This window comes from Anabrus simplex, chromosome X (genome assembly GCF_040414725.1).
Source record: "Anabrus simplex isolate iqAnaSimp1 chromosome X, ASM4041472v1, whole genome shotgun sequence".
Taxonomy (NCBI): Eukaryota; Metazoa; Arthropoda; class Insecta; order Orthoptera; family Tettigoniidae; genus Anabrus; species Anabrus simplex.
Window position 1 is genome coordinate 62,873,955 of NC_090279.1, and position 144,179 is coordinate 63,018,133.

The following is a 144,179-nucleotide window of genomic DNA, read 5'->3' on the forward strand; positions in this document are numbered from 1 at the left end:
CTCTCCGATAAACTGAAGTACGGGCGTTCCTGTTACAGAGAGAAGGTAGTGAATAGTGGCTCCCAGCGTGGGGCCCGATTAAAGAGAGTGAATAGTGGCACCCGTGATGTTGGGGCCAGATTAAAGAGAGTAAAGTGATAAAAATTAACTTTGAAATCAGTGATATCTTAACTTACCAATTCAAATAAAAGTGCATAGTACGTACGTTAATTCCAGTTCAGTGAATGTGTTAAAATTTTACGAAGTTCAATTCAATGACTTTGACGAAATTTTAAACTTTTGGCACAGAACTCTGACCAAGTTTATGGCACAAGTGATTATTTTTCTCTTTCTCTTGCTATGTAAAACATTTCAGGCATAATATTCATGCACAGTCCTATATAAATTTTGATATTTATGTCAGTGAAACATTGAACTTTACCATTGGACAATAATGGTGATATTTAATTTTATGCACAAGTGTTTGATATTTTGTGTTGGTGAAATTTTGAACTTTACCATTGGACAATAATGGTGATTTTACGTATGAGGTGAATGATTGTATTTTCTGCATTTTGTGAAAATAACGACATTAATATGGAAAATATACTAGCTGCCATTGAGGCTTTAAAAATCAGTCTAAATGACAGGATTACGGAAAGTAACACTAATCTCGGGCGTAGGATTGCTGAATCTAATAATACTTTAGGAGCTCAACTTAAAGAATCTAACGCGGCCCTGGAAGCCACTAAGGCTAGTATAGGTCAACTTAGGGAGGCTAATGAAGTAACTAATCGTAATATCACTCAACTTAGGGAGGCTAATGAAGTAACTAATCGTAATATCACTCAACTAAGGGAGGCTAATGATGCCAACATTGTAAAATTGACAGAATCTGTTGATCAAAAATTTGCAGAAGTTAATAATAATTTGGAACGTAGGCTCAATAGTGCAGGTGCCGAAATTGAAAAAAGATTTAAAGAATCTAACAAAAGGATGGATTCTAAGTTTACGGAAATAAATGAAAGATTAACACGTGACTTAGAAACCATTAAGCAAGATATAAAATCACAAGTGGCGGAGGACTTAAAACTTGCTTTCCCGTCTTCTTCTCAGGAAGTCCTTAAAGAAGTAGAAAGCTTAAAGGAAGAATTTCAAGAGTCCCATGCTCAATTATCTCTTGCGCAAACTAAAATCGCGTTTATTCAAGACAAACTTCATGAATCTGTTAAAAATATTTTCATGAAGTTGGGAAACGAAATTACTCTTCTGAAAAGTCAGCAAGAGGAGGCCGATAAACGTGTCAAGACTCAGTTAGATAATGCTCACACGCAGATTACTCGTATCTGTCGCGACGTAGCAGAAGTCAAGACCGACATAGAAAAGGAGGTCAAGGAAATTGAGAATTCTGTACAGGGGAAAATTAAAACCCTAAAACTTGAACTCCAAGGAGGTATAGAAGCTCTCAACAGCAAAGTATCGCAAATCGAACAGGATGTTTCATCATCTAGCCTTCACAACACTAGTGGAGAATCCATGAATGTTTCCACAGTTTTTAAAATAACTGAGGAAAAACCAGCCAAATTTTCGGGGAAGGAGGAGTATACTGCTAAGGAGTTTCTCCTCAACCTCGAAGAATTCTTTCAAGAAAATCACGTTAAGACCGACCGTCGTTTACGAATAGCATCTCGATTGTTAGAAGGCAAGGCGTTAATGTGGTTTACCGCTTTTAAATTCAGTATTAACACTTACGAAGAGTTTAAGGAAGCCTTACTTAGACGATTTTGGAGTGCTGAGGCTCAGCACCTGATAAAACTTCAATTATACTCTAGAACGTATAACACGTCTGTCAATTCCTCGCGATATTCAGATTATCTCATATCTCAGCTTAAAAAGATGCAGTTTTTCGACCCTCCTTTACCGGAGCAAGAACTTATTCAGGTCATAACGCTGCAATTTCCACCAAATGTTCAGGAAATATTGGTGGCGGCAAACGTCCAGGACTTGGAGCAGCTCGATGATGTCCTGAGGAGACTCGATACTGCGCACACTCAGACCGCAGCAAAAGCAGGTCGAACCAAAGAAACTACAACCAACTTTATGGAAATGAAGACTCCGGTTCAAGTAAATCCAGAACCGCGAGAAGAAAGAGAAACTCGCCGAGATATTCCGTTTCGGTACAGAAGATCTAGGAATCGTCCCTACGAAGGGAGGGCTAAGTTTCAACCTGGACCTTCATGGAGGCAGGCAGCTAACCAACCCAATGATAATAGGAACTCCCAGCGGGAAGAATTAGAGAAACGTTGGAGAGAGACTACGGAATATGTAAGGAATAAGAACAGGGAAGAGGGCTTACCTGGAGCAGCTTCTTTGGAATACCAGGCAGAGATGCAGAGAAGAAATGAGAGAACGGAAATGGATCCAAGAGCTACGGGTACCAAAAAAAAAACTTTGTCGAAGCAATAAAGAGATTGCCTGAAAACCCGGAGGGAGGAGAGGTAGTATGTAGTGCACTCATTAACCATTGGTATTTAGAGGATGCAGATTTACTATATGAGGATTCAACACCACGACAGCCTCAGATACAACGCGGCTTACCGATCATTATCATTAAGTTAGGCAATATGATTGTCCACTCTTTAGTAGACTCAGGATCGCAAGCCTCACTAATTTCGCAGAAATTAATAGATGTGGCGCAGGAGGCGACCTACATCTCCATCTTGCCGGTTGCTCAAGTTAAGGTTAAAGGCATAGTTCCTGACAAAGCTATTAAATGCAAATTCCAAGCGTTTCTTGAGTTAGAAATTGGTGGTGTTAAGTTCCAACATCTGTTTTTGATTTTGACGCAAATGAAATTTGACTTAATTCTTGGATCAGACTTTCTCATTCAACATGGGGGAATCATTGATTATCCCGCTAATGTAATTAAATTTTTTCACGTCGAATCTGTAGGGCTACAGTTGGTTACTTATAATGACGTGAAGAATCCGGAATGTGAGACCCCGGTGGACATAGTAGAAGGCAAGATGAGCGAGGCTCCGCCTGTCGAAGAAAGCGTCCACGAAGAGGGGCGACCCGAGGAAGTGGGACCCGTAGAGGACCAGATGGCGTCCATTATCGATGATGAGTTTAACGAGGACCACTACAACTTCACGCTTTACGCCAATGTAGCTGAAAGCCCAGGTTACGATGATGATGAAGTAATAAAGGCAATCCAAGAGCTTTTCAAGAAGTTTCCAGATGTATTTTCCGAGAAACCTGGAGTCATTAAGGGTTTCAAGCACCACTTAGATGTTACTGACACATCACCTTATAAGAAACGGCCTTATCCGATACCCATGAAGTACTTGGAAGAAGCACGGGTCATCATTAAACAGATGGAGAATGATGGAATCATATCAAAATGCGTCACACTTTACATTAATCCTCTGGCTATAGTGAGAAGACTGTTCAAGTTTTTGAAATACTTTACTAGGAGATGAGCGAAAAGAAAATCGCCCAGCAATTTTCTTTTTCCCGAGCAGGGGGGGAGATGAAACGGTAACGCCCTACGAGCATTCACGTTTCATTCTTTTATTAAGTGGAGCTCGCTAATACCCGGCCGTAAGCTTGCGCCGAGCGCACTGGCATAGTGGGAACTGCGAGCAAGTTCGCGACGTTCTAGAACACCGGCCAAGGACAAGCGACGTCACGCAGAAGGTTCCTTCGTGTTCCATAGTATTGCTGCATGAACGAAATATAATATCAATATTTCAATAGCGTCACCTTGCAGGCAGGAATAATGAACGCTGCTAGCCGAAATTTCGTGTCAATCGGTGTGAAGATGGCCAAGATAAAAAAATTCTTGGGGCCCACATGTGTAGCCACGCCCACCGGCCTTCGGCAATATAAGCAAGTCGCCAGACTGGGGTAAAGAGAGAGAGTGTGCGGTATGCAGCGGCAGTGTGCTGAAGGCAGAGAGTGGAGTGAGTCGGCAGTAAGCCGTAAGTTCAGTGAGTGTGTGCAAATAAGCACGTCACGACATAATTCGTCTCTCGGTCCGGCTGTATATTTGAGTTCATTTAAAGACTGTGTGAAAACAGCGATAGTGTTTCTAGCTAGCCTTGATTTCATTTAAAAACTGTGTTCTCGCATAAACTGTGCCAGCTTTGAGTTCATTTAAAGACTGTGTGAAAACAGCGGTAGTGTTTCTAGCTAGCCTTGATTTCATTTAAAGACTGTGTGAAAACAGCAGTAGTGTTTCTAGCTAGCCTTGATTTCATTTAAAGACTGTGTTCTCGCATAAACTGTGCTAGCCTTGATTTCATTTAAAGACTGTGTGAAAACAGCAGTAGTGTTTCTAGCCAGCCTTGATTTCATTTAAAGACTGTGTTCTCGCATAAACTATGCCAGCCTTGATCTCATTTAAAGACTGTGTGAAAACAGCGACATTGTTCCTAGCATAGACTGTGTCGACCTTCATTTCATTTAAAGACTGTGTCTATCCGTTGAACTGTGTTACGACATAATGGAACTTGGACTGTCATTTATTTCAACAAGTGTATTGTGCTGATGGAGTACAGTGCAGAGACTGTACCCGGTAAATTTAATTTTCTTTATAAAGTGCTTAATCACTGCACCTCGGAAGGTCCTAGATTGTTTTCGTTTATTATTCCAAATACGATAATTCCTTCCATCTTATCCTCGTGGAACTGTGACTCTAACTTTATCCATGCTGCTAAAGTGCGTTCAACATCATTGACTGTGGGAACTATTTCGGCGTGCTTCGCCTTAGAGAAGTGTCACACCAGTGCCCCATGACGTCCAATGTGGAAGCTCCACATTTCCCCGTTCCTGCCTCAGGTTCGAGTCTTCAACACTAATACAGAGAAAACACCAACGACGGAAGACAACGCCGACGCCGACCGCAAGACGACGCAGCCGCCGCAGGACGACGTCCTCTCCACGCCGTCAGGAACAACCCCACAATTCAGCTGTAAAAGGTGACATAATTCTTTGCATATCTATTGAATAAACTGAAGGATCCACTTAATCATGAAAATTTTTTTTCACTACCCTTCTCTCTCACTCTCTTAGCATGGGCCGTACACGCCTTGTCGTTCCTCATGCTCTCCGATAAACTGAAGTACGGGCGTTCCTGTTACAATATGTTTAATCATATCAATGAAATCATAAAAGTTGTCTGAACCAATTAGAAGCATTACAACATTTCTAAATGATTTTTTGTTCTCAGCATAGAGTTTGTTTATAGATAGATTAAAGTTACTTGAAATAATGGAATCACATTCTCTACTATGGTTTTGCTGAGATCACAGGGGCTACATAAAACATTAATACAGTTCTGTTTCAAACAGCATATTTCAATGCTTCCAAGTGTAAAATAAAAAACATAAACGTGAAAGAAGCTGACTTATCACAGTCATATAACAGTGAAAGATGTGATGTAGCAAAGCAGCTAGAAATGAAATATTTTACTACTATAAGCATGTAGTGTTCTGTGAAGAACTGAGGGGATGAGGACACCGTCAGTGGAGAATCAGCAGTGTTGGAGTGCATATCTGCAGTTTCAGAAGATCTTTTATGATCTACAGTACAACGAGACATTTAAATTTCACTCTTGGATTCATAAACCTTGTCAGCATTAAAGGGGGGAGGGACTGTGATTAAAAGCTTATATTCTAATGTAAGTTAAGTAACTAATAAAAGCGAATTAAAGTATCAAGTTCTAGAATATACCAACTTAACAAATTCAATACAGAAGAGAACAGTAGCTGAACAAAGGAATGGCTGAAAAGGATGCAAAAAAGGACAAGGAAATAATAACAAAGAGGAAAGAAAAGTTCTGTTTAATGTGCCTTAAGTCCTTAAAGTGTCAGAGCCCACTAAGAAGGGGTATATAAAAGAAATTATTCTCAGAAATCATATATTCTAGAGCCCTTAGACATGGTTCTCTATTGTATATATCATAGAATCTGACCTGTATTTGAGGAATAAAATGAGCCAATCACTATTCTGTCTTTGTAGAAGAATTCAACATCTGAGCAAAATACTTATTTTGAGAGAACGTACATTCAGATTTTGAGCTATTTCATACCTCGTATGTCATAGGCAAATCTGCTCGTTCCTTAAAACACATAATATCTTCCAGCACATTGTGGATGTGAGGGTAACCCAGAATAATCACACATGTTGACATTTTGTTTAGCAGACTGGTGTATCCAGGCTCAAAAACACTAATGAAAGATTTGTGATTAAACTTCTTCTACACTAATTATGGTAGGAGTAATAAATTTTAATATGCGGTGCTAATGATGGTGCAGTAGTGTAGGAGGATATTAGTTTTTTTTTAAAAGTAAGATCGGCCAGCAATCATCTATTATAATCAAAGCGGAAAAATAAAAAAGTTGCAACCCCTAAACCAAAGTAATTTTAATACTGACAGTAAAAAGTACAGACTAATCCAAGCCTAACCTTAAGTTCCTAAGAGTTGGCAGGTTTGTGTAGCGCATTGTGGTGTATTCCCAGACAAATAAACAAAACAGAGTTGTACTACGCATAGCTGCTCATTCAGCAATTGGTGACTGCTGGTGTTAATACTGAGGAAGCACATAGAAAATTATGCCCCTGCCAAACTTATTCAGCAATTAAGGGTTAATTTCTGACCCCTATAAAGTTATCTGCAATGAGACTTACAAGTGATGCAGGTGTTTTTCCTTCAATCCAGCCTGGTTCCTCTTTGATCTTTGCTTCCAGGTCCATTTTGCACTGCAAACTGAAGTAGTTAGAAGGTACTAGGGTCGTTGATCACTTCCAGTGAACTTACACTAAAACATAAGCCAGAAAAATATATTACCTTATTAATGTCATCGATACTTATGATGTTTGTTAACAGACTAAGCAACAACATTTTCATTTTAAATGACCATCAATATTATGATCATACCAAAAAACCCTACATTTTACATGACTGTTGATATTGTGATCATACATATAGGACCTCAAGTTTTCTATGACTAATACTTCGATCAAAGCTAAGGACCTGCAGTTTTGCATGATTTCTAAAACAGTGATCACTTTCATAATATAATTTAACTTATCTGTCAATATCAAGATCACAGTCATAGGACCCCTAGTAATACATGACACCTTATAGCTATCTAACATACAGTTTTATATGGAACTGAAACCACAACAAGATGACCTTTCTTGAAAATTCAGTGACTGTACGGTTTGCATATCAGTCTGATCACCCGGGTCCATATACTGGAATCTTCCTACCACTTATATCCTTTGCATTCAGCTTCAAAACTAACTGAACAAGTTTACAGTTCTTTGAGATATGTTCTATCAAAATTTTCCTTCCCAGGATCAAATTCTCTCAAACCATTCTCCTCCCATTAAGCTTATTCACTATCCCTTTATTTGAGACATGTTCTATCAATCTGATCTTCAAGAACTTCTAATAACACGGCATTTAAAAGGCTTCAACTCTGTTTTTCTTGGCACCAGTTATTATCTGTGTTTCACTTCCATACAGTGTCATACTCCTTACACAGTGTAAACATAATTTTAAAAGTTTTCAATCTGTTGAACCTAAAGAATGTGATGGAGAACAGATGGGAATTTAAGCTGGATTCAGTGATGATATTTATCGATATTGAGAAGGCATATGTCAGTGTACCATGGCAAGTGGTCTCAGATGCAGGGAGAGGTGAAGAACCAATTATAAAAGCCATAAACGAAAAGTGAGTAAGTAGTATGAATACTATGAAAGGACAAACAAACTGGTTCAAAGTAGAAACAGGACTTCAAAAAGGATGTGTTTTATCCCCTCCAATCTTCATTATAATCATGGATGAAATCCATAAGAGTACCGTTATACTACAAAAATAGGAGCCAAGGAAGCAAAGGCCTCACTCTTTGCAGATGAGACAATAATATGTGGAGAAGATGACATGGAAGCACAAGAACAAGATAATGTAAGGAATCAGGAGATGGAGGAATATGGAATGAAAATAAGCGTGGAAAAGGGTACGATAATAGTGGTGACAAGATGTAATAGAGAAGGAAGTGGAAATATTGAAGTAATTGGAAGACAATTAGAAGTTGTGGAAAGCTTCAAGTATTCAGGGAGAATAATTGAAGAAGATGGGTAAATAAAATAAGAAATTGGAAAGAGACTTGAATAAGCCAATGAGTTTAACCAATGTGTGAGATGTATAGTCTGTAACTGGGTCATCTAACGGAATGCAGGAAAATTTTGCACCCAATGTATTACACACCAATTTTGACATATGCACCAGGCACATGGACAACAAAAAACATGATGAACGCAGAATGCAAGAGGCCAAGATGAAATTCCTTAGAGAAATAATAGGGAGGGCATAAAGGAATAAAGTCAGAAACACAGAAATGAGGGAGTGAATTGGATTCCCTGAACTGAAAGGCAAGATAGAGACATGTAAGCTGAAATGGTATGGACAAATGATGAGAATGGAAGAGGATAGAGTTCCACAGTAAGTATTTACAGAGAAAGTCATAGGAGAAAGACACTGGGGAATGACCAGAAAGGGGTGAATAGCTACGGTAAGGAGAGTACAGAGAAGAGTGGAGTAAAAGTAGAAAAAAAAATTCGAGGAAGGAATGAAGTGGTGAAGAGAGAAAAACTGAGGAGGTTCTTGATTCACATTTCTACTCAGAAGACTGGAAATGGAAAATGAAGAAAATTCTATTGAAATAAAAACAAAAATTTATACAATACTGCTATCAGCTCATTTCATTGAACAATGCCACCAACCTTTACTTAAGTGCCTTTTCTTTATTTTTCTATGCGTGTCTTGTCTAATGACACAACTGAGTGGTGTTTACCAGAGTGCCCCTTGTAGGGAGTTCCTTGTCAAACGAGTGGTTTAAATGTTTAGCAGTTTTTATTGTTCCCCAGGTGGCACAAAATTTGTCCATGTTCAATACCTCGAGTAGTGCCTCAGAGAATTCATTTCACCCAACAGCAGTGTTCACTAGTCACTTTGTTATATTTTACTGTAAATGTAAACATACTGCACTAACAATGAATACTAAAATTTCTCCTACAGGTAATACAAGCTTCGTTCCTGTGGCTAATTGAGTTGATTCTTATGCATTGCCAGGGAACAGATTTCTAAGTAAACACATATCTATTCAGGTAACTACGATCAATTGTATTTTGTATATTTCACCGGAGGAGACAATAATGAAGAGTGCCGTGTTTACGTGTTCTGGCCATCACAGGTTATTCTAATAATATGTTATTGGCTTTACTTTCCAGCAACTACCTTTTACAGTTTCCACAGCCAGAATTTATTCCTGAAGATTGTTCTTCCATTCCAGCTAGCAGTTTAATTTTGCACCAACAACTCCAAGGGAAAGGGATAAGATTACATATGCAGCAGCATTAATTAAGGTTAATTAATGATAAAATGGGGATACCACGGTAAAGCTTTTCAGGACTGCAGATCCTAGGATTCGACCCCATGCAAACTCACAGTCACTCACCCCTGAAAATCTTTTACACACCAATAAATCGAAGAGGAAGCCAACTGTTACCTAAATCGTCATGAATAAATACCGGATATAGCTGCTGTGGGGTAATGATGTGATATAGAAAAATCTCCATAACAACACTGATATAACAAGATATAGATATCCTAAATGGGAACCTCTCAAGATTTTTAACCCTACTACCATATGTCGCAGCATACAGTGTAAGGAACAACTCAACATTCACAGCGTCACTAGAAAATTGCACACAAAGGTAAATAACACAGCAAAATAATAATTAACATTACACACTACATATCGCAATTTCTTTCTGAAACTACCATCCGCATTTCTTCACCTGCGTTGCTCTTCAGAAAAAGAAATCATCATTCCACTAAATTTAGATATACGATATATTGCCACTAACAGGGTGTGAAATCAGAAGGAAGTGGTGGTGGGGGACAGAAGGAACATAGGTCTTAACTACTTTTTTTTTTTCAGGCAGTACCTGGTGGGGGGGGGGGGTATAAAATCCCCCTGTATTTAAATTACCCTCTCACCCAGAAAAATGTAAATTTGAGATCTTTTGTTCGAATTTTGCTGTTATAATGGGAATGATAAACATTAGAACGCTATTCCAATCAGCTGAGAAGTTTATGAGAGACTAGCTATCTTAAGAAAGGCCAGACAAGGTGGAGTTTCCATGGTTTATTGCTTTTTAATGGAACTTTCCTCTACCAGGGCTATGTGTTGACTGAACAAATTTGTCAGTTTGTACCCTGCTCAAGTAAATATTGTCCTATTGATACCTATAGGAAACACACCCTCTCCGAGAAGTACAGGAGTGGTGTAAACTCGAGCTACTTATAGCAATGACAAAGGAGGATAGACTTGCCAGGGTGAAACATCAACAATAGGCTGCAGGTGCGGAGTTGCCACTGCTGCGTTGTTTCATTGCCCAAGGTCTGGCAGTCATTTGAATTATTTCTGATGTTTTTATGAATAGGCTATATGCCCAGTAAAAATCATTAATTTCAGTAATAAATTATGGGTTCTACATTTTCCTATTTATTTTATAATGAAAGGAACCCCCTGGGCAATTTTAGTGGGGGAGCCTCTGAGATAAAGTCATCGGTGGGGGAGACGTCCTTCCCTTTCCCCCCACCCGCGCGATTACGCACCCTGGCTAGTACACACAACTTGCAGGCACTTGCAACACAAAGGCTGGGAGTTTTCTAAAAAGCAAGCTAGTTATATGCGTATTCATTTTTCATGCTTAATTAAAAATAAAATTTAAGAAAATTACTAACATTAAATATTATAAATATGTAGAATGCTGAAACTGAGAAAGATTAGTATTAACTTCTAATCTTCTCAATTGAGATCTATACATTTAGCAGAATTGAATTATTGAATTTGAACATTACCGACAGTATGTTAGAGGTTGTGGACACAGTGTAAAAAGATAGAAATCACAATTCCTCAATGAAGAAAATCCGTAACTCACTTAAGGGAATTAGCTGTAGAATAGGCCAATACGCGCCTTGTATAACAACGTACCAGGCACTTCGAAACAAAACCAGGTATTTGAATGTTGTTTAATCACTTAAAACAAACTCTTGAAGAACAAATTTGATTTGTAACAGTCAGTAAAACAGGCTGAATTTAGGAAAGGATGTATTACTAGCGACAAATGCAGAGTATGCGACACTTCTTCTTCTCTTGAAATGTGAATGGGCCTGTTATATAACCCAGTTCCAATAATTGTAATAAATCACACTGTAACACTATTAACTATCAATACAGACCTTTCCCTCGTGCTCTTTACACGGGGTAGTGGTGGGGGTAAGGTTCGGCAGTGTTCGGTTATTGGTGGTGGGGAGGAAGGGGCGTTGGCGTTGAAGGAAGGATTGGATGTAGTGGGGTATAGTAGCCATTACTGATTGAAAACAGCTGATTTCCGAGCTTTAATCTGAAAATGCAACAACCCGATCAAAAAAGTCAAGTTGTGAGTTTCACAAATAGGGAAAGTCCTCTCAGTTTTAATTACTGCGTTTATGTGGTGATGCCAATATGCAAAATGTCACGTCTTCTAACTCATAACAACGAATAAACAATACAATTTAGGTTAATTTGAATTGTCACGAATGGGCAAAGTCTTTTACTCATAACAACGGATAAACATATTACTTAGTACTATTTAGGTTAAGTTTTAATCCTAATTATTGCTTTAGGATGCATGTGCAAAATGCTATGTATTAAATCAAATTATAAGTTGGGGTAGCCTAGGCTATATGAACTTGTTAAAATCCACAGTTTCTCTTTATATATGCCTACATTGGTGGAGATTCCTTTTTGTAGGTTAATATTCGGTTTCCTTAAATTGTTATTTAAAGAAAAAACTCGCCGTGTTGAGTACCTCCGTGCTCAAATACGTCAGCCTCGTGTCAGTATATTTACTGGCACGTAAAATAACATTTGCGGGACAAAATTCGTGCACCTTGCCGTCTCCGAAAACCGTGCAAGTAGTTGGTGGGACGTAAAACCAACAGCATCCTCACTTTATTATTACTAGCACGTACCCGAGGTTTCGCCTGCGTTTATTAATTTACCCGTTAGATGTTTTTGAAACATGTACTTATTTTTTAAATTTAGTAATACACATCGTTTTTAAATAAATTGTATGAAGTACATAATTTTATTTTTAATTTTACCCCTTCTCACTCCATAACTATAGGGACCGAACTTGGACTAAAGTGATACCGGTATCCGAAGTTTCCTATTCATCTAAGCGACCCCGATAACCATGGATTCTACATTAATATTGGTCGTTTTCTATTATTTGTATATCAGTCTTACCTAAGCAGCGGACGGAAGCAGACGTTCGGAGCTGACAATGCCGGTAGAGCGGGAGCGCAGTGTGTGCGGCGAATGGGAAGAAAGACGGGAGGGAAGAGGAAGATGATTGGTGTGGATCAATATCGAGTGGTTATTGGAAGATGGAAACAGCCTGGAGTGAAGGTGGTAAAGTAGAAACGAGAAGGATGGGTGAGATAATACAGGTGGCAGCGGTGATTATGGTACTGTTAATTATAGGGGGTGTGGAAACAAATCCCGGTCCGACTCACAGTGGCAACATGAACTGGGAAGACGTGAAGGTTATAAGAAAAGTGGTCAAAGAAGTTGTAGAAGAAGTTTGCCCGTTTGAACGGATTAAAAATGTGATGAAGGAACAAGTGAAAGAACTTGGAAATATAAGGTGATGGATACAGGGAAAAACGGAGGAAACAATGACCAAAGTGGAAACTAACGAGAGAGAAATTACATCACTCAAGACGAAAATAAGGAAGATGGAGGAAGAGATGGTAACGTTGAAGTCAGCAGTAGAAGATGGTAACCAAGAACGCAGGAATAAATGCTTATTCATATATGGGGTGCCGGAAGAAAAAGGTGAGGAAAAAGTGCTGACTATATACAAAGTGGTGGAAGTCATCCAAAAAATTGATGAAAATCAATTTTAGTGAAGCTGATATTAACGATGTGGGAAGGGTAGGTAAAGCACGGGTTAGCAGACCGATAAAAATTAAGTTGTTTTCCACCCTGATGGCGGAAATAGTGATAAGAGGAGCGGGTAATATACAGGGAGCAAAAATTTGGATTAAAAGAGATATGGGAAGAGATGGGATCAAGAATATAAACACCCTGAAAATACATTTGGTCCGGGCTCGATTGCAAGGGTTAAGAGCCTACATCAACGTTCAATTATCAGTGGTAACCAATGGTCAATGGACCAAATATTGGACAGTAACGAAATTACGTGAAATGGAGCAGAATGAGAAGGAAGTGGTAATGGGGAAGAGGGTGGAAGAAATGCGAACTACAGATAGTATAGTTGGTGAAAACGGGCATGGAAACAAAGGAAAAACCAAGGAAAATAGGGCATTAGAAAAGAGCTCGCAACGAGAAGGAGACATCACGGTAGAGATCATACAGGTTATCGGTGAAGAGATGAGGAGGGAGTCCAAGACGATGATTGAGGAGATGAGGTCGGAGTTCGGTGCCAGAGACGAAAGGAAGAAACACGGAGTGAATGGGGGGAGGAACCACAAGACGTGACGAGTGCACATAAACGGAGTGAAAGGGAGAAGACAGAAGCACGAGGTGGCTTGGTAAAAGGGAGGAGCTTCAGCCTGAAAGAAATGTGGGAGAAGACAAGTAACCTGGACGTAGGTGTAATGACAAGAAGTAAAAAAAACAAGCAGTAGCAGCAAGTAAATTGTTTAAGCTAAAGGGAATAGTGGAGGATGTGTGTTATTTGCAGTTAAAATAAGAGTGATCAAGTATTAAATTAGCAGGAGGTGAACTGTGTGTGGATAAAAGTAAATAATTGTAGCGAGGCAGTGGAATTCAAGAACGGACAATAGCAATGAAACGTAAGGAGAAAAAGTGCACAGCGACACGGCAGTGGAGGTAACAATGAAACGAGAGGAGAAAGAGTGCTCAAGGACACGGCAATGGAGGTAACAAGATAGCTGGGTTTGCAATGTAAGTAGAAATACAGGAAGGTCAGTGTTTAGAAAAGATTGTGCTGAGTAACGTACCAGGCCGGAAGAGACATGCCGCGTGTTTAAAGAACAGACACCGTCTGCTTACACTATTGCATCCTACATAGCAATATGTTATTGTGTAGACACTCTACTACCATACTACCATAAATGCTTCAGATCAATATGGTAATCCATAATCCAAGTCTCTCCTGCATTTCACTGAATAACAGTCATCTTAACAAGATTATGCCTTTCTTGTTTTGTTACACCTTTCATTTTGATAATGTATTTTATTAATTCAAAAGGGGAATAATACAGGGTCTATTTTATGGCTTGTTCCGTGTGTCAGAGGAACACGCACGGATACCGATAGCGCGATCGGGTGACTCATTTGCCGAGAGATATACTATTCGTGACCGGCTAAGATGATCTAATGCAGTACGTTAGCGATAACCGTTGCTTCACAGCAATAGTTCAGTTTAACATCTGCGGTATTGGTAGCGTGTTCAATGTGTTCGCTTTAAAATAGCGCAGTTTCTGTAGGAACACTAATCGTGTGTTTAACGAGTGATGCACGGTATACAGTAGAACGGCGTGTGTTGTGCTATGCGAAACATTCATATACAGAATGCCGCTTTCGATTCATTCATCTTCTGCCCACAAAGCAACAAAACCGTACAGACCCACCCCTGCCCAATATTTAAGAGGACCAGAGAGTTTCGCTAGGGTTCGGTATTGTAACTGGTTGCTTCAGTCAGTTCACGATGGGCACGTTGACCCAGAACTTTTATTTTATAGTGATGAATCATGGCTACATTTAAGTGGCAATGTAAATAATCATAACAATCGCTACTGGTGTGCAGAAAATCCCCACCAGCTGCATGTCCGTCCTCTTCATGATGTAAAAATAGGAGTTTGGTGCGCAGTAAGTCCTCGCAGAATTATATGGCTTTTTTTTCCGCGAAACAATAAATGCTGATCAATATAATATAGACCTCATTCTCAGACCACTCTTTCAAGAGCTGACGGAAGATGAAAGGAGTAATGGTTACTTTATGCAAGATAATGCGACGGCACACGCTGCTAATCTGTCTATGGAGGTAATGCGGGAAGTGTTCGAACATCGTGTGGTTAATTATCCCCCTAGATCTCATGGTCTAATCCCTATGATTCTTACCTGTGGGGGATGCTGAAGGGAAAAGTGTATGTGAACAACTCTCACACACCGGGAAAGTTGGTCGTGCGGTTAGGGGCGCGCAGCTGTGAGCTTGCATCCAGGAGATAGTGGTTCGAACCCCACTGTCGGCAGCCCTGAAGATGGCTTCCGTGGTTTCCCATTTTCACACCAGGCAAATGCTGGGGCTGTACCTTATTCAAGGCCACGGCCGCTTCCTTCCCATTCCTAGGCCTTTCCTATCCCATCGTCGCCATAAGACCTATCTGTGTCGGTGCGACGTAAAACAAGTAGAAAAAACTCTCAAACAAGAGAAGAACTACAAGAGAACATTACACAAGTTATTTCTAACATCACACTGGCTGAGATCCGCCGAGTGTCAGCAAACCTATTTACGAGGTGTCAGGCGTGTTTGACAGCTGAGGGGCAACATGTTGAACATCCAATGTAATGCCAGGTAGGTTTTAGACTAATAGTTTCACTAGAAATGGATTTACATAAGTGTGAATTGCCGTGAGCTGTGAGGAGGTAAAGCGACGGAGTGTCATTGCGCCAGCCGTGCTCTGAGTGGTGCTGCGGAACCAGCTAAAAGGAAAGACCCTGTATTTCGATCTTATCAGCTGCTCTGTTTGATTGAATTCATTTTCCATTTTATTCAATAATGGTATGAGGTCTGACATGATATGTTGTGTGACCTCAGGAGGGGCCTAGTGAAGGTCTTTTGATTTCACGCCCGTAGGTGATCTGCGCTTCGTGATGAGGATGGAAAGATGATGAAGATGGCCCCGTGCCTGGGGAATGGTTAAAATTCCCGACTCTGTCGATAATCGAACCCGGGACTCCTGTGACCAAAGGCCAGTACGGTAACCATTTAGCCATGGAGTCGGTCAGGTCTGAAATAAGATGTACTTAGTCCTGTAAAACAAAGAATGTGTTTGAATATCAGGATGGTTCCCTATACCGTACGTATACCAAGACTGCTTCCTACCCAAAACTAGCTAGCTCTCGGTGAAAATGAAATGGCGTATGGCTTGTAGTGCCGGGAGTGTCCGAGGACATGTTCGGCTCGCCAGGTGCAGGCCTTTCGATTTGACACCCGTAGGTGACCTGCGTGTCGTGATGAGGATGAAACGATGATGAAGACGACACATACACCCAGCCCCAGTGCCAGTGAAATTAACCAATGATGGTTAAAATTCCCGACCCTGCCGGGAATCGAACCCGAGACCCCTGTGACCAAAGGCCAGCACGCTAACCATTTAACTATGGAGCCGGACAGCTCTCGGTAATTGCAAAGAATAAAACAGTTCATCCATCAAATTATCTTATTTGGCTTCACAGATACTAAGGGTAATTTTAAATAAGCAAATAGTGTCCAACTCGTTGGCTGAATGGTCAGCGTACTGACCTTCGGTTCAGAGGGTCCCGGGTTCGATTCCCGGCCGGGTCGGAGATTTTAACCTTCTTTGGTTAATTCCAATGGCTCGGGGGCTGGGTGTTTGTGCTGTCCCCAGCATCCCTGCAACTCACACACAACACTATAACACGCAGTTACCTACAAATGGCAAATGGCAGAAGCCGCCCACCCTCATCGGAGGGTCTGCCTTAGAGGGCCACACGAAATTATTATTTGAGAACTTTTTAAAAGTAATTTTGATTGTTACCAGTAATTTTCTACTGATATATGGGATTGTTTTCAAGCCAGATTTGATTCAAATTAGCCCATTTTATGCCTCACTTGTTTATTCTTCAATTTACTGTTGCTATATTCGGTTGTCCGACTCGTTGGCTGGATGGTCAGCGTACTGGCCTTAGGTTCAGAGGGTCCCGGGTTCGATTCCCGGCCGGGTCGGGGATTTTAACCTTCCTTGTTAATTCCAAAGGCCCGGGGGCTGGGTGTTTGTGCTGTCCCCAACATCCCTGCAACTCACACACCACACATTACACTATCCTCCACCACAATTACACGCAGTTACCTACACGTGGCAGATGCCGCCCACCCTCGTCGGAGAGTCTGCCTTACAAGGGCTGCTCTCGGCTAGAAATAGCCATACGAAATTATGATTGTTATTATTATTATTATTATTATTATTATTATTATTATTATTATTATTATTATTATTATTATTATTATTATATTCGGTTTAAACACTTACACTTGTAAATCCTGGCGAAGGGTATCTTGTGTAATCTTCAGTGGCACCGACTTTGGTAGGGGCAAGGTGTTTTCTGCCCCCTCCCCCACCAAGAATGATCTCAGAGGGCAGAGTGTCATTTTTAACCCCCAAAAGAATTATCCTTCTAGATGGTAAGTCCTCTTACACTACCACCCTTGAAATGTTGGTTGAGCGATGATTGACGGGTGACCCGAGTCGACTGCTCCAGGACTTCTTGAGTTTCCGTAGAAGTTATCAGTGCAGTTAACATGTAGCGTCAAGAGAGGTAAAGACTAGAGAGTTATAGGAAAATATACATTTCGTAAGTGTGAGTTAATGCAGCATGGCCAGAAATGGAGATATTCGAGCAAAGGTAAGTTCAACCATGTTGTAAGATCAATCCAGAAATTATTTCAAACAGTGTAATAAGAAAGGTGCGTGACGAGATATGCGAACGGCCATCGAAGTTGGTAAGAAAGGACAGACCGGTACTTGGTGACGCTAAGCACTTGTTTGATTGTGTATTATAAAATGATATTGGGGGAATAGAAAGAAACATTGCAGCCAAGTGAAGAAACTTGCCACCTCTGCCTAAAAATATGCAAGAAGTTCACGGTGCTCTAGCCTTTATGGACGTAAGATCCAGCTTTGAAGATAATATGTTCCTTGCAATGACAGAGAGAATGACATTATTGTGTTTTCTACTGCGTTAAATTTGAAGTACCGGTACCTGTGTAAAAGAGAAAGGATTCACATCCAAGCCGCTCGCAGAAAAGTTAATGTTACGGTACTCTCCCTTAGCTCAATGACAGTATGAAATTGAATTCCACCAACATACCAAGGATTAGTACCTATTGATGCTTGTAAAAAATAAATGAGGTGGCAAATACAATACGTCTGATAGGTCTTACCCATAGTTGAGCATCAAGTCCTAGAATAGTTCTTGGCATGTAATGGTGTATAAATATCAGACACCCGTATGTGGGGTGGGTAGATTCACTGGCACAGTATGGTGCGTAAAATTCAGGCACCCAGCATCTCTAAAAATACACCCGATGAAAAGGTTGCTATTAGTAATGTAAGCCTTGTGGTGTACTGGTTAACATTGTTGGCTACCATCCCTGTGGTCCGGGTTCGATTCCCGGCTCTGCCAAGAAATGTAATTCTGGCTAGAGGTATTGGTGATTTGATGCCACACGCCCAAATATGAATATTTCCATTCAAAGTTTGGGAGAGATTTGAAAAAGTACGTTAGGTTTTATGTCGGCTATCAAAAAGACAGAAATAGATGAGTATATCGGTCTTAAAAATAAGCATGAAGAAAATAATTGAACTTAAGATTTCTTTAAGTGCAAAGCTGAGGAATTCTTGGAAACTGTCAAAACTTGCTGATGAGTAAGATGAGTGAGATAACCCTTTCAGACCTGAAAGAAAACTGGAGGTGTGAATTTTTGTTTGTACGTCAAGAACTGACTAAAATGCTGCTCAATACACATATTAATAGTTTATTTTACAAAATAAAAACTAACATCCTAAAAACAGGACCCACACAATTGTGCGTATCAAAATTCAAAACCTCGTTGTATCACGTACGATGGTGTAGCTTCAAAATTTACGTTCACTAACCAATGTACACACTTCATTGAATATATTCCGGTATTCAATGAAGCTTCTAGATTAATATAAACGCAGTAAATAAATACTTACTTTCGGCACTACTGCTTCCTGCCATCTCGCCGATCAACTGTGCTTTTTAAACTCTTCTTCCTTCGCCCTGGCGGTCAAGCGCATACTAAAATCAATTGAAATACATGCCACGTGTCCTGCACGATCACTGCAGTCCGGTGTAGCGCCGAAAAAACATCAAATACGGTCAGGGATAACTAAAATACGAACCCGCACAATTGTGCGTACTCGGTCTGAAAGGGATAACAAGAGTAGATAATGAAGAACAACTTCCAATTTTTATTAATCATCGACACTATTTACCTGCACGGCCAGTAGAGAGTGCAGTATGATGAAGTAAGCCTGAGGCGGTTTTCCCTGTCGTTCCACTTGAGTCAGGCTATTGTTGGGTACGGGATGGAGTAATATTTGTGTATACTTCTGTGGAATGAGAACTGTTGTAGAGTCAGTGGCACTGAGTAACAGGGGCAGTGTATTGTCCTGCTGTTTAATTAACACTGTTAAATAGTTGCTGTGTAGTTGTTCATTGTATGCGATTGTGGAATTTCTCTGAAGATGAACCGAGAACAGATCATCATGTGTTGTGTGGCCCGTAGCCCTGCGTTGAAACCTAGCCCTCAGCATGCAACTGCTGTGTGACATGACCGACTTGCGAGCGCAAGTGAAAAGCCTGTCAATAAGGAGTAGAGAGCCTTCAGGTACGTAAAGACTGTCCAGCCGGAATCCCACTGAGAGATACCGGTACTTGTAAATAGACGGCAATTAGTGAGTGTGGCCATTCTTGGTTGAATAGAACTATATGTGTGTGCGTTTATTGGGTTATCCTGAAATAAATTAGAGTAATGAAACAGACGGGGTTTTATTTGTAACACTATTAAGCAGGTGAGCGATTTGTGAAACTAACAACAATGTTATCTCAGGTGAAATGAACCTAATGTGTGTCTTAGTAATCTCAATATATAAACAGGATACACAACAGGTATGCTTTGGAGTGGCAAAAATCGTGACGTTCGGTTTTTGTTACGTTGGCAACTATGTACGTACTGAATGTGAATTTGTCATTCGTGATTCTTATTGGCAAATATATTTCTAGATGAGTTTTCATCATTTTTGAATGATAGAATGGTGAAGTATTGCGTGGCGTATGGCTGTAAAGAGCTCCAGAGAAAAGGATGTGGAGTTTAGTTTCACAGGTAAGTTATTTTAGTACGTAACAAAGGAGGAAACTGGTTGATGTCGGACATAACCTCAAGCGGTACATGGCATTTATTTTTATGATTTGCTTGTTTATACAGGTTTCCATTTTCTTGGCCTGATATTCTGAAGAAGTAGGTTCAAGCAATACGCGGAGAATAGTGGTTACCCATAGCATACAGTATTTTAAAAAAATACATTATGCAGCAAACATTTTACACCTAATAGTTATCAGTCAAGAACTGCGCACCTGTAAAATTACAGAAAGAAGATGTTGTGCCATCAATCTTCAATTTTTCAGGCCATCTTCAAAGAAAGATTGTTACAAGACGACAGCTGGTTCTCAAAGGACCAGTCCTTAATCTGATTAGTATGAGACCTATACATTTTCTTACACAAAAATACATTTAACAAAGGTATTATTCTTATGCATGTAAATGTTTGATGTTTTTCTTTGCAAAATAAGAGGAAGTGGCAGGTGTTTCTGTACAAGATCAAGAGTTTCCTGATAATATGAAAATAGACAATCAGACTCAAACAGATAGTCTCCCACAATCTCCTGTGAAAACAGAATTGATAAAGAAAATCAAAAGGCTTCAGATGATTGTTTATAGCAGGAATAAGAAGATAAGTAACGTGGCGGAATTAATTTCAGTTATGAAAAAGAAGGGGCATCTAAGTACTGACTTAGAAAGCATTTTGAAATTTCATTTCAGTGGCTTTCCGTTGCACTTCATAATGAACCAGTTTCAGAATTCTGAAGTCGGTAAACCAGCAAGAATGTACAGTGATATCATGAAACAATTTGATTTAACATTGCACATTCATTCCCCAAGAGCATACAAATATGTGAGAACACTGTTTCCATTGCTACACCCTAACCGCACTAGGTCATGGATTTCTTCAGTGAACTGTGAACCAGGATTTGTTTCTGATGTGTTTGAATTTTTGAAAGAAAACTGTGATAAGTTATTACACTTAAAAGAATGTGCTTCAGTGTTTTACAGTATACTGATTAGAAAGCAGTTACTATGTGATGATAGTAATAAAGTTAAAAGAGCTTATGTTAATGTTGGTCAGATCGTTTCAACAGAGGTAGATGATTTGGCTAGGGAAGCTCTAGTTTTTCAAATTATGACTCTGGAAAAAGTTTAAGTGACCAGTGGCCTATCTTTTTGTAAATAAGTTTCCTGCTGATCTACTGACACAGTTAATAAAAACTTGTCATATTAAATTGTATGAAGTTGGTGTTGTGATACGTATTGTTACGTGTGATAGTCCTTTTGTTAATGTTCAAGCTCTGAGAAACTTGGGATGCTGTTATGAAGGTGAGTGTGTTGTATATCTCATTTTAAACACCCATGAAATGATTGTAATGTTTATGCAATACAGTGCTGGATCCATGTCATATGCTGAAATTAGCAAGAAATACTCTAGCAGATAAGAAAATAATTAAAACTGTGGATGGAGATATGAAATGGGACTATATTGTCAAACGTCATTCATTACAGGAGAACGACTGCTTAAAGTTTGACAATTCATTATCATTCAGCATTTTCAATCTTATAACAAAAAATGAATGTGTCCTTTGCTGCTAAGACCTTGAGTTCAAGCGTTCCAGATGCACTTGAATTCCTTGAGGCGCATAAGCGTCCTGATTTTCAAGGTTCAGCTGCAACAGTTTCTTTCATAAAAAAATAGATAGGTTGTTTGACATCCTTAATTCTCGAAATGCCTTCAGTCGAGGATTCAAACAACGTAGGATGGTTAGAAAATGTGAACTTCTATCAAAATTATTTTGATGAAATGGAAAGTTTCTTGAAGTCAGTGACTATTGAGGATGTTCCTATTTTGTTACACCCCCGTAAAACATTCGCATTGGGTTTCCTGTTCTGTATGAAAAGTATAGGCATGTTGGTACCAGAATTTCTTTTCAGAGAGAGTGACCCATTCAAATATTTTTTGACATACAAGGTATTACAAGATCATACTGAATTGGTTTTGTTGCTGTATTCGAGCTAGAGGTAGTTGGAATAATAATCCAGACACACTATAGTTTCAGCAGTAGCATATGCTGAGTCTAAGACATGGGCTACCACTCCCTACTTACGTTACCCCTTTTCGATGGTTGATTTAGTAAATTTCATGCTTTTTAAGAGTTTTGAGCTGTAGCCTACTGTGTTGTCTAGGCTCCTTCACAAGCTACTGTCCTGGCCTCTGCTACTGTCAATACTCAACGCCTGATCAGTGGAGATGGTAGCCTAATGTTTAGCAAATGAAAGTCCGGCTTTGTGGCTAAATGGATACAATGCTTGCCTTTGGTCCAATGGCCCCAGATCAGTTCTCAGATTCAAACCCCTTGTACCGTTAATTCCCCTGGCTTGGGGACTGGGTGTTTATAACGTCTTCGCCATTCATTTCATCTTCATTAGGTTACCTCCAATCCTATACAGATGCGATGGACCATTATTATTAATATTATTATTATTAAATACAAATGTTGAATCTTACAGCATTACCAGAGATCGTACACATCACTCACTTGTTTATTAGCTTCCTCGGGAGATCAGTAGTGGTGTCCAACCCATGATCACGGGTTCGATTCCAACCAACAAAAGAGAACATTAAACCTGAAAGATTGCATTTCTTTTTAGGAAAGCATGGCTGTTAGTAAGCAGTGACGATCTGATGGACCGAAGCCTAGCACAGCTATTCCCCCCCACCGGTCCCTGCACCTATCGGGCAAACATCAGCAAGCCGCCCAAGGTGGGTCGAGGGGAAAGGGACGCAAAGCCTGGGCTGCAATATCTGCCTCCGATTCCTTGCTCTCAGAAATACATGCGACTTTTTTTTTTCCAGTTGCTTTGATATTTTGTCAATGGAACAATATGTCAGATGCTTACATTATAATGTGCTTTAGATTTCCATCGTTCTCATTTGAGGTGTGGGCTTCACCGATAGCCTTGGTAACCCTCAGTATACACCACTGAGTTTCAGTCAGCTCTCAAATCACTGTTGAGCTAGTTCAACTGCCAATGTGATTAATTTAGAATCAAACTGCAGCTCATGCCTCGTAAGGTGCAATCAGAATCAAATAATGATGACTATTTGGATTCAGAATGTTTAGTTTATTGTAATGCACTGGATGCAGCAGAACTGTGTGATTATGTAAACAACATTGTTTATTATATATTATTTGTAAGAAATTGTTGAAGACCATACAGTACCGGGCAAGTTGGCCGTGCAGTTAGGGGCGCGCAGCTGTGAGCTTGCATCCGGGTGATAGTGGGTTCGAACCCCATTGTCGTCAGCCCTGAAGATGGTTTTCCATGGTTTCCCATTTTCACACCAGGCAAATGCTGGAACTGTACCTTAATTAAGGCCACAGCTGCTTCCTTCCCCCTCCTAAGCCTTTCCTATCCTATCGTCGCCATAGGACCTATCTGTGTCGGTGCGACGTAAAGCCAGTTGCAAAAAAATTAGACCATACAAAGCTGTGAATGTGCTGCAATGCTGACAGTGTCTATTAACCAGGCCATAGATCATACTTATTTTAAAACTCCTACATCAGATCCAACTGCTTTTACACAGCAAGTTTCCAGAGGTGGTCTTAAATTTGCTTCAGAAGCAATGTTTAAAATAGTACAGTAGTCAGAGAAGTGGTTCCGCTCTCTCATGAGGTTTTCAGATTGGAGCAAGCCATATATGCATGCTCACTTTGTTTATTCTGTGTCTCACTATTTTAATCTTCATTGCCCAAATATTGTTCAAATTAACCACACAATTAATTCTGCTATTGATGTTGAAGATTTACATGAGACCAAGGTATTGAAAGACATTGTCTCTACATACAGTATATTTCAGTTAGATTAAGAGCACATTCAAGAGCAGTAACAAACAGTGCTACAAATGCTACTGTACGATGAAAGCTGACAAAACTCATCTTATTTTCCAATGTGTAGTTTACAGCTGAATAATGTATGCTGCTCCTGTAATACCGGTACGTAATTTTTATTTCTGAAATTCTAAATATTTGTCAACTTTTTCAGTTTTGCTATAGTAATATACAAAAGGTATGGTATAAAATGTGAACTTGTATTCATCATTTTCATTTTCCCTTGTCCAGCTCCTGCCAGGTCGGGATGTTGATGGTACTTCTCCACCGTTGCTTGTCCTTCCACTACTTCTCTTCAGTAATTGTATTACATTCCAGTCTACTTTTTGATATATTGTTCTTGACAGAGTATATCCATCTTTCTATGAGCCTCCCTCTTGCCCTCTATCTTAGCCACCAACGCTTGTTTTGGTATCCTTCCCTCCTCCTCCAGCCGGGCTGAGTGGCCCAGACGGTTGAGGCGCAGCCTTCTGGCCCCAACTTGGCAGGTTCGATCTTGGCTCAGTTCGGTGGTATTTGAATAAGTCAGCCTCATGTCGGGAGATTTACTGGCACATAAAAGAACTCCTGCGGGATGAAATTCCAGCATCTTGGCATCTCTGAAAACCATAAAATTAGTTACTGGGACGTAAAGCCAATAACATTATTATTATTATTATTTCTTCCTTCCTCCATCCTCATAACATGTCTCAATTTATTCTTCTCCATTCTCTGTTTTTCTACGTATTTCTTTTCTGACCTCAACATTTCTTACTCTGTCTCTCCTTGTCTTCCCTAGCATACTCCTCAGGAACTTCATCTCACCGGCCTGAATTTTACGCTCATCTCTTGCTGCCAGTGGCCAAGTCTCTGATGTATACATTAATATAGGTGTTTAATACATCTTGTTCATTATCTCTTTACATTTCATAGGAATGTTCCATACCAAGTTCCTTACATTCTGGTAGAACATATTTCCCACTTGTACCCTTCTGCTGTATCCAACCTTGCATCTTGCATTCTTTCACCTCCCAAATATTTGAAGCATTCAACAAACTCAAGATTTTGTCCTCTGATACGAACGATACCTTTCTTTCTCTTTCTCCTCTTGTCATCACCACTGTTTTGCTCTTATATTATGTAGTTTTCATTTTTATTTAACTTCTCCTGTGCTTTCAATATAAGTGGTCCATTATTGGAAATTATAAATTCTGCAGCTAACTCATTCTTGGTTGCCAATGTTTGTGTCCAGCGTGCCAGTTTGGGCTTATTAGTCGGTAACTAGCACACCTACCAAGACGCATGGCTAGTGCAATTAGTGGAGGCCACTATGTAGTCTTTTTTGAGACACTGGCAGTGCCAATGGATAATGAGAGAATTTACCTCTTACAAAAATTGATGCCTGGTAGGCCATCAGATGATGTCAACCAAGAATGAATTAGCTCTAAAATTTATATTTTGCTATAATGGACCATTGATATTTGAATTATGAATTTACTCATTCAGTACAATTCTTTCAGGTTCCCAATGGGAACTGCTGTTCTTGCTGGTGAGACCTAGTGTTTACAGTGCACTATGTCATCTGGTATGGGCTAGAACAAATTTTACTCTCATTGATCTGTCCCAATCTCATCCTTGGCTTTGGCAATATGAAAGTGACTGAGGTATTAGCGAAGCTAGTAATGCCATTCCTTATGCAGCCAGTCCCTGCTATGAATGGTGTGAAAATGTTACTCATATAGTCGGTTGGTTCATGCATTTCAGTTGTCTTGGCAGGCTAATATGTAATAGCAACTTTTGGCCCGGTGAGGAAAAGAACGGGAAATGACCTCACTCCTCATTTCCGTAGAATACCTCTTCAGTGATTCCTACATCATCTACGACAGCTGATGGCGGAGCTATTCGGGATCGGACCAGCCTGTGGGCTGAATACTCAGTATACTTACATGGTAATCAAAATCTGTATCATATGATGGCCTAGCAGGCATCAGTTTTTGTAAGTGAGATCAAGACTCTCATAGTGCATTGGCACTTCCTGTAGCTCCAGGTAACCTACGCAATGGCCTTCATTACATGTACTAGCCATGCGTCTTCGTAGGTGTACTAGTTACCAACAGATGAGCCCAAATTAACACACTGGGGCGAAACACTGGTAACCAAGAATGAGTTAACTGGGAAATTCCTTATTTCCAATAATGGACCATTTATAGAGAAATTGTGAATTTAGACTACTCACCTGGGACAAATGTTTCAAGTTCCCTATGAGAACCAAAGTTTGTATCATATAATGGCCACCGGGCGAGTTGGCCGTGCGGTTAGGGGCGCGTGGCTCTGTGCTTGCATCTGGGAGATAGTGGGTTCGAATCCCACTGTCAGCAGCCCTGAAGATGGTTTTCCATGGTTTCCCATTTTCACACCAGGCAAATGCTTCCTTCCAACTCCTAGGCCTTTCCTATCCCATCATCGCCATAAGACCTACCTGTATCGGTGCGACGTAAAGCCACTAGCATTTAATCACTTAATCACTGATTTTGAGTTCTTGACAACATAACCAATAGCAGCTTAGCTATTTTTGCCGACTAATCGAATAGACTTAGCCAGCGTTCTGATATGTAATGTTCAATATATGTAAAGATTGTTGAAACGTATAATAACTGAAATTAAATCAACTATATGCTATGAACGTAATGTCTGAGTAAATAAATTGGTGAGAAAACATTGATCTATATTAACAAAATATAACACAATTTTAGGAATATATACATCCATACAGAATGTCACGTTGTAGCAAGAAGCTGGATTTGTCTCTATGGCGGGAACACATTGTAGGTTCAAATGCTTGCTAAGTGTAACTAAAGGGGAGTGCTATTTCATGGTCAATGGTGAGGTCAAACCCTACCTGGTTACCTGGAGCTACAGGAAGTGCCAATGCACTATGAGAGTCTTGATCTCACTTACAAAAACTGATGCCTGCTAGGCCATCATATGATACAGATTTTGATTACCATGTAAGTATACTGAGTATTCAGCCCACAGGCTGGTCCGATCCCGAATAGCTCCGCCATCAGCTGTCGTAGATGATGTAGGAATCACTGAAGAGGTATTCTACGGAAATGAGGAGCCACTAATCATTTAATGGCCTAGCAGGCATCAATTTTCATAAAAGAGACCAAGTCTCCAAGTAGCTTACGCAGTGGCCTCCACTACCCATCCCACCCTCTACCAGCCTCTTCCATCCATGGAACGTCGCCTGGTTTACATTGTTCTGCGTCTCCCACCTCTCTATCGCACCAAAGAGCACTATATCATATTCCCAAACTGAACACCCACGTCCCCCTCCTGTTCCAAAGATTCCTCGATAAAGCCCTGATCCCCAACAAACCTGTCACATCCCCACTCTGGTCACTACCCTTTAAGGCCCCTCGACATAACTTATCCCCGCTCCACTTTTACCACATCCTCATCCAACCCACAGACCGGCCACCCCTGTAGAGACGACTGTGTACCCCACACATTCTCTCCACACATCATTAGCTGCCTAGTCCATCTCATAGGTCACTATTACTTTTCGATATTCCAGTTCCTAAGACACTACATTGACCACCTCACCATTGACCATGAAATAGCACTCCCCTTTAGTTACACTTAGCAAGCATTTGAACCTACAATGTGTTCCCGCCATAGAGACAAATCCAGCTTCTTGCTACAACGTGACATTCTGTATGGATGTATATATTCCTAAAATTGTGTTATATTTTGTTAATATAGATCAATGTTTTCTCACCAATTTATTTACTCAGACATTACGTTCATAGCATATAGTTGATTTAATTTCAGTTATTATACGTTTCAACAATCTTTACATATATTGAACATTACATATCAGAACGCTGGCTAAGTCTATTCGATTAGTCGGCGAAAATAGCTAAGCTGCTATTGGTTATGTTGTCAAGAACTCAAAATCAGAACGCACAATGTGTTCCAGGTATAGAACTGATGTAGCCTATTGCTAAAATGTGGCAAGCTGTACATGTTCCAAATTGTATTGTATATAGTTGGTATAGATCAATGTTATGTTTAAGTACTTTGTAACATTCAATATTTTCTTAGCAGGTTGCAGAATTTATTCATTCGTTTCATAACTAATAACACTAATTTTGTATTTGTTTATAATTATGTGGCAGAAAGCTTACTAGGCCTATTTATTTAAATACTATCATTAATAATACTGCAGAAAATAGTGAAGTTCCTATGGTACTGCTGTTAAAGTAATAAGCCTGTATTATCGTATTATTGTTTCTTGATATGTGTAATCAAGCAAAATCTTCTGTTCACATGCAGATGGTAGAAGACCACAAAACTAATTCATTAAAAATAAAAATTAAGAAACCAGAAAAGAGAGAGAGAAAAATATAAAGACTATCGTACAGAACAATGTGTATACCACAAGACTCCCTAGCTAAGAGCAAACAATCCATTCTCCCACTCCTATCATCTCTATTTACCCTCCCCCACATCTAACACATCACCTTAACCCCCTCCCCCCGTACTAGGTGGCCTGTCTCACCCTGTAGGGGAGGAATTAAAGCTTGAATAGATAGCCTCCACTACGTGCATTAGCCATGCATCTTGGTAGGTGTGCTAGTTACCAACTGATGAGCCCAAATTGGCACACTGGGGTGAAATGCTGGCAATCAAGAATGACTTTGCTAGAAAACTTATCATATCCATTCATATTGGAATTATGAATTAACTCATTTCGGACATATATTTCAGGGAATCAGAATCTGTACCTTCTCCTCTGCTGTCATAGCCAGATCCTACATATGCACAACTATGTAGGTACGTCTATCTATGTTTTTTTAATCCCTGACCCATACTGTATAGAAAATACTTTTCTCATATATTTCTTTCAGATACGACATGCTTATATTGGACGAGGGCATTTAACCGTAGGGAGGTAGGGTTTGTGAAATATCAAGGGCCACGAACATTGGGAGTGTAATGTAATGTGAAGCAACATTATATATTAAGATGCCGGACTGAGTGACTCACGCGGTTGAAGCGCTGGCCTTCTGACCCCTCCTTGGCAGGTTCAATCCTTGCTCAGTATGGTGGTATTTAAAGGTGCACAAATAAATCAGCCTCGTGTCGATAGATTTATTGACATGTAAAAGAACTCCTGCGGGACTAAATTCCGGCACCTCGACGTCTCCGAAAACCGTAAAAGTAATTAGTGGGACGTAAAACCAATAAATTTATTATTATTATTATTAAAACATATGAAGATTAAAATCTTCCCTTTTTTACTGGAAGATTTAAATTTAAATAATAATAGAACAAACAACCAAATTTTATAGTCATTACCAAAAGTGTGCTGACCACATTAGGTTATTGTTTTTATATCCCCCTAACTACTTTTACGGTTTTCGGAGACGTCGAGGTGTCGGAATTAAGTCCCGCAGGAGTTCCTTAACGTGCCAGTAAATCTGCTGACACTAGGCTGACGTATTTCGACACCTTCAAATGTCACCGGACAGCCAGGATCGAACCTGCCTAGTTGGGCGATCACATAAGGTTGGTTGCAAGTAGTTAACACAGGTACAGGCCTAAAGAATCTTAAGACAGCCTAAAGATAATTCAATTATTAGTACCCAAGAAAAGTGTAATATCACAAAGTTTGTAATGAAAAGCTATTTTCCGCTTTTTTAAATGCGACTATTTACTACCGTTTACCTTCAAGGTACATTCACACCAGATTCAGATTAAACGAATAATTTTAACAAACCGCTTCAGTATTAATTTTTTTTCGTCACAACTTATAAAAACATCAAGTCGTTTAAATTTGAAAATATTCGTTCATAATAGTGGTTTAAAAAGGCCAATATTTTTCTGATTCCAGTAATGTTTGCATGACTATATACAGGACACGAGTAAGAGAGAGACAGACATACGTTCAGTCATGGCGGACCGCTAACTCTGTCGTAACGGTTTTCCATCATGCAGTGCTACCTCCAGTATATATTAGAGCTCAGTGGTCTTACTGCTACACCCTTTCTGATAGTACAAGTGCCTTAAGCATTGCAGGCAATACCCCCACTTAGGCCAGAGGCATTCTGAGTTGGAGTGTACTTGCGGTGGGGTCGCCAGTTGCTTTCTGCTCCTTATCTAGCCAACAGCTCATAGGCCACACATCCAGTACTGACCAGATTCCGATTGTTTTCCATACAGACCGCACTGTACCACATATATATTAATATATATATATATCACTATATTAATCTTCTTATAAGCTATAAATTTCATATATATATATATATATATATATATATATATATATATATATATTGTGTACTGAAGTGCAATCACAAGGAATAAATTGACAAGAGGGTTCACCTTTTCCATACAAGTAAATAATATTACATCAGACTTGGACTAGTTTCAGCTACTTAGTGGCCATATTCTTCTTCTTTATCTGTTTACCCTCCAGGGTCGGTTTTTCCCTCGGACTCGGCGAGGGATCCCACCTCTACCGTCTTAAGGGCAGTGTCCTGGAGCTTCAGACTCTGGGTCTGGGATACAACTGGGGAGGATGACCAATACCTCGCCCAGGCGGCCTCACCTGCTATGATGGAAAGGGCCCTGCGGGAGGAAGCGAAGATTGGAAGGGATAGACAAGGAAGAGGGAAGGAAGCGGCCGTGGCCTTAAGTTAGGTACCATCCCGGCATTTGCCTGGAGGAGAAGTGGGAAACCACAGAAAACCACTTCCAGGATGGCTGAGGTTGGAATCGAACGCACCTGTACTCAGTTGGCCTCCAGAGGCTGAGTGGACCCCGTTCCACTTTTCAAATTCAGTGACAGAGCCTGGAATCGAACCCGGGCCTCCGGGGGTGGCGGCTAATCACACTAACCCCTACACCACAGAGTCGGACGGCCATATTCAGCCAAATAAAATTAAACAGATTATGTGAAAACCACCTTAAAAGGACTCCTTTGTTTACTTGCTTGCCTGCTTCCTTCAAGCGAGTGCTTGTTCTACATTAGATATTTACCGTACTTCTTTACCTGAGGTCCTAAGTCCACTTACAGACATCATATTATGTGCTAGTGGCTCTTTTCGCACCGACACAGATAGGTCTTATGGCGACGATGGGATAGGAAAGGCCTAGGAGTTGGAAGGAAGCGGCCGTAGCCCCAGCATTTGCCTGGTGTGAAAATGGGAAACCACGGAAAACCATTTTCAGGGCTGCCGACAGTGGGATTTCAACACACTATCTCCCGGATGCAAGCTCACAGAACGCACACCCCTAACCGCACGGTGAACTCGCCCCGTCATCACATTATGACAAGAAGATTGTAACCGTAATTTTGTTATTGTAGGTCTGTGTATTTTAATGCTATAATTATTCCTGCAACATTGTCTTTGTCTGGTATACATATAAAATTTAGTTATCAATCTATTTCTTATAATATTACTCTTCTTTTGAGGCCTAATCATATATTTAATTCATTTTCATATCATAATATTTAAAATTTCTAAGTCCGACTCCTTGGCTGAATGGTCAGCGTTAAGGCCTTCGGTGCAGAGGGTCCCAGGTTCGGTTCCCGGCCGGGGATTTTAATAGCGTCTGATTAATTCTTCTGGCCGGCAGAGTGGGCGTGTGTCCCAACACTTTCATCTTCATATAACATACTATACTACCAAGCATCACAGAAAACACGCAATAGTGATTACATCCCTTCATATAGGGTTGGCGTCAGGAAGGGCATCCGGTCGAAAGACAGGGCCAGGTTAACATGTGCGACATCGTTCGCACCCGCGACACCACAGGTGTGGGAAAAAGCGATAGAAGAACATTTAAAATTTCTTAACCATTTCATACGCATAGGATGAGATCTCCCTATGGTAATGGAATAGACCATACTGCCAGCAACCCTACTCCGAGTGTCGGGTAGTTGAAGGAATACCCTTGAAGCCAAGAGATCAATGTAAGTGCCAGTTCCATCAGCTGGTGTGACAGCAGGGCGAGTATAAGAGGGGATGCCGTTACCGATATAGTGAAGCGCAAGAGCCATAGCCGGCTGTTAACACTAGGACAATTTACTGTACAAATACAATTAAAGAAAAGGAGATTCTATCTTACCATATGAAGTAATGACTATCCTGTTCAGATGTGATCTCAATGTAGTATAGTAGTACTCTATAACTGTCACTACCATCAGGTATGAGGAGTTCTTCAAGCTATCCATTCCTCACTTGTAACGCGGTGATGCGCTCTTTATCCTTGAGTAACGGGTAGATATTAGGTGCTCCACAGTGCTCCAATCTGCCATTAGCCAGTTCTTTTAATTTGTATTTCCTGCCAGATGTTGAAGGTACTTCATTAATCTGATGGGTGTAGTACAACACTATGACACATCTGACATGTGATGAAGTTATAGACCTTCATTTAGTTTTTTATTTCAACATGCATAGTCCAGACCTTTTCTCACTACCTGCATATGATCTCTCTCTGACCTGCGCTGTCCAAAGACAGAAAACCTAGTGCATCGTCCTCCCGAAACATGATTACATTATATGATGGACGGATACAAGGTTCATAAAAAAATAGGACAGATCTATTCATTCTCTGCTCTCAGGTACACCAGCCTCTTAAACACAATATAGTTTCTTTCATCTTCTTAAATTTAAAGCCTATTGAATTCAATACTTACCTCAGATGGATGTGACTCGTCTTGTAATACAGCAACCTTGAAAGGAAATGATTCTGGATCCACCTTATTCAATACCAATACAGAACAGCCTGCATAGTTCACCTCTTCTCGTCAACATTTTGAGGCACAGTGCCGGACATTGCGTGTGTTGTGCTACTCTTCAAGGGTTTGCGCCGAGCTTCATACAAGTGACTGATCTTCAACTTCTTCTGGATTTTGTGATTTAAAATCGCACAGTGCTAATCCTTATTGTCTTATAATGCCTCTTCAACTGCTTTTGAAAGGCTTATCCTTTAATGTCTTGTTTTCCTATGCATTGTTTTTGTATTTTTAATCGGCTGATGATGACCCAGATTGGTGGTCGAAACCGGTACCGCTTTTAATCAAATAAGAATGTAACACTACACTTCTTACTTAATTGTATTGAATAGGTTAAACCATTTTATTTCTTATTTCAATTTAATTTAGAATACAATATATTCAATCAACGGCATCAGCAAAAATCTTGCACAAGACAGTTCAACACTCGGCGTACAAAAGCCGACAGCACAGCTAATTAGGCACCATTCCTGCTAGCACATACCTCAGTATTGCCAAGCTGTGCACAGTAGGGATGGGAATTTCTTTTACTCGAGAGAAATGGCCAAAATCTGAAGAATCTCAAAGCATCTCGAGAGCTAGTGAACAGCGCCGCATTCTCTTGAGCTCCTTTGCGAATTACAACAAAATGCTGGCGTTAGAATTTCTTGTTCAAAGTGCAGTATTTGGATTATTTTAAATGACTGAATTTTTAGTTGATCTGCCTTGGAACACTTCAAATATTTTTTTTGACCTTTTATTTAGGTTTATATGAACACAACTGCTTATTTACAGAAAGGAATGATATAGAAAAGAACTAAGTTTAGATGGTCTTAAAGAATGAACACAAAAATCAAACAGTTCATTCCTAACCCTCCTAATGGGTTCTTGGGCTGTGAAATAGTGGAACACTATTTTACATTATGTTATGCACTCTGAGTACTGTATCGCATTCACGCCAGTCCAATGATTAGGCTTAAATGAAGCGACTGATTTTTGCTCGTGGGTTGAGTGTGATGTCGCAAACTTACCTATAGCTTGTTTGTGTATCATTTCTTGTGAACAGAAGGCCAAACTTCTGTTCATGATACAACCTATTGTCCCTTTGGGCAGGATGTCAAAGCCTGTTGTTCTCAGTGTGCCCACGTAACTGATGTAAGAAGCGTGCTTATGTTCGAGAGTCTAATGAGGCATGCTTTTGTGAGAAAAGCATTGAGAAGTTCTTGCAATTCTTGAGAGATGCCCTCTTGTTTCCCGTTCCGTAGTGCGCAGTGACAAAGCATGGAACTAGAGCTATTCAATACTGGCTTAACGGAAACATCTTCCACAAGAGCTGGGTGAGCACTGGCCTGCGTTCACCGTTTGACAATCTTCACTTTTATTGGCTTGTGACGGTGCATTCCCCTGTAGAGATTAGGAAGCTATTGTCCTTGGATGAATAGGGCCAGAAGGGCAGGTGAGTTATCGAAAGTTTGCATTTCATAAAGGTTTCACTTGGAGTTTGCCATTGGTGACTGGTTTCAGCATTTGGAATATTAAGAGTTTTAGTTCATGCTGGAGAGTAACAGCTGTTTCATGAGAAGGCAGACATTTGTGGCATCCCCAGAACATATTAGCAATATTAAGACCATTTCAACACAACACACCGCAAGGGACACATTCCTCTAAAGGAACATGATCGTGTTGATCACCAACGATATAAGTGCAGAAGTATGGAAAATCACAGATGTTGATCTGAAAAGCAAGGAGGGTTTGGCTAGGACTGAGAAAGGAGGATGCCTCATACAGTTTGTCTTTTAGACAATAACACTCCTTCAGTTCATCTTTATTACCATTAATTTGAGATATATAAAAGAAACGGAAGAAAAATTCTACTGATGACATATCACTAAAATATAAAATTAACTAAGATTAGCACAAACTTGTATAATCTTATGTCACAGAACAACCAAGACTTTACAAGTTAATTACAGAAAGCATAACACATCTTGTTCCATAAGCTGTGAAAATTTTTCTTTCTTGAGAAAACCAGTTTTCAGTACAAAAATTAACATGTATTGCTTGGAATTTAAATCATGACCTCCTTGGTGACCAACCGACGGTAATGTTATCCAGATACCACGCATGCCCCACTCAAAAAGCAATTGTAAATGTTAATTAAACACCACTACTAAAATAAGTACTTTTCTAGATTCACACAAAATATTATTCCTCATTCAATTCTGAAGAGTTTGAAAGAAAAGCCCTATATAATCCAGTGTTTTAACCCGTTGGCTTGGTGGGATGCATAGGTCCCACTAAATTTAAATGCTTAGAAATCCATTGGGATTTATCTGACCCACCTAAGGATAGTGCTTCACTCTGGCGGAATTATTAAGAACTGCACGAAGAATGATCAGTCTAACACTGTGCACATCTATGGACCTGTGACAACAGTCGAATTGTAGTCTGCACGGTAATGGAAGACAGCTTGATGTGTTTTGGTTCAATGTCTGAATTTACTCATATGGTGCGGCAAGATGCCGAAGGTAGGCCTATTGTGTATATTATGAAGGTGTGATTAATTCTGGATATTGTGGTGTGTAATTTATGGATTTTACCACGAAATGTAAACTGTAATATGCGTTTCACTTAGTGGGATGTATTTTACCCAATGAACTGTAGGTGTCATGAGGTCGGTGTTTACCAGACCACATCGTGCACATTTCTTGGGTTTTTTTTATTACTATAGTGTCTTATTTCTGAATGAATATTTATGTTGGAAAATGTCTAAATGTAGTTATATAAAATACAGTACCCTCATAACCTGTTACTTTGTCGTACTTATTAACAGATTTTGTGAAGCTAATACTATTTCAGTATTGTTCACGTGTGAGAATCATTCATAATATTTATAACAGATATTTACAAATTCATTAATCTGCATTTTCACATATGCATAAATACACACCATTACGACTGTTTGTGGAAAACAACGTAGGTGAACTGTGCTCTCTAAAATATTGTAACCGAGCTCGATAGCTGCAGTCGCTTAAGTGCGGCCAGTATCTAGTATTCGGGAGGTAGTAGGTTCGAACCCCACTGTCGGCAGCCCTGAAAATGGTTTGCCATGGTTTCCCGTTTTCACAACAGGCAAATGCTCGGGCTGTACCTTAATTAAGGCCACGGCCGCTTCCTTCCCACTCCTAGCCCTTTCCTGTCCCATCGTCGTCATAGGTGCAACGTAAAGCAACTAGCAAATAAAAATATATTGTAATCGTATGTGTAATGTTATATGCACCCGCAATTTTTTCATACCTCTAATACATACCTTTTATTCTACAGTTGTTGATTGAGAATGACATAAATGAAATATTACATGGACTGTCTGAGGATGAAGGGGATTCGGAAGCCGAGGTTAATGAGGGTGCAACAGAAGAGCTAGAAGTGCCTGATATATCTGCTACGTCCAGTGCCACAACACCTGTCCCTTCCTTTGAACTTTCAGATGAAGAGAGAAATTTTGATTCCGCAAATCTCGAGCAACTTAATCTTCCTATGGAAGATGCCGGTTCTGTGGGTGAATCAGTGGCCGAGAATCTAGCATTCTGATGATGATGCTTGTTGTTTAAAGGGGCCTAATACCTGGGTCATCGGCCCCCAATGGTACGAAAAGAGACGAAATGATATGACAAATTAAAAGCCCAAAAAACATCCACTGATCACAATTCAAAACGTGAGGACGATGAATGAATGGATATTAATTTTGGTGACCGATTCGATCAACCGAAGGAAAGTTATCAAGGCACAGGTTGTTTTACTTCCTATCTGATTTAGCCAACACTCTGGATACTAAATCGCAAGCAAGCTGATCAACTTGGTTTTCGCATTCGCATAGCTCGACAGTTGATTGATGGGTACTCATCCCGTAAACGTAGAGGGCCTCAGCAGATCCACAGAAGTAAATGTGGAATAGTGGGCTTTCCAGATGAAGTTCGATTGCATTTTCATGCTTTTATTTTGCAAGTCAGGCGAAAGATGCCATACGAGTAACACGCGTGAGTTTAAACTCGTGAAATTTAAGTGTCTTGGCAGGTGTAAACAATTGCGACAGTGCCGTAATTTGCCACAGTGCATCTATTTGTATCGTGGAATAAAGTACTATCAACAATTATTTCGTTCTTTGTTCGAGTGCCGTGCAATTAGTGTAATAGTGAAATGGCGCCAGGAACGAAGAAGAATCAACAGCAGGCCGAGTGCAGGAGTGCCAACCCAACAGAAGACACCGTGAGGAAAATAATAGAAGAGGCACTTCAATCTAAGGTATTCGTGGAATTAATTGTGAGTACCATAGTGGACAAAATTACGGAGTGTGTGTTAGAGAGACTAGAGGAATCTGTGCAGTTCAATATAAATGCATGTGAGGACCTAAAGAATCAGATTGCCAAGAGAGACAAAGAACTCGCAGAACTAAAAGCGGAAGTGAAATCAAAATATGATAATTTGGAACAATATCAGCGTAGAAATAACCTCCGCATATTTGGCATTCCGGAGGAGTCAAATGAGGACACGGACAATTTAGTATTAAATGTTGCACGTGACATTGGCGCCGACATAAAATTGACTGATATTGACAGGAGCCACAGAGTCGGGCTTAAAATTGGTAATAAACCCCGGCCTATTATCGTGAAGATGACAAGTTATCGCACCAGCAAGGAGGTATTCGCAAAGAAAAGGCATTTAAAAGGATCTCGTATCACGATCCGGGAGGACCTTACATCAGCCAGACTGACGGTTCTGAAGGCGGCTATCTTCAAGTTTGGCGTCAGAAATGTCTGGACCAGTGATGGAGTTATCCTGTTTAAGACCCCTGACGGCAGCATGCACCGCGCTACGCAGATGAGTGATATTCCATAAGCTTACTCATATCTAACCTGTGTTTACTTACAAACCAATAAGTTAGTAACTCTTTGTATTGAGTTTTGTGTCCTCTTCTAGGACACATCTCCCACCGGCTATCTCTCTCTCTCTCTCTTTCTCTCACTCTCACTCTTCCTTTCACTGCTATTTCATTCCACTCTGTTTGGCTGAACGGCTGTCGTGTACCTGCGTGACCTCCACTAGCTCGTTAATTACGGTACCCTACTGGACACTGATCTTGTCCCAACCCTCTGTACAAACTCCGTAGTTACAGTAACTTCCTTCTTAGTAATAACTAACAGCTGACTATCACCTTTTCCTGTAAATAGTCAGAATAGGTTTAGAAGATGATTATGTAACATACCAACCTCTTTCAGAGACGAGAAGGGGCATCAAAGATTGCACGAGTAGATTGCAGAAGCATGCGGAAGGGAAAAGTATATTAGAAATTTTTCATACTAATATTAGAAGCATAAGGAAAAATAAGAACATTTTAGACGTTGTTTTGAAAGCATATGATCATAGGTTTGATGTCATAATTCCAGTATCCAGTATTCGGGAGATAGTAAGTTCGAACCCCACTGTCGGCAGCCCTGAATATGGTTTTCCGTGGTTTCCCATTTTCACACCAGGCAAATGCTGGGGCTGTACCTTAATTAAGGCCACGGCCGCTTCCTTCCCAGCCCTAGCCCTTTCCTGTCCCATCGTCGCCATAAGACATATCTGTGTCGGTGCGACGTTAAGCCAATAGCGATGTCATAATTTTAACAGAAAGTTGGTCGCTGAGTAATGTAAATACCGTAACCATGCCTTGTATAAATCTTATTACAATGAGGGTTCAGTTAACAAATGTGATGGTGTTGTATTAATGGTAAAAAATGGTTTGGAGCACGAAATGGAAATTATTGAGTATGATGACTTTAAATTTCTCAGAGTAGTAATTAACTATGACAACAAGAAAGTAGCTATTACGGGAGTATATCGGTCACATAAATATCACAAACAGCGGTTTCTCAGTGCGTCAGATCATTATATCGAATATAGATGCCATGTTGAAACCGAACTGATAATAGGGGACACAAATATAGAACTTTTAAATGAACACGACTGTGACGAATATCTCAACATGTTACAAGAAAGTATCTGGTACAAGTAAATCCTGTATTGGTCATGCTTTGATTAAAAGTAGGTTGAGAAATGACGACACTCTGTCTATCATCTCTGAAAGTAAAATTTCAGATCATTATCCTATAATAGTAAGTCTCAACATTCAAAATGCCTCGATCCCTAATAATATACCAAATTTTCGGCGTAACTGTTTTAAAATAGATCATTTTAATCTTAAAAATCATTTAAGTAAAAAAATTGGGGAGACATTTTAAACAGGAGTGATTCAGATATCATACTTGATAAATTCGTGAATACGATTAAAAACTGCATGAGCCTGTCCACTGTTAAATTGAAATCAAAGGAAGTTAAAAGAACAGAATGGATTTATTACGGTTTGGTGAAATCTATTCACACAAGAGACCGACATTATCAACAATATTTAAAAAATAAGGATAAGTTGGAAATTAAAGAACAGTACAGGGAATATAGGAACAAACTAAATGATCTAATTTTGAAAACGAGAACTGAGCACTATAGAAATCTGATCAATCGCAATTCAAACAACCGGGGCAATGTCTGGGGCATAGTCAATGAAATTACACAAAGGTCAGTTAGAAAAGAAGAGATTAAGGAAATCAGATATAAAGGAGAAATCTGTAAAGATGACATAAATATTTCTAATAAATTTAACAATTATTTCATAAACGAAACCACTGATAAAGAAAAGCATCACAGACAGATTTCCGACTCCACGTTAAATATCGCTCGCAACCCTCATACTTGCTTCCTTGCACCGGTAACATAATAGTTTCTGAAGAGATGTTTGAGTGAAGTACATGAAAACAAAGTTGTAGGAATAGACAATATTTCGGCTCGAATTATTAAAGAAAATATAGAGTAATTAAAGGAACCGTTGCTGAATATTATCAATGCTTCCTTCACCTCAGGTTACTGCTTAAAGCAACAATAGTAAGACCTCTTCACAAGTCTGAAAATATTTATGGCATTATTCTATAAATGACAGACCTATTTCGATAACTACAATAATATAAAAAATATTCGAGAAATGCTTAAAGAACAATATTCACCTATTTTTAGAAAAATACCAAATACTTTCGCCCAGACAGTTTGGATTCATTAAAAATCTCGGAACGACTGATGCTATATCCGCCTTAACCAAAAGAATATATGAAAATCTTCATTCTTCTCTCCTCTCAACAGGGATATTTCTCGACCTTGAAAAGGCATTTGATAGTGCCTCACACCGCTTGCTCCTCCAGAAATTGGAAAAATACGGCTTTAGTGGTAATGTGCTGGATTTGCTTGAGAGTTACTTGACAGATCGAGTACAGTATGTCAAAATTAATCAGCATTGAAGATGAAGAGAGAAGCGGAGGCGTACAGGCAGGAGCGATTGAAGAAAGCCATATTTATATATGGTGTTGAGGAAGGTGTGAGAGAGGGCAAGATTGACCTGATATCCAAGGTGGTAGAAGTTACACGGGATACAATGAAGATAAACTTCAGTAATGTAGACATAGACGATGTAGAGAGAGTTGGAAAAACTAAAGGACGGAGGCCAATTAGGTTAAAATTTTGCTCAACCCTAATGGCAGAAATTGTGTTAGGTAACAGTAATAATTTACAGGGACAGAAAATAGGGGTGAAAAGAGACATGGGAAAGGAAGTAAGTGAAAATATGAAGATCTTGAGGAGACACCTATGGAGAGCGAGAAATCAGGGGCTAAAGGCCCGAATAAGAAGTCAGAGGTTGGTGGTGACAAACGGACGATGGGTTAGGGAGCACTCAGTGGCGAAGCTAAAGGAGATGGACAAATGCGTTATTTCCGAGGGAGGAGAGATGACAAGGCAAGATGGAAGGAAGAAAGAAGTAACAAAGAGGAGGGGAGACGTGGAAGGAGAAGAGATCATCTCAGAAGAGAACGGACAGTGTAGTGTGGTTTCAGAAGATCAAAATAGTGAAGGGGTGAGTGAGGGTGAGCAGCAAGAATCGGTGAGAGCAGAGTGCAGTGGTGTAGTGAGCAAGAAAGGACACGAGAAGACTGATCGACATGAAGGTAAAACAATTATGAGTAAAGGAAGAAGTAGGAGTTTAAAAGACCTCTGGGGAAAGGTACGTAAAGGGATGAAGGATACGGAGGACATGGAACGGAATAGGTTGGTTAAAACAGGGGGAATGGAGACAAGGGATGAGAGGTCGATAACTACAAGGAGCAAGAATAGAGGGGGAGACTTAGAAGGGAGGGAGGGAAAGATATAACTATATTGGAAAATAGGATGTGTGAATATTGAGGGACTAATGAACAAATTAGGAAATAAGAAAGTTCGGGAAGTAATAGAAAGTTTCGATGTTGTGGCACTCTTGGAGACGTGTCTGGAAACAGGGAGAGAGATCTCATGGAAGGGGTTTGTGATAAAATATAAATATAGGAGAAAAGAGAGGAATAAGGGACGCGCTCCTGGAGGGATGATAGTTTTAATTAGGGAATAAATTAGTGAAATGGTAGAGGATATAGAGACAGATATGAAAGAAACTATATGGTTGAGACTGAATATGGGAGGGCTTGAGAGAAGGAGGAAGAAAATAAATGTAGCGTTCGTTTATTGCCATCCTAGTAGTTCAGCATATGCAAATAAGTATTTTTTGAATAGTTATTGGTGGATATTAGCAGGATAAGAGGAACGTTTGCAGGAGAAGAGGATATGTTGTTATTCGGAGATTGGAACTCGAGAATAGGGGTACAGAGCCCAGTATATAGTAGGGAGGATGGAATGTGTATGTTCAAATGTAGAAGGAGTGAAGATAAAATTATAAACAGTTATGGGGAGAAGCTCCTAGAGATGTGCGCTGTAGGGAATTTGTATATTCTGAATGGATGGATGGAGGGTGACAGTACGGGGAAATTGACATATGTTACTGAGAAGGGAGGTAGTGTGATAGATATGGTTTTAAGCTCGGAAGGAGTGATGGAGAATATTGTAAGAATGGAAATAGGAGACTGGATTGAATCACACCACTTCCCAGTGTGGGTTATGTTGAAAAGGGGAGAAGAGAAGTGTATAAGGAAGGAAGCTGAGACGAAGGATAAACAAGGGAGTGGATATATTAAGTATAAATGGTCAGAGAAAGTTGGCCGGGATTGGAATAGGGTAGTAAAAGAGGAAGTACAACTTCTGAAATATGGGTGGGAAGGCGCGTCAGAGGAGAATAATATTGCTAAAGCCTTAGAATTGATGCTACATCCAATAAAGATGATAGTGCAGAAGGTAGAATGTAGAAAGAGAAATAAGGAAGAGGGTGAAGAATGGTTTAATAGAGAGTGTGAAGGAGGGCGGAGGAGGGTGCTGAGGGCGTTAGGAGAGTACAGAAAGAAAGGCGGGGGTGCAGAAAGGGAGATTTTCTGCAAATTGAGGAAGGAGTATATAAAGAAAATTTGTGAGGTAAAAAAGGCGTGGTTGGAGGAACAAATTGAAGCCATAAATAAGGACTGTAAGACTAACAACATTGAGAAAGTATGGGAAAAGATTAATAGAATAATTAAGGGTGGAAGGAATATAGAGAGAACGAGCATTGAGGAAGTTCAATGGGTGAGGTACTTTGGTGAATTACTAGGGGAAAAGGGGTAAGAAAGATGGAGGGGGACTGGGGAAGAAGTAATTTGGAGGAATAGGAGAGTGGCAATTTATGAACTGGACAAGGAAATTACAAGGGAAGAAATTTTGAGAGTGATTTTCAGAGTTAGAGGAAAGTCGGCCGGGGGATGTAATGGGTTAAATAATAAGTTTTGGAAAGAAATTAGCAAAAATGAGACAATGATCGAGGGTATAGTTAAACTATTCAATAAGATCTACGAGGGAGGAAAGTACCCGAAGGAATGGGAAAAAGGAATTGTCCAATATATAAGGGTAAAGATAGTAGGAGCAGTTTGAACAATTATAGAGGAATATCTCTGTTAGACTCCTTAAGTAAAATATACACTGGGTTGTTGGCGAACAGGTTAAGCGAGTGGGCTGAAGAAAATTAAATATTGACAGATTTTCAAGGGGGATTTAGCAAAAAGAAAAGGACAGTGGATAATATAATGATAGTAAAGACTGTTTTAGAAAAGTATAAGAGCCTGGCTAGAAGCACGGTTTATGTGGCAGCAATAGATTTTGAAAAAAAGCGTTTGATAAGGTGAATAGAGATGCTCTATTAGAGAAATTAGGCAGAATGGGGATTTCGGAAAAGATGTTGAGGGCAGTGGAGGGAATATATATAGGTTTGTCAGGTTTTGTGTAAAATTGGGGGACGGGAGACTGAGTAGACCCTTAGAGTCCGAGGTGGGTTTAAAGCAAGGGTGCAAGTTATCGCCAATATTGTTCATTTTATTTATTAACGATATTTTGGACGGGCACGGGGCAAACAATTGGGCCGTGCCGGTAATTAATGGCATGGACGTACCGGGACTGATATTTGCTGATGATGTGATATTGATGACTCTAACTTCAGGAGGAATGCAGAGAGCGTTAAATAAAGTCTCACTGTTTGCGAGGCAATGGGGCATGAAAATTAATGGCAATAAATCTAAAATAGTAGTAGCCCAGGTAAACAAGTGAAGAAAGGCGGAAGGGAAATGGGTACTTCAAGGAGGAAGGTTGGAACAAGCAAGGAAGTTGGAATATTTAGGAGTTATTATTAACAGTAAAGGAACATGAAACGATCATATTAGAAGGGTGAAAAACAGAGGATTAGCAGCTCTAGCCTTAGTTAGAAACTTGCTAGCTAAATACCCTGGTATTAGTTATAAAGCCTTGAGGCTAGTGTTAAGATCGGTTATCTTCGGGAGGGTTTTGTATGGCGCAGAAGTTTGGGTGTTGGAAGAGAAAAGAGGGGAATTAAGAAGTATTATTAGTAGTTTTGGTAAGATAGTAATGGGTCTGCCAAGGTGCACAGCAAATGCAGGGGCGGAATTAATGTGTGGGGAGAATTTGAAATCGGAGGGTGTGAAAAGAATAATTAGATACTGGATGAATTTAAAAAGACAGGAAGGTGGGAGGGTTTTACAGGCAGCGTATGAACAGCAACGTAAGAGCATGTATAAGGGCGGATGGCTAGAAAAAATTAAGGGATATTTGGAGATGATAGGATTAGGGAATCTGTGGGGGGAGGTTTGGACGAAGACATAAGTTAGGGGGATGAGGATGCTTGAGAGGAGGATTAGAGACACTCATAGGCAGAAATTATTGGGGGATAGTACACTGAGAAACTCGCTGAGTGTTTTTATTAAAATAGAGGAGGTAGCAGGGATAAATATTAGATACGTTGACAGGTCAAAAAGGTATGGAATGATGTGGTGGTTTATGGGATTACATAGGAATAAAGGATAGCTACATGGGAGGGACAAGACAGTGTGTATACTTTGCGGGGCAGTGAATGACGATTTTCACTTATTAAGTGACTGTGAAGAATTGAGTAGGATAAGAAATAGATTACTGAGTGTCGAACATCGGAAACTATTGGGAAGAGGGGATGAGCAATCTATTTTAAGATGGATTATTAAGCAGTGGGAAAGCGGGGGCGAGTTGAACAAGTATTTATGTGCGGTAAAATAGTCTTGTGAGAACAGAATGAAAGAGAGAGAGCTGGAGGGTGGACGAGGGGGTATGTGTTTGGAATAGTGATGTATGTCTATGGGAAGAGTGTTTAATAATAGAATGTTAGGGAATGGATGGAGATAGTTTGATAAAATTTAATGGAAAGGGGAGTATTGGTGTTGAGTACATAGTTAAGTGGGTGGAGTTGGGTAAGTGATATGTGATTTCATAAAGGTAGGGAGTTTGTGTTATGGCTGGATGGAATGCAATTGCTGAGTGTCGCTGTTTTGGTATTGATCGGGAGTAGGTCAGGAACAATGAATGTGACGTAAGTTGCTGAGCGCGTAAGGACACGTAAAGAGTTTTCGGGAACCATGAGTCGGTGACTGCTACAGCTAATTGTTATCACTTTTGTTATTATTTATTCCTATTATTATTATGATTATTATTGTATTTTTATTTAAATATTATTATTATTATTATTATTATTATTATTATTAGTAGTAGTAGTAGTAGTAGTAGTAGTAGTAGTAGTATCACGATTATTACATTAATACTATAATTATTAATATTATTTTCAATAGACTTAGTGCTTTGTGAACACGTATTGGGACTGGAAGCCTGTTTGTTCATAAATAAATACAGAATACAGAATTAATCATCATGTAAGCACACCGATGAAGATAATAAAGGGTGTCCCACAAGGCACAGTATTGGGTCCACTATTGTTTATTCTATTTATTAATGATCTAGAGAGACCGAGCTCGATAGCTGCAGTCGCTTAAGTGCGGCCAGTATCCAGTAATCGGGAGATCGTGGGTTCGAGCCCCACTGTCGGCAGCCCTGAAGATGGTTTTTCGTGGTTTCCCATTTTCACACCAGGCAAATGCCGGGGCTGTACTTTAAATAAAGGCCACGGCCGCTTCTTTCCACTTCCTAGGCCTTTCCCATCCCATCGTCGCCATAAGACCTATCTGTGTCGGTGCGACGTAAAGCAAATAGCAATGATCTAGAGAAAACAATACAAAATGCCGAACATACGCACATCGTAACATATGCAGATGTTACAGTCATTTATGTAGAGGGTGATAGCTGGAATCTCGTAAGACAGAGAGCAACTCGAGCAATGCTTAAAGTTAAAGCATGGTTGGATAATAATGAATTATTTTTAAACATTAGAAAAAAAAATAAAAAATATGAATTTTACAGTAACAGATACACGGAACGATTTTAAGGAATTAACTGTACACAACATCAACTGAAAATTTATTTGTAACTGCTACAAAATTTATAAAATAAGTAATGTTAAGTATTTGGGATTATTAATTGATTCGAACATGAAATGGAAAAGTCACATCACCGATTTAAGAAAGAAAATCAGAATAACTGTTTATATATTTCACAATTTAAAATACATATCGAGTATGAAATTGTTTAGAGAGATTTATTACGCATTAGTTCAGTCTATTCTTAGCTACGGAATGTTAACATGGGGAGGAGCCTACAAAAATATAATCAATAAAATACAGGTTGTTCAAAATCTTATATTACGAATAATGTACCAGAAAGGAAGATTATGCCCAAGTAGTCAATTATATGCTGAAGCAAATATATTTAATGTAAAACAGCTCTATGCCCTTCAAATATATAAATATTATGAACAAAAACAAAAATATAATTGAGAACATTAAACATGAATATTCAACACGCAGTAAGATGTACCACCAGTGTAACTTATACAAACCCAAACTTAGCATAACAAAGCGCAATTTCTTGTACTTCATTCCAAAATTCTTTAATGTCCTGTCCGGTTCTTTACAAACTACTTCATTAAATCAGAAAATAAGTCTGAAGTGTCTTAAATCCTTTGTCAGGGATAATAAAACTGTTATGGAAGAAATAACTAAATGAGAATATCACGTCACCATATCCAATTTCTATTCGATGCTCCACCATGAGCTGTTGATCATATCCATCATTTACTCATACACATACTCGTACTTCAGGCATCATTTAAAAATATATTTCTCTCTATGTAATTAATATTCTAAATTACCAAACACAAGGTTTCACCTTACGTGGTATTTTACTGATATCTACTCGACTCTGTTGAAGTTGGTGTGATTTTGTTATAATAATAATAATAATAATAATAATAATAATAATAATAATAATAATAATAATAATAATAATAATAATAATTTATTTAAAGTGCGCAACAGATAGTTACAAGTACAATTTATTTTAAGTATTAATATGTTAATAATAATCCTACTATTTCTGTAATATATGTGGTTTAGTTACAAGATTAATTTTTCTCAAGTAACAATGTTATTAGAAGAGTTATGTATATAAGAAACAGAGTTCTGTAAATATGTAAACAACATAATGAGTGAATAAATACTACTACTACTACATAGTTCTGTCGCCGAGATTTTACTGTTTCAGTGTCGCCGTACTGCAACTGAAGTGGGGTACGGGCCCTCTCCACTCCCGTGAAGGCTCCTTGTGAACGGCGCGCCGGAGTCCATCTCCCGGCAAAGGCTGAAGTGCGGTGACACTACCGCCAACTCATCTGGGGACTGCACATATACTTCTAACATCACCACGACTACCCCTCTCATAGGAGCGGGAGAGGTGTATCTGAGGGTGCTTGAGGGGTCCGGGCGACCTCAACTGGGTATCGGCAGCGGCGGCAGGTTTAGCCTCAAAACTGTCAACATGTTGTTAATATTCTACAACAACAAGGACACTCTAAAACTGAAGTTAAACAAGTTTCCAACTATCTACTTCAAAAACAAAAAGACTTAGAAATTTTCTTCAACTGGAAATAATGTTTTCAAAATTATTCTGAGTCACCCAAAGGAAGGACTCTTGGGGGGGGGGGTGTAGAGGTCTGTACCGGGAGGTACACCTCAACGGAGAGTATTCAAAACTAGCGCCTAAATGAACTCCTCTATTGGAAAACAGTGAAACTGAAACTACACCAACTTAGAACTTTACTCAGAAGATGTCACCAGTAAAATAAGAATTTTGTTATTGTGCAGTTTCCTTACCTGTGTGAATTTCTACTTGTTTGGTTTGCCATTCATCAAGAAGTTTGGACATTCTCCCATAGATGACACTACCCATAAAACTACGATCATGCACACTGGTGTGAAGTGAAAGCACTTTTGATTTAAAGAAGTTATGTATTCATAAGTTTTTTTAATGATTGATGGTAATTTAGTTTTGGGTTGGCAATATTTACCTTTTCTTTCCGCCAGTTTTTAGTCCAACCAATCACTAATTTCTGTAATTAATTTTCTACCAATCACAATCTTCTTCTACTTATATTCTGAGTGTAACTTTTAAATTGACCAATAAATTGAGAGGGTGTGGCAGGGTTCATTCGTGAAAGATCTCGAACCTTCCCTGAAGGTTTATAAACTGCGGCTTTGCACGTCTCTTGGCCAATTGATTGTCATCTTACTAGGAGCGTGTGTCAAAGCAGGAGGCCTCTTTCGTCAGGCAGCAGTACATCTACCAGCTAATGGCCACATAACATCTAGCTCCGCAGTGTAACCCGAGGGAAAGTTCCGAATCATTAACTATGTAACCTTTTCTAAAATGTAACTTTCTGCCGGCTAATGTAAAAACTTCATAAAATCTTCGACTGTAAATCGGGGATAGAGACTGATGTACCCTCATTTTGGTTTGAGGTGACTACGTTTTGTAACTGTTTTTCTTCCTTTACGTAAGACATTAATTTATCCTTATACGAGTCACCTCAGTAGTTTGGGAGTAGCTCATGTTTCATCGGCCTAGTGCCCTTTAGGTTTTAAGAGTTCATATCTAGGAGTGCAAGTACACCCCTCCATTCAATTTGTGTTTCGGGCCAGTAACTTAACCTGTTCTTTTCCGCAAAGGCCCAATAGGTTGGGTACAAGATAACTCTGTTTCAAATTTGTAAGTTTATCTTGATGGCGAGTGATTATAATTTTCGGATATTGCCTTGAATAGGCTAGAAGAAACTGAGACCTGTTAGCTCTTGTTCAATTTTGTGATTATAACGAGTGCCTCTGGAAGGCTAGACATTGTATTTTGGGAGCAAGTGCTCCATGGATTTGGGGGATTTCTGCCCTTGAGTAAATTTGTGCTCTTTGTTAATTTGAGCTCGTAGCTCAAGAAATGTAAAGCTCCTCTTCCTGCCCCGAGCCACACGACGGTTGTTTTGTGATTTACACAATGACTGGGTGGTTGAAGAATGAATTGAATTCCTGATGGCATGAAGGGTCTCAGATGTATTGTAGTGTCCCATGTTGAACTCTGAAACTGCCCTGAGTACACCTAGTTCAAGTTTTGACTTGGAAATGAATACTTCCTTCGGACACTTAGACCAAACCATACTGTGAAGTGACTCGTTGGCATTCTGGGTCCTGCCAGCACAACAACGTCGCAACATTTCATCCGAAGCCAGTCGCTGATATACTGGTGGAATCTTGGTTACAAAGGATGGCCTAAGTTTGCAAGTCATTCGACTGTGACTGTCAACTGGTTTCCCCTCTGCCTGCTGTCTATTAAAGAAGCACCAAGAATCGACACCTTTGGGGCAAGTTATATGCTGAGGTTTGAGATTTGTTGACATGCGATGTCTAAGGGTAGAATAAATTGCCCTCTTAATTTTAGTCACATCTGGGATGTTGTTGACTATGGCATGTCTGAAATAATGCCCATCCTTTGTCATGGTGGTTTCCGTCAAGCTGCCCTCTTTCCGCCCACCTAGTGTTTCACCCTTTGCCTTCCAATCTCTAACAGTATTGCGAAGAGCAGTGCCAAGGCGTTTCGATACATGATTAATGCACTCTTCCTTTACTATAGTGATACCTGGTCCATATACTCGAATCTGATTTAAATGAGCATGAGTCTTAGCATCCCCATCTGACAACATGGTAGTGTAGCGGAACCGCTTGCCAAGTGATCTCCTCCACAGAATCTCTCCAATATCTTTTTCCATAGCATTGGAGGACCCACAATAATTTTTTTCAAACTCACTAGAATTGTTATGACCTTCATACCATATATCAAATTCTGAACTATGTTTCCCCAAGTTCCTTTCAGCTACCACATACTTCTGACAGTACTTTTACAGCACATGGTAATCTAGCACAATATCAGTCTACATGTCAATATCAAACCCTACTACATAGTTGGATGTGTGACCACATTTATGCCAGCTGGCATCATATGATTAGCAAATATCTAATATTTCATTGTCATTAGCTCCTTGAGCACTGCATACAACTTGTGCAGCCATATCAATAACTTCTTTCCTCATTAATTTGCCCTCATCAATCAAAAGTTTCAGATGGGCTGAAAAAGGCCTAGGTCCTAAAGTGTTCATGCCCATACCAATAGAGAATTTTTCCAACCCTCGTTGACCCTTACCTAGAGTGCTAAATGTCTCAACCATAGCATTGTTCACATGGAAAGCAGGCCTCTGTGAATTATTATTTTTCACTCTTGGAGAACTATATACGTTTGCAGAAACATAATCACAAGTTCTGCATTTAACAATAATTTTAGAGGAAAAACCATGGCTCTCTCTAAACTGAATGAAAATTGATATGGTTCGACACTCTCCACATAGCAGTTCTTTGAGAAGTTCACTTCACACATCACGATGTACTAAGGTGTAATTTACAGGTGCAAAATTAGAACATTTAGAGGTAGGTTAAGAATCAGAAAATGAGTCGATTTTTCTTTCTGAAACAGTAATAACTGGAAGTGGTAAGGTACTAGAATCAGGAACCTGCTCACTAGGCCTAAATGGAGCTGTACCTGGCTTTACCTCCTGACATTTCCTTGCAGAATATCTCAATTTTGCAGCCAGACTTCTACTGGAAGGGCGTTTATTTCCTGACCTATAAGAAGTTCTGGGCCCTTTATTCATCATAACACAGGATGTTTGCCTAACCTAACAATGTATATAATTACAAATATACTGGAAACAACCCGTTAAATACACTGAATTAAAAATATTCACACTATATATACACAGTAAAATGAACTTAGGGTACTGCTTTCCACTGGATAAATAATTGTATCACTCAGGAATAAGATTTCTCGTGCAAAATGTATACAAATTAAAACAGGAACATGCTTCCACAACGCGACTAGTATAAATACTAAGTAAAAAATGTAAACAAAGATAGAAGAGAAAATATGCAACCTTGAAAATGCACTTGTGTGGCTAAAATAAATCTACTCTTGTTTTGCAACACATTTTTAGTTCCTTTTGCTGGACTAGTAAATTATTTCTTATTTTAGTAATTATTTTGACTATGAAGTAAACAAATGAAAGGAGTCTGCGTAGCTGAGTGTCTGTCGTCCTCGGAGGGAAATGTTTCGCGCAATATTCAAAACTCCGAACAAACAACTCAACAAAAACGAAGAGTGTGGCGTCTCAGTAGAAAGAGGGCGTGGACCGGACATTAAATCCCACGCGCTCTCCCTTTAAATAGCCACTGGGAGGTTTAAAATGGCGCTGGAAGGAAATTTATAACATTTTCTGATAGAGGGAAGATGGAGCTATTTTTTAAACACAAAACTCAAATAGTGATTTTTCGACCCAAATTCCACAAATTTCAGTCATAACCCCCCTTAAAGCCCAAGGTGTCAAGGTTCTGAATCTTAGATTTTTTCACAATCTTGTTTTATGTTTGCTAGTTTTACCTGTAAAAATTGTTTAATTTTGAGTTCTGAAAATATAACATTCAGTTTAAGTTCTAAATTCAATTCTTGACATTGTAGTTAGACCCATTCACCCCAGCACCTTCTTTAACCTCTTTCTGCTCCACGGGTATCCCCGTATTAATAATAATAATAATAATAATAATAATAATAATAATAATAATAATAATAATAATAATAATAATAATAATAATAATAATAATAATTGTACCAGGAGGTACACCTCCGCGCCGCTAATTCAAACTTTGCGCCAGTTGAAACTCCTCTACTGGAGGAAGCCTGAACTTTAACTACAGTGTTAATTCTCAAGTTTTTCAGAAGATGTCACTACTTGTAAATTTCGAAGTGTTATGAACTGTGTCGCTTTCGATGTATTTTTGTTTTGCCTGTAGTAAGAAGTGTGAACATTCTCTTCTAGATGGCACTACTGAAGGACTACAATTAGGCACCCTAGTGCGAAGTGAGGGAACCCTTTTTTGAAGAAATTTAGTATTTATAAGTTTGTTCCTTATTAAATTTCTTTCAGCTTGTGTTTTAGTTGGCAAAGTTAACCCTTTCATTCTGCCAGTTTTGAAACTGGCCAATCATAAATTTCTGTAATTCATTTCCCACCAATCCTGGTTTTCTTCTTCAATTCTGACATGTAATCTTTTGGTCGTCCAATAAAAGGCTTGTGGGCGGGTGTTCTCATTCATGAAAGGTCTCGAATGTTCCGCGAGGGTATATAAACTGCTGATTTTCGGGTCTCCGTGCCACTTCAGTAACACCTATCATTGTGTAAATTATGTAGCAGGGGGCGGGAAGCGCCTCTTTCTTCGGGCAGCAGTTCAACCAACAGGTAATGGCCGTCTTATAACTTATTTTCTTGCCAGCTCAGCAGTTTAACCCTCGGGGCGGGTTCGAAACCTTCTACCATGTAACTTTCCTCTAAAATGTAAAAGACTATTGATTTAAATTCTGTCTCTGTAACTACAAATTGGGATAGAGAGTGCCTAACCCTCTCGAGCTCCCTTTCTTATTGTTTTTGAGGTGACTACGTTTTCTCAACCATTTTTCTTCGTTTCGTAATGTAATAGTTTACCTATCGTGTCACCTCTTTAGTATGGGATTAGCCCTTGCATATGCGGCCTAGTGCCCAGTAGGTTTTAATAAAGTGTATTAGGAGTGCAGTTTCGCCTCCTCTCAAGTTGGTATTTTGGAGGCCATGTAATTGACCTGTTTCTTTACTTAATAGGCCTCAGTAGGTTGGGTATTTTTACCCCTGTTTTCATGTGTTTGGAGGTCAGCTTGAAGGTTGAGTTTGGTGTGGCCTTTGATAGGCTGGAACTTTGAGAACGGGTTGCTCTTCCCAAAAATATTTTGTTTCTGTGTGACTTGAGGAGGCTTTTACTATGTAATTGGGAGCAAGTGCTCTTGAGCATGATTGGGGTCTTCTACCCCTTGGTTGAATCTGGTATACGGGTAAAGTTGGGCTTATAGCTCAAGAATTGTGTGTCTGGCTCTCGGAGCCCAAATCCTGTAGCTACTGTAATTGTACATTCTCGATTTGTTGCTAGGCTACTAAGTACCTGTTATATTTGTTATTTCTTGATCTTGAAAAGAAAATATAACCTTGTTAAATTTTAAATTAACTTTAATTTCGTAGATTTGACCTATTCACCCCAGCACCTTCTTTCACCTCTAACTACCACGGATAACTCCGTAAAAATAATAATAATAATAATAATAATAATAATAATAATAATAATAATAATAATAATAATAATAATAATAAATCGAACCCTCCTCTGTTGCTGTGGTTGTTGTCGTTTAAACGCGGCAGTCGCACCTCAAAAACCTCGCCGAGAATCTCGGAAATGACATCGTCGCGTGCATGGGTGACTTTTTGTGCGAACAAAATTAATTTAAACCGCAAGACGAGTACAACGATCTAACTGAAATATATGAAAATGCTGTCAAGATTTACACACGTACAGGAAGCTTAAGAAAGTATTCACGTCTGTCGTAGCAACTGATATCAAGATTACAACCCTAGGTCTTCCCGTTTGATGCGACTGACCATTGTAATCACAGGCCCTTCCGTTTTACTTGTAATATTAGCTACCAAACTCCTCTTGTACCTCTTCCAGTTGATGTTCCATAAACAGGAAATCAAGTCTCCAACTTCTCGTGGAACATCGACTTGGTCGCCCTCGTACCTGAACAAAGACGCTGCTGGTTTAGGGTACCAATATTGTTGTGAGTCGCACTCTAGAACTCATTAACAAGGCCACAAAATTGTAAATTTGGGAAAGAATGTCGATATTGTATAATTTTCTATCTCCTTTTCAGCTCACTGGAGGCCCAGACAGTTATCGAACCAAACATAAAATTAAGCTAATTGTTACCTTATTATTGAATAAATGTAAGATTTGTGGTCACAAAATGCAAGAGATTTGTTAAAATTTGGTCTTTATTCATAGTTTTTTGTTACAGGCTCGCACAGATAGTTTTTTTGCGTGATAAATATCCGCTCGGTTATCGGAATATGACGTCGAAGGTTGGAGAGGTCATCCAGTCGGCCAACGAGCTGGCTGTATTCAGCATGCGGGACTTTCCTAACACTCAAGTCAATGAAATAAATAGCAAGCCAGAGCTAAAGATACCACTATCAGAACTCGTAAGGATGTCGCTTCTCTTGGTGAGTGTTTGTTTATTTCTCTATAGCTGATAACAAGGGGTCAAGGGTGAGTTGATGTCAGGCTTGGAGTGGACATTCTATAATAATAATAATAATAATAATAATTGTACTGGGCGGTACACCTCCACGCCACTTATTTAAAATGTGCGCCAGTTGAAACTCCTCTGCTGGAGGAAGTCTGAACTTTATTGATGGTATTAATCTTCAAGTTTCTCAGAAGATGTCACTACCTGGAAATTGTAGAGTTTTTGAACTGTGTCATTTTCGACGTATTTTTGTTTCGCTTGTAGAAAGAAGTGTGAACTTTCTCTTCTAGAGGACACTACTGAAGATCAACAATAGTGCACCCTAGTGCGGAGTGAAAGAACTGTTTTTTTGGAGAAAATTTTTATTTCAAAAGTTTGTTTCCTTTTAAATTTCTTTCTGTTATTGTTTAAGTTGGCTGTATACCCCTCTCTTTCCCCTTGTTTTGCATTTAACCAATCCCGAATTTCTGTTATTAATTTCTGACCAATCATAGGTATCTTCCCCCAACTTGAATATGTTGCTGTATCCTACCCAATAAAAAGTTTGTGGGAGGGTGTTTTCATTCCCCTAACGCCTCGAACCTTCCGCGAGAGGATATAAACTGCTGATTTTAGGGTCTCCGGGCCACTTCTGTTCCATCTTTCAGTGTGTAAAGTACATAGCAGGGGGCGGGAAGCGCCTCTTTCTTCTCCAGCTGTTCAACACCAGGTAATGGCCTCTTAATAACTTCTTTTCTTGCTAGGTCGGCAGTTTAACTCTCGGGGCGGGTTCGAAGCGTTTCCACTATGTAACCTTTTCCTAAAATGTAACTACTCTTTTCATCTATTCTCTTTTAAAGCTGCATATTGGGATAGAGAGTGCTAACCCTCTCAAGCTCCCACTCATATTGTTTTGAGGTGAACTTATTTTCTCAACCTATTCTTCGTTAACGTAAAACAAATTGTTCTTTTCTAAAGTCACCTCTGTAGTATGGGATTAGCCCTTGCATTAGTGGCCTAGAGCCAGATTAGGTTTAAAAAAAAACAAGTGTATCAGGAGTGCAAGTTCGCCTCCTCTCAAATTGTTATTTTAGAGGTCATGTAATCAACCTTCTTTTCATTTAATAGACCTCAGTAAGTTGGGTATTTTACCCCTGTATCTATGTACAGTGAGGACAACTTGAAGGTGGAATTTGGTGTGGCCTTTGAGAGGCTTAAAGTGGAGAGCGAGTCGCTCTTTTTTGAAAATTGAGTGTTGTATGCCTCGTGGAGGCTTTTCAGTGTAATTTGGAGCTAGGGCTCCTAGGCATGAATGGGGTTTTCTGCCCCTCTGTTGAAACTTGTGTTTTGGGTAAAACTGAGCTGATTGCCCAAGCATTGTGAAGTCAGGGCGCGAAGCCCAAATCCTGTAAATATTGTAACTACCCTTTTGACTTGCTACTTTGTACCTGCCATGCTTGTTATTTCTTTGTTTTTGAAAAGAAAATATAACCTTGTTAAATTTTAACTTAATTTTACTTTCGTAGCTTGAGGCCCGTTCACACCCGCACCTTCTTTCACGCATAACTACCACAAAAACACGGTAACAAGTGGTAGCAGAGCGTGGTTGAATGGGTCTCAATTTAGCCCTTTTTGACGGCTAAACATTGTTTTGTTCCGAACTCTAACAATTTTCTCAGTTGCTGGAATTTGTTTGTGAGTTTTTCAAAATTGTTCTGTCATCATGCCCGGACCTCGCGATGTTCTCCATCTTAACTATTTGCGCAAAGAGGAGTTGATATATGAGTTAACTATTAGAAATGTGCAATCTGGAGGCACGGTTGCAGTAGACACAAATAAGCTTAGAGAGTCCCTTGATTTGCCCATTTCCATCCCCACCTTGGGAGAGAAAGAAATTGACGACTCTCTTTCCACGATCGTCGAGAATATTACTGGGCTAGCTTCTGTAGTTAGTTTTTTTGATGAAAATGATCCTTCTCCTAATCAAATTAAGCGTGTGCAAGCCAGGCTATATCATTTCTCAAATAGAGTTAACGATCTGTTGTCTCTAAAGCTGAATGACGTTCAGAAGAAGGAAGCTAGTACGCTGCTGGAAAATATTTCTGAATTGTCTAGCAAGGTCACTCAATTGTTAACGGGGGAGGTTCCTCCCAAAAGCGATCTACCCACCACAGTGAATGCAGGTAGTGAGGAAGCGCCTCCCAAGGGAGAAATCAATAGGATAACCGTTGCTGCTCAAACTATCCCGGCCCCATTGGACAACGTATCTGAACGCCGTGCATCGTTGAGTAACATCCGTTCTGAATTAACTTCTTTGCCATTGAAACCTTTGCCTACTGTGTCACCCGGGTTCAGTAGCTTGCCTCATCCATTGGCAATGTTGCTCAGAGGTATCTCTAAATTTTCCGTTAACACCACCAGTGACGTAATTTCATTTTTAAGATTTCTAGTTGAATTTCAGGATCATGCCCTTGTGTTTTCTCTTTCTCCATGTCAAATTTTGCAAATCATCTATCCTTATGCAATTGGTATTCTCTCTGACAAAATAGTAAGAGCCATAGCTGAACAGTCATCTATTGAAGATTTTCACGCACACTTGCTTGCAAATTTTATTCCTGCTCGCGCGAGGTCATCTCTGATTCAGAAGTACTATTATCGTGTACAGCGCTTGGATGAGAACTTGGCATATTAAATACAAGATATTAAATTCTATACTAGGGTGTTTGCTCTTCACTTCCCTGAGGATCAAATTGTACAAGCTATTGTGGAAGGTATTTCACCATCCTATAGGTCATATTTGTGTTTCGCGGCGTGCCCGCAAACTTTCTCGGAACTTGAAGCATTGGCCGTCTCAGCAGAAGGAGTTAGATACGCCGATTCTTTGCGTGTAGCGAAAGAACCCCCGCCTTCCTTTAGTAATACTCGGCCTCCACCTCGCCGATCAGTCACCCCTCGTAAATGTTATGCTTGTGGGTCGCCTGACCACCTGCGCAATAAGTGTCCACTGATCTAGTCGAGTGGGACAAGGAATGGGGCTGGTTCATCACAAGGCTGTTTTAAATGTGGGGCTTTCTCACATATCGCCGAGAATTGCCCAAATTCGAATAGCACCCCCTCCTGCTCAACTTCTGGTGCAAATTCCACCTATGCCAATAATAAAAAGTGACTAGTGGCTTCGGCTGAGTCGACTAATCCATCTTCCCGAGACTCAGCCCCTAGTAAACAGGTTGTAAATTCAGGGAACGAGCAATTTTCAAATTCATCTTTTGAATGCCCCAAAGAGTGTCTTAGGATTGCGGCGGATTCCCCCGCACCTATTCCTTTTCTTAAGATTGAGTTAAATAACGAGCCTATAACAGCTCTCTTAGATTCAGGCAGTGTTTGTTCGATTATTTCGACTGAATGGTATTCTAAATTGAAATTTGTTTGTAAACTACCTGACTATGTCTCCTCTCCTGTTCAATATGTTTCGGCTAATTCATCCCCATTAGAAATTCTAGGTTCCTTACTGGTCAAAATTCGTATTTTTAAATTTACATGGAAAACCAAACTGTTTGTGGCTAAGCACTTGTCTTGCCCCATCATACTGGGAGCGGACTTCATTTGTCACACTGGTCTTGTGCTCGATCTTCAGAGTAAGTCGTGCACATTCAAATTTGCGTCCAATTGTAAAATTCCCTTGTTAAAATGTAATTCTGTGTCATGTTCATCTATTTCGCCTACCCAGGATGAGATGTTGTTAGACCTTAGACATCTACCTGAGGAGCAGGCTGATAGTATTCGTAAATTATGTCAGTCATTTCCAGAGGTGTTCTCTGATACTCTTGGTGTTACTGACCTTATTGAATACAAAATTGAGGTCACGGTTTCGATTCCTGTCCGTTTTCCACCTTATAGGCTATCTCCACCTAAAATGAAGGCTCTGAAAGAAATTATCGATCAGATGTTGAAGGATGGTATTATTAGGCCCTCTAAGTCAGCGTATTCTTCGCCTATTTTTCTAGTCCCGAAACCCCAAGGAGGCTTCAGGCCTGTCATTGATTATAGGGATCTCAATCGGAAGGAGGTGTTGCAATCTGTGCCCCTTCCTGACCTTCATTCTTGCTTTTCATGGTTTCGTAAGGCCAAGTTCTTTACTATCTTGGACTTGAATCAGGCCTATAATCAAATTCCCCTTGCCGAAGAGTCTAAACACCTTACAGCGTTTGCCACGGACTGGAACTTATACGAATACAAACGCGTGCCTTTCGGGCTCCCCACGGGAGCAGCTGTACTCACTAGGCTACTATATAAGGTCTTCTTCGACATCAAATTTGAGTACTTATATCACTACTTGGATGATGTCGTCGTATTTTCAGAGACTTTTGAAGAACATCTAGATCATCTGCGAGAAGTTCTCGATCGCCTTCGTAAGGCTGGGTTAACTGTCAAGTTGTCCAAGGTCGCCTTTGCTAAGCCCTCTATGTCATTCCTAGGGCATATTGTGTCACCTGATGGTGTAGCAGTCGATCATTCTAGAACACAGGCCATCCGTGATTTTAAACCTCCCAAGGACATTAAAGGTATCGCCAGGTTCATTAGTATGGTGAATTTCTTCAGGAAGTTTATTCCTAACTTCGCTAATAGAGCGGCACCCTTAAACCTTCTTCGTAGGAAAGGCATCAAATTCGAGTGGGGACCTTCTCAACAAGCCGCTTTTGAAGATCTTAAATTAGCTCTCTGTAATGCCCCTGTACTTGCTATGCCTGATTTCTCGAAGAAATTCATCTTCCAAACCGACGCGTCGTCGTCAGCAGTAGCGGCAGTCCTTCTTCAAGAGACTGAACTAGGGAGGCGACCCATCGCCTATGCATCTAGGACTCTATCGGCTCAAGAAGCCAAGTATTCCATCTATGAGCTCGAAGGTTTGGCAGTCTTATTCGCCTTAGAAAAGTTCCGTCTCTATCTGGAACACGTCAAATTCGACCTGGAGACAGATAATCAAGCTTTAAGCTGGGTCTTAGGTAGGCCGCGTCGTACTGGTCGTATAGCCCGTTGGGCCATCCGTATTTCTGCCTTCCAATTCGATGTCAGGCATATCAGATGTACTGAAAATGTTGTTGCTGATGGACTCAGCCGTATGTTTTCCAACGACGTCGAGACCCATGAACCGGTCGACAGTTCATCACCTCCCGAGTCCATACTATCTGGTGTTAATGCCATCTTAACAGATGCTCCCATGCTTTTTAGGGATATTGAGAAATACCAACGTGAAGATCCGACGCTGGCTCCGATAATGGAAACCCTTTCTTCTGGGGAACATGTCGTCCCTTATGTTCTGAGGAATGGTGTTTTATGTTGCCCTTCGAGGCATGACAAGATGATGAAGGTTGTCGTTCCAGCTGTCCTTGTGCCTATGATCTTCAAATACTATCATGAGACCCCATTGGGGCGGCATCTGGGAATATTTAAAACTCGTGAAAAGATTCGTGAAATGTTCATCTGGAAAGGTATGGACGGTGAAATCCGTGAACTTGTATAAGCTTGTAAATCTTGTTTGCTCAGTAAACCCACCATGTCCACCAAGGTAGGCCTTTTGTCTTCGTATCAAGCGTCGCGCCCCATGGAACGCCTGTATATTGATTATGTAGGACCCTTCCCCCAGTCAAAGGGAAATGCTAACAAGTTCATCTTTGTATGCGTAGATGGCTTTACTAGATTTTCCTGGTTATTTCCGACTAAGCTGGTTACCGCTCAGTCTACCATTACTTGCTTAAATTCTATTTTTGCTTCTTTTGGTCCGTGCCAATATATTGTATCTGATAATGCTAAGGCTTTTACATCTAATTTATTTCGTAAATTCTGTTTTGACTTGTCCATCTCTCATGTAACTACTTCTGCTTATTACCCTCAACCATCTCTGGCTGAACGGGTTAACCGTAATCTCAGGTCCGCACTTATTGCCTATCATCATGAAGATCATTCCAGGTGGGACACGTCCCTGCATTGGTTAGCTTTTGCTTTGAATTCGGCGGTTCATGAATCACATAAATTTACTCCAGCCTCGTTGATGTTCAAGTTTGTTTCCAACACGCCGCTCTCTAACCTCTGGTCTCTGAGTGACATTCTACCCGAGACAATAGATCCGGACAACATTAAAGATCTTTGGAAGAAGGCTAAAGCCAATCTTAAAGTGTCTCATGAAAAGGTTAGGGAAAGGTATGATCGTGGACGGAGACCCACCCCTTTGAAGGTAGGTGACCAAGTTATGGTCAAGAACTTTGTTCCCGCGGGCAAGCTTGCCCCCAGATTTCATGGGCCTTGTATCATTCTCGATTTTCTTACGCCGGTTACGTTGCTATTAAGTAATCCAGCCACCGAGAGGATATTTAGGGTTCACCTGTCCCAGGTGAAACCGGTGTAATTTCTGTGTTAACTTGCTTCATATTATTTTGAAAGGAATATCAATGTTATATTTTTTTTGAGTTTCACTTTTAAGGCTTTCTGCCCTTTTATAATATTTTGTTTCATATGTAAGTATTTTTTGTAAACCCTCCCCGCACCGTTAAACTGCCATTCTGTCCTTACCACGGCCATTACCACGCTCCCGTCTCCTGCTATACACACTGTGGCTTGCTTATATTAAATGCCACGGATTTCTGCACGCCGCTGGCCCCTCAACCTCTCCAACAAGCCTGTGCCCTCAAAAAATGATGATAGTCCAACAATTCTGCCGCCTAGCTTCAATGTTTCAGTGCCCCCGCAGCCGCGCGGCGCCGTGCCGCGACTGGGCTAGAGGAAGGGCCCCCTCGACCCCAGCGAGGACGACATGTGCACGGCGAGCCGGAGCTCTCCTCCCGGCCAAGGCTGATGTGCGGCGCACGACCTGCTACTTGCCCGCAGCCTGTATATGTTCACCGCGGGCGCGGCGTGCTTCAACACCACTGCTCCCCTCATAGTGCGGGCGAGCGGTATCTCAGGGTACTTGAGGGGTCCGAGCGGCCTCCTTTGGACGCAAGCTGCAACGGCCGGTCTGGCCATCCAACTTCATCAACATCAACTACTTGGACAGTTACTATAAGCAATGACTACACTTGGGAATTCAACAACAAAATCTGGTGGACTTAGAAAATTTTTCCTCGACTTTAAAACTAAAGTTTTCCTTCTCAATTCAACCTTCTACAAACATTAAAAACTTTACTTCTCCAGTTACAACAAAAAATTTGAAACTGAATCAAACCACATTAAGAAAATCTTATAAATTCTTCAGCAATTAATCTCCATATCTATATCAAAACTTGGACCTTGTTTTCAAACAAATTTCATGTGTCACCCCTGGAGGAACATTTGGGGGGGGGGGGGAGGTCTGTACCGGGCGGTACACCTCCACGCCGCTTATTTAAAATGTGCGCCAGTTGAAACTCCTCTGCTGGAGGAAGTCTGAACTTTATTGACGGTAATAATCTTCAAGTTTCTCAGAAGATGTCACTACCTGGAAATTGTAGAGTTTTTGAACTGTGTCATTTTCGACGTATTTTTGTTTCGCTTGTAGAAAGAAGTGTGAACTTTCTCTTCTAGAGGACACTACTGAAGATCAACAATAGTGCACCCTAGTGCGGAGTGAAAGAACTGTTTTTTTGGAGAAAATTTTTATTTCAAAAGTTTGTTTCCTTTTAAATTTCTTTCTGTTATTGTTTAAGTTGGCTGTATACCCCTCTCTTTCCCCTTGTTTTGCATTTAACCAATCCCGAATTTCTGTTATTAATTTCTGACCAATCATAGGTATCTTCCCCCAACTTGAATATGTTGCTGTATCCTACCCAATAAAAAGTTTGTGGGAGGGTGTTTTCATTCCCCTAACGCCTCGAACCTTCCGCGAGAGGATATAAACTGCTGATTTTAGGGTCTCCGGGCCACTTCTGTTCCATCTTTCAGTGTGTAAAGTACATAGCAGGGGGCGGGAAGCGCCTCTTTCTTCTCCAGCTGTTCAACACCAGGTAATGGCCTCTTAATAACTTCTTTTCTTGCTAGGTCGGCAGTTTAACTCTCGGGGCGGGTTCGAAGCGTTTCCACTATGTAACCTTTTCCTAAAATGTAACTACTCTTTTCATCTATTCTCTTTTAAAGCTGCATATTGGGATAGAGAGTGCTAACCCTCTCAAGCTCCCACTCATATTGTTTTGAGGTGAACTTATTTTCTCAACCTATTCTTCGTTAACGTAAAACAAATTGTTCTTTTCTAAAGTCACCTCTGTAGTATGGGATTAGCCCTTGCATTAGTGGCCTAGAGCCAGATTAGGTTTAAAAAAAAACAAGTGTATCAGGAGTGCAAGTTCGCCTCCTCTCAAATTGTTATTTTAGAGGTCATGTAATCAACCTTCTTTTCATTTAATAGACCTCAGTAAGTTGGGTATTTTACCCCTGTATCTATGTACAGTGAGGACAACTTGAAGGTGGAATTTGGTGTGGCCTTTGAGAGGCTTAAAGTGGAGAGCGAGTCGCTCTTTTTTGAAAATTGAGTGTTGTATGCCTCGTGGAGGCTTTTCAGTGTAATTTGGAGCTAGGGCTCCTAGGCATGAATGGGGTTTTCTGCCCCTCTGTTGAAACTTGTGTTTTGGGTAAAACTGAGCTGATTGCCCAAGCATTGTGAAGTCAGGGCGCGAAGCCCAAATCCTGTAAATATTGTAACTACCCTTTTGACTTGCTACTTTGTACCTGCCATGCTTGTTATTTCTTTGTTTTTGAAAAGAAAATATAACCTTGTTAAATTTTAACTTAATTTTACTTTCGTAGCTTGAGGCCCGTTCACACCCGCACCTTCTTTCACGCATAACTACCACAAAAACACGGTATCAATAATAATAATAATAATAATAATAATAATAATAATAATAATAATAATAATAATAATAATAAGAGGACGCATCGTAGCCATGATCGTTAAGGCGTTGAAGTCTAAATGGCCCTGACAACGTGGTTACCCGGTTCGAGTCCCGTTGGTCGAAAGAACGTTCACCATCAGAATGTTGGCCGGCAGGGTAGGGGAATTGCTGGTATCCTACTTTTATCACTAGATAAGCCTTGATTAAATTCTAAACGTCTCCGCAGTGCTCATACGGAGTGAGGGCATATGACGCTGCTGCTGGTGATTCGACCGTCGCATGGTGACGTTAAGCCATGAGCAGTCTCCTTGCTGCTGTTCGACAGGAGGAAGCGTAGGCTATGTGCCGGCACTGGTTCTCACCCTCTCCTCTCTAACTATCATATTTCATCTCATTAACTTTTCTTATAAGAAAGGGCATTCGGTCATAACAAAACCGCCTCGTCAGATTCATCTCACATCATACACGACCCCGTAGAGAAAACGGTACAGGGGTTGGACAAATAATAATAATAATAATAATAATAATAATAATAATAATAATAATAATAATAATAATAATAATAATAATAATAATAATAATAATAATGGCGAATGTCCTCCGAGCAGGCCTGGGGTAGGTCTTATAGGCGACCTGCATGTCTCTGTGGATGCGGCTCCTACTTAAGAAGACATCACAAACACACGGCCCCCGATTAACCAATTAACGTTAAAATCCTGACACGGCAGCTAATCGAATCCGGTACCTATTGTACCAAACCATTTCACCACTTAAGGAAGAAATATCTCAATATAGTAGTGGAATTTTCACAGAATTTGAGTGGAATATTTGTGATTGATGAATGTTCAAACAAGGGAACGTGATGTAACACAAAGGTGTGCTGTCAGTGGTAGAGACAAGTCGAGGGAGAGAAAAGAGAGACTTTCAGCTCATTTGCAGCAGGCACCAAGCTATACAGTTAAGTGCGGTCAGTAGGCACCAAGCTATAGAGTTAAGTGCGGTCTCTCCACACGAGCTATAGAGAGGCTTTCAGGAGCTCATTTGCAGCAGGCACCAAGCTATACAGTTAAGTGCGGTCTCTCCACACGAGCCATAAAGAGACTTTCAGGAGCTCATTTGCAGCAGGCACCAAGCTATACAGTTAAGTGCGGTCTCTCCACACGAGCTGTAGAGGGGCTTTCAGGAGCTCATTTGCAGCAGGCACCAAGCTATTCAGTTAAGTGCGGTCAGTAGGCACCAAGCTATACAGTTAAGTGCGGACAGTAGGCACCAAGCTATACAGTTAAGTGCGGTCTCTCCACGCGAGCTATAGAGGAACAATCCGTTATTAATAGTACATTATTCTATGCAAGTAGTTCCACTTTTATCCTCCCGTCTCTTTGGCCGCTCTGCCTGCCGAAATATTTAAATCACACTGGATAGAGTCCTAGTGCCGTACCCGTCATTGGACTTTCGAGCTTAGTTTTGCTGTTGGCTGAACTACAGTCGATGATTCCCCTTAGCCAACACGTGCGGAGTCTCGCAGATCCCCTCTTTTCTCGATCTTCCCTTGTATAAACATTTGGAGGCGGGAGCCTAATGATATGACCGGAGTAGGAGAGCTGCACATTTCTATTCATCCTGGTTAATACAGTAGACCCGTATTTCAAACGCTCCTAATCTTCTGACGATGGCTTTCCTCACACCAAGATATACTGCACTTCGGCAGTCTATTTGTACAGCATTCTTTCCTCAAAGAATATGCGTGTAAAGTGTACTAAGAGGCCACAGAACCAGGACTGTGATGGTGCTTAGGTCATGCGGGCATAAAACTTGAAAGTATATCCCTAATAATGATCATGTATAGAGTATTGTGTGTGTAGTATGAGTGTCCGTGAGGTGGCGCATTACAGCTCAGCTGTTTGTCTCCTTACTCCCAAGTCTTCCCAGACCGAAGTTTCCAATATTTTCATTACACTATTCCTTGACAGAAACCACCCAGAGCAAATCACGCTGCTCTCCTGTGGATCTTTTCATGTCGTTCTTGAGTCAAGTAATCTTGGTGAGACCGAGCTCGATAGATGTTGTCGCTTAAGTGCGGCCTGTATCCAGTAATCGGGAAATAGTGGGTTCGAACCCCACTGTCGGCAGCCCTGAAGATGGTTTTCCGTGGTTTCCCATTTTCACTCCAGGAAAATGCTGGGGCTGTACGTTAATTAATGCCACGGCCGCTTCCTTCCCATTCCCAGGCCCTTCATCTCCCATCGTCGCCATAAGACATATCTGTGTCGGTGCGACGTAAAGCAAATAGCAAAAAAAAAAAAAAAAAAATTCCTTGTGAGTCTCTCACACGCTGAAAAGGTCTTACCAATAACTTATACGGCTCTGGTTTACATCCCTACTGCGACCCCTAAATACACCCATAACCATATGACGAGATCTGTAAAGCTCACCTGGGTACTTGCAGTTATCCACATGTACTACTTTCACAGCGTCGACACAGTAATTAATATACAAGGAAACACCGCCGTCCAGTAACACTGCCTTGCAGAATTCGCTCTTAATCATAATATGACGAGACAATGCTTCACCTGTTCCATTGCAATGGTCTTGCTTTCTTGAAATGTAGCCACCTATTCTAGTCCAATAGTCCTCTCTTACCTGTACCGCCCTGTTGATACGCCCTGCAATGGTAAATAGCGATGCAGTCCATTTGGCCTCCTGAATATAAAATATCTGCTCTATCTTGCTTGGGTCCTGCTAGTTGATCCTCACGGAAATGAATTTTCCTAAACAAAAATGTTCTTCTATCAGAACAGTTTGACATTTTGAAGATGTGTCCAATATAACCATAAAGAATACTTTCCTCAGCTTCCGCTTATCACATTTCATGCCGGGGATACTATAGACTCTGAATTAATTTGGTATAGTTCCTTCATGCAAACAGCCAAGTAACTGGGGAGGTGCTCAGAGATAAATAGGTAGTTATGTCCATCTTTGTCACATTTAGAGAATATGTATGGTAGAATACTAGAGAAAAGTCGTAGGTATTTTATGTTCACTGTATCGTGGCCTCGTAAAGTTGTATATGCTGTCACCTGTGTGAAATACCTTGAAATGTCAGATATTCTAGTAGTTTGTCTTTCTGGGACAAATGTCCCTATCATCGATTTTCTATTGCTCCCTGTTGTTGAAAGGACATTATCAACCTGAAGGAAAATTGGTATTTGGAGCTTGGGTGAGCTATCGCCAGTCAGTTTTCTTTCAATCATTCAGTAGTTCAACAATTTAATCAGCCTATCAATTTATATAACATCAAATAGATTGTCGAATCGAAATGTATAAAAATAAATCCTTCCAGAAAGAGCAGCTGTTTCTCTATTTAAAGAGTGAATTTTTGAGCCAAGGTTTCTTGTACTGATTGACTTTCGTGTGTATCATCTGATGGCGGATTAAGGGAGAGGAAGCGATTCAGTACCCTGAACATGAGCTAATTAACAAGGTATGGCAGAACTTTAACTATGTGAATCTCGGGAGAGATTTCGATGTTTTTAGTAAGCACGCGACAGTTAGGGTGTCCGCATTTCTGTGAAATGTATGTAGGGCTTTCTCTGGTGTTTGGTTTCCTTAATATAGAGAGGGTAACCAGGTAATACTAAACTCGTGGGTAAAATACCCGTTCTGCGTTAAGGGTCTGTGATGACAGGCAATCGTAAATAATGTATTATACTGCCCCGAAAACAGGCGTATTCTAAAATCATTGTGAACTACAATCGAGGGTTCGAGCCCAGTCTGGTGTAAAACTAGAAACCACGGTTCCTTCCGATTCGGTTTACCTTTTGCAAAACCATTTACGAATTGGATATCAGAGTTCGAGCCCCGACCAATGTAATGTGCTCTGGAAGCTGCGGCTTCTCTACGTGAATTATGAGTTTTCCATTTGTAAAGACTAGCACGGGTCATCAGACTGTGACAGACGCGAGTCCTCTCCCCAGATATGTTGTTAAATATCAGAGCATTCGAGATCTTAATTGTACATTTCTCGAGCGTTGAAATTCCATTTCTTGGTTCACGTTCAAAGAGTTAGAAAGGAAAGAAAAAACAATTCCGAATATATTGTATTGGTAAATATTACCTGTGCACCTCACGCTCTCTGCCCCGTGCAAGTAACTGCAATCAGTGTTCAGTGAGAAACTATCACAGGACGAGTTCCCCGCACAACAGTTACTTGGACTAGATGGGGCTGTAGTCTTACTCCAGTATATAAATGTAGGCCACGACAGGGAGAAAATGTAACAAGGGACGTGGAATTGTCAGATAATTTAACATACGTATATTCCTTTAACAAAGTTCATTAAGCTCTCATGATTATAATTAAAAAGTAGTTTGGATCAAGTTCATAAATCTTTCCAGAATATATAAAACTGCACGGGGAAACAGACGATTACATTACATAGGTAAATACTGCGCGCTGTTTTGTTAACTGACCATCAAAGTTGTCAAACTGGGCTGACAACTAAGGTAATGTGTTTGTTTGACTGACGTTGGATAGATGGAACCGAAATCAGTGTTCTGCATTGAAATACCAACTTTTCTGTCACAACCTCCTTTAGAATGTCACTTCAGTCATAGTTAACTGTTGAACTCTGTACCTTTTCCAGGTTCTCTTGCTCCTGATGCTAGCAGTTTCACAGGCGAGCGCAGATCACTGTGCATCGTCCGTGGGCTCTAAGTTGGACGTGTCTGTGCATGGCCGCAAGAACGCCAGTGGACATTGGATGATAACGGTACCGTGTGTTCTCAATTGCAGAGTTGTTCTTCTGTGTTGGACGGATAATATTTTATGTTTATGTTATAAATACACGTGTTTTATTTCTTTATATTCAAAATGTTTGCATGCGCCATTTGAATTTAACACAACTTTTAAAGTACAGTAATACAGTTTGTGGAATTAATCTGATAGGTACTTGGTATCAAACCGCTGCCTTCGTGATGTAAAGATTGTTCTGTTGCTCTTATGACGTCACGCAAAGAGGCAATGCAAGGACGTAATATTATGTCTCTACTTCTTAATTATGAAATATTCACAAATGTTGATTTAATATAACAGGCAAGATCATTACCAACTGTAATCGCATCACAATTCGTAAGTCAGGTCTATGTAATTTTATCTAAGTAGGTTTGAAGTGTGATTTAAACGTTCGAAGCTTGAGAGTTTTTCTCTTCAGTTTACCCAACAAAGAATTATTATACATTAATACAAATATGGAGACAATAAACGCACAAATGGTTCAGGGAGGACACAAAATGAGGAGTGAGGTAGTTTGATTATCTGATTATTTTTTATTCTACCATTAATCAGAGATGTCAGGGTTCGAATCTATGTGTTGCATGTACTAGAGATATTTTATTCTAGAACTGAACAGAGAGAACAGGGAACGAATTCAAGACTATATTTTTTCTGTTAAGGTGACTGTTGTGTTTGCGTCATAAAGTTGATGTTATATTCGAGAAATAAGGAAAGAGAGGTAGATTCCCATTCAGTTTTATTCCGTGCAATCACCGTCTGAATGCGTGTCAATTTCTATCTTTTTACCAACAAGTTATCGCGCTCCTAACATATATTTAAAACCAAGCCAAGTTTCCCTGTTCAGAACACGGGCGAATGTATGCTGACTATTCAAATCGCTACAAACATACATTTATATCTGGAATGTATGAGTAATATAAGGTAGCAACAGACTGTATATGTTGCTCTTGGTAGAGGGCACAGCACAATGCATTGCCGGTCCTCTGTAACGGGGGAGGTCACGCGTCGGATGGAGACGTTAAGACTTGCACAAGATGGCGACTGGAAGGCGGCGCATATCACAAGATAAGTAAGGATAGACCCCTCCAGGGTTCACATCGGGAAGGGGATCTCAAATATGGATTTGGGAAGGGGCATCTCTCCAACCTGTGATGTTAGATCTCTGTAAGGTGATGTCAGGAAAGGGCATGTCAAGAAGGGCAGCTAGCCTTAAAACTTGGGTCCTTTGAATTTAGGTCTCTCTAAAAAGGTGTCGGGAAATGCGTATGTTAAGAAGGGCAGTTAGCTTTAAAACTAGGATCCTCTGAGTTTAGGCAATTCTAAGGTGGTGTCGAGAAGAGTTACTTGGCTGTAAAACTAGTTTCTGTGTAGTTACGCCCCCAGTCGTTCTCTCTTCCTAAAATTCTGCGCCAGCACGTGGCTAAGTCCCGTCGTGATAGCAGCTGTGAGGTTAGGGTCGTTCAATATTCCGCGCCCAACACGAGCACGTGGTTAGGACTTGTCAAACTGACAGCAGTGAGGTTAGCCATGCACACTTATTCAAACTCCGCGCCAAACCAGTGCACGTGGTTATGACCTGTTACGATGACAGCAGTGAGGTTGGAATCGCCGACTTATTCAAAGTCCCCGCTATAACAAGTGCACGAGGTTAGGACCAGTTAAGATGTCAGTAGTGAGTTTAGCCATGAGCACTTATTCAAAAAATCCGCGTAAGAAAATAAAAGTGAAGTTAGTGTCTGTCAAGATGCACGAGCACGTGGCCGTGACGTCATGGTCACATGACCGTGACATCATGGGTCCAATGACCTTGCCAGGGGTAAATGACCTCGTGGGACATTGCTGACGCAGCACCCATTGTTTTTGAATCCACGTTGTCCTACTACTACCAATAATAATGGTCAAACGTACAGTAGCTTTCTTGTTTCGTTTTTTCCTTGACACTTGTGGCACTACCCTTCAGTCCCTTTCTTCTACACAAACATTTGTATCAGTTTTTGATTAGGAATAGCCATGTTTTCCCAAATATTAATTTTGCCGAGGAATAACTTCTTAATTATTACTTAAGTGTTAACTATTAAGTTACATTGCTTCAAACATCTAAACATTATCTACCAGCAATGATTTAAAGATGTTAAAAAGTATGCATAAAATGTTGCCGGGCTGAGTGACTCAAGCGGTTGAGCGCTGGCCTTGCGACCCTCATATTAGTGTGTACTTACTTGTATAATTGTGTGGCAACTGCGAAACTCCATACACTTTTTTAAAATTTGCAACACATTATACTTCCGCCTAAAAGTGATGTAAGATAACAATTAAATAAGAAATTCCACGGGAAGTGTTACGTCCCTTGAGTTGATATTACTCAGCACGAGAAGATACCATACCTAACCTAAACTATGCGGTCTCAAGTAGAGGAGCAAGGACAGTTCAACACTCGGAAATGAGTCAGCACCCGAGGTCTAGTAGCGTAGCAATGCAGGTTCCAATGCAAGGTCATTGAACCCCAGTATAGTAGATAAGCAATGTCGATTTGCGCATTTTGCATAAGAGAGCGAATCTAACCTTACAGTCGCTATGTTGAGGGGCCTAACCATACTTTAACGCCTAGCTGCCCTTCCCGACGCCTAAGAGAGAGAGCCTAAACTTACATCCACCAACTGGAAGTGACTACCCTTAGTTTCACGTCAAGAGCCCTTCCCGACGCCAACTGAACAAGATGGCGCCCATACACATCATCTAATGAGACGGCCTAGGGGCGCTTGCGCAAGGTGGCACATGTTCTTATGAGACGGCCTAGGGTTACGTGCGAAAGATGGCAGCTATACATAGCCTCTTACCAGACGGCTTAGGGGCGCTTGCGCAAGATGGTGCCTACACATAGATGGCTTAAGCGCTCTTGCGCAAGATGGCGGCTATACAGAAGCTCTTTTAGAGAAAGCTAGCTGAGGGGCCTACTGCTCAAGATTGCGGATGTACAGAAGGTCTTATGAGACGGCCTAGCGGCGATTGCAAACGATGGTGGGTATACACCGGCTCTTAGGTCGACAGATGATTTCCATGGGTGAATGCACAAGATGGGGGCTATACAGGGGCTATTATGGAGAAAGATTACGGCTATGGACCATTGCACAAGATGGCACACATGGGCTGCTATAAGAACGCCTAGTGCCATAGGAAATATATTGGTTACATTTAAACACCTAGCAGTCGATCAAATTATCGAATAAACAATGTAACTTGAAATTATGTTTGGGAATATACTAATTGAATCTGTTGGCATTGTTTATAAAAGCTTGTAGCTAATGCAGGAGCGATAAAGCCGAATAAATCGTGCTACACACATGATAGGGAATGGAACTCAGGGGCCACATCTTAATAGAAGGACAAAAGGGTAAAATGACTCTTCCTCCTCCTCCTCCTCCCCTTTCCTAGAGATAAAGGCCTAAATGGCTAATGGTCTGAAGAGCTAATGGGCTAAAGCGCTAATGATATCTTATTAGAAGTGCAAAAATGTAAAAGAACACCTTCTCCTCGTAGGCATAAAGGTCTCGAGGGCTAAGGGGCTAAAGGGCTAATGGCCTAAAGGGCTAATGGCCTAAAGGGCTAATGGGATAAAGGACAAACCGGCAAAAGTTCTAAAGGGCAAAATTGCTTACATTTTTATAGTATTTAGGGAGCCTCTCTTCTCTTTATTAGGGCTTGAGTCCGGCTTTACAGCTAGAGCGGAGTTAACACCCTGAGGAGGGGAGAATGATGGAAAAGAGTCTGTACCAATATAGGTAATCGTTCTACTATATGCTACAGAAGGATGACGTAGATGAGAGTGAAGGTGAGGGATGGGAAGGTAGAAAGGTGTTTAGGCTGTTGTGCTGTCGGGAGGGAGCTTGCAGGAAAGTTCTTCACTTTGAAGAGCTATTAGTCAATAATACCTGCACAACGTAATTCTTGTTGTATTTCAAAAATATTTTTATACCCTGAGTAACCAGCATCTTGACTGGCTCTTAGAAGTTGCAAACGTTTTACAACTACGTTGGGGTCCTTACAGTATCTTACGTCAACGTGGGGTAAGATAGGATTGTTGTTAATTTTGAGCCTATATGCAGACATTTGATGTGTAGGGACTTGCTTTAATGTAATACGTGCTTCATCAGTAGCGCTTCCAGGTACAAAATTAACTTGTTTCCATAGCATGAAACGTTGAAATTTTCTTCCACTCTATGTTGCATCTCCTGCACTGCGACAGAACCTGAAGTAGACTTAGAAAATGAAGTAAAATCATAAAGCTCTAATGGCAATGAAATATTGAGATCTTCTCTTTCTTCTTCTCCTTTTCTTTTATTATCACTATTATTGCCCTTATTTTCATAACTATGACATTGCCTCTCTTTATCTCGAAATGTGTGCTTAGTAACAGAACTTGAAGCATGCCAAGACAGCAACGGAGAATTAAAAATCTCACGCAGAGGTGTACTTTTTAAAAATTAATCAAAGTTTTCTTGACTACGGTTGAACTCTTTATATTTTCTTCTCGCTGAATCTACATTACACGCGGCTTCGTGACGTTGAACGTTCTATGCGTTCTTGAACTCTCTTCTACAATATTTACATTGGAAAATTGTCCTACGTGATATCTCCTGACGTTTCTTGTGTTAATCTCGGGAAATATATTTCCACACACTTTGCAAATATAGCTAGAAATAGGTTTTTCAACGAAGGACTTTAATTTTTTGCTAACAGATTCTTCATTGAAAGATACAAGTTAAATCTACTAGACACTTGTTACTCTATACTTCGATGATGCGAACAGCTTAACGATTACCAGTAACCTAACAGAAAAGCGTATAAGCAAGGTAGTAACAGTGAGGTTTAGCCCCGTCAAGATGGCAGCAGTGGGATTAGCGATGTTCTGTTGTTTAAAGTTCGGTGCCCATGTGGTTAAATATGGCAGCTGTTATCTTGACAGGTGTCAAAAAGCACGTGGATTTTATATTCCGCTCCACGACGTGCATAAGGTGGCAGCAATTAGGTTTAGCGCTATAAGGAGGGCAGCAGTGAGGTTTGCGATGCTATATTGTCCTTAAGAGTGAGGTTTGGGTCCGTTAAGGTGACAGCTCTTACCCTGGCAGTTGTTACAAAAGCACGCGGCCAACACGTGAGTTTGTTTACACACAGGAGCACGTGGTCGCGACGTCACGGTCACGTGGTATGCTGCGCCTGCACCCGTAGTTCATAATCCGCGCGGATGTGGTTAGAACTTGTCAGAAAGCAGGTAGATTTTATATTTCGTACGCCTTCGTCGTTAAGATGTCAGCTGTTATCTTAGCATGTCCGATCTATGAGCACTACAAGCGCTACAAGTTCTGTTACTAAGCACACATTTCGAGATAAAGAGAGGCAAGTTCATGATTATGATAATAAGGATAATGATGCTGATAATAATGCAAAAGGAGAAGAAGAACTCAGTGTTTCATTACCATCAGACCGTATGGTTTTATTTCATTTTCTAAGTGTATTACACGTTCTGTCGCCGTGCAAACATCCCAAAAAGATGTCTGTCTGTTAGGTCACCAGCCCAGAGGCTGGTTGGATCCTCAAATAGCACTACCAAAGGTTATGCATTTATAAAGAAACCCCAAAAGCCAATGGCAGCACCAAAATGAGGCGTACTAGGCAAGATGAGGAGTGAGGTGGTTTGCTATTGCTTTCCTCACTGGGTCAGAAAGTACTACTATTGCAGCACGACTGGCCCAGTGAGCAGCACCTTTCATAACACTCAGATGCACCCTAGCAGCTTCCATATTGTCACAGCCATGGATGTTGACTGGGACTTCGTAGGAAGCTACATTTTACTCTGGCCTGTGCCAAGAGATGGATGCAAAAGTACTGTATCCATAAAGAAATGACAGAAGGCTACCCAGAAAGATATGCAAAATAAAGTAGAAGAAAATTTCAACGCTTCATTGTTATCGAAAGATGTTAAGTTTGTACCTGGAAACGCTGCTGCTGAAGCACGTATTACATTAAAACAAGTCCCTACCCATCAAATGTGTGCATATAGGCTCAAAGTTAACAACAATCCTACGTTAGCCCATGTAAGGACCCCAACCAACTCGTAAAATATTTGCAACTTCTAAGAGCCTATAAAGATGCTGACCTTGCATTGGAACCTGCATTGGTACACTACTAGACCTCGGGTGCTGACACATTTCTGGGAGGTGAACTGTCTTTGCTCCCCTACTGTCTCATTATCTACGTCAATTCTGATGTGATAAGTTTGAAGAAGGAACATTCAATATACTTAAATTAATGTTAAGTTATGCCTTTCAACAGTCACAATTATCCATGGAATGAATTTCAATCGCAACTTGTAGCATTCACTTAGCTCATTAAATTGATCAGCTGATGGGTTTGGCGCGCTTTCTACAGTACGGCCTGTTTATTACGAAGGCAGTGATCAAACCAAAACCTCATTTACATGTGCTAACCACTAACGGCTTTAGGAAGAGACAATAAATAGCAGTGAGGTATCCCATAGCAGAAGTAATTACATACATGTGTAGTGTTGTCGCTGGGACTTGGGCAAGCGATTTAAATTATATCTGCCTTCTTCCTAATCGGCTTGCCCGAAGACAAGCAGTCTGCTTGTTCGCGACATGGTCACCGGATGCGCTAGGACTTAGTAGTTAGCAGAATTAACACTCACAGACTCTACTCTAAGGAGGCTGTGGATTTGGCCATTGATTTCAGTTAAGCAATCTCCGTATTGATTGTGCTTCTTTTGGGTTCGCCTACTGTTTGCGAAGTTTGTTAGTGTGTTTTATATATGTGATTGTGTTGTCCTCCGTTGCTCAGGTTTTATGACAATGTTTCCCATAAATTCTTAAGTTTAGCTGTGAAGAAGACGACAGCCACCTTGTTATAGTTTCTTGTTTGTCGTTGATTGTAAAATTTCGCCTTGAAAGGTATACTGTGTTAGTTAACACCACCTATGTGTCCTGTACACCAACTAAGGAACGGTAGCCATGTTTTGTTAGTATTCAAGCATCGTATATTTCCAGTTTGATTTTCAACGTTTAAGTTACTTGTTCTTTGTTATTGTGTGTGTCAGACAGAAGATAACGAACAATTGTCTGCCGTCTATGTAGGAAATCAGGTGACGCTGGATCCAATGTATTACTTTTTCTGTGAGATACGTCATTCGAGGATTCACGGATTATGTGCTGGCATCTCTGATGTGGAAGTTCAGGATCTTACTTGCACTACTGACTCAAGGTGTGGGCTGCGGGTTAGAATTCACCCACGGTAACCTCTGTCTGTCGTAAAAGGCGACTAAAAGGGGACCGAGTGGCCGTCGATATAAGTGACCCGCCTGAATGTCAACAGCCTCCTCCGCGGGTGGATGAACGAATTGAGGTTACGGCACTCTCTTGTCCTTGGAGGGAGAAATTGCCCCTAAAGGCGGATGACCTATACATATTGGTCAACGGCATGGAATGGAGAAGGCAACGGGAAACCACTCCATTAAGGATCCTAAGGATATCCCAAGTAGAATGCAAACAATGGGAGCTGACATTAATGAGGAAACGTTGACTACTGATCATGGATTTCGGAACCCTAGATCTAGCAGGCGGTGCGACGTAAAGCCCCTAGCAAAAAAAAGATCTAGCAGGAGAGGTAAGAGCGCTTCTCAGGTCATTAGCAAGCGAAATCGCACTAAAACCGCCATGAAGATGGGAACATGAAAAGTACGAACGCTATTGAAAGCTTGAAAACTGGTTGAATTGAGAGGCCAGATGAGGAAGTATGAGGTAGATATATTAGATATACGTGAAGCAAGATGGAAAGGAAATGGAGACTTCTACAGTGATGAGATTACAGTAATTTAAGTTGCGCAGAGAAAAGAGGAAAGCATGGAGTGGCACTTATAATAAGAAGAAAATGGTCAAATAATATTTTTAGTACCTACCATGGCAGGTACCGATTAAAGATGGCGAAAATTAATAGTGCACCTGAGGACTTGGTAATAATTCAGACATATTTCCCACCATCGGCTCATAATTTGGAAGAAGTGGAGACTATGTATGAGGTTACAGAAGTACTATTAAAACAAACTAAAGAAAAAGATAATGTCGCTATAATGGGCAATTTTAATGCAATAGTGGGATTTCGTACAGGCAACAAGACAGTAGGAAATTTTGGTATGGGGGAAAGAAATGCAAGAGGTGAAACTTCGGTAGATTCCTGCAGTAAAAATGATATGGTTATTACAAACACGTTATTTGAAGTTCCTCTTAGAAGAGGTACACGTGGAAGTCGCCTGACAAAAGACGATTTCAGTTAAGGGCTTAAAGTCAGATTAGAACAAAATACGGAAGAGGAAAAGAGAAATGGACCAAAAGCTTTGCTGAAGAGATAGAAGAAAGTATGGAAAAGGGAAAAGAGGATCAAATATATAAGAAAATCAGTGCCCTTCACTACAAAATTGGAACTAAATCTCCAGTAGTAAAAAATAAAGAAGGAATATTACTGGTAGACAACGATAAGATATGTGCTCGCTGGAAACAATACATGGAAGAACTGTACGGTGATTAGGACTTCAAGAATGAAAATAATCAAATTGAAGACATCAATGAGTGTGGAAGAGAAATGCAATGTCCTCCAATCATGAGACATGAATTTTAACATGCCATTCGGGGTTTGAATGTAGGAAAACAATCGGTGTTGATGATATCCCTGGAGAATTACGGAAACATTTAGGTATCAACATAAAGACCAATTATTCAGAGTAATAACTGAATGCTACGAAAGATGAATCGTGGCAGAAGATTTCACACAATGCAGAGCCATTAATATACAGAAAATAGGAAGGGCAGGTGACCGCACCTATTATAGGACACTTTCAGTATTAACACATGGCTCCAAGATACACATTCATATGGTCAAGAGAAGAATAAACAGGAGGTAAGTATGTTGGAGAAGACCAATTTGGATTTAGAGAAGGCAGAGGAGCAAGAGAATCAATTCTGGCCTTACGCATGTTAGTGGAGAGAAGGATTGAAATGAATAGAACAACTTGTCTTACCTTCATTGACTTAGAAAATGCCTTTGACAATGTGAACTGGGAACTACTGTCTAGAACTATGAGCAAAATAGGACTGGACTGAAAGGATATAAGGGTGTTTAATCAACTGTATCTGAACCAAAGCACAAAAATAATCATCAAGCAGGCAGAAGAAAAGCCAGTATTAGAGAAGGAGTTAGACTACACTGGCCGCAGAAAAATCTAACTGACTTGGAGGAAAATTTCTCCTCCAAGCCAGAGGACGAACCCTTTTCACTGCTAAGTTGGAATAAAATGAATGTAGAATCTAATAAAAGTGAAGAGGGAGAAGCTTTTCTTAAGAAACGGCTCTTTTCAGCGTTGAAGTTTGAGTTATTTAGTGAATTGTGGTGTTATAATTTGGAATAGGCCTAATTATCATTCTAGCCCAGGTCATACTACTACTACTGCTACTACTACTACTACTAATAATAAACAAGCCTCTGCCTTAGGCCTAAGTGTGCAACTGCTCAATCAAAACAGCGCGTCATAGTAGAAATCGAACAGGTGGAATACTATGTTGAACCAGTGTGTTACGTATCAGCAGTATCAGAAAATGGATGAACCAAAGGAATAGCATGCTAAACGAGAAAGATTTCAAACTACCCAGCTATTTCCAGCCGATATTCAGTCAGTCTGTTATACTCGGTTCACAGTAGTAATCCCATCTATCGGATATGAGTGGCAGCATAAGGGACAAAGAACATCACAAAAAACAATGGTCAATGAAATTATATTGCTGATCAATGTTATGCGCTTTCCACATTTTAGGCTTTCACATTTAGTTTTCTTCCGACTCTGAAATACCACTGTTATCACGGTCGGTACGGTAAAACTGAATGAAACATAAAAGATCGGAAATTGTACTCTCTATAATATTTGTTACGTAGTACTTTTCGACAGCACCAATAACACAGGTATTTAAAAATTAAATTTTAGGCACCTCCCCGTAGAATACATTTTCATCCAGCTTAGCCTCTAGTTTTTTTATTCCCAACTCTAAATACCGATTTTCATTAAATTCTGCTATCCCAATTTCTCGTGGCTCGGCGTTGATATGGATTCAGTAAAAAAATACAAATTCATTAATATTTCTGTTATCACAGCTGGTACGGTAAAAATGTATGACAGAAATGATCGGAAATTTAATTCTATGAAACTTTAGTTATGTAGCATTTATCGATAGGACCAATAATAATATAAATATTTGAGAATTAAGTTTTGGGCCAACCCCTAAACTATCATTACTTTCACTCAGCGTGAATAAAATTATTTATAGCCTAGATTGTAGTGACTCATCCACGGACTTCTCGTGATGCGTGTACATACATACATACATACATACTGTACCAGTAAAAGAGCCCGACTCTCAGATTAAATTTTTAAAGGGGCACGAAATAGAGATCTCAGGGTGAAAAACTGGATTAATTGTAGCTAGGGCTCGGTACAGGAGGTAGGGTCCTATCTACAGAAAAACTTTGACCCTGATTGTATAAGATTTTATTCAAATAAGTCATGAGTTTGCACATCACCTCTAAGTAGAAATGGACTGTCTTCCTCGTATTCCAATAGTATGGCTTGGGTTCTCCAGCTCACCAAGCCAAGCTGGTTGAAGCACGTTCCAGAAGACTCCAGGGATTCCAGGGACTCCAGATACTTCTGACAGAGGCCGTTGGACTGTCTGGATTGACGGCGAGTAGAGATGTCTCGAACTCTGAGGCCCGGGTTGAACCCCGATGATCCAGGCGATGTTGTAGATAGTCACGTACTACCTCAGTCCAATGAGACTGAGAGGATTGATGTTCCCAAAGTCACTAGTAGCACTGAGTCCATGAACACCTTGGATGATCAACTTATAAGCAGGGATCTTGATAATTGTACATCAAGACTTCCAACACTCCTAAAATGACATGAGTGGTATTAATAATTTTAGAGTTCATCACTAGGAAAATCTTCGTCTCTGAATAACGTTTGGCAACGAAAAATACAAGTCCCTTCTTGTGAAATTATAGTTAAAATCAAAGTTCATTACTGGCGAAGGTGCAAGTCTTTGCCTAAACTCGAACGAAAAAACATAAGTCCATTCACTTGGAAGTCTGAATATATTTAAAGTTAATCACTGGTGAAACTCATAAAGTCTTTGAGTGACCACTGACGAAAACACAAGTCCATTCACATAAATACATTCGCTGACGAAATTTATAAGTCTCTTAAACCAACACTGGCAAATGTACAAGTCTTTGAGTAAATGCAAGTGAAATCCTGACTTTGTTCAAAGTCGTTGGGAAGTTAAAATTCATCACTAGCAATGTTAATCAATCACTGTCTATTAGAAGAATGAGTTCCTTAACAGTTGCAAATATTCCACGTAAAAAACACAAGTCCATTTTACGAACACTTAGAAAAGTTCCCATCTCGAATACGCGTGAATAATACAAGTCCATTCAATGATCACGTAGAAAAGTTCTGGTCTCGAACTCATGAAAATAATACAAGTCCATTCAGTGAACACTTAGAAAAATTTCAGCTTCGAAGATGCGTGAATAATACAAGCCCATTCAGTGAACACTTAGAAGAATTCGGGTCTCGAACCCATGTAAATAATATAAGTCCATTCAGTTAATACTTGGAAAAATTCCAACTTCGAAGACACGTAAATAATATTCAGTGAACACTTAGAAAAATTCGGGTCTCGAACCCATGGAAATAATACAAGTCCATTTCCTGAACACTTAGAAAACACTCGAAGTTTTATGAGTCCACTTTATCAAACTTGGAAGAATCGTCTTCCCACACTTGTACAATGACAGAGTTCCACGATGATAGTAGCAGCAGGAGTGTCCTCGCTGACTACTCAGCTGAGACTGTGTGTATAAGCTACAGTAGGTCCCCTTTTTATTCAATCCGGGATGTCTACGTCATAATACTGTTTGATTGAATATCTCCCGAATCCCTCGATGGATTTGCTTGAAACTCGTGCATTGGGACGTTTAGGTGATCCCAAACAAGATGACATATCGCTCGACTCGCTAGCACAATTATTATGGGATTTCCAAATTTTCTCCATCGAATTCTCTAGAACAAGTGACGTGGAATCCAGAAAATACCAGTCAAGGCTGGCAACACGTGTTGAGACGAGCGGGCGGCCTAGCTAGCCCCTGTGGCTACGTCACAGCTCACAGTCGTCATACACTTCGCTAGCTGGTCCTCGCTGCTTGTAAACAAACCATCCGCGCTCGGAACATTACGCGTGGTAAATAAACGAAACTTATGCTCAAAAAATACTTATGTACAGGTCGTAACCGGTACAATACATACATACATACATACATACATACATACATACATACATACATACATACATACATACATACATACATACATACATACATATATGCATTCCTACCTTCACGAACGTCAACAATGTGTGAAAGATAATAATATAATCGTTCCCTCGTGGCGTCACGTGAATAGAGGAGTCCCTCAAAGCTCTGTACTCGGACCTTTTCTTATCGCACTCTTTGTGAATGGCGTATCATCGATTTTAAGACATTGCAAATACTGCATGTACGCTGACGACCTTCAACTCTACACAGACTGTACAGCGCAAGACCTTCAGGAAAGTATAGACTTAATAAACATTGACTTACAGACTGTTAGTGAATGGTCTGCTGCCAACGGCCTTCAAGTGAATCCTACAAAGTCACAAGTAATCTTTCTAGGCTATCAACATCAAATGGCAAGTATTAATAAACTTCCATTGCCGAGAGTAATCCTTCAGAATGTTGCAATTCCTTTTGTACCACAAGTGAAGAACCTCAGCGTTATCATGGACGAACGCATGATTTGGTCTGAACATATCTTACATATCTGCCAAGAGGTTTTATCTGCTCTTCATTCTTTATATAAATATTTATTTCCAATAAAACTGCCTGGATCTATAAAAAGTTGTCCAGCCAAGTCTTATCTATTACTACACAGCCTGGAGCCTTAAGAAGTATTCCAGCCAGGTCATATCTACAGCTAAAAAGCCTGGAGCCATGTTAAGTATTCCAGCCAGGTCATATCTATTTCTACACTGGCTGGAACCGTAAGAAGTAGTCCAACCTGATCATATCTACTGCTACACGGAGCCGTAAGAAGTAGTCCAGTCAGGTCATATCTACATCTACGCTGCTTCGAGCCATAAGCCAGGTGATATATAGTGCTACACTGCCTAGAACTGTAAGAAGTAGTCCAGCCAGGTCATATCTACATCTACGCTGCTTCGAGCCATAAGCCAGGTGATATATAGTGCTACACTGCCTAGAACTGTAAGAAGTAGTCCAGCCAGGTCATATCTACATCTACGCTGCTTCGAGCCATAAGCCAGGTGATATATAGTGCTACACTGCCTAGAACTGTAAGAAGTAGTCCAGCCAGGCTATATCTACTGCTAAACTGCCTGGAATGATAACAAGTACTCCCTGTATCTGTAATTTGCTGTTGATTTCCTCCACTCCTAACTTCTAAAATTGGTATTTCCTGTGTTAAGGAGATATTATCGAGGACTTAGAGCACGTCATCAGTCTTCTTGGTGAGCTTAAATATTTCACAGCTACGCAGAGCAACCGAACACCAAATGCTATTTAATGCTTAAAAGTTAATTCTCGACACAGTTACGAGTTACCTCGCAACATTGGTCATAAGACTTCAGAAGCGTCGTTGTTGGACATGTTGTAAAATTTTACAGCAGGAGGATGATGCCCAGAAAACCCGACAACTCGTGCTTTATAAACACACGAACAATACACTGAATAAAATGACTCTGCGATTTTCAGAGTAATGTCTCAGAATAAGGAACAAACAACATGTCTCCAATTACCACTCTATGCTACGGCGAAACGTCGAATAAAACACCAATCATCGTTGTGTGTTGTGGTAGATGGGCATAATGGCATTTCATGTGACGTGCGAAAAAATAAAAAATAATCACGAGTGTGATGAGGCAGGATTGTTCCAAATGCGTGCTCCATATCCACCTTGGAATTACAGTGGATTGTCAACTAAGTGTAAGGTCTATGTCTAAGGTTTGCGATCTTCGTTACAGGTTGACACGCGGCGATTGACATCGACGGAGAACCAATGGGAATTAGCCGTGAATGTCCACCAAGAAAGAAGATCATGTGATAGCAGTGAAATTGAGCAGCTTGTTTCGGTGACTACTGTACATCGACCAGTACACGGTAAGTTTCTGATCGTTGTAATGAAACTCTCATACACACTCGGTATCCCTTAACTCAAAGAAGTAGGACCCCAGTGTTTGTGGGCGGCTATCAGCTAGGGGGCGCGCTTGTGTTAGTCTCCTACCTGTTCGATATAGGAGACTGGACAACGCGTTCTGATATTCCGGAGAGGATTGGAATTAATTACAGGGAGCGAAGAATAATAGAAACTGTACTGGTCAGAATAATGGAAGCAACAATCCGCCAGCGAGCGGGCAGGTGTGTAGTCTGCCTCTCTTACATCTTAATGTGTATATAGCGCAGGCAATAGTAGTCATTGTTCTGGAGGAAATCAAAGAAATACTAAATAAGAGCAGTGGAATGTAGTAGATAAAGTCAGGTGAAACAGGTGATATTGGACTAGGAATTGTACTGATTAAGGAGGTGGAGGAATTTGGGGAACTAGGAAGTAGAATAACCAATGACAGGAGAAGCTAGCAGGACGAAACCTTCTACTCACCATGAATATACTATCCAGGCCGTCGTTTGTGGAAGTATTTGTCTGAAACGAGAGACTGCATGGGATAGCAACATGCTAAGCAGAGAAAGTGAGTAGAGGCCTTTGAAATGTGGGGTTACAGAAGAATGCTTAAGGCAAGTAATGGAAACTCGTGTCCTTGCCTTGAGGGCGTGCAGTTTCTTCCAGCCGCACTCTCAATGGAGGTGAGCGTATTTAACTACATACTTGTCGTCCTGCCAACATTAAGTTTCTCAAAGCAGTGGGTATAAAAGGGTGGACACATTTGAATTGCAAGTAATTGCGCTAACCGTTACACTACGGAGCTTAAGACGAGATTGGACGATCATAGCACAAACGAAGAGCAGGTGTCTGGACGGCGATATGGGATAAGCTTAGGGTTTCGACGGAGAACAGGAACAATGTACAGGATGCGATGGGAGGGGAAGTTCCGAACGACAGGTACGCTAACTTTTTCAGGGGAAGGAAACTGAGGGAAAAGGGATCAAGACAAGGGGAATTTTCACTAGGGCATCCGTGAGGCACCGCTGGTAAAACACAGAGGGGAAGAGGGGGAAGTGAAAGTGTTACAGGAAGTAGGGAGATCAGAGAAAAGGGAAACGTAGAGTAGAGGGCGTGAAACAGGATCAATAGAAGGAGAAAATGGAGGATGAAGTAGGATCTGCGAACAGCAAAGAAGAATAGGGAGAGTAGTAAGGGAGGGGATCTAATGACGTGGATGGGGTCGAGGCTCTGGTCATTGAGGACTCTTTAGTTAGGCTCAGGAGAAGTGCGTGGAGGAAAGGGAACCAAGGTAGAGGAGTTACGTTAAGTCAGAAGTTGACGAAAGAGGAGTGTAAGGATTGTGTGGTAGTTTCAATGCTGGTACGAACAACGTACGACAAGCAGGAATAACTACCAACACAGAGTGGGATCTTGTTATGAAGTTGAAGGGAGATAGGATTATGATTATTTGGATACATTTTAGGAGGGATATTGAATGAACGGGTACTTTAGATGAAACTAAGGAGTAGGTATGTGTGAGACTGGGAGTGAGGTTTGTAGCTCATGTGTGTGTGTAAGTTAGGGGTTTGCTTATAAGAGATATATTGAGGACTAGGCAGCTGACGTGAGTGAACAGGGACATGGCAGTTGTAAGGAGAAGGATATAATGAAGTAACGCAGTATATATTTGTTTATCAGATGTTATATAAGGAGTTGGATCGTGTCTATGAAGTGACATAATGATGCGGAAATTTCTTCCGGAATTGGAGGGTTTATTGTTCAGATAGGATGCAATGGATACGAGGGGGAGTATTTATACGGATGAAAGAAGAATGTGTTATCTATTAAAAAGTTAAACTTGAAGAACGTGTTCAGAAAGCGATATATTCGGGGTGTAGGCCTACTGACATGGATGGCTTGATGCACACGAGAAAGTATTTGATCAGATGTGGATAACGACAGAGAGAATAATGTGATTGTAGCGAAAATGATAGTATGTACATTAATTGCAATTCACAGAGAGAGGTGGACCTCCATTGGTCTCTTGGTCTAGCGGGTCCTTCAGTTTCCTGTCCGTTGTGGCTCTTGCCTTCCTTTTGGCGGCAGCTGCGTTCGTTTTTTTTCCTTTGTGGTTAAAAATGAGCGAGGAGTGTTGCTCTGATGGCGAGCTGGAAGAAACAAACTGGCATATTGTTATCCCTTCGTCCCTGAACTTCTATACCCAGAAGTTTGAAATGAGCAGAGACCTTATTCTCATCTCATGTAAGACCACTCTACCGGAATTAAACGTCTTGAGTAAGATTTATTATTTCCTTTCACTTTAAGCTGTCCCTGACTTTCAAACAACGAGGAAGGTTTTAATATGGTACTCGGGCTGTATCAAAAATTTTAAATTCCTTTGAAGGTTGAAAATCTAAGAATGTTTCCTGTTTTTAGCATTTTGGGTATCCGTAAGCCACACTAAGTTGTGGGAGAGCCTTACATCTCACTGCTCGGTGAATGCTGGGATGGTACCTATTTGTCAGGGTTCCCTCACCAAGTGTCCGATCATACGGTGATCGTCTCACTACTGCAGAACAGGGAGAGCAGACCACATGTTGTTAGCTGTGTTCCAAACAGAATGGTTCACATGTGACTCTCCTACGGGAGTTTCCAGTGAAGACTTCCAATACACGCCACCACCAGCGAACCATGTCCTATTGGTTACAGACATTTCCTCAGCTCAGGACTCGGAAATTTATGTTCCCATTTTCTTTCAGGTCAGACCGAATATAAATTTTTTTTATTTTATACTCGTAACTTATTTACGTGGCATCAGTTATAAATGAGACGATTTAGAGCTTTCTGTAAAACCAAGGTTACTCTCGGTAAAACTGACAGCTGGAATGAATGCCCTGAGTGAAGGAGACCTAAGATGTAATATTCCCGTTGCTGTATAACCAAGCTTTGAAAATACAGCAATATGTAGTGATATAAACTGAAATTACCTTCATTAGTAATCAAATAAACCTTATAGGTTTTAAGCTTGTCATTCTGTGTAGAAGGATCTAAGTTAAAATGTAACCTTCTTTCACCTTCAAGAATGATAAAACAAACCAAATACACCGATCTGGAGCAGCATTATCATAAAGAGTAATGTTCCACACAATAACAACAAACCTTTAAAAGACGGGAGAAGCACATACTTTTACCAAAACTTGGTACAGACGTGTTTTTATACATAACTGTATTTTGAAGCAGACATTGCTGTGACCGTGAAATAATTATGTCCGGATTTTACTTACAGAGACTCTGATAGATTTTCGGGATTTTTGTTTACCAGAAATTAATTATTTCGTGAGTTTTTTTGTTCCAGGTACTTCTACGAATACTACACCAGCTATAGATACTACATCCAAACCTACTACTACTACTACACCCACTACAACTACAACAACTACTACTAAACCAAAGTCATGCCCTCATTCAGGTGAGTTAAGCAGATTATCCGTGAATGGTGTAAGAGGGACCTACGCTCTCCTTGTAGTAAAGAGAATATGATAAACTTGCTGTAGGAAGAGAAACGAGAGTGAAGGCGAGACCCGGTGAGTGTTCCATAGCTGAGCGACGTATCGTAGCCCCACACGCGAACCGGTGTTACTATCACGTGGAAACAACTGTAGGATTGTATTATACAGGTCATGGGTTCGAAATCCCCCAAGGTGATTCCGTGGCTCCTTAATTATGCACGACACAAAAATCTGGGTGTGTACATATAGTACCTTTTACACGTTTATGGCACTTTCCTAGGGTGACGTTATCTGAGTTTGTGTCATGTTGTGTGGGAGGAAAGCAAACAAGAAACTACCCCATAGGAACCACCAGGGATCCACACTTCCTTACTTCTAGTTTCCAAGTTAAATGCAATACGTCCACAACCTAGCAAACAGCCCCATGATGTGCTGAACTCTGGATGTATGCTCGTCTCCCTCCTCAGCTTCTAGATGATGTAAGGGAGCTGCTAACTCCACGTATTTATTTACTAGCACTCGAACAGCAGATTGCAATGGAATACTCCAAGACTCAGTTCACATAACGGTGCTGAATGTGGTAAGTAATGGGAACTCGTGTCCTTGCTTTTCTTTCCAGCAGCACTCACAATGGAGGTGAGCATATTTAACTAGATATCGGCAGTCCTGCCAACATTACATTTCTCAAAGCAGTGGGAAGAAAGCATGGGCACACTTGAACCGCTACACTACGGAGTTAACCCGGACAGAATGTGAACTGCGGTACAGTTCAACACTCTGACTGAAAAATCATGAAACCCGTTGTTAATGATGTCTCCCTTTTTGCTGCGCTATCAAAAAAGTAAAATGACTGCTTTGTTCCTTCTGTAACGTCTCCGCGATGTGATATGGACGCAGCACCTCACAGGACTGCAACTAAGTATCACCTCTGCTATTATCCGTTGTAGGATGAATTTGTATGTAAACGAATCGATCAAAACTTCTAATTCCTACAACTTCCCTTACATCACATTTTTAGTGAACATAACGTTAACGGAGATAACTGCTTAGATCTCGCTAAGAAGAGTTACTCTATGTAAAAACATGCACCCTACCACAGAACCCTGAATGGTTACACACCAGTGACGTATGTCCCTCCATCTTCCAATCTGAAGGACATAAACATAAAGATGATCAATATTACGTATGAAAGGAATAATTATCAAGACATTTTTCTGAAATATTAAATCAAGAGACACGTGAATCTTGTAAAGAATTTTTTTATATAGAAAACTTGCTGAAGTTTGAATTACAGGTCATCTCTCTGTCAGTTATTCCATTCTTCCCTCGCGGTTCCTTGGGCACGTGGAGAACATGTGGAAGCTCTTTATAGACCTTGAGGTAGACAGTGGTCAAGCAGAAGTTCTCCATTTATCTCTTGCGCTCGGTAACTCTCATTACTTTACTTGGTACAACTGCAGATGCCTTTCCGATGAGTGGCACAATATGTGCGCGTTCAGGACGTTCTAAGACGATATGACTTGGCCTTTGTTTTCTTTCACAGTATTCTCATAATTCGTCCTGAGAACGGCGGTTCTTCCAAAGTGTGGATGCCGTTGATCAGTGCTGATGTTCTCAGATTTACTGACTGTCATATGTGCTCCTGTTTTGTGTGAGTGCTCGTTTGTTCTACACTAATGTATAACATGGACCTCGCAGGCCAACACAAAACAGCTGCATTTTGTGACTAATCAAGGCGTAATGAGGTAGAAATACTCATAATTGCAGTGTTGCCAACCGCTGAGATTTAACTTTTAAAATATTGCAAAATAATGTCTCGTGTCATTTAACCAAAGTTGTACAAATGATGAAGTTAGTAATATGTCGTTCACTCTTAAGAAATCCAATGTGGACCATATTCTAGTGATTGTATTCCTCGCAACTATTGGAAATACAGTACATAGTAGAAACTTTTCAGTTGGAGAAAAGCCCCCTCTAGTGAATGATTAATGTAGATTTAGGCGGCTCCAGAGTTATTAATAGTGAGCAAATTGAGGTGGCAAAAAAACAGGGGAAATGCAACGAAATTCAAGAGGTAGTCATTAATACATAGTGCGTCTTGAGTTATGTCTTACTGCGCTTGAAGACACTGCCGCATGTTTCGTACACATAACCGATCATCTTCAGGTAGCCATTTAGAGCAGTGGGAGGAGGCTGTCCGAGGAAAGGACATATATCCGACTCATAATCTGTTTTTATGTGTAATATCAATTTTTAGCATTACTTCTTGGTAAAAGTAAAGTAATTTACGGAGATCGATGAAATTTCTCCCGAGGACAGTTAGGAAACGTAACTCTCCAGAGAAGGAGCAATCCACGCGGACAGATGTCACTATAAAAATCCCGAATCTGAACATAAGTCAACAAGAATAGGAAATAATTATATTCTATACAATGTTAAAGAAATATCAACTGAAAGTTAAGAATGGAATGCATTGCCTTGGATTCTCAAAACAAAATCTCCCAGTGGTTTTCGGCACCGCTTAATCATCACGACTTACCGCCACTTAGCCTACCAAAGCTCATTTGAGTGAAGGGCCTTAAATGATCGTGCTACTGCTGCCATAGTGCAATGTTTGAGTGGAAGAAGGAGCATGGACGTTGATATTATACGAGCTAAAGCTTACAGAAGGAAGTATGTTTAGCTGTGAATCGTTACAAGTGAAGGTTTTCTTACTAGGAAGCATTTATCTCAGAAAAATGAAGATCAGTTGGCATATCATGGTCTGGCTTCATGTTTGTTCCCTGTGTGTTCAGCTGGATCCAGCCCAAAGCAATGCGTGCTGGAATGAACGTCACCCCTGGTGATATAATTGCAAACATTCTAATTCATATCATCATACAATTAGAGCAGGCGGGTGTAGGAATCATTGGTTTCAAGTCACATGGTAGCCAGTAGAATAAAACGTTATGGAAATCGTTAGCAATATCCGGCAACATAAAGAATCTAATATGTCCAATTTCCAGTCCAAGTTACTCAGCAGAAAACTGGGCACTTTCAGACGCGCCACACATATTTAAGTATCCATGACCAAGTACAGGAAATACGACGGTGATTTCCTTGATTATTAATTTTTCACACCTCCAGAATACGAAGAGAGACGGCTGTTTCCAAGTCAGCTAAATCATTTCGAAAATACTCCGAACGATCCAGCTCCGGAAATGAGCTGCACAAATCAGTTTATCACGTAGATAGAAGCACTGGTCCGCCTGCTGGGCAAGATGCTTAAGGCGTCCCGTTGGTCGAAACAATTTTCACCATCACAATGTTGGCAAGCCGGGTGGGAGAGGTGCTGGTGGATTGCGTACAAAAGCCTGGATTCATTACAAACCTCACCACATTGCTCATTTAGAGTGAGGGCGAAGTTGAGCCATGAGCAAATCGCTTGCTGCTTTATGAGCGAAGTAGGCTGCATGTCGGCACCGCGTTTCACCCTCTCCTTTTCCGCTATCGTACCTCACGTCCTTCACTTCAGCTCATCAACTCCTCTTCTGTACGCTACAGTGTCTCCTGATCATATCATGCATCGAAGAGTACGACAAATAATGAAGCATCGTCATTTTCATTCGTAGGATGGTCTAAAATATAAACGTGTGATGTTCTATCTGCCCACAGGTTACCGACTGTTTGAAGCTTTCAACTGTTATAAGACGCATCGTGAAGAAAAGAGCTGGAGTGACGCCAGGGAGCAGTGCAAGAGAGACGGAGGCGATCTCATGGTATTGGAAAGTGAACGGGAGAGAAGAGAGGTGGTCCCTACAATGTTCGAGAGTCTGATCTGGAGCCCCTGGATGGGAGTTTACAAGCCCGAAGGTGAAGATCGTTGGGTGTCTGTGAAAGGTGAGTTCTCTCTAGCTCTCTTCTCCTCATGAATTACCGAATGTCGGACGGAAGACATTTGTCATATTAAACAACAGAAGCCGACATTTAGCGATGTCACTGGCTGACGACCACACTGTATTGCCTATAATCAGGGGAGGAATGAAGAAGTCCTGCCCTCAGTAGCCCAAGCGGTAGGTCGCTGGCGTTCTGAGCCCAACTTGGCAGGTTCGATCCTCGCTCAGTTCGGTGGTATGTCAGTCTCGTGACGGTAGATTTACTGGCACATAAAATAAACCCTGATGGATAAAATTCCGGCACGTTGGCGTCTCCCAAACCATACGAATGTAGTTACTGGAACATAAAGTGATTAATATTACTTATGTCTAAATGAAGGGAAAGAGTCGTAAAGTGAGGGTATGAGGACATTCATCTGTAGGAGGGAGACGTTAATCCTTGAGCAGACCTCTCGGTGTTCTTTGACAGGAGTAGGCTATGTGCTGCATCAAGGCGTGCGTGTTTATCACGGACGTCAACTAGAGAGTAGGACACACTGGGGTCGTGGTAGGGACATCATCATTATAGACTGCTGTACCCTCGTTTGGTTCCACACCTCTTGCCTTTAAATAATTAGAAACTGAGTCCTGATCTCCTCTACTGCTCTTACCCTCGATGGCTGACTCCGTTATTCTCGCAGGTAACCCATCAGCCTCCATTCACCTCACGCGACCCCAACACCGGTGTACCGCTTCATCAATGGAGCTTATGCATCACGTAGCATTTATATTCTCATTCTGGGTACCTTCCTGTCATTGTTCCCACCCGGTGTTTCTAGACTTCATTCTCGTTATTGCAATGTATATTACAACTAACGTATGGACGAGATATCCTGAAAACAGACCGTTCCATACAAGAGCTCACTGCATTAATTTTGCTGCACCTTGCTTCCTGGGAGAAGTTCCAGTTTTGTATCTCCGACCTGACATTCAGTTCTCGGAACTTTCTTCCCCACTGACATGACTTTCTTCTTGGCAATAAAAAAAAGCAAAGACATCTCCGTACAGGCCACGAAGGCCCTGGGAGTGGTGGAAGGTAAAGGCTTCCACTATTCGTAACCTCGGCACTTGATGGGGTAGAGTTGTTAGCTCTACGCCCGGCCGCCTTTGCCCCCAAGAATTAACCTGGTACTAATTTTTGGTGTAGGATGAGTGAACCTCAGGGCCATATGCATCTCCGGAAGTAGAAATCTAATTTCCTAAATGTTACGACTTTCTGACGTGGATTCGAACCCACGTCCTTCCGGGCGAACCAAGTACGCCTTTACCGCCTCGGCCAGGGAGCCCCTTTATTCATGGTAATGCCAATATTAATGCCGGACTCACTGCACCTATTTTATTTTCCAAGAAATTAGACTGCAGGCTTTCAGCTCTGTCTGCCATTAACACCAAAATGCTTACGACATTTCAGCATCCCTGGCGCTTTATACCTTCCAGTAGATGATCCTTGTAAACTATGAACAACAACATTGAAGATTTCAGCCATATCCCACCCCTGTAAGTACCTTGAATCAAGAACTCGTTCTACCATCCACTTTCAATGTGAACATAAGTGATTTTTATTGCTCCCAATAATCTAGCTTAATCCCATATTCTCCCAGTGTGGCTGACATCCTTCCCTGAAGTACTCTCTCATATGCCTTCTCTAGATCTACGAAACATAAACAAAACTTGCTATTCATATCATAGCACTTTTTACTTATGTGACGAATACTGAAGACCTGACCATGAAAACCCCTCTGAGGTCTGAAACCACACTGGTCTCATCCAACACAGTATAAGACATTTATTGGTTTCTCCCTCCAAAAATACTAGTGAATACCTTGCCCGGTGCACGAAGGAATCACCATCATCAGTGTCGTTGAAGTACCTTGATGGTTCTAGCAGTTCTCTTGCTTACAAATAGGTACAATTACTGCTTTCGTCAAATCAGAAGGACCTTGACTAACTTTCCAGGCTCATCTTATTACTCTGTCAGCTTGGTTGTTCGCGACGTCAAGATGAATATTTCCTCTTATATTCCTTCCACCTGTACCATTATCTGTTCGGAAGTACTATGAGTTTACCAGATTAATCCAAAACATTACTTTTTTCCTTTTTCCCTCCGTAACCCACACGCTGCCCATCCCTTTTCAACACTTGTTAAAAGCATTTGATTTCCTCCTATCCCTTCCTCATTATCACCGCTTGCCGAAATATCATTATTTCCTAACTCTTCCTAACTCGCCCATTTCTACTTTATTTGTTATGATTTCCCCATTACTGTGGGTCGATAGATTAATATCGAATATAATTTCCTTCACCTCTTTGCTTCCAAAGAATCCTGCACTGTCAAAACTAATTGGAAATCCTTTACTCCCGGAGGTTTGCTTAAAATATTCTCAGGTCTGTAAATTATGTGAAGCAGGCTGCTCATCTACTTACACATAGTCCAAGTGAGAGTCTCTCCTCTGACAGGTTAGCGACCTACGGTTGATTGTATAGTCCTCGCCTCTTGAGCACAAGGAGGGCCATGACTCAGAACATGGCCGAGGTGCCCAATACTACTCCCGACTCAAGGAGGGCCATGACGCAGAATACAGTATGTCCGAGGTGCCCATTACTACTCCCGACTCAAGGAGGGCCATGACTCAGAATATGTCCGAGGTGCCCAATACTACTCTCGACTCAAGGAGGACCATGTCTCAGGATATATCCAAGGTGCCCAATACTACTCCCGACTCAAGGAGGGCCATGACGAAGAATACAGTATATCCAAGGTGCCCAATACTACTCTCGACTCAAGGAGGGCCATGACTCAGAATATGTCCGAGATGCTCAATACTACTCCCGACTCAAGGAGGAACATGACTCAGAATATGTCCGAGGTGCCCAATACTACTCCCGACTCAAGGAGGGCCATGACTCAGAATATGTCCGAGGTGCCCAATACTACTCTCGACTCAAGGAAGACCATGACTCAGAATATGTCCGAGGTGCTCAATACTACTCCCGACTCAAGGAGGGCCATGACTCAGAATATGTCCGAGGTGCCCAATACTACTCTCGACTCAAGGAGGGCCATGACTCAGAATATGTCCGAGGTGCCCAATACTACTCCGGACTCAAGGAGGGCCATGACTCAGAATATGTCCGAGGTGCCCAATACTACTCCCGACTCAAGGAGGACCATGACTCAGAATATGTCCGAGGTGCCCAATACTACTCCCGACTCAAGGAGGGCCATGACTCAGAATATGTCCGATGTGCCCAATACTACTCCCGACTCAAGGAGGGCCATGACTCAGAATATGTCCGAGGTGCCCAATACTACTCCCGACTCAAGGAGGACCATGACTCAGAATATGTCCGAGGTGCCCAATACTACTCCCGACTCAAGGAGGACCATGAGTCAGAATATGTCCGAGGTGCCCAATACTACTCTCGACTCAAGGAGGGCCATGACTCAGAGTATGTCCGAGGTGCCCAATACTACTCTCGACTCAAGGAGGACCATGTCTCAGGATATATCCAAGGTGCCCAATACTACTCCCGACTCAAGGAGGACCATGACTCAGAATATGTCCGAGGTGCCCAATACTACTCCCGACTCTGAGTACCACTAACTCGTCCCCTCAGTCGTTGCCCATAGTTCAAGTACTAGGACGTGACTGCAGTCACTCACACGACAACAGTACCCTGGGGTCATGGTTGGACACGAAAGAGGTTCAACAACGAAGCAGCCGTCAAAAACGCCTTCGAAATATCTCTCACCATCAGACGGTCGATCACCTGGGAAACGGGTGCGAATGCTCCTGCATCGCGTAGGAGAAGTGTATTGCCTTTAGTGATGCACATCCTATTTAATAAAATTTGCTCGTCATGGAGTTCTCGTTGTGAGAAATGTTACTACCAACTAGCAGGTACAGGGTGTTTCTTGATCACCAACACACTCATGTGCGACGATAAGTATTACAGGTAAAGCTCGTAGACAAACAGCCCGAGTGAATAAGAATGTGTAGCTTCCTGTTTAAATGTACCGCCTGTCGTCATATTTTATTGTTCTCTTTTTCACACACACTACCAATCACCAGCAGCTGTCAGTTACTCCGATCTCTATTTATAGTTGACGTTGTGTTTTACCGATTTCTTACTAAACATTTCCTTATTTTCTCTGAATCACTTGAAGTAATTCGTGAGTCAAGTCCCAGAAACTTGCTTAGAATATCCATATTTCCATTTTCACGGCTAGAATGTACTTTTCGGTACTCGCTCAGATGATCTCGAAAACAATATTTTTATATAATTATAACGAACGGTTTTGAATGATGACGACCGTACGTAAATGCTGTCTCTGTTTCAGGATATATATCGCCGTGAATTACCTAGAAGGATACGCGTATCACCGTTATCAGCGTCATTGATATTACTGAGCTGAGCCAGAGCAGGAATGTCATTACTTCGACACGTGAAAATGTTTGAGGAGCCCTCGCGGACTTAAACAGTTCTCACAAGCAGCAAGCTACAACTTCTAGATTGCCAGATTACCAGGTCTCATTTACATCATAGCCAGAACTTTATATTCCTCCAAGATGCTGATTTATCTCAGTCTCAAATGCAGAAACGCAGTTCCGTGTTTTGTCGCAGATTTTCTCATTTCTGATTGGTAGAATGTGTGGCCTTGTCCTTACCGTTTGCACTCAGAGAAGATGAACAATTCCGGTGGGGATAAAACCGCACTTGTTTGGTCATCCCATCCTCCTGAGACACATAGGAGGTCATCTCTACTCTCTGGTGGGGCCACACAATTTTACAGCCGGATGGCTTCCCTGATGTGGGAGAGCTGTTCTCTATTGTGTGGGCTGAAAACTTTCTTGTGAGGACAAAACGGAAACCAGATTTTGAGAAGTACCGAATGCGTCTCACAGTGGACAAAGACCAAGTGTTCGTAAACCTCCGCTGAGAAACTCCTTGGTGTGTTTTGTAGTTGAGTTTATTAAGTTATTTATTTAAATAATGCAATCATATATTCAGACGATCGGAATTAGGATTCCTCGGTCTCAAGAAGTGCACAACACCTTGCAAATATATAGATCTTTTTGTTCAGCAAATGTCTACAAAGCGGAAAAATCTGCGAGGACTGGAGGAAATTTAGAATAAAGACATGATATAAAGGAAGGGACAAGCCGACAAACCAATCTCATAACGAGGGATTGCTCTGGAGTATAATATCAGAAGGACAAACGAACTTCACTGACCATCAAATATAAGAGTATCAATTCAGATTAAGAAGGAAACGATCACCTTCACAGGCTATAAAATGTCTACAAGAAGACATCTGGGCGGCTAAGACACCCCAAAGGCCAATACTGTACAGTTTTCACAGACTTTACAAAGGCATTCGACATGTTGGACAGGAACAGTATGGACCCCATGATAGAAGACAAGGCAATTGTCAAACTCATAGGAAACTCCTATCACAAAGCAATGTAGCGATAAACGACGGGATAAGTATATCAAAAGAAATCCTTCAAACAAATTGAGTAATTCCAGGTGACCCTGTTAGCCCCTCCTGTTTAGCATTGCTACATCTGACGCAGAAAATCCATTGAAAATCTGAAATCGGTGTCGCCCTATATGTATCCTCATGACATGGTCCTAGGTTCGTAGACCGAAAATGACCTTAAAGAAGCCTTAAACAAACTGAACATTTGAGCTGAAAACAACAAATTCGTCATAAACCAGGAAAAAGTATACATAAGGTTTTTCGAAGAGGGGCAGGTTACCGACCGAAGACAAGATATTACTGGGAACAAATACTTAGGACTAACTCTAGAGACATCAGGAGCGTCATACAGGATCCACATCAGGGAAAGAGCGATAAGAGCTATGACTCTGTTCAGCGCTAGAATAGTACCAATTATCACGTACGACTTGGAACTGATCTGGGAATTTCTAGAGACAATAGAAAAAGTAAAAGTCCGCTTCCTAAAATGAGCCCTCGGAATTGCAAAAAAGCGCCCTCAAGGCTTGCGTATGAACCTCCTTCAATGAGGACTTGAAATGTCATCAACCAGCCAAAAAAATATTTATTGACCCTCCGACGAGACAAGCGGACGAATGTAGAAGAGAATTTCTACTTTACAGATGCCATGATTGATAGAGGATGGACAAAAGGAAACCACGACGTGCGTTCTGCACTGACAAGCCTGGCGATACGTGGATACCACCACAGAATATGCAAGGACACGAAATACAATGAACCCAACAAGGACTCTTCGTGTAGTTTGTGTGACAAATAAAACTCCTCCTGTTGCAAGAATCGCAAGAGAACACTACTATATTATACCAGAGAATAAACACCCACACTTCCCTATGTGCATTTGTATGCTCTTATTAATTAATTAATTAATTAAAAGTGCCCACATGTCTCGTCGTGAAAGTATAATAGATATGTAGTGTTCCTAACTTCGTCGTAATCGCCAAGAACTCAATGGTGTCTCTCTCTACTCGAACGTGAACAGTAATTTACAAATTGAGATGCTAACACTTCAGAGACATATGAAAGTTGTGTGGCAATATCATCCATATCCTTGATAACGACTACGGAAACTCCTCAGCCTCAGACCAAGTAGTGACATCGTCGATAGTAAGACGACCAAAGCCAACTTCGCTGTTCTAATAGTCTCTGCGATTTGATCCCGGAAATGTTTTCTTCTGAACAGATGACGTCTAGACGTGAACCGCGGTGACTTCACTTGACCTCAGGTTAACTAATCGATACATATGTATTTGCTCTCTTCACCTTCACATCATCGACTCACGAAGCAGTTTCTACTTTCTGGTGCGCTTGAATTTTCTTATTTTTTGTGATATTTGAAGCCATCTCCTTCCCGTTTCTTCTCAGTTATAATAAAAGTAAGTGCTCGAATTTGTTGTGAATCTCACTCTGCTCTCTTTTCAGCTTCCTTATTGCAGCTACTACAATTTCCGCTTCTCTTTGAGTCAGCGACTTGCACGTTTCGGATCACTGTATTCCCTGCAGCCACCAACAAGTACAGTCGGACACTATCACTCCACTGGGGTGATATTTGCATTGTGCCTTTGTGTATTTCGTTCATCGCAATTATGATTCTCATCGCTTCACTTTGGCTGACTTTTGGGTGGTTCACTGGTTTGTATTGACTTTAGATATGTTTGTGTCTGTTATAAAATGTGTACTACGGGTGACAGATCGGGATGGGCATAGTTTCGTCAGTGGGCGTGCTCAATGAAAGTAGAAAAATTACAGATGGGAAGGAACCTCCTAGAAAACCATCGCATGAAGGAGTCTTGTTTATCTCTGATGTTACTCAGTGGAACACAGGATGGCACGTTACGATATGCAGGTGCTACCAGCACGCCGAGTGCTAGAGATCGGTGGCTGTGAGGAACCTTGACCAGATCTTTCATGTATTAAATCCTTATTTTGTTTGTCATTCAGGACGATATTGAAATAATGAGAATGTTTCCACAGTTATAGACAGACGATCACTTCTGCGAAGTGATTGCCTCGTGTGATGATGTGCACAGCTACAACGGCTCTTCTGTTGCCTTACACAAAGTTACTGAGGAAACGGGAATCATTGGCATCAGTTACACATTACAAGATCTCGAACTGTTAAGTGTTAAATACTATCTCTCAGTGAATGGATCATTCGCACTATGCAAACCATGTTATCTCCATAGTATATATTAACCCGCGAGGACTGGCGCATGGGTGTTTCTGACCCGAGGCTTAAATATTAGCCTATAATTCTGATTTGGTCATCCCTCGTTTCCTGTCGCCTTCAGTACCTTCCTTCCTGACCTTGAAGTAAATCCTGAGAAAGTTGACATGTTATAGCTTTGTCATCACCCGAGTTATTAGTGTGTTACTCTCCGGCGGGTCAGATTTACCCAAGGCGCCAGTCCTCACGTGACTGTTCTTTGTTGAGCAAGCATTCCTCGTTCCCGCCGCCTCCTGCTCGGTCAAGTCAGTGCTTATCTTGATAGCTGTGGCGATGGATTGGAATAAGGAACAAGAACGTTTAAAACTGCTAATTGATGAAGTATTTCAAGAAGATGAAGAGGAGGAAGGAATCGGAGGACAGGCAAGTGAAAGTGAAGAAGACTGTGTGTCAGAAAGTGAGCATAACACTGATAGTGAGGCAAGTGCTGAGTCGTGTGATAGTGAGAGTGAAATTACTGATGAATTCAGTGGTAACGTAATTTTAGGCAAGGATAAAACTACTAAATGGAAAGATACACCATGTCAACCACCAAATGTACGTACAAGGGCGGTGAATATTGTGACTCACTTGTCTGGAGTGAAAGGTAAGGCAAAACATGTGAATTCTCCATCTGATATATTTTACTGCTTCTTCACTGAGGACATGATTAGATCTATAACGAAATATACAAATTTATATATAACTAAAATACAGCCTAATTTTGAAAGACAAAGGAATGCCTCCCTCACAAACCCTATCGAAATAAAGGCTTTGCTCGGATTGTTGTTTCTTGCCGGAGTACTGCGATCGTCCCACTTGAACTGCAGGGATCTGTGGAATACTGACGGTACAGGAGTGGACAGATTCCCCGCAACAATGTCCATGTACAGATTCCAGTTCCTCTTGAGATGTCTCCGGTTTGATGACACTGAAACTAGGAGCGAAAGGAAACGTATTGATAACCTTGCACCAATTCGAGATTTATTTGAAGAATTTGTTGTGAACTGTAAGACGAATTATTGTGTTGGTGAATATGTAACGATAGATGAGAAACTTGAACCTTTCCGTGGAAAGTGCAAATTTAAGCAATTCTTACCATCAAAACCTGCAAAATACGGAATTAAGATTTTCGCACTTGTTGATGCAAAAACTTTTTACACGTCAAATCTTGAAATTTATGCCGGAAAGCAACCAGAAGGCCCTTATCAAGTCGATAACTCCGCCATGGCTGTAGTGAAAAGGTTAATTGTTCCAATTAGTGGCACCGGTCGCAATATAACGTGCGACAATTGGTTCACGAGTGTCCCTTTAGCAAAAGACCTGCTGAACAATCATCGGCTTACTTTAGTCGGAACGATACGTAAGAATAAAAAAGAAATTCCTCCTAGTTTTGTACAACACAAAAGCAGACCACAGTATTCAAGTAAATTCGCATTTGATAATCAAGTGACTCTGGTATCACATGTTCCGAGGAAAGGAAAGACCGTGCTGCTCCTATCAACAATGCACCATGACGCAGCCATTGATGGTCAAACCGGTGACAAACAGAAGCCGGAGATGAACACATTTTACAACTGCACAAAGTCTGGCGTTGATGTTGTTGACGAGCTTTGTGCAACATACAACGTTTGACGTGTGAGTAACTGCTGGCCACTAACTGTATTTTATGCCATGCTGAATGTAGCTGACATAAATAGTCTCATTATCTATCAATCAAAGAGACCTGATAAGGTAGTTAGACGAGCTTTCCTCAAGCAACTGTCTCAGGAAATGGTCCACGAACACATGAAAAGCCGAGCCGTAATGGAGAACCTTCCTCGTTCGCTGAGGTCGAAGATAGCTGGATATGTAAGCATTGAAACTCCGATGACAGGACCTCCAGCTAAAAAAGGCCGAACAAGATGTGGGTATTGCCCTTCCAGTGCTGACAGGAAGACGAAAACTGAGTGCAGCAATTGTGAAATAATGATCTGTGGTCAACACACCGCTCCCATGTGTCTCCAGTGTGCGAGTATCGCTACCAGCCAGCGTGAATAAAAGGACACATTTTGGACAGCCATGAATTCTTGAGAAATTCTGGTAACGATTTGTGAATGACTGAAAACACTTATTGAGACTTGTGCTATATGTTAATGTGAATATTTCTTTAAATTGTTCATCCTAAGTGACTGAAATTTAAGATAAATACTTTCCTGTCGTTATTAAGGTCTATTTTACTCTTCATGCAATAATTGTATTTATTTTCCATATTATATTGAATAAATTTTTAAAAATCACATTAAACAATTTAGAATAGTTTATTAGAACAGTCTAGGCACAATTCATTTTATACGTAGTGAACAATGGCTAAAAATAAAATTTAAAATTCCGGGTCAAATACACCCATACGCCAGTCTTCGCGTTACATTTTTTCGCGCCAGTCCTCAAGGGTTAAAGACTATTAACATACATACATACATACATACATACATACATACATACATACATTATCATTATGGACTGTTATGCCTTTCAACGTTCAGTACTTCCAGGGGTAACGACTATCTGTCTTTTGTTTCATAAATACATTAACATGTGTGGTTCTTATTTCCAATTACTTGTCGTACAGCACTAGTAGTTTATAATGTTGTGAGTTTCTGACAGCACGGCGCGATTCTTACTAAGTGGACATTTTAGGTCAACAGATGTATAACAAGGCACTGCCACAACTTCTTCAGACGACAGTGCTCCAGGCATAGTGGATTTGATCTTGGTTTGAGGAGCATCAGCATGTACTTCAACTTCTTCTCTGGCCTATTCAATCACTCGAACCACTGTGGTACGTTATAGCGACAAGACTTCATCGTCTCTGAGGCAGCTTGATCAATATTTCATGTCGGCATTTGTTACTTATTACTATTTTTAATTACTGGAATGTGGTATGGTGGTATTTGTATTTTATGAGGAACTAAAATTGGGCAGCCATCCACTAATGGAGCAAAAGAATGAAAAGTTCTGACACTTCGAGAGATGAAGGTATCGGCTAAAGAAAGGGAAGGGGGAGATGAAAGTCTCCTCAGGTATCGAAAATGTAATAACGCCGTGGTCGGACAAGAACGAGAGTTAACCAAGGATAGATGAAAGTGAGGAGCCTGACAAAATTATGTGGAAGTAATGCCAGGACTCAGCTAACTTCCCCACGGTCACTAAGTCACGCTCCAAAATGAAGAGCTCATTGGGCGCATTTTGTTATCCCCTTACGATTGGCAGGGAATACCATGGATGTATTCTATGGTCTCTACGCACGGGGTCGTACTTATCGGGAAAATAAAACAACAATGTTGTCGCAACCCCAAAACACACGAATAAGAATTACGAAACTTGAAAATGTTGAAAATATACCGAAAGCGATGACTGTGTCTTATAAGGGACAGACTATTTATTAATAGAATTGTAAGAATAAGTACATCAAATCAGAATTGAAATACCGCGGTGCGTAATGATAGGGAATACAATTCAATATAGAAGAGCGGAACAGAATGTGGAAATGCACGTAATAGAGTCCAGGTGCAGGAAGAAGTTGACTGGCAGCACACGGCGTATCGACATGAAGTACCAGCTTCGTAACATCAAAGTTATCGGATTGAAAACTGGAGCACGAGATAACATCCAAGACTTCTTTATAAATTTCCACAAAGTGCTTCAGCTGCCTGTGAAAAGCGTACATAAAATTGACATTGCTCCAATTCGTGGATCTGTGAACATATTCCGATCTCATTTACACGGACCTGGTTGACTTCATGATAGCAATATGTAATACCAGTTTGACGAACCGCTCACGTGGTAAGTTGTTGCCATCAATAGAAATTATTTTTAGAATAAGATTACTGGTGGCTTAACAATGCAGTCAAGTAGATCAGTGAATATTGTTTTAATAGGAATACCACTGGGAGACCATCCTCTATTAACACCAATGAGAAGCGGTCCGGCACTTCTAAAAATTGAAGGTACCGGAAAGATAGAGAAGCCCCACGACGGTCGTGATTATGAAAGACTCCCAAGGACATCGGTGTCGGACTAGAACAAGTGTTGACCCAGAGAGGTCGCACAAGAAAGATAAGAAAGAGGAGCCTGATAAGAATTTAGTGGGGAAAATGCCAGGCTCAGCTAGAGGAACCGTGGTCGTCAAACCACGGTCTCAAGTGAGATCCAGTGGTTGACCTTTTAGTGTCCTCTTACGACAAACAGGGGATAACGTGGATGCTCTTCTTAACTCCCAAATCCACTGGGGGTCCTGAAGGCTGAGGTTCGAATCCCGCTCTATACTGGGTTGATATTTTCATCCAGAAATGCGCGTGTTGTCAGGAAGTCCATCTGGCCGTAAATCTGAGGCGAAAACCAAAATGAGCCTGGGGTGTTCCAGTGACCTCGGAAATAAATGGGATAACCTGAAGAAAGATAAAGTGTTATGGATCGAGTGTACGACACTTGTGTCCTGTGTTTCAGATGAGTCTGCTCTCAGCAGTTGGTGGTATCCTGGTGAACCGGATAACAGTGCTGGTAGGAAGTGCGCCGCTGCTTACGTCAAAGGTCTGCTGTTGAACATCGATTGTGCACAACTCCAGCCCTTCATCTGCGAGATCCCGCTGTGAACATGTACAGTGTTGGTGTACAATAAAGATACTTGTTAATAAGTCGTGAAGTTCTTTCCCCTGTTTCAACACTAACTACAGGGAAACTTTACAGAACAGCGAGGTCATCAGTCGTGTATGTTCTAAGTTCCTCTAAAAACAATAAGGTAATCAGACATCAAATAATCTACCTTTCCTTAAAAAAATCAAGGTCATCGGACATGTAATGTTCTACATTCCCTCAAAAGATACAAGGTCACCAGACATGTACTATTCTGCCTTCCTTTAAAAACAGCAAGGTCATCAGATATGTAATGTTCTGCCTTCCTTTAAAAACAACAAGGTCACCAGACATGACATGTTCTATATTCCGTTAGAAACAACAATGTCATGAGACATGTAATTTTCTACCTTCGCTTAAAAACAAAAAGGCCATCAGACATGTGATGTTCTATATTATGTTAGAAACAACAAGGTCATGGGACATCTAAAGTTCTTCCATCCCTTAAATACAACAATGTCATCAGGCATGCAATTATCTACGTCCCTTAAAAACAACAAGGTCATCACACACATAATGTTCTTCCTTCCTTTAAAACAACAAGGTCACTAGACACGTAATTTTTAGCCTTCCCTTAAAACGACAAAGTTATGAGACATGTAATCTTCTACCTTCCCTTAAGAACAACAAGGTCATCAGAAATGTAATGCTCTACCAACCTTTAAAAACAACATGGTCACCAGACACATGATGTTCTACCTTCCCTGAAACTCAGTAAGGTCATCAGACACGTAACGTTCAGCTTTCCCTTAAAACAACAAAGTTATGAGACATGTTATCGGTTACCTTCTTTTAAAAATACAAGACCATCTGGCATATGTATTGGGCATTGAGGTTTCACGCCATTGTTGATAGAAGTGTGCAACTGCGGTTTTCTCTACTGTCTCTCGACTCGTTCGACACTTTACTCAGGGACCGTCATCATTCTGGAGCTCAAATGTAGAGCTGACAGTTTACGTACAGCGATGGAACGACTGCGAACAGAGCGGCATTCAGTAAAGATCTCCATGATTTTGAACGTAATATACGAACCGGAAAACGCATGAGGGACATGAAGTCCCCGCAATCCCCCCTGTTTTATGGTGAAAATACCACCAGGTACCGTTCTGAGACATTCCCAGGTAAAAATAAAACACGGCGACTAAGTGCTACTGCCGAGGAGCAGCCTCCTGAATTGTGATCCACGGCAGACCGTCACACACGTCAAGAAACCTCGCTCATCGAAGGCCCGCAAAAGTCTTCCATTATCCATCCCTACAGGCAGCTTTCAGAGGCCATTTGTTGGGCATAATCTTTACCTGGCTTGGCAATTGGAATCCCAGTGCCCTTACGCCATATGCTGTTGATCAGTCACTCAAATGGTTATGATTTTGTACGGCCCAGGAGACGCTTTGCTGCACTCCTCAAGTCCATCTCCATGAAGGGCGCCTGAGATGGTGTGCCACAACCTCGCGCTTTATAGCCAAAACTGAACATACCTGCCGAAAGTGACGGGAGATGGAGATGAGTAGGTGAATTGTGTACTCCGACGATACGCGGGAGTTCTGCCCACACTTGCGATGATGGAGAATGTGCCGTCACGGAAGACACATACTATACCTGCCATCTCGAATCCTTTAGGCCGTAGGTGTTTAATTGCTATATGTTTGGTCATCTGACTAATTGCGAGAGATGCCGGAGGATGAAACACTTGTTTGCTCTGCCGCAGTTGCAATTCCCATTGTAAGAAATCCAGCGTTGTTTTCAACAGACCCGCAATCACTTGGCGTTTGGAAAATTACGGCCAGTTTTCCCATGAGGCAGGCCGTGTTTCGACACTTCGGACTGTCTTTGTTATCGCCAAATGGTCACGATCCATTTGCTATGGTGATGTTATCTGAGTTTGCGTTACATTGAAGAGCTAGAGAAAGAACGCAACTGGAAAGTTCTCCAGTGTAACTACGGGGGATCCAAGACGAATTACGTACTTCAGGTTTCAAGTCAAAAGTAGCACAACCTAAATTCAGCAAATTGCCTAATCATTTGCTTGCATCACTGAAATCTGCAGGACTCCCAAAGTGAGGGCTCTTCAATGATGAAAAAGATGAAATTATTTTACTTTTCTACTTAAAACTAAGTTAGAACTGTTGGTCTTGTCATTCCGTTTTCCTGCCACTTACTGACTCAGTTGATTCCATGGAGCCTTGAGGAACCTGAGGAAGCCTTTCCTTGACCTTCAGGTAGACAGTGGTCATGCGGGAGAATTATATTTCCTTTTTGGGTTGATGTGTTTAGGCTTGAGTAAGCCGGTGCTGAGATGCACAGTTCCGCTGACTGAACTCTCGCAATGTTCTCGTTAGAGGAATTTTGTACCGTCTTTTTGACGTTGAACATTGCTGGGTTTAGGATGGTTCTCTATCATTAAGCTGAAAGACTTCCACTTTGCAGCTTTGCTACAGCCTCTTGAGCTTCTGCGGGGCAATGTACGTCTGACACTAAAAGGACACTCATCAATTTTTATTGGCATAGCAATAGTCAAATGGCAGAATTAACGGCCTGGTTGTGTCACATCCCCTGTGGGTGGAGGCGATTGATAACAACCAAGTTAATCCTACCTTTCGTAAGAGACGACTAAAAGGAGCCCTAGAGGTTCTTGATTTGGGATCGCTGGTTGACGACCATTGTACACTTAGCTGAGTTCTAGCACTGCTTCAACTTACTTTAGGAGCTCTCCTCACTTTCATCTGTCATACCCACCTTCCTTGGCCAACACTAGTTATTTTCTGACCCCTTAGGTATTAGGTATCGGAGCCAGCGGTATCTTTCATTTTCAAGGCTTCGTGGCCCGTGTCTTTCTTTCGCTGATACCTTCATTTCTCTACATTATCAGTTTAACTTCTGTTTAGTGTTAATAGAGGGTGGTTAAATTATAACTACCTCCACCACGACCACCACCACGTCCAACACCACAACCTCCTCCTCCTCCACCACCACCACTACCACCACCACCCCATGAAGCAGAGTTTCCACGCTTAGCACAGATGGAGGATTGTTGTGTGTCGTTATTGTAACAAAAGTAAAACCAACGTCTTCTACTTCAGCACTGACTTTCTGTCGGATTGTCACTGAAGAATTAGTGAACCTGAATGTTACTTAGCTCTTCTGGAAATGGTTCATCTTGAGCAGATGCCGAAGTAGAGCTTTACGGTGGTTTTGCGGGGAACTGTGATCAGAGACACATTCCGGACAGAGGTTTAACCAGCCACAAAACTCGGTTCTGACGGATATTTCACTTTAACATCTGCTTAACGTGTCCGAAGGCAGTGACTTCTATCTGAAGCACATCATTGTTTTCGGAAGCAGTTTCTAATGTATTTACAGTCACGTCGTGCCTTTTCAGTTTCTGGAATGTCCGATTTTGTCCGAGTGTGCAGTTTTCAGCATTCCCAGCAAAGACGACACATCACATGACACAGGTGGTGATATTAGCGCTGCGCCCTGAACCATTAGTCTCATGGAAACCGAGGATTTTATTACTCTCAGTGGAACACAGCTGTTTTCTAGCGGGATCGTCTATAATATTGCAGGTCTAGATCCAGCTCCTAGTTGAAGACAAGCAGATGATCTTGCTTTGTGGAGCAACAGGATCAACTTCCAGCCAAGAGCAAACAGCGACCCCAGAAACAACTGCCATATTCTGAAGAGAGAAAAATTGCATGGATCTACTGTGCGACTATTGGTGGCGGTCTGGTGAGCCGGATAACAGAGCAGCTCTTCAGGGCTGCGGTCTCGATCTTTAGAATTCATTTTCGTTTTTCACAAGATAATCTCTGACATCTGCGGTCTTTGTGTCGCTGTGATGAATTGTTACATATTTCTATTTAAAGGGAAACAATTAATTTTTATGAATCCAACCTTGTGCGCCGCAGTAACAGAGAATGTATACACAGCAGACAGGTCCTAAATACTTTCAAAGTTGCTTTTTCGCTAAATAGCAAACGGTACTTTCTGCGAGATTCCTCTGCAAGCAACACATCTCTTCAGAACTAATAACAGCTCAGTTTGTAATGAAGTACACATGTCTTGAGCTTTCCGCCTACAAATTGTTTAAAACTGGTGTCACGTTTCTATGTAGGAAAATCAAAGTTTCGCTCTGTACGTCTCTCAGTCACGGCCGTCCATCATCGGTCTCGTGACTGACTAAGATCAATGTTCTAGCGGTGAGGCGTTGAACACTTGCCCGTAGGCCTGAGAGGAAGGCTGTTATGCTACCGTATTGAGGTGTGGTGTGTAAGGTGTCCGTGTATTGTGCGACGTGTGGGCAGTAGAGTGGTCCTTAAAACCCATACTTAACAGTATTGACATTGACATCTGCACTGTGGATAGGTAACAGTCCGACCATCCATTCTAATCTTACATCGCAGACTGCACGGTTGTATGTAAACATTGTCTGACGATCCATCTTATCTCCACATCACAGCCTGTACAGTTTCTTGGTAACAATGTCTGGCCGTCCATCCACATCTTACATCACAGCCTGTACAATTACTATGTAAAGTTGGCTGGCATCCACCCATACTTCACATCACAACCTGCACGGTTACTACGTGACATCTTCTGGCCATCCATCCGAACTTCATGTCACTGCCGGCACATTTGCTAGGTGAGAAGTTTTGGTCATCCACCATACTCTACATCACAGGCGGTACAGTTTCTTTGTAACACTCTCTGGCCATCCATTCATACTTCACATCACAGCCTGAAAGATTAATAGATGGCACTTTGTGGCATCCATCTGCACATTACAACAGAGCGTTCAAAGTAACCAGATAACTATTTATAGCCATCCACCAGTTCTACTCGTCACAGCCTCATGGTTACTGGGTAACATTTTCCGGCCATCAATCCATACTTCGTATCAAAGCCTGTACACTTAGTAGGTAACACTGACTGACCATCCACCATACTCCATATCAGAGCTTGTACAGTTCCTCTGTAAAACTTTCTGGCCATCCAACCATACTGCACATTTATGAGTCCGTACAGTTTCTAGGTAATATTGTCTGGCCGTCCATCCACATCTTATATCAGAGCCTGCGCGATTGCGAGGTAACAATGTGTGGCCATCCATTCAAACTTCATATCAGAGCTTGTACATTTCCTTGGTAGCATATTCCTGCCATCAAACCATACTTCACATCACAGCCTGTACGGTGGCTAGGTAACATTTTATGACCATCCATCCATACCTTATATCACAGACTGCACTCTTGCCAGGTAACACTCTCAGGCCATCCATCCATACTCCATACCACAGCCTGTACAGTTTCTTGGTAATATTTTCTGGCCATCAACACATATCCCACATCACAGGCTGTACAATTTCTTGGTAACATTATCTGGCCATGCATCCATACTTCACATCAAATCCTGCATGGTTGCTAGGTGACATTGTCTGGCCATCCACCCATACTTCACATGACGGCCTACACAGTTACTAGGCAACATTCTCTGGCAATCCACCCATATTCCACATCACAGCCCATGCAGTTTCTTGATAACATTGTGTGGCCATCAACCAATACTTCACATCACAGCTTTCATGTTTAGTATTTAATATTTTCTGGCCATCCATGGATACCTTACACCAGAGCCTGCACGGTTGCCAGGTAACCTTGTCCGGCCATCCACCCATACTTCAGATCAGAGCCTGCACAGTTACGGGCGATCAACCCATACTTCATATCACAGATTTAATGCTTGGTAGGTAACATCTTCTGCTCATCAATACTCAGCCTGCACGTTTGTTAGGCAACGTTGTCCAGCCATCCATCCATACTTCATAACACAGCCTGTATTACACTAGGTAACATTTTCTGGCCGTCTATCCGTAGTTTACCTCACAGCCTGTACTGTTACTATGTAACATTTCCTGACCATCTATCCATAGTTGGAGATGTGTGGGATCTGGTAAATGCAGCACGGGTGAAGTTTAAGAAAGCGGAGATTGTTATTAGTGGAATACTGTGTAGGAGGGATACTGACTGGAGGGTGATTGGGGATTTAAATGAGACTATGGAGTGGGTATGTGGGAAACTGGGAGTGAAATTTCTATATCCTAATGGGTGGGTAGGAGATAGGGATCTGCGCTCGGATGGCCTTCATTTAAACCGCAGTGGTACGTACAAGTTAGGAAATTTGTTTGGAAGGGGAATAGGGAGGTACATTCGGGGAAACAGGATGGCCTAGGGAGCGGTGATAAGGGAACAGGGAACTGGAAATCAAGTAGGGATGACATAAAATTGTTAGTGTTGAACTGTAGAAGTATTGTAAAGAAAGGAATAGAATTAAGTAATTTAATAGATATATATTTACCAGATATTGTAATAGGAGTTGAATCATGGCTGAGAAATGATATAATGGATGCAGAAATTTTCTCACGGCACTGGAGTGTGTATCGTAAAGATAGGATAGGAATGGTGGGAAGGGGGAGTGTTCATTCTGGTGAAAGAAGAATTTGTAATCTACGAAAAAGTTAAAGATGAGACACATACAATTCTAGGTGTAAGGCTCATTTCTAAAGATAATAGGCAACTTGATATATTTGGAGTGTACAGATCGGGAAAGGGTAGCACTGATGCGGATTCGGAATTATTTGATAGGATAGTCAGCTATGTGGGAAACGACATGGAAAGAAATGTGATTGTAGCGGGAGATCTGAATTTGCCAGGTGTAAATTGGGAAGGAAATGCGAACGACAGGAAGCATGACCAACGAATGACAAATAAGTTAATATGGGAAGGACAGCTGATTCAGAAAGTGATGGAACCAACCAGAGGGAAAAATATCCTGGATGTCGTGCTGATAAAACCAGATGAGCTCTATAGGGAAACTGAAGTAATAGATGGTATTAGTGATCATGAAGCTGTTTTGTTGTAGTTAAAAATAAATGTGATAGAAAGGACGGTCTTAAAAGTAGGACAGTTAGGCAGTACCATATGGCTGATAAAGCAGGCACGAGGCAGTTTCTAAAAAGTAACTATGATCGGTGGAAAACGGTAAATAAAAATGTAAACAGACTTTGGGATGGGCTTAAAGAAATTGTTGAGGAATGCGAAAACAGGTTTGTACCTTTAAGGGTGGTAAGGAGTGGTAAGGACCCACCTTATTATAATAGAGAAATAAAGAGAGTAAGAAGGAGGTGCAGACTGGAAAGAAATAGAGTTAGAAATGGCTGTGGAAGTAAGGAAAAATTGAAGGAACTTACTAGAAAATTGAATCTAGCAAAGAAGGCAGCTAAGGATAACATGATGGCAAGCATAATTGGCAGTCATACAAATTTTAGTGAAAAATGGAAGGGTATGTATAGGTATTTTAAGGCAGAAACAGGTTCCAAGAAGGATATTCCAGGAATAATTAATGAACAAGGGGAGTGTGTATGTGAGGATCTTCAAAAGGCAGAAGTATTCAGTCAACAGTATGTAAAGATTGTTTATTACAAGGATAATGTCGAGATAGAGGAGGAGACTAAGGCCAAAGAAGTAATAAAATTTACATATGATAATAATGACATTTACAATAAGATACAAAAGTTGAAAACTAGAAAAGCGGCTGGAATTGATCAGATTTCTGGGGATTTACTAAAGACAATGGGTTGGGATATAGTACCATATCTGAAGTACTTATTTGATTATTGCTTGGTCGAAGGAGCTATACCAGATGAATGAAGAGTTGCTATAGTAGCCCCTGTGTATAAAGGAAAGGGTGATAGACATAAAGCTGAAAATTACAGGCCAGTAAGTTTGACATGCATTGTATGTAAGTTTTGGGAAGGCATTCTTTCTGATTACATTAGACATGTTTGTGAAATTAAAAACTGGTTCGATAGAAGGCAATTCGTTTTTAGGAAAGGTTATTCCACTGAAGCTCAACTTGTAGGATTCCAGCAATATATAGCAGATATCTTGGATTCTGGAGGTCAAATGGACTGTATCGCGATTGACCTGTCTAAAGCATTTGATAGGGTAGATCATGGGAAACTACTGGCAAAAATGAGTGCAATTGGACTAGACAAAAGAGTAACTGAATGGACTGCTATATTTCTAGAAAATAGATCTCAGAGAGTTAGAGTAGGTGAAGCTTTGTCTGACCCTGTAATAGTTGAGAGGGGAGTTCCTCAGGGCAGTGTTATGGGACCTTTATGTTTTCTTATATATATAAATGATATGAGTAAAGGAGTGGAATCGGAGGTAAGGCTTTTTGTGGATGATGTTATTCTCTATAGAGTGATAAATAAGTTACAAGATTGTGAGCAACTGCAACGTGACCTCGAAAATGTTGTGAGATGGACAGCAGGCAATGGTATGTTGATAAACGGGCCTAAAAGTCAGGTTGTGAGTTTTACAAATAGGAAAAGTCCTCTCAGTTTTAATTACTGTGTTGATGGGGTGAAAGTTCCTTTTGGGGATCATTGTAATTATCTAGGTGTTAATATAAGGAAAGATCTTCACTGGGGTAATCACATAAATGGGATTGTAAATAAAGGGTACCGATCTCTGCACATGGTTATGAGGGTGTTTAGGGGTTGTAGTAAGGATGTAAAGGAGAGTGCATATAAGTCTCTGGTAAGACCCCAACTAGAGCATGGTTCCAGTGTATGGGACCCTCACCAGGATTACCTGATTCAAGAACTGGAAAAAATCCAAAGAAAAGCAGCTCGATTTGTTCTGAGTGATTTCCGACAAAAGAGTAGCGTTACAAAAATGTTGCAATGTTTGGGTTGGGAAGAATTGAGAGAAAGAAGAAGAGCTGCTCGACTAAGTGGTATGTTCCGAGCTGTCAGCGGAGAGATGGCGTGGAATGACATTAGTAGACGAATAAGTTTGCATGGCGTTTATAAAAGTAGGAAAGATCACAATATGAAGATAAAGTTGGAATTCAAGAGGACAAACTGGGGCAAATATTCATTTATAGGAAGGGGAGTTAGGGATTGGAATAACTTACCAAGGGAGATGTTCAATAAATTTCCAATTTCTTTGAAATCATTTCGGAAAAGGCTAGGAAAGCAACAGATAGGGAATCTGCCACCTGGGCGACTGCCCTAAATGCAGATCAGTATTGATTGATTGATTGATTGATTGATTGATTGATTGATTGATTGATTGATTGATTGATTGATTGACTGACTTGATTGATTGATTGATTGATTGATTGATTGATTGATTGATTGATAGTTCACATCGCAGCCTGCAAAGGTACTATGTAACATTGTCTGGCAAACGAACCATAATTCATATTATAGCCTTCGAGTTTGGTAGGTAATATTTTCTGGCCATCCATCGATACTCCGCATCACAGCCTTCACGTTTGGTAGGTAATATTTTCTGGCCATACTTCCATAACTAACATCACAGCCTGCACCGTTAGTAGACAACATTGTCTGGCCATCCATCCATACTTCACATCACTGCCTGTAGAGATTCTTGGTAACCTTTTCTGGCCAACCACCTATGCTTCACATCACATCCAGCATGGTGGCTAGGTATTATTGTCTGGCCATCCCCTTCACATCACGTCCTTAATATTTGCTACGTAACATTTCCTGGCCATCCATTCATCGTAATACCACAGCGTGCACGGTTGTTTGGAAACATTGTCCGGTCATTCACCATACTCCACATCAGAGCCTGTACATTTTCTCTGCAACATTGTCTGGCCATGCATTCATACTTCACAATACAGCCTGTATAATTTCTAGGTAACATTGCCTGTCCATGCATTCATACTTCACAACAAAGCCCGTACAACTTCTGGGTAACATTGTCTGACCATTCATTCATACTTCACAACACAGCCTGCACAGTTTCTCTGTAACATTGTCTGCCCATTCATTGGCATAGGAATAGTCAAATGGCAGAATTAACGGCCTGGTTGGGTCACACCCCCTGTGGTGAACAATTTCTGGGTAACATTGTCTGTCCATTCATTCATACTTCACAACACAGCCTGCACAGTTTCCCAATAATATTGTCTGCCCATTCATTGGCATAGGAATAGTCAAATGGCAGAATTAACGGCCTGGTTGGGTCACACCCCCTGTGGTGAACAATTTCTGGGTAACATTGTCTGTCCATTCATTCATACTTCACAACACAGCCTGAACAATTTGTAGGTAACATTGTCTATCCATTCATTCATACTTCACAACACAGCCTGAACAATTTGTAGGTAACATTGTCTATCCATTCATTCATACTTCACAACAAAGCCCGTACAATTTCTGGGTAACATTGTCTATCCATTCATTCATACCTCACAACACAGCCTGCACAGTTTCTCTGTAACATTTTCTGCCCATTCATTGGCATAGCAATAGTCAAATGGCAGAATTAACGGCCTGGTTGGGTCACACCCCCTGTGGTGAACAATTTCTGGGTAACATTGTTTGTCCATTCATTCATACTTCACAACACAGCCTGAACAATTTGTAGGTAAACTTGTCTGTCCATTCATTCATACTTTCCAACACAGCCTGTACAGTTTCTGGGTAACATTGTCTGGTCATGCATTCATACTTCACAACGCAGCCTGCACAGTTACTACTGCATATTGTCTGGCCATCCATCCATAACTTGCATCACAGCCTGCAAGTTTGCCATGTAATATTGGATGGTCATCCATCCACACTTTACATTACAGTCCGCGCTGTTCCTAGGTAAAATTGTCTGAGCATCCATCCATACTTCATATCACAGCTTTCATGTCTTGTAGGTAACAATTTCTGGCCATTCGTCCATCCTTCATACCATAGGTTCCGCGGTTACCACGTTACATTCTCGGGCCATCAACGCATACTTCACATCACAACCTTCAATTTTGTAGGTAATACTTCCTGGCCATGCATCCATACCTTACATCACAGCCAGAATTGTTACTGGGTAAAATCATCTGGCCATCCAAACATACTTCACATCACAGCCTGCGCAGTTACTGATAACTATGTCTGTCCATCGACCCATAGTTAAAATAACATCCTTATTGTTTGCCAGGTGACATTTTGCGGCCCTCCATCCATACCTTACATCACAGTCTGCACGGTTACTAGGTAACTCTTTATGCCATCAATCCATACCCCACATCACAGCCTGCAAGTTTGCTAGGTAACATTGTCTTGCAATCCATCCGTACTTCACGTTACAGCCTGTACTGTTTCCTGGAAGCATTTCCCGGCCAGCCATCAATACTTCACATCACAGCCTGTACAGTTGCTAGAGTTACGCATTTGTCGACTTATTTCTGATGATCTCCGGCCATAAGACTTTTATGTCCAAAGGAAGTACGAATATAATTTTTAAAGGTAAACAACTCCATCTTGAGCTAACACGATACATATGTTTATTATTATCATCTTTATTATTAATACTTGGAATTAACTCTCCTGTGGTCGCGCGAAGGAAGGTAACGTCAGTGGTCGCGCGGATCACAATGGTGATCCATACTTTCTTTGTGATATGAGGCTGTTCTGTGCTACTTATTCAATGAATATGATTGTGCATTGTGAAAAGAACTCTATTTTCTGTACAGTGTAATATTATTATGTGTGCATTTATAAGAGACACCTGAAAAATTATTGGCATTGTGATTTGTCTCACTCACTCCCTCCATTACCTTCCTCAATGCCTGGTTCATAGATTTATTTTCTCACAGTCATCCAATTTGCTCCTATATACCAATAAACTCATGACACAGGAACTGAGATTAGACACTGTAATAAGAAACGAACAAAGTCAAAAGGAGTCACGCTAGTGGTCGCACTGATCACAGTTGTGATCCACAAGAATAAATTGTTTTATAACGCAACAGCCATCAGTTAAGGGTTAGCAGACTACTGCTTGTCAGAGAGGGGTCGAGGCGTGAGGGAGGTACACAGATGCTCAAGATCAACAGTCATAACAAACTGCTACCCGTAACCTTCGAACATTCGTCTGAAATGAAATATGTGTTTGAGTGATATAGCAAAATGCCTACATTCACGCTTAATACTTAATAAGTAATATTTTCTGGCCATCGATCCATACCTTACGTCAGTGCATGCTCATTTACTTACTAACTTTGTCTGGCATTCAATACATACTTCACATCACAGCCTGTACAGTTGCTTGAGTTACACAACAGGTCAACGTTATGAGCCCAAAATCAAAGTGAAGTGTAGGCGAACAATCGAACTCCTTGAAAACAATAGTTGGGCTCGTGGCCCGACGATACAGAGGCTAACTACTGAAGTGACTAGCTGGAGAAAATCTTTACGTCACAGAATTTAAAGATTGAAAAGGTTACATAATTCTAGTCACCTCAAAATCAACATGAGAGGGAAGTCGAGAGAGTGACAGATTCTCTATTCCCTAATGAAGTTTAAGTTATATACAGCTGTTAGAAGTTTCCTTTAGAAGTAGAACATAACAATTTATGTTACATGGTTCAATTCGGAAACCTTCCCCTCGAGTAAGCTTTCACTTAATACGGGTGGACTGTCATTACCTGTAGATGCTCGACGACTGGCGAGGCCCCGCCTCCTTTGTACACACACACACACTAGACCAGAGCGATTAGCAAGACAAAGTGGCTCGAAAAATGGGTAGCTTATACACTCAAGAGGAAGGTTCCCGATAACACTGGGGTAAATCCCGACACCCCCCCCCCCCAATTCTTATTGGATAATTTTCATAGGTACATGAAAATCGCTACTGGTTGAAATAAATATATAAATTTCCTATTGGTCAATATTGGAAGTCGGGGGTCAGAGACAGAAGTGTAGTAAACCATTGAACATAACAACACAAAACGTAATCAACTCAGTTTAGGAAACCTAGGAAAAACAAATATCTTCAGAATTTTAGTAGTTCCTTTTTAATAGCGACATCTATTGGGAGAAGTCCAAATTTCTTGCACTAATTGTTGCCATCTTCAATTTAAGATGTCGTTCTACAATGCGCATGATTTAAATGAGTGGGGCAGGTGTACCTACCGGTACTCATATTTCATGATTTTTGTATAAAATATTGTAAATTGAACATTATTACACTTTGTGGACAAGGCGATATTATTCTTAAACTTCAATCATCGGCGAATCACCTAGAATTATACTTCAATGCTACCTTCAGAGCATTAATACACAGCGTGAGGCCAATATCATTATCAGATCATCGGGGATTCGAAATAGGTTCTGAGGGGATATATGGTTAGTTGTCAAACAGTGGCATGAGAAAAGGTCATGAATTCGGAACATGGGAGGTACTTACTTAGCTGCTCTGGTTAAGCGTAAATTACAATGAAAACCGTGGACATAAATGGATATTTACAGCGGAAGTCCTTCCTGAAAATGACCTACCATAGATTATAATCTCATTATGATTGTATTTTTGTAAGTATTTGTTGTTTAATGTCAATTATTTATTATAATATAAGGGGCATTTATTTTTTCCAATTACCGCATCATATTATTCGGATTAATGGTTGAGGGTAACATTTGAAAGTTCTTCATACGGAAATGTAGCCTAATTTTAAATATTAATGAGAATGACATCTAAAATAAACACTTCATAACTTTCACAAACAGCTGTAAAAACTGTATTTACCATTCTTGGTGTACTGAAATATATCTACACCAAGCAATGCGCAAACACAGCTACACGAGTAGCGTACAGCGCCAAGAGATGAACTCTCAGGAGCAAAAGATAAACAGGTTCACTTATCATCAGTCGGAAAATACACAATACACTAGTTGTATATGAGTCTTTTATAATATGCTGCTTCAACAATAATGATCATAATAATAAAGGGATACATAAAAAGCAACACAGGTGAAATTTCACTCCACCTACTAATTTCGGCTTGGTAAAGCCACATCTAAAGTAGGCCTATAAATAGGAACCGCTGAAGAAAAGAAACATCCTGCTGGTAAAATGTGGTGTGGGAAATTAAGAATTGTTGGTACTGAATTGGGCTTAATTTTAATTCCCACATCAAGAGCTTCGTTATGAAAACATTCCGGTGAGAAATGCTTCGAGCATAATGTTGAATGCTTGCCAGGCAAGAAATTCTCCCTTCTTAATGCAATTACCCATATTCTTCCTTGGCTCATTAGCTTGAAAACTGAAATCAATTAAAGCACAATATTCATAATTACAGCACCCGGGAAACTGAAACTGTAACCAAAAAAATAAATTGCACGTGATTTTTCGTATTGTACAGACACCTGACAACGACTTTATAAAGTGTTACCGTGTTTTAGTGGTAGGTAGAGGAGAAAGAAGGTGCGGGCGTGAACGGGTCTCAAGCTACGGAAGAGAAACTAAGTAAAATTTAACCAGGTTATATTTTCTTTTCAAAATTAAGTAGCAACAAATTGAACAGGTACTTAGTAGCAGAAACACGATTTGAAATATACAACTTACACGGTTACCCCCTTCGGGGCTTCAAGAATCAGATACATAAGTCTTGAGCAATGAGCCCAACTTTACAATATAAACCATTCAACAAAGGGGCCGAAAACCCCCAATCATGCCAGAAACACCAGTTTCCAATTACATCGAAAAAGCCTCCTTGAGGCAGAAACCACAACTTTCAAGAAAGGGTTACTTCCCCTTAAAATACAAGCCTATCACAGGCCACTCAGAATTCTACCTTTAAGCTGTCCTCCAAGGACATATACACAGGGGTAAAATACCCAATCTACTGAGGTATATTAAATGAAAAGCAGGTTAATTGAATGACCTCTAAAACAATTTGAGAGGAGGCGAACTTGCACTCCTAATACACTTTGATTTTAAAACCTACTTTGGCACTAGGCCGTTATTACAAGGGCTAATCCCATACTACAGAGGTGACTTAATAGCAATTTACATTACATTACGGAAGAATTGGTTGAGAGAATAAGTTCACCTCAAGACAATGTGAGTGGGAGCTCGAGAGGGTTAAGCACTCTCTATCCCGATATGTCGTTTTAAAATAGAATAGATACCAGTTGTTTTTACATTTTAGGAAAAGGTTACATGGTTGAACGCTTAGAACCCGCCCCGAAAGTTAAACTGCTGAGCAAGAAAAGAAAGAATTTATTAATCGGCCATTACCTTATTGTTGACCGCCGCCGAGGAAAGAGGCGCTTCCCGCCTCCTGCTAAGTACTTAATACACTGAAAGATGGAACAGAAGTGGCCCGGAGACCCTAAAATCAGCAGTTTAAATACTCTCGCGGAAGTTTCTAGGCGTTAGGGGAATGAAAACACCCGCCCACAATGTTTTTATTGGATAGGACCCCGCAACAGATACAAGTTGGGGGAAGATACACTAGATTGGTCAGAAATTACTAAAAGAAATTCGGGATTGGATAAATCTAAAACAAGGGGAAAAAGAGGGGTATACAGCCAACTTAAACAATAACAGAAAGAAATTTAACAAAACACAAACTTTTGAAATAAAAATTTCTCCAACAAAATAGTTCTTTGACTCCGCACTAGGGTGCACTATTGTTGATCTTCAGTAGTGTCCTCTAGAAGAGAAAGTTCACACTTCTTACTTCAAGCGAAACAAAAACACATCAAAAGTGACACAGTTCAAAAACTCAAAATTTTCCACGTGGTGACATCTTCTGAGAAAGTAGAGAATTAATAGAGTAGATAAAGTTCAACCTTCCTCCAGAAGAGGAGTTTTAACTGGCGCAACTTTTAAATAAACGGTGTAGAGGTGTACCGCCCGGTACAGACCTCCCCCCCCAAAAGTTCCTCCAGGGGTGACCCATGAAATCAGTTTGAAACAAAGTCCAAGTAATGATGTTGATACGAAGATAGATAGCAGAAGCATTTACAAGATTTCTTAATTCAGTTTCAAAATGTTATTGTTGCAGGTGAATGAAAGTCTTTAAGTTTGTAAAATTTGAATTTCTGAAGATAACTTTTAATACGTAGAAGTGAAGAAAAATTTTTTGCACGGTCCACCAAATATTGCTGTTGAATTCCCAAATGTAGTTATCTCTTATAGTAACTGTCCATGTAGTTGATGTTGATGAAGTTGGATGGCCGGACCGGCCGTTGCAGCTTGCGTCCAAAAGGAGGCCGCTCGGACCCCTCAAGTACCCTGAGATACCGCTCGCCCGCACTATGAGGGGAGCAGAGGTGTTGAAGCACGCCGCGCCCGCGGTGAACATATACAGGCTGCGGGCAAGTAGCAAGTCGTGCGCCGCACGTCAGCCTTGGCCGGGAGGAGAGCTCCGGCTCGCCGTGCACATGTCGTCCTCGCTGGGGCCGAGGGGGCCCGACCTTGGCTCCAATGTCTGCACGGCGCCGCGCGGCTGAGGGGGCACTGAAACATTAAGCTAGGCGGCAGAATTGTGTTGGACCATCATGTTTCTTTTAAGGGCACAGGCATGTAAAGAGATTGAGGGGCCAGCGGCGTGCAGATATCCATGGCATTTCATCTAAGCCAGCCAGTGAGTGTGGTGGAGCAGGAGACGGGAGCGTGGTAATGGCCGTGACAAGGACAGGATGGCAGTTTAACAATCGGGGGAGGTTTACAAGAAATGCTTGCATATAAAATAAAATAGAAGGAGCAGAATGCCTTAAGAGTTGAACTCAAAAAAAATATAACCTTCATATCCTTTCAAATTATATGAAGCAAGTTGAAACTAAATTTACACCGGTTTCACCTGTGACAGGTGAACCCTAAATATCCTCTCGGTGGCTGGATTGCTTAGTAACAATGTAACCGGTGTGAGAAAATCGAGAATGATGCATGGCCCATGGAATCTGGGGGCAAGCTTGCCCGCGGGAACAAAATTCTTGACCATAACCTGGTCACCTACCTTCAAAGGGGTGGGTCTCCGTCCACGATCATACCTTTCCCTAACCTTTTCATGAGACACTTTAAGATTGGCTTTAGCCTTCTTCCAAAGATCTTTAATATTGTCCGGATCTATTGTCTCGGGTAGAATGTCACTCAGAGACCAGAGGTTAGAGAGCGGCGTGTTGGGAACAAACTTGAACATCAATGAAGCTGGAGTGAACTTATGAGATTCATGAATCGCCGAATTCAAAGCAAAAGCTAACCAATGCAGGGACGTGTCCCACCTGGAAGGATCTTCATGATGATAGGCGATAAGTGCGGACCTGAGATTACGATTAACCCGTTCAGCCAGAGATGGTTGAGGGTAATAAGCAGAAGTGGTTACATGAGAGATGGACAAGTCAAAACAGAATTTACGAAAAAGATTTGATGTGAACGCCTTAGCATTATCAGATACAATATATTGGCACGGACCAAAAGAAGCAAAAATAGAATTTAGACAGGTAATGGTGGACTGAGCGGTAGCCAGCTTAGTCGGAAATAACCAAGAAAATCTGGTAAAACCATCTACACATACAAAGATGAATTTGTTGGCATTTCCCTTCGACTGGGGGAAGGGTCCTACATAATCAATATACAGGCGTTCCATGGGGCGCGACGCTTGATGAGAAGACAAAAGGCCTACTTTAGTGGACATGGTGGGTTTACTGATCAAACAAGATTTACAAGCTTTTACAAGTTCCCGAATTTCACCGTCCATACCTTTCCATATGAACATTTCACGAATCTTTTCACGAGTTTTAAAAATACCCAGATGCCCCCCCAATGGGGTCTCATGATAATACTTGAAAATCATAGGTACGAGAACTGCTGGAACAACAACTTTCATCATCTTATCATGCCTCGAAGGGCAACATAGAACACCATTCCTCAGAACATAAGGGACAACATGTTCCCCAGAAGAAAGGGTTTCCATTATCGGAGCCAGCGTCGGATCTTCACGTTGGTATTTCTCAATATCCCTAAAAAGCATGGGAGCATCTGTTAAGATGGCATTAACACCAGATAGTATGGACTCGGAAGGTGATGAACTGTCGACCGGTTCGTGGGTCTCTACGTCGTTATGAAACATACGGCTGAGTCCATCAGCAACAACGTTTTCGGTACCTCTGATATGTCTAACATCAAACTGGAAGGCGGAAATACGAATAGCCCAGCGGGCTATACGACCAGTACGACGCGGCCTACCTAAGACCCAGCTTAAGGCTTGATTATCTGTCTCCAGGTCGAATTTAACGTGTTCCAGATAGAGACGGAACTTTTCTAAGGCAAATAAGACTGCCAAACCTTCGAGCTCATAGATGGAATACTTGGCTTCTTGAGCCGACAATGTCCTAGACGCATAGGCGATGGGTCGCCTCCCTAGTTCAGTCTCTTGAAGAAGGACTGCCGCTACTGCTGACGACGATGCGTCGGTTTGTACAATGAATTTCTTCGAGAAATCAGGCATAGCAAGGACAGGGGCATTACAGAGAGCTAATTTCAGATCTTCAAAAGCGGCTTGTTGAGAAGGTCCCCACTCGAATTTGATGCCTTTCCTACGAAGAAGGTTTAAGGGCGCCGCTCTATTAGCAAAGTTAGGAATGAACTTTCTGAAGAAATTCACCATACCAATGAACCTGGCGATACCTTTAATGTCCTTGGGAGGTTTAAAATCACGGATGGCCTTTGTTCTAGAATGATCAACTGCTACACCATCGGGTGACACAATATGCCCTAGGAAAGACATAGAGGGCTTAGCGAAGGCAACCTTGGACAACTTAACAGTTAACCCAGCCTTACGAAGGCGATCGAGAACTTCTCGCAGATGATCTAGGTGTTCTTCAAAAGTCTCTGAAAATACTACGACATCATCTAAGTAGTGATATAAGTACTCGAATTTGATGTCGGAGAAGACCCTATCTAGTAGCCTAGTGAGCACCGCTGCCCCCGTGGGGAGTCCGAAAGGCACGCGGTTGTATTCGTATAAATTCCAGTCCGTGGCAAACGCTGTAAGGTGTTTAGACTCTTCGGCAAGGGGAATTTGATTATAGGCCTGATTTAAGTCCAAGATGGTAAAGAACTTGGCCTTACGAAACCATGAAAAACAAGAATGAAGGTCGGGAAGGGGCACAGATTGTAACACCACCTTCCGATTGAGAGCCCTGTAATCAATGACAGGCCTGAAGCCTCCTTGGGGTTTCGGTACTAGAAAAATAGGCGAAGAATACGCTGACTTAGAGGGCCTAATAATACCGTCCTTCAACATCTGATCGATGATTTCCTTCAGAGCCTTCATTTTAGGTGGAGATAGCCTATACGGTGGAAAACGGACAGGAATCGAATCCGTAACCTCAATTTTGTATTCAATAAGGTCAGTAACACCAAGAGTATCAGAGAACACCTCGGGAAACGACTGACACAGTTTGCGAATACTATCAGCCTGCTCCTCAGGTAGATGTCTAAGGTCTAACAACATCTCATCCTGGGTAGGCGAAATAGAAGAACATGACACAGAATTACACTTTAATAGTGGGATTTTACAACTAGAAGCAAATTTGAATGTGCACGACCTAGACTGCAGATCGAGCACAAGACCAGTGTGAGAAATAAAGTCAGCTCCCAATATAATGGGGCAAGACAATTGCTTGGCCACAAACAATTTAACTTTCCATGTAAACTTAAAAACACGAATTTTGACCAGTAAGGAACCTAGAATTTCTAATGGAGATGAATTAGCCGAAACGTATTGAACAGGAGAAGAGACATAGTCAGGAAGTTTACAAACCGATTTCAATTTAGAATACCATTCAGCCGCAATAATCGAACAAACACTACCTGAATCTAAGAGAGCTGTTATAGGCTCGTTATTTACCTCAATCTTAAGAAAAGGAACAGGTGCGGGGGTATCCGCCGCAATCCTAAGACATTCTTTAGGGCATTCAAAAGATGAACTTGAAGGCTGATCGTTCTCTGCATTTACAACCTGTTTACTAGGGGCTGAGTCTCGGGAAGATGGATTAGTCGACTCAGCCGAAGCCACTAGTCACTTTTTATTATTGGCATAGGTGGAATTTGCACCAGAAGTTGAGCAGGAGGGGGTGCTATTTGAGTTGGGACGATTCTTGGCAATATGTGAGAAAGCCCCACATTTAAAACAGCCTTGTGATGACCTGGCTCCATTCCTCGTCCCACTTGACTTGATCAGCGGACACTTGTTGCGCAGATGGTCAGGCGACCCGCAAGCATAACATTTACGGGGCGTGACTGGTCGGCGAGGTGGAGGCCGAGGGTTACTAAAGGAAGGCGGGGGTTCTTTCGCTACACGCAAAGAATCGGCGTATCTAACTCCTTCCGCTGAGACGGCCAACGCTTCAAGTTCAGAGAAAGTTTGCGGGCACGCCGCAAAACACAAGTATGACCTATAAGATGGTGAAATGCCTTCCACAATAGCTTGTACAATTTGATCCTCAGGGAAGTGAAGAGCAAACACCCTGGTATAAAACTTAATGTCTTGTATGAAATCAGCCAAGTTTTCATCCAACCTCTGTACTCGATAATAGTATTTCTGAATCAGAGATGACCTTGCGCGGGCAGGAATAAAATTAGCAAGTAGATGTGCATGAAAATCTTCGATGGATGACTGTTCAGCTATGGCTCTTACTATTTTGTCGGAGAGAATACCAATAGCATACGGATAGATAATTTGCAAGATTTGACATGGAGACAGAGAAAAAACAAGGGCATGATCCTGAAATTCCACTAGAAATCTTAAAAATGAAATTACGTCACTGGTGGTATTAACAGAAAACTTGGATATACCTCTGAGCAACATTGCCAATGGATGAGGCAAGCTACTAAATCCGGGTGGCATAGTAGGTAAAGGTTTCAATGGCAAGGAAGTCAATTCAGAACGGATGTTACTCAATGATGCACGACGTTCAGATTCGTTGTCCAATAGGGCAGGGATAGTTTGAGCAGCAACGGTTATCCTATTAACTTCTCCCTTGGGAGGCGCTTCCTCACTACCTGGATTCACTATGGTGGGTTGATCAGATTTGGGAGGAACTTCCCCAGTTAACAATTGAGTGACCTTACTAGATAACTCGGAAATATTTTCCAGGAGCGTACTAGCTTCCTTCCTCTGAACGTCATTCAGTTTTAGAGACAACAGATCGTTAACCCTATTCGAAAAATGATATAGCCTGCCTTGCACACGCTTAATTTGATTTGGAGACGGATCATTTTCATCAAAAAAACTAACTACAGAAGCTAGCCCAGTAATATTCTCCGTGATCGTGGAAAGAGAGTCGTCAATTTCTTTCTCTCCCAAATTGGGGATGGAAATGGGCAAATCAAGGGACTCTCTAAGCTTGTTAGTGTCTACTGCAACCGTGCCTCCAGATTGTACATTTCTAATAGTCAATTCATAGATCAACTCCTCCTTGCGCAAATAGTTAAGAAGGAGAACATCGCGAGGGCCGGGCATGATGACAGAACAACTTGGAAAAAATCAAAAAATTCCAGCAACTGAGAAAATGGTTAGAGTTCGGAACAAACAATGTTTAGCCGTCAAAAGGGGCTAAATTGAGACCCATTCAACCACGCTATGCTACCAATTGTTACCGTGTTTTAGTGGTAGGTAGAGGAGAAAGAAGGTGCGGGCGTGAACGGGTCTCAAGCTACGGAAGAGAAACTAAGTAAAATTTAACCAGGTTATATTTTCTTTTCAAAATTAAGTAGCAACAAATAGAACAGGTACTTAGTAGCAGAAACACGATTTGAAATATACAACTTACACGGTTACCCCCTTCGGGGCTTCAAGAATCAGATACATAAGTCTTGAGCAATGAGCCCAACTTTACAATATAAACCATTCAACAAAGGGGCCGAAAACCCCCAATCATGCCAGAAACACCAGTTTCCAATTACATCGAAAAAGCCTCCTTGAGGCAGAAACCACAACTTTCAAGAAAGGGTTACTTCCCCTTAAAATACAAGCCTATCACAGGCCACTCAGAATTCTACCTTTAAGCTGTCCTCCAAGGACATATACACAGGGGTAAAATACCCAATCTACTGAGGTCTATTAAATGAAAAGCAGGTTAATTGAATGACCTCTAAAACAATTTGAGAGGAGGCGAACTTGCACTCCTAATACACTTTGATTTTAAAACCTACTTTGGCACTAGGCCGTTATTACAAGGGCTAATCCCATACTACAGAGGTGACTTAATAGCAATTTACATTACATTACGGAAGAATTGGTTGAGAGAATAAGTTCACCTCAAGACAATGTGAGTGGGAGCTCGAGAGGGTTAAGCACTCTCTATCCCGATATGTCGTTTTAAAATAGAATAGATACCAGTTGTTTTTACATTTTAGGAAAAGGTTACATGGTTGAACGCTTAGAACCCGCCCCGAAAGTTAAACTGCTGAGCAAGAAAAGAAAGAATTTATTAATCGGCCATTACCTTATTGTTGACCGCCGCCGAGGAAAGAGGCGCTTCCCGCCTCCTGCTAAGTACTTAATACACTGAAAGATGGAACAGAAGTGGCCCGGAGACCCTAAAATCAGCAGTTTAAATACTCTCGCGGAAGTTTCTAGGCGTTAGGGGAATGAAAACACCCGCCCACAATGTTTTTATTGGATAGGACCCCGCAACAGATACAAGTTGGGGGAAGATACACTAGATTGGTCAGAAATTACTAAAAGAAATTCGGGATTGGATAAATCTAAAACAAGGGGAAAAAGAGGGGTATACAGCCAACTTAAACAATAACAGAAAGAAATTTAACAAAACACAAACTTTTGAAATAAAAATTTCTCCAACAAAATAGTTCTTTGACTCCGCACTAGGGTGCACTATTGTTGATCTTCAGTAGTGTCCTCTAGAAGAGAAAGTTCACACTTCTTACTTCAAGCGAAACAAAAACACATCAAAAGTGACACAGTTCAAAAACTCAAAATTTTCCACGTGGTGACATCTTCTGAGAAAGTAGAGAATTAATAGAGTAGATAAAGTTCAACCTTCCTCCAGAAGAGGAGTTTCAACTGGCGCAACTTTTAAATAAACGGTGTAGAGGTGTACCGCCCGGTACATAAAGCATATAATCCTCTCACACCATCGTAGTTTGTCATTATACACGAAACCACAGATTAATTTAGGTAAATGTTAACCTTCTGCTCCCGTCGAATTGAGCCTCATTTGATCATAATAACACTTTATCGAATATAAAAATGTGAATTTTTTCATACAGCGAAATTCAGTGCTCTTACAGCAGTATTTTGACAAAGACCGCCAAAGAATATCCTTAAGCCACTCAAGTTTCTTAAAATCACGTTCTGTTGGGGGCAATAAAACAATTATCTCGGCGAAAAACAGTTCAGCAGTGCGCACTAGATAGCGTAGAAAGTAGGACAACCCACCCAGACGTGTGGGAAATTTCCGCTGGTTGCGAGACAAGGAACCACGGAGCAACGAAGAGAGAAGTTGGAAATACCTTCCTGAAACCCCTAAAAATGAAGTGAAATCGTCCAGACAGACAATCATCAAAATACCTCAGCCAATAAAAATTCGCCATTCTAAGTATTTCAGTGTTAGCGCTCTGTTTTATTAGTCACTATAGGCTATCAATCAGAAGTTACAGATAATTTTGTGGGAATAATACTCCGATTTATAAAGCGTAAATAGTGGAGGAAGAAAATTTATTAGATGTGTGGCCGACAGTTAATGGAGTGAAACAAGGGACAATCAGTATTGCCGCCATTTCTCAGCCACGTCACTCAGTCCGAAATATTCCAACCCAAGCCGTCAGAATGATTTCAAATTCAGTGATCAACTTTGCAACCACGATACAATAATGGAACCGCTATATTGGAATGTTCCAAGAAAATGAAAAGTTAATAACCCATGATGTAAAATTATAATTTATTATAATGCAATAATTGGTGACACTAAGTTTCAGTAATAAACATTTAAATGGTGGTTATTAAACTATTGTAATGCACTTTACATCAATGATGATCGAAATAACAATTAAGGCATTGTCAAATGTAAGATGAATTAGTAATGTGATAGTTAATTAATTAATTAATTAATTAATTAATTTAATAAAAGTTCATAATCATTTAGAATAATAGTAAACTTCTGGAAATCTTCCAAGCTGGCGTTAGAACAAGATTTCAACACGTTTCCAGCTTGATAGTCTATGTTCATATTGTATTTTATCAGTCTGTAGAAGTAGGGGAGCTGTGGGCGTCCCAATCCACCTCGTCAGCATTTCTTTTGCTGAGTCAGCACCCGAGGTCATTGACCCTGAGATCATTGACTCCGAGATCATTGACCCCGGTCACGTGACTATGACGTCATCACCACGTGCTATTGTTAGTAAACAAAGCCACGTGCTCTTGTTTGTAAACACAGCTACGTGCTTTCTGATAGCTGTCTTCGACAACAACGCATCGCTAACCTCAGTGCTGCCATCTTAACGGGCCTAAACCTCAGTGCTGCCAACTTAACCTTACTAGCGCAAGATTTGAATCGGTAAACAAATCCACGTGCTTTTTTGACAGCTGTCATCCGCCGACTTGCATCGCTAACCTTTGAAATGGTAAACAGCTAAGTGAGATCAAACTATATACTTCGTTGCCAGTGTCTTTAACGGAAACGTTCCTCGAGGTCACTTACCTGGATGATCTATGGTGCTGGCTATCCACACTGTCCTCAGCTTGTAGACCGGCTTCAACCACTTAATTCGACGATACTGTGCAAGTATACTGCTCTACTCAACTTCCAATTAGAGAGCGTCATACGGTCTGCAACCCTTAGTAACAAAAGAGGCAGAGAGCTGCTAATTTAATCACAAGGAAGATGGTTCTGGGGCCAACACTAACTCATATTTAACAGTTTTATTACATTGAAACAATTTATTTACATTGGTACAAGCCTTAGCATATAATACCATTCGCTTCCAGGCAACGACACAACACATAGTTCTTTGTTACCGGCAGGATCCCTCACTGTTGTAACACTGAATCTCGTGAGAGGAGGAAGGGCTCCTTCTCACCTCCAAGGCGCAGGTAGGGATCGTACTGCGGATAGAGGGAGACACACTAGATTACTGTTGTGTGTCCAAGTAACTTACTTATTCAATGAGCACTGCTCTAGGAGGCGTACCACCTCATGGTGCCTTCCCCCTCCGTTTGGCAAGGGTCAGAGCTGTGCAACTATTAGTCTTAGCATCGAGACTAGTGGGGTATAGTGTGGTGAGGTACTTCACTACTTCAAAGTGACCTCCACGTGCAGCCCAGTGTAATGGTGTGTAACCACCACTAGTCTTAACATTGAGACTAGTGTGGTCTAGTGTGCTGAGGTACATCATTACTTCAAGGTGACCTTCACATGCAGCCACATGTAGTGGAGGGTAATCATCAATAGTCTTAACGCTGAGACTAGTAGGTTCTAGTGTGGTGAGATACCTCACTATATCGAGGTGACCCCACTGAGCAGCTTGTACACGAGTAGTACCCAGCAACTCCCCAGTAATACCTGCCCCCTCCAGCAGGTACATTACCACCTCCACGTGGCCCTGTACGGCTGACAAGGAAAGTGCAGGCACTCCTTGTCTGTGGGTACCAATGTTCACATCAATGTCACTCCTTCCAAAGGAGATACAGTCCTCTCGACCTCGATTTTCTCCTTTCCTACCAGAGCCTCCACAACATGCAGCTGTCCCCTTCTGCAGCATGGTTCAAATCGGTACGCTTCCAGTCCACACAGGGATTTCTCTCAAGAAGGAAATTCACCACATTGATATATCCCTGATCAGCGGACCAATATAGAATTTGCTGAAGGATTTCGTGACCTGGTTCGTACTGGAAGACCAGTTCCCGCCACTGTGGACCTTCCTCTCTTTTCCGCCAATCCTCTCTCTCTGGAGAGGAAGTTTCTCTCTCATCTCGCACGCCAGCTCTTTCTTCTCAACAACCTTCTCTCCGTCTCTCATCTCGCACGCCAGCTGTTTCTTCTCAACAACCTTCTCTCCTTCCTCCTCTCTGTTCTTACATGCTCTCTCCAACTCCTCTTCTCTCTCCTTACGCGCTTTCTCCACATCCTTTGCTTTCTTCTCAAATGCCTCCTCCCTCTGTTCTATCACCATCTCCTTTTCAGCACATCTTCCCATGAACTAGCGCTGTTCTCTGTCTCATTAGGGCTTCTCCCCAATTCTTCCACCACTCTAGTATCATCTTTCGGCTGCAACTCCCTCCTCTCCACATGTTCCGCCAGTAACCCATAGAGTGCCGCACACAGTCGCACCGAGTCTGGAACACACAATAACACCACAAATTAACAGATAGTCCTCCTTAGAGCCGGTTTACATGGGATCATGTTAATGAAAGTGGCCACCATGAGAATTACCTGAAAGGAAATTGATTAAGTTACGAAGTGCTGCAGACATGGCAACCCTATTACAATGTTCTAGAAACTTACTTCGTCAGCTGAGTGGCGCTGTAGTCAGGTTGCCAACAAAGAAAGAAAGAATAAATTGCACGCTAAAAGGATGATTTAAACATTGAATCTATTTGCAATGTAGAGCCCTCATCTGCCACACATTTTATATTGAACTACCTGTATTTCTCAATGTTTACGGTTGAATATTTACTTCTAGGATTGTTACGACCTGTCAAATATCTATGATGTGAATTTTTGGAGGTTTCTTTACTGTGAGAGAAATTGATATTCTAAACTTTTTAATTTTAGTTTTAAAGTTAATATATATTTAATTAAAAATTATGTTATTCTGTGTTAGATTTTTTGTTTTGTTTTGGCAGCTCAGTTTGTTTACGGAATAGTTCATCCTTTCAAAGTAATAGCAACCCTCGATTCCCTATTCAATGAAAGTTAAACAACTATAATTAATGCCAGACTCAGATTGAGGTCCTCTAGCCGCTAATACCACGCTCGGAAGCTAAGAGCTCATAACACCCCTTCTTAGTTGTTTCTTAGAGCAGTATTCCATCACCCTCCTACCTATGTTACATCACTCCACAGAGAGTCGCAAGTTAGGAAGTGCATCCGGTTAGGAGGATAGAACCTCGAACTGGGTGAAATACATGAAAAAAAGCCCTAGCACAGCCTCCACCGAGTTAGTGCCATAAGAGCCCTTGTATACGCGTGCTTCTACTCACTTGTGTCAGGCCACTTACTTTCATCTATCCTATCCGACCTTCCACGGTTAACCCTTGTTCTTTTCCAACCCCCACGCTATTACGTTTACGAGGGCTAAGGAGTCTTTAATTTCCACGCCTTTCGTAGCTCTCGTCCTTCTTTGGCTGATACCTTGCGCGGTCGCTCCACTCCCCAAGACCTAAGGTCGCTTTTCAGCGTTAAGCCTCAATGAATAAAGCACATTGTGTATTAAGACCTACACCATCTCCCTAGTACCATGTCAAGTCCTAGGAGTTTAATGCGTGGCCAACGCGACGTTAGGCCTGCAGGATCATCGAACGTGAAGGGATTTTATTCTGTATTCGAGAATTCTGATAATACGCGAAATCCTGCAGAGCTAAATTCCGGCACTACATTATTTTTACTTATTATATTGGGTATTCAATATAAAAATAAGTTAGGTCTTCCTGCGTGATTGTACCTAAGTTGTGAACATGTAGAAAAAATGAACTTTGTATTCCATGGGTCAGCAAACACATCCAAACTAGTCAACTTGCACGAGCAATTATTTTTTTGCTGATATGTGCATCCTAGGTTTAACGTTTCTAGAATTTCCAACATGCTTCCCAATATTACGTCCCCTATGAGTAAAACATTTGTATTACACCATATCCCTAGTCCTTTGTGTAGCCATCAGCTCCCACAAATCTCAGGATCAAAGTCGAATCTCAAACTTGAGACTGTAACGCTCTTGTAAAGTTAAGCCTGGCGTCAAACGCATGGGTTAACCTAGCACATTTGACCATAATCACGTCAGCAATTAGGTCTCGAGATGTTAACGCGTGGGTGAGGCGGGGTGATGTACTGGTCATCCTCCTCAGTTGTATTCCCCGACCCCCATAGTCTGTAGCTCCAGGACACTGCCCTTGAGGCGGTAGAGGTATAATCCCTCGGTAAGTCCAATGGAAAAACCGACCCTGGAGGGTAAACAGATAAAGAAGCCGAAGAAGAAGAAGAAGAAGAAGAAGAAGAAGAAGAAGAAGAAGAAGAAGAAGAAGAAGAAGGGTTTAGGGAATTGCCTCTATAAGGATCTGTGTATGCCTGTTTACCCCTGTGTCCTAGCAGAGCGCCCTCCTGAGTTAGTCCTCCCTTTTAGTCACCCTTGCGACTGGCAATATACCATTGATGCAATTCTACCCCTCCATCTCACCTCATAAAAAACGGGGATCTGGGTGGAGTGACGTCATCATAGTAGCAAAAGCTGTAGTGACGTCACCGCGAACAAGCTTTGACCTGTAGCTGAACTCCAAGTTCTCTCAAGTCATAACACACTGTCGCATTCCTTTACAACGCCAGATAGGAAAAATACAACTTAGCTCGCAAAGTCATTCTCTTCCTTCTGCTGACATGTACACGTCTCTACATTTACTGTAGTCAGTACATCTTCATCGTACACATATTTCAATCAGGGTGAGGATATTTGAAATGCACTTAAGCTCTTTTAGTTTTTGAGTTTATGTCAACTCCACGTTCGAATCCTGAGGAGTGACATTTACTCTGCTCACCTAGGGTTGAAGTGCCCCCTACGAGCGTTAGCCAAGGAGGTTAGATAGACGACAGCTTAACACACAACATGCCTAGACTCAGATACAGATGCCCGCGATTTCGCCAATGCAGACACAACAACAGCACAGGTTGCTCGGCTCCTACCTAAGGCAAGGGTGCCCCTGGATGAGCTTTACTGTTATAGAACCCCACCATAGAAGAATGAAGTGTCCTACAAGAGTTGACCCAGGAGGTTAGATAGACAACAGCTTACCACCCAACATGTCTAGACTCAACTAAATACCCCTAGTTCACCAATGCAGACACAACAACGGCACAGGTTGCTCGGCTCTTACTTACGGCAAGGCTGCCCCTGGAGTAGCTTTACTCTTTTAGAACCCCACAACATCAGAATAAAGTTCCCTACAAGAGTTGGCCAAGGGGGGTTAGATACAAAACAACTTAGAATACATCAGGCCTAGACTCAGCTAAAGCTCCCAGTTCGCTAACCCATGCTCTCTCAAGACAGGCATCTCTTTTAGTAGCCTCTTTCGACAGTATTCCATAAGATAACGGCATCCTATTGTCTGAAGGTGTAAGAGGACGTAACACGTGTCTAGTATCATAATCTCCAGAAATCCCTTCTGCAGCTGTAGTGTTGTATCCAAGGGACGAGCTAAACCTTGGTATAAAAACTCCTACATTCAGCTCGAAATATATCACAGGCAATGTGCTTCAATGTGGTAGCAAACACTTGTACTGAATTGTGGATTTGTGACAATTAGGCCTATATTCTACAGAGTCCTTGCGGTTAACCCGCTAAGTCTTAAACTTATTACCACATTATAAGTTCAATATTAATAGCTCATGGTGTAGGTTCCTGTAGTCACGTACTTCAACAGATGAGTGGTCCTGAGTTCGGGATACAAGTTGTTACAGAATAGGTGTGGCCACCTCAAGTATATTCTGAGTTGTAGCCCTCCCTGTGAAAAGCCACTGCAGTGAGCTCAGAGTTTGATCAACGGCATTCTGTGAGAAAGAATTCTCAGACCACACTATCTTTTCATCGGTCTGTTTTCACATCAACTTTGCTGCATGGGAGTGAAAGCTGGGTGGATGTGGGGGTACATTGTTTATGAGATATGAGTAACAGACCTGAGAGTAGTGAGAATGACTGCTGGTACAATGAGGTGGAAACAATGGCAGGAGGATATTCGGAATGTGGGTAGTTCAATCCCAATTCGTACAGTACAGCTGTTGATTTAATGTGGCTTTGGTGGTGGGGTCATGTTTGGCGAGTGGCGAAGAATAATGTATACTGCAATAGAGGGTAAGAGAAGTACAGGGAGGACCAATACGACGATGGTTAGACTCAGTTCTTAACGAGATAAAGATTAAAGCTATGAAACTAAATGAACCACAGAGGGTTGCAGACTGAACGCAAAATACGTGACAGTTGTAAATTAAGAAGTACTTATAAGACTCACTTTGACAGTAATTTGTGTTTGTATCAAGCCTGTCCTTATTCCTCCTTCCAAGATGCGCAGGGATCAAATGACGCCAGACGCCGCTAGCTGCAGGAAAAGATGGCCGATACACAGCTTGGTCAAGTGTCAGAGCTTATCGCTTCCCTCTGAATACCTGATGTATTCAATACGTGGAAAAAACAACTTCAGGAGAAAAGAATTAACAAGTAGATTTTGAGATAAAAGAAACAAGTCAGGGAATAGAGAGTGAGTAACTCTCATGTATTCCCTCTCAAGTTGACATTGAGGTGACCATGATTTTGTAACCGTTAAAATACACCTAGCATTTCTGTAACTTAAATGTTTTCTCCATGTAGTCACCTCTCTAACGTCGGGCCATAAGCCCAAATAGGGTTTTAAGAATTTCATGTAAATATCAAGTAGTGAATGTGTTCGCCTCCTTACCATTTCGATTTTCGGCCAGTAACTTTACCTTTTGTTTTTACCAAAGGTCAGGTAGGATGGGTACTTGTTACCCCTGTTACAGTTAACATCATTCACTTCATTTTTAGGCAGTTAGACTGTTGAGCAGTTAGGACAGGGAGTACTGTTTCATTTTGTTAAATGTAGGTTGTGCCTGGATAGGCCAGGAACTTGTAAATTTCGAGAATAGTCTACAAAAAGGTGAATTTGTAGAACAAAAATCTCTTCCCCTGATGTAGAAATTGGAAGATCCGTCTCCTTGACAGTTGATTGAAAGGATCAGTAGCGCTGATTTAAAAAATGTAATTAGGGAGCTTCATGCTTATATTGTTAATTTATTGTTATCTAATTTTTCCAACATTGTACCGAAGATAACAAGCCAGATCTGTACCTGAATTGTTATTTGTTTAGCAAAGTGTAAAATTTAATATTTGAAAAGAAACAGTAGAAAATAAAGAAATATAGCTCCAATGTTAAAGCAGCTACCATCGTGTTGTGAGGTGATTGCCGTAATATTTCTGTACTTATCTACGACGAAACACTTCGAGGTACTGTCATGCGCCTCGTGTTCCGAGCTATTAACGAGGTGGATATCTGCCAACACTCCTGCGTGACGGTACAAGCTACAGGGAAGTATGAACATCTGCCATCCACTCTCAATGTTCATAAGCGAAAAATGTGCATTTATATTTCAGAGAAGGTGCCTCTAGATTACCTTACATTTATACCGTAGGCCCAGTAGGCTTCGAAACACTGTGCCGGTGCAATCAACACATCAAAGCTTCACTGTTTCGAAACATTGAGATCACTTCGTGTGTCGTGTCGCGTGAACAGGAACCATCGATGCTTCGGAACAGCAGAGCTTTGAAACAGTGACGGTGCTTTGTCCATCTCCTCGCCTCACTCCGCGTGACATTGCCCTGAAGATAAACCGAGACCCTTTATATTCCGAATCGTGAGTCAAATGATTAAAGTAACAATGCACTCCACAATGTAAGGTCTTTCACACGTAAACATTACATTATTGTTCTCAAAGCAGGGTCATATTATAAGAGAAAGTCGCAAGTGTTTCTAAAATTAGTTTTAAAAACTTCAAATTGAAGTAAAATTTTAAACTGGAATAGACCAAGTCTGTTACTGTACACATAATACCGATCTTGGGCTCTTCTGAGATTTAATTACTCATTTTATAATTATTCAAGTTGGTCCACTTACTTAGACTACTTTTGCAACTGGATTACGTATACATAGAATAACTATTTTAAATGTTTTTAAATTTCGTTAATCATTTTATAATTATTCACATTAGTTACTGTTTTAATGTGCATTTAGCGGAAAAATTGATTGCTTTTAGTACCATTGTAACCGCGTAATGAGGAAGGAAACGCTGTATATTACCGGTCATATATACTGGTACTACAATACTGTGCATCATATATTTATCATACTGTACGTTGTACATTTGCACATTAAATACTTCATGATCGTCATATTTTATCTGTATTAGAACGTCGAACATTTTAGTCCGTGAATTAGACTTAGCTATGAAACGTGGTTCATGTTCCACCACGCCATCGCGAAGCACTGTTTCTCTTGGATTCCGAGACGGAAGTGCGCCGTGTGTCGCTGTGCCGTATGAAACATTCAGCAGTGACAGTTAGGCCATGTCTATTATTAAAACAGTATTTAAGCCACACGAGGCGGAATAATTCAGGCTTATTGCATTCTACGTTGTACAGATATATTCACAATATAAATCTAGCAATGATTCATCTTCTTGTTCATCTTCTACAATATCCTTATCATATCAGCTGTCATCGGGGCGATCTGACCCTTGTCCTCAGCCAAGATTTTATCCTTCTTCTACTACACCTCTTTCCTTAAAGTATATCTTTGAGATAAATTAAAGGAGGTCATTTATTTATTTATTTGTGTCAGTCGCATAATACAGTAAAAATTACAAGAGAGATTATACATAGTACAGTGGTGCTGCCTAGTGCCAGATATGAGCACTAGTATCAGGTGGATGTTATTCTTTACGTTGTCGCAATTCGCACTCTCTTTGAAGACTTCCACGTCGTCCAGGGCTCTCCGTAGTTTCGGAGCAACTTCAATTCAAGTTTCGCAAGTTTCAGGCGATCTGGATGAGGAGCCCAGCCTGATCATGTCAAAGCATCGTGAAAGAGAAGTTTTGCTTCGGAGTTGGCGCAGTGATACTTGCAAAGTGTGGCCAGAGGTACATAGGTGTATCACTGTGTTCCAGTACCTCTGCCATCCATCTGATCTGCAAGTTTCAAGATGCTTCTTCATTCCTCACGTGAAAAGCATGGATCTGGTTTTAACTTATTATTCTCTAAACGTGTAAACCACTGCACTACCTCATAATTTCGAATGATATTGTACGTGACCTCCAGCTCGGAGTACTGTAGCCCCACATCTCAAAGGATGGTGTTCAGGCCTCAACAACATTAAGTAAGGCAGGAGATACACAGCACCGAAGTAAACATGGACGGAGAAAATTAAGTCCCTGTTACAGAGGATTTAAATAATTCTCTTGAAGGCAGTCCTTGGGACCCAGTTTCAACAGGACTGCTCGAGCTGTGATCAAATATGCAGGTGAGAGACCTAAAGTACTGGACTTGCTTTAGTGATGTGCTAGCTACTCTCAACTTTATAGGTTGAATGACATGTTTTCTTACGATCATTAAGTTAGTATTTTTCGTGTTTAAACGCACAACTCTGTTTGACCACACAGTTCACTAATATCTGTGGACCATCAGCACTTATTGCAAACCGAAGGGTATCATCCGCATATGGCAGATTATTTTTCACGATTCCTTTAACAATACTGATATCAGAAAAGCACCCTTTCATAGAAGTTATTGAAGAGGAGTGGAGTTATAACAGAGCCTTGCCTCATCCCTTGCTTTTTTTCAATAGCACAGGCGTTGGTGTTATCAACCTTAAGAGATGCGAACTGATGTTAATAAAGGTTGGCAACGTTTCGTATATCTTTTCCATCCAGACCAATATCATATAGTATAGTCAATTTACCATGTAACCAAAGAAGTCTCTGGACAACTGGGAATAAAGCAACACCAAGATGAATTAGTCTCTTCTGCAAGGAAACTTCCTGTCTTTCATGAACATATATACCTTGATCACGACCAAGGGTTTCTAGTGTAATGTGGAATCCGAACCAGAGGATGTCTTCATTTTACGAGGCACGTCCAGAAAGTAAGTTCCGTTTCAATTTATCTCCGCTGCAGCGCTGCGATCGCAGGTCAGAAAATGCACGGTGGACGCTCTGTATCAAGGAGAAGAAGCGTGTGCCATTTTGAGATCGCTGTCAGCTACGTACGCTTTGTTGTGCTTGTTTACAATGTCGGTGTTGATTGAAAATCCCGCCGCTTGTGAAATCAGATCTGTGATTCGTTTTCTGAATGCTAGGAAAGTGAAACCAATTGACATTTATCGGCAAATTTGCGACGTTTACGGACAAAATGCGATGAGTGATTCAATGGTGAGAAGGTGGGTCCGACAGTTCAATGAAGGACGTAGTGACGTGCACGATGAAGAACGAAGTGGGCGTCCATCTTTGGTTACAGAAGAACTGGTTCACGCGATTGATGACAAGATCCGGGAAAAGCGCAAGTTTACAATTAGTGCTGAAAGAAAATGTTTCCAACTGGTTGAAGACACAGGCGGCAAACTTCTATGAAGAAGGTATACAAAAACGTGCGCCCCGCTATGACAAATGCCTGCAAAATTTCGGCACTTAAGTGGAAAAAAGTTTAAGAGTTGTGGAATTTTGTGCAATAAATAATTTTTCTGTATCTGTACACAATTTAGTTTTAATACCAAACGGAACTTACTTTCTGGACGTACTTCGTATAACTCCCGAATTCCGTGGCCAGAACTCCAACCGCAGCCAGCTCAGCGACAATGATAATAGGCTATCAAGCCCCCTGATCTTTATCGTCAAATTAAGTCAGCAATACCCTTATGATAGGAACATCGGTCCTGGTTGAAATGGGCCTCTACTTTGTGTCAAAATTGGAAGTCTTCATTTAAGGCACCATTTCGATGGATTCCGTTCCCGGACCACGCCTGGCTGAGGGTCGGTTGCTAAAACTGAACGCGACATTGCGTTCGAAGGGTGGGAGCGTCGCGGTTCGTGCGGCCACGGCCGCCGCCGCGTCTCCTGAAAAGAGCTTCACCCCGGTGGAGCTGGACCGGTCGACGGGAGGGTTGGTCCGCGCAGCGTCTTTGTGTCTCCTGGCGCCGGTTCGCCGCCCTTGCCCCGCGACCAAGCTCGAAAGTGTGTGCTGTGTGTGCAGCGACCGAACATTTTGTGCGACACGCACAAACCAAACACGACCTCAGAGCAGGCGAGACTACCCGCTGAATTTAAGCATATTATTAAGCGGAGGAATAGAAACTAACAAGGATTCCCTTAGTAGCGGAGAGCGAACAGGGAAGAGCCCAGCACCGAATCTTGCAGGTTCACCCTGCCGGGAAATGTGCTGTTTGGGAGGGTCCACTTAACCGGGATCCTGCGGCGAGTTCAAGTCCTTCTTCAATGGGGCCACGCTCCGCAGAGGGTTCCAGGCCCGTAGAGACCGCTGCGGCTTCCGAGAGGATCTCTCCTTAGCGTGGGGTTGCTTGAGAATGCAGCCGTAAGTAGGTGGTAAACTCCATCTAAGGCTAAATATGACCACGAGACCGATAGTGAACAAGTACCGTGAGGGAAAGCTGAAAAGGACTTTGAAGAGAGGGTTCAAGAGTACGTGAAACCGTTCGGGGGTAAACGTGAGAAACCCGAAAATACCTCAACCGGGGAGATTCAAGCCTTATCCGCGCCTCTTCCCCTGCTTTGGCCAGATGGGTCTGTCCCCCTGCACGGAGCAATCCGGCGGCAGCGTGGTAACGGGTTTCTACTCGGCCGGGTAGGGGTGGGGAGGTCAGTAGTATATATGGACATTTCTGCGGCCTCCTCCTCCTCCCGCGGGAAATTTGAATTTTGGCGGGAAATTTGAATTTTGGCGCGAGATTTGAATTTGTAAACAAAGCCACGTGCTTTTTGACAGCTCTCATCGACAACAACGCATCGCTAACCTCACTGCTGCCATCTTGACGGGCCTAAACCTCAGTGGTACCAACTTAAACTAACTAGCGCGAGATTTGAATTGGTAAACAAAGCCACGTGTTTTTTGACAGTCACGTGCTTTTTGACAGACAACAACGCATCGCTAACTTCAGTACTGCCATCTTGACGGGCCTAAACCTCAGTGCTACCAACTTAACCTCACTAGCGCGAGATATGAATTGGTAAATAAATCCACGTGCTTTTTGACAGCCACGTGCTTTTTGACAGACAACAACGTATCGCTAACCTCAGTACTACTATCTTGACGGGCCTAAACATTAGTGGTACCAACTTAACCTCACTAGCGTGAGATTTGAATCGGTAAACAAATGCACGTGCTTTTTGACAGCTGTCATCCGCCATCTATAAACCACAGAGCACCGTGCTGCCCTCTATATCGCAGTAGCTGCAAATTCGTCACCTGTCATCTGCAGTGCTGCCATCTTAACGGGCTTAAACCTTAGTGCTACCAACTTAACCTTCCTAGCGCGAAATTTGAATCGGTAAACAAATCCACGTGCTTTTTTGACAGCTGTCATCCGCCATCTTTAATCTATAGAACACAGTGCTGCCCTCTCTAGCTACTTACCTTTGAAATGTGGTGGCGGATAATTTGAAAAATGCTTTTTGACAGCAGCCATCTTTAATCCAGAGAGCACCGTGCTGCTCTCTTTGTGGCGGTGGCAAATTCCACGTACTCTTGTTTGGAAACAAACTCACGTGCTTTTTCTGACAGTTGTCATCCGCAATCTTGCATCACAAATCTCAGTGCTGCACTCTTTAGCTAGATACCTTTGAAAAGTAGTGGCGGCAAATTCCACGTGCTCTTGTTTGGAAACAAAGCCACGTGCTTTTTTGACAGCTGTCATCCGCCATCTTTAATCAATAGAGCACTGTGCTGCTATCATGCGGGCAATTTCGCCAGCTGTCATTCGCCATCTGTAATCCACAGAGCACCGTGCTGCCCTCTGTAGTAGCGGGCAATTTGAAAAGTTCTGTTAGCTGTCATCCGCCATCTTTAATCAAGAGAGCACCGTGCTGCCATTTTAGCTAGATACCTTTGAAATGTGGTGGCGGAAAATTGAAAAATTATTTATGCTCTTTTTTGGAAACAAAGCCACGTGCTTTTTTGACAGCTGTCATCCGCCATCTTTAATCCATAGAGCACCGTACTACACTCTTTAGGTACATACCTCTGAAATATGGTGGCCGATAATTTAAAAAGAAAAATTCTACAGCAACCATCTCTCGACGCTAATTGCACAAGATGGTGGCTATACATGACTCCTTAAAGGTTATTATGCAAGATGGCCGCTATACATAGGTTCTTATGAGACGCCCTTGGGATGCTTGCGCAAGATGGCGGTTATACAAGGCTCCTTATGAGACTCCTTGGGGATGCTTGCGCAAGATGGCGGTTGCTCTTATGAGGTGGCTTAAGGGTCCTTGCACAAGATGACTAGAGACGCCCTAAGGATGCTTGCGCAAGATGGCGGACGCAAGATGGCGGCTATACACGACTCTTTATGAGACGCCTTAAGGGTGCTTGCGCAAGATGGCTGCCGCTCGTAGCTTAGAGGCTAACGTGTCATGCTAGTTCGATTCATTAAATTTGGGGCTTAAATGCAAAATGTTAAATATCTCGAAAACGGTGCATCGTAGAGCAAAACGGACAAAAACATTTCTGCCCGATACCTCGGTTCGCAGTACGAGGAACATGATAGCATAAGAAAAACATAGTCTAATGATGAGATCAATGGTTCGGTTCCTATTTAGGCCCTTTGGCATTCGCTCTGGTTTAGTTTGTATTGAATCAAGTCTTCGTAACATGATCAGGTCTAGCTATGGTAGAGAGTATAACGTACCGTGCAGGTTCGATTCATTAAATTTGGGCTTAAATGCAAAATGTTAAATATCTCGAAAACGGTGCATCGTAGAGCAAAACGGATAAAATTTTTCCACCTGATACCTAGGTTTGCAGTATCAGGAACATGATAGCATCAGAAAAACATAGTCTATTGATGAGATCGACGGTTCGATCCCTACTTAGGTCCTTTGGCATTGGCAGCTATCTAATTCTACAAGATGGTGGCTATACATAGCTTCTTATGAGGCAGCTTAAGAGCGCTTGCACAAGATGGCTGCTGCTCTTATGAGACTTCCTAGGGGTGCTTGCGTAAGGTAGCAGCGACAAGACGGCGACTATACACAGCTCCTTATGATACGGACTAGAGGTTCTCACACGAGATGGTGACTGCTCTGATAAAGAAAGCTAGCTTTGCATCGTGCAGGTATCTTTACAGCACTAAACCTCATACCTTTGAAATGTGGTGGCGGGTAATTCGAAAAATTCTACGTGCTTTTCCTTAACAGCAGCTGTCTTTAAACAATAGCGGCTATACATAAGCTGTTAAGGCCTCCTCTTATGTCAAGGCACAGCTCTATCGAACAAGTTTAAACCTGCATCGGGATAGCTAGAGTAAGCACGTGCTGCAGTGATGACGTCATTATGCATGTTTAGACTTGCAAATCACTGAAGAAACATAACAAGACTAGAATCGAACACTCACTCTATGCCGTTAACTTTATCATGTGATCAGAACATTGATTGAAGTGTTTAGAACACTAAATAAGTGATCAAGACTAAAATAGAACACTGTACTCGATACAACATGTCTTTAGAACATGTCAGGGGATACCTTTGTTCTAAGTAGATTAGATTACCGCACATTCCTTGTAGGGCTAATGGGCAAAAGTGCAAAAGGGCTAGTGGGCTAATGGGCAAAAGGCTGAAGGACTAAAGGGCTAATGGGCTAAAGGGCTAGGGTGCCTCTCCTCTCTTTATCCGGGCCTGAGACTGGCACTAAAACTAGAGGCGGAGTTAACACCCTAAGGAAGGGGGAATGTTGGAAAATAATCTATACGAATATAGCTACTCGATCGACTATATACTACAGATGGATGACTTAGGTGAGGGTAAGCGCTTACTTAATAATACCTACACGACGTAATTCATACTCTATTTCAAAAATATCTTCTTTGTACTCTGTGTAACCAGCATCATGATAGGCTCTTAGCAGTTGTAAACGTTTTACCAGTACGTTGGGGTCTTTAGAGTAGCTTATATCTACATAGGGTAACAGTGGCTCGTTGTGAACTTTGAGTCTATATGCAAACAGTTGATGTGTAGGGACTTGTTTTGATGTAATACGTGTTTCAGCAGTAGCGTTTCTAGGCACAAACTTAACTTGTATCGATAGCGATGAAGCGTTGAAATTTCCTTCATCTTTACCTTGCATCTCTTCTTGAGATGTTCGCACTGCGACATAACGTGTATCAGGCTTAGGAAATGAAGTAAAATCATCAAGCTGTAATGGCAATGAAACCCTAAGATTTTCTTCTTCTTCTACTTTCCCTTTACTACTGTTTTGATCAACATCATTATCATTATCATAATCATGATCTTGCCTCTCTTTATCTTGAAGTTTGTGCTTAGTAACAGAACTTGCAGCAGGCCTAGACAACAAGGGAGAATTAAAAATCTCTCGCAGAGGTGTACTTTTTAAACATAAATCAGTGTTCGCTGGAATATGGTGGAGCTCTTTGTGTTTTGTTCCCGATGAAGCTACATTACACGCGGTTTCATGACGTTGAGCGTTGTATGCGTTCTTGAACTCTCTTCTACAGTGTTTGCATTGAAAAATTGTCCTACATGATATCTCATGTCGTCTCCTGTGATAGCTTCGGGAAAATGCTTTTCTACACTCTTCGCACATATACCTAGAAATAGGTTTTTCCATGACAGACTTTTATCTTCTGCTAACAGATTCTTCTTTGAATCTACTTGACATTTGTTACACTCTACTTCGATGATGCGAACAGCTTAGCGATTAACAGTAAACTAACACAAAAGCGTATAACCAAAGTAGCAACAGTAAGGTGTAAGCCCATCAAGATGGCAAGAGTGAGGTTAGCGACGTTCTGTTGTTGGATTTTAAATTCCGCGCTATAACATGCATAAGGTGGCAGCCTTGAGGTTTACCGCCGTAAAGATGGCAGCAGTGAGGTTAGCGACGCTCTATTGTCCTTCAATGTGAGGTTAGGGTCCGTCAAGAAGACAGCTGTCAAAAAAGCACGTGGCTTGGTTTACTAAACAAGAGCATGTGGCAGTGACGTCACGGTCACGTAATCAATCCTTAGCTCTATGTCGTTAAGAGCAGCATTAGGATTAGCTATGTTTAAACATCTTGGGAACAGAGCAGCAGTATGAATAGCCATGTTTCAAAGCGTGTACACATCACCTATCGATTTTACATGCATCGACACTCGTACTAAACGTCTTCCGCTAGATCGTGCTGATCTTAGCATAACCTATAAGTATGAACTTACAGTACAAAGAATAGCCATGTTTCAAAGCGTGTACACATCACCTACCGATTTTACATGCATCGACCCTCGTAGTAAACTTCTTCCGCTAGATCGTGCTGCTATCTTAGCATAACCTATACGCATGACCTTAAAGTACAAAGAATAGCCATGTTTCAAAGCGTGTACACATTACCTACCGATTTTGCATGCATCGACTCTCGTACTAAAACTTCTTCCGCTAGATTATGCTGCTATCTTAGCATAACTTTATACACATAATTTTATACAGTGCAAAGAATAGCCATGTTTCAAAGCGTGTACACATTACCTATCGATGTCACATGCATCAAATATCGCACTAAACGTCATCCACTAGATTATGCTGCTATTTTAGCATAACCTATGTGCATGAACTTAAAATGCAAAGAATAACTATGTTTCAAAGCGTGTACACATCACCCAGAACTTCTTCCGCTAGATTGTACTGCTATCTTAGCATAACCTATACGCGCGAACTTAAAGCACAACAATTAACGATGTTTAACAGCGTGTACACATCACCTATTGATTTTGCATGCATCGACTATTTTTTACCGCCACAGTGTACAACGATCGCATATGTGTATTGCTAACGTATGTGTATAAAGCTAAAGCACAAACAATAGCTATATTCCAAAGCGCGTACACATCACCTATCGATTTTGCATACATCGACTATCGTACTAAACTTCTCCCGCTAGAGTGTACAACGATCGCAATTGTGTGCTGCTACCTATGTGCATGAATTTAAAGCATAAAGAATAGCGTGAACATATCACGTATCGATGATGCATGCGTCGACTATCGTACTAGGCTTCTTCCGCTAGAGTGTACAACGTTCGCAATTGTGTACTGCTACCTACGTGCACGAACTTAAAGCACAAGGAAGAGCTATGTTCCAAAGCGTGTACACATCACCTATCGATGATGCATGCATCGACTATCGTACTAAACTTCTTCCACAACAGCGTGCGATTATCGCCTCTGTGTGCTGCAATCTTAATATAACCTATGTGCACGAAGTTAAAGCACAAAGAATACCCAAGTTCAAAGCGTGTACACATCACCTATCGATTTTGCATGCATCGACTTTCGTATTAAACTTCTTCCACTAGAGTGAGCGACAACCTTATAAGTATACTGCTAACTTAGTATAACTTATACACATGAACTTAAAGCATAAAGAATAGTGATGTATAAAAATCTTGTGAACATAGCAGCAGCAGTAAGAATAGCAATGTTTTAAAAGCGTGTACGCATTGCCTATTGATTATACATGCATCAACTAGAGTACAAAACTTCTCCCGCTAGAGTGTGCTGCTATCTTAGCATAACCTATGTGCACGGATTTAAAGCACGAAGAATAGTTCATTTTCAAAGTGTGTACACAACACCTATCGATTCTGCATGCATCAACTATCGTATTAACACATCCCGCTAGAATGTATAACGTTCACATGTGTTTGCGCTGCTACTTTAGCATGACCTATGCGAACGAACGTAAAGCACAAAGAATAGGGATGTTTGAAAATCTTGCGAACATAGTAGCAGTAAGAATAGCAAGGTTTAGAAGCATGTACATATCACCTTTTGATAATGCATACACAACTATCGTACTAAACAACCTCTACGCGAGCGTGCGACAATCGCTTGTACTTGTGCTGCTATCTTAACATAACCTATGTGCACGAACTTAAAACATAAAGAATAGTTATGTGTAAAAATCTTGTAAATATAGCAGAGTGTTAACTGCGTAGGCGAGGATTTTTCAACTTCGCATGCTGAAGTAGCATACTACGTGACCGTGACGTCACTGCCACATACTCTTGTTTAGTAAACCAAGCCACGTTCTTTTTTACAGCTGTCTTCTTGACGGACCCTAACCTCATATTGAAGGACAATAGAGCGTCGCTAACCTCACTGCTGCCATCTTTACGGCGGTAAACCTCAAGGCTACCACCTTTTGCATGTTATAGCGCGGAATTTAAAATCCAACAACAGAACGTCGCTAACCTCACTCTTGCCATCTTGATGGGCTTAAACCTTACTGTTGCTACCTTGGTTATACGCTTTTGTGTTAGTTTACTGTTAATCGCTAAGCTGTTCGCATCATCGAAGTAGAGTGTTACAAATGTCAAGTAGATTCAAAGAAGAATCTGTTAGCAGAAGATAAAAGTCCGTCATGGAAAAACCTATTTCTAGGTATATTTGCGAAGAGTGTAGAAAAACATTTTCCCGAAGCTATAACAGGAGACGTCATGAGATATCATGTAGGACAATTTTTCAATGCAAGCATTGTAGAAGAGAGTTCAAGAACGCATACAACGCTCAACGTCATGAAGCCGCGTGTACTGTAGCTT

General features: G+C 41.2%; 1 protein-coding gene across 1 annotated transcript; it reads left to right on the plus strand.

Moving 5' to 3' along the window:
- The first annotated feature begins 53,786 nt into the window (after positions 1–53,786).
- Positions 53,787–101,746, plus strand: LOC137503276 (hemolymph lipopolysaccharide-binding protein-like). The gene is made up of 6 exons (XM_068230823.1): positions 53,787–53,939; positions 67,446–67,571; positions 81,784–81,919; positions 85,276–85,389; positions 89,084–89,308; positions 101,559–101,746. Exons 1-6 carry the CDS (start codon positions 53,787–53,789, stop codon positions 101,702–101,704), a joined length of 900 nt encoding a protein of 299 aa, XP_068086924.1. The 3' UTR covers positions 101,705–101,746.
- Positions 101,747–144,179: the final 42,433 nt, after the last annotated feature.

What these genes read in the sequence shown, in the direction of transcription:
- LOC137503276 (XM_068230823.1), top strand. Translation starts at nt 53,787, where the DNA reads ATGACGTCGAAGGTTGGAGAGGTCATCCAGTCGGCCAACGAGCTGGCT. An exon ending in TGTACATCGACCAGTACACG is followed by an intron (nt 81,920 to 85,275) that starts GTAAGTTTCTGA and finishes TTTTTGTTCCAG; the next exon opens with GTACTTCTACGAATACTACA. An exon ending in AAAGTCATGCCCTCATTCAG is followed by an intron (nt 85,390 to 89,083) that starts GTGAGTTAAGCA and finishes ATCTGCCCACAG; the next exon opens with GTTACCGACTGTTTGAAGCT.